General features: G+C 42.6%; 1 protein-coding gene across 1 annotated transcript; it reads right to left on the reverse strand.

Moving 5' to 3' along the window:
• Positions 1-12,158: 12,158 nt before the first annotated feature.
• Positions 12,159-78,539, reverse strand: PPP1R14C (protein phosphatase 1 regulatory inhibitor subunit 14C). The gene is made up of 4 exons (XM_014059279.2): positions 77,963-78,539; positions 20,039-20,122; positions 19,498-19,530; positions 12,159-13,484 (listed from the first exon to the last, which is right to left on the reverse strand). Exons 1-4 carry the CDS (start codon positions 78,230-78,232, stop codon positions 13,410-13,412), a joined length of 462 nt encoding a protein of 153 aa, XP_013914754.2. The 5' UTR covers positions 78,233-78,539; the 3' UTR covers positions 12,159-13,409.
• Between the last annotated feature and the right edge of the window lie 46,210 nt (positions 78,540-124,749).

A 124,749-nucleotide genomic window follows, 5' to 3' on the forward strand; every position in this document is an offset into this window, starting at 1 on the left:
CAGGTGGCACGTGTTGCTGATTGCGGGTCAGTTTTGCCAAGGTGGTTGTGAGAACGGCATTCATAGGGAAAGCTGGCTTCACCTGTTACAGCAGTGATGGGGAAATCTTTTGGGCTCAAACATTCGGAAAATGTTTAATTTCACTCTCCTGGTGTGTGTGTGTGTGTATGTGTGTGTGTGTGTGTGTGTTGCACACATACAGACATCCTTGACCAAAGAGAAACATTTCTTTTTCAAATTCATTCATTAAAAAAGAATACACTTCAATCATACATGGTGTTAAGTGTTGCACAAAGAAACAACACAGGAAAGGAAAGAAGGGAGGGAGGGAGGGAGGAAAGAGGAAGACAGGGAAAGAGCAGAAAGACAGAGAAGGTGAAGGTAGATAGGCAGAAGGAAGGAAGAAGGAAGAAATAGGAAGGAGGGAAGGTGAAAGGATGGAAGGAGGAAGGAACAGAAGCGAAGAGGAAGAGAGAAATGGAAAGAGCAGAAAGACAGAGAAGGTAGATAAGCAAAAGAAATGAAGCTGAAAGAATGGAAGGAGGAAGGAAGAGAAAAGGAGGAAGGGAGTGAGTGAGGAAAGAAAAGAGGATGGAAGGAGAAAGGAAGGAAGAGAGGGAAAGAGCAGAAGACGGATAAGGTGAAGGTAGATAAGCAAGAGGAATGAAGGAAGAAGTGAGGTGTCTCGAGGAGGGGGAAAACATTTAGTGACCAAAGTTACAATGGCATTCAAAAAAGTGACTGATGACCATTTTTCACACTTAGCGACCATTGCAGCATCCTCATGATCACGTGATCAAAATTTTGTTTGGCAACAGATTTGTATTTATGCTGGTTTCAGTGTCCTGGGGTGACCTTTTGACAAAATATAAATTTTTTAATCAAGCCCCCCCTCCTCCGGTCAATGGTGTCCCTCTTTACCAATCTGAAAATCTGGTCACCTTATATTAGGGGGCAATTTATGACTATAATTAGAGCCAGTTTGGTATAGTAGTTAAGGCATCAGACTAAAAACTAGGAGACTGTGAGTTGGGTGACCAGCTGGATCAAGTTGGGCTAGTCACCAGTCTCATCATTAGGAGGGAGGCAATGGAAAACCACTTCTTAAAACCTTGCTAAGAAAACTGCAGGAATCTGTCCAAGCAGACTCTGAGAATTGGACATAACTGAATGGAAGAAGAAAAAAAATCAGGAAGGGGCAGGTCTTGTGTGTTTCGTGCTTTTATATGCTAAACAATGCAGAACAATTTTGAGAGAACAAATAAAGAAATGTTTGTAAACATAACTAAATAAATTTCATATTTCTCCTTTGCAGGCAAAAATGTTTCAAGAAAATGCCTACGTACTCAGAAATAAGAATGGTTCTGATGGGCTTCCTGGCACTCATTTCCTTTCTGTTCCAAGTTCACATCAGCAATCTAGCTTCAAATAAATCCAATTTATTGCCCTGTGCTTGTGATGAAATTCAAACAGAATTGAAAAGCAATATTTCTTTCCTTAAAGTTTGCAGCAAATATTGATGCTTTGATATATTTTTTTGTTATTGACCCAGGTTAAACTTATTTTCTTTTGCTGTTTTTATAACTGGAGATATTATAACTGAGCTGCAAGATCCTGGAGAAAAAGACAGCCTGGTGTTAATGGCCATAGCCTCCCCCTTCCTCCTTAGAAGAAATTTGAGTTTTATTATTTCACAACCTGGTAACAAAATTCACACAGGACAGTGAAACCAAGCCTTTGATTTAATCAGATGCCAGTTGAAGTTCTGATCCAGCAATAAATGATGAGTGGGGAAAAGTAGTGACAACAAGAGGACAAAGCATGCATACTTGTATATATATTGCAAATTTTAAGTAATTTACAGGGAACAGCATCCTTTTAGTATAATTCTATTAGACATTAGATCACTCTCCATTTGTCAAGTACAAAATTTCCAAGAATTTAAATGGGAAATTTTGGAACCAAATCTAATAATAATATTTTATTAAAGTCATATGCTACTCAATTCTCAGCAATTCTACTAATTTGTAGAAGAGTTTGAAGGTATTGTTGGAAAGAGAAGCCAGAAAGCCAAGCAGGAGCCTTTACAAGCATCTGATTCAATCCACTTCCAAACACCAAGCTGAGACAAAGAGAGAATACTCAATAGGAAAAAGCTAGACATCATAAAGGCATTAAGTACTCTCCAGTCCTGTAAGCTGTTGACATGGAAACCTAAAGCAAGTCCTTTGTAATTTTCAGAACATGAAACTTGGAAGCTTATATATAGTGTATTCTATCTTGAGTTAGTTTCCTCCAGTTTAATAACAACAGGAAGCAATAGGAAACATCATAAATCTCTGCTTAGAGAGTTTGCTAGACTTTTTTTTAACCCCAAGAAGAATTGCTTAAACAATGTCCCATGTCCAATTAGGACAACCCAAGTGAGAGAAAATTCCACGGAGCCTTTAATCTATAGCACTGTTGTGAATAGCACAGTTGACTGTTGTGGAAATTATTAGTTTTAACTCCTATGTGAAAACAACTTGTGTATGGAAATGTCTTCTATAGTCAGATCCATGTCCAATTTTTTAAACAACAGGAACTAAACCAGAGATAGTTGTCACAAAGGGTATTTTCAAGGAAAAATTCCCAACATGCAAATCCAATGATTCAAAGAAGAAATGGGAAGAAAAACAAGTGAACCTTACAAATGGGAGGAGACATTAAAATTCCATCAACAAAGCAAGGCTGTGTCACTTTAATCACTTAATCTGGCTGCCTCCTAACCAACATCATTCCAAAGTAACCCTTATTGTCCCGAGGACTGAACACAATCTTAGGTAACGTGCCAAAGGGTGTATAATTAGACCCAACTGAGGGAAAAATAAAAATGGATATACTCTAAATGGCAATCAATTTAAATAAAATGCAATCAATAAATATACTATACTTTCCCCCTTTGTTTATTACAAATTATACATTGAGAATCCCTTGTTAAAAGCTTTGGCCTTTGTAACTTACTCTTGGTTTATCTGCCCCTGCTTTGACACAGCAAAAGTCAAAATGCTTTGCTTGATCTGCTGGAACTCTTAGGAAAGCAAATGCACAGAGTGCTTATACAGTTTGTGCAATGCACTGCAATATGCATTAAACTTCTATGGATTAAGGCACTAAGCCAAATGCTGGCTTTAGCAAACAACTAGAATAGAACATCTGTGATCCCTTTCTATAATCAGGCAGCCAAGAGAAGAGATAGGAAGCAGTAGGCTAGAATCCCAACCAGGGAATTGTAGGAGTTGAAATCCACTCAAAGAAGCCAAGTTCAGAAATCTGGGACTGGAACAAGGGAATTGAAGTCCACAACTTTAAGACTTCAGTTCCAAGAATTCCTTAGCCAGCATAGAAGTTGAAGTCTACAAGTCTTAAAATTATCAAGGTTGGACACCCCTGGGCTAGAAGTTCCCAGATGTCTCTTTCCATTACAACAATTCCCCTCTGGTAGTCCATGCAGAGTAGTCTTCTGCAGCAAAAGGAAAGACTCCATGTGGCATTTTAAAGACAAATAGAAAAGATGGCATAAACTCCTGGGGACTAGAAGCTACTTCTGTTCTTATTATTTCAGTTTTTCCTGAACTGCTGTGCCACTTTCAAACTTGGCACAGCAGTTGAAAGAGTTATAAAACTAAGCTTCTGCTGCCAAAATGAGACCCATCCTGGGCTATAGCCATAACATAGTAACATCAGTTTGAACTAATAATTATAGTCTTAGAAATGAATATATCAAAATCAGATGTTCTGTAGATCTTGGGACTATTATCTCTTCAACAGGGAGAATAAAGGCCAGGATCATTTTAAAGTGTTCTTAACTCTAAAGGTTCCCATTGCTCCAGTGAGGAGGTGATAAGACACCTAATAGGCTCAATGGCAGGAAGATGAAAATATTTTCAAATTAACCCATACTAGGTGGTCCTCAACTTATGATCATTTGTTTGATGATTGTTTGAAGATACAATGGCACTGGGAAAAATGATTTATGAGTGTTTTTCATACTTATGACCATTGCAGTACCCCTGTGTCACATGATCAAAATTTGGATTTTTGGCAACTGCCATGCATTTGTGATGGTTGCAGGGTCATCATCTTTTGCAACCTTCTGATAAGCAAAGTCAATGGGGAAGCCAGATTCCCTTAACAGCTTGTTACTAACTTAACAACCGTGACAAGAAAGTCATAAAATAGGACAACTACTCAACAATTGTCTTGCTTAACAACAGAGATTGTGGACTCAATTGTAGTCATAAGTCAGTAATAGCATCCTATTATCTTCACTACTGGTTTGGTAGCAGGGGCACGCATGCCTGGGCATGCGCAGAAGGTCCTTGATGACATATGAGTGGGTGGGCGGAGCCTCACTCTGCTGCCACTACCGGTTTACCTAAACCTGTGCGAACCGGCAGCATACTATCTCTGGCGTAAGTCAAAGACTAGCCATATTGCTACTGGTAGCTATACAAATAGCCTTGTTCCAAAACTCACCCATCTGGCAGAATTTTTCAGAGGGAATACCAAAATGGGTTCAAGTGTTTGGACTAACTTGCCTTGTGTGAGGGGGAGGAGAGGGGGAGAAAAACAGAGGGGGGAGGGAGGGAGGGAGAGAGCACACAAGTATAAGAATTGTCTTCTGAGTATATTCATTGCTATCCAAGTTTAAGTTTAAAGGCATTCTCATTTTTGGAAGGCAAATGCAAATTATATTTGGGGTCAGGCATGTCTTCATTGACGCCAGTTCTCTGGCTTAAAGTCAGCTTCCATGCTTTTTTAGTTAACAGTGTGCTATTCAAAAGTCACCCCACCCCTGTAAGAGGACTCCCACACAATATAACAGAGGTGCATTACAATGAGATCTCTGCTTTTATTCAACTCCCATTTTACAGTAGCTCCAAAGCTACACAGATACACAGTGGCTCTAGGGAAGAATCCAGCCCCTTCCACTTGAGCAGGAAATCAGCCAAGGAATTATTTTAAATCCAATTTGATACTTTGTACAGGCCAAAGAATTTTCAGCATGCGTAATCTGGAGGAGTGCAAGCCACAACACTAGCCGTTTTATGCTTCCAGAAGGCGAAAGAAACAGACACAGCTTTTTAGCAGCTTCCCAGTGTATTGTAAGAGGGAATTGATAGTGACGCTAAACTTTCCAGAAACATATTCATAAGAGGAAGCTGTTTTAGTCATGATGGTACTGTGCAATTGAAAACATTCAAGTCTCACTAGGTTTGTACTTGGCACCGAATAGGACATGAAGTATGGATTTTCTGCCAATGATATGGGTTTTTATATTTTACTATAGACTTTGTAACTTTGTAACTTTAATAAAATTTATATGCCGCCCACTCCCTAGGGACTCTGGGCGGCTCACAACAAAGCAAAGACATAAAAAATTAAAAGTACATTTGTTTAAAATGAAATCACCATTCAGTCACATGGGGCTGGATTATTACTCAACAGCCCCAGGCGTGCCAGAACAGCCAGGTCTTAGTCGCTTTACGGAAGGCCGGGAGAGTGGTAAGGGTCTGGATCTCCGCGGGTAGCTCGTTCCATAAGGCCGGCACAGCTACAGAGAAGGCCCTCCCAACGGCACCTGGAGGAGGCCCAACTTGTGTGATCTTATTGGTCGTTGGGAGGTAAACGGCAGGAGGCGGTCTCTCAGGTAACCAGGTCCAGTACCACGTAGGGCTTTAAAAGTAATGACTAGCACCTTGAAGCGAGTCCGGAGACCAATGGGGAGCCAGTGCACTCATGGAGGATAGGTGTAACATGGGTGTATCTGGGTACACCCATTATCACTCGCGCGGCTGCATTCTGGACCAACTGCAGTCTTCGAACACTCTTCAGGGGCAGCCCCATGTAGAGCGTGTTACAGTAATCCAGTCTTGAGGTGACGAGGGCGTGAGTGACTATTCGAAATGCCTCCCGGTCCAGATAGGGCTGCAACTGGTGCACCAGGCAAACCTGGGCAAAGGCCCCCCTGGTCACAGCCGACAAGTGGTGTTCTAACGTCAGCTGTGGATCCAGGAGGACCCCAAAATTGCGGGCCCTCTCTGAGAGGTGTATAACTTCACCCCCCAGGCTAAGAGGTGGAATGGCTGGATCATCTTTGGGAGGCAACATCAATAGCCACTCGGTCTTGTCTGGATTGAGTGCAAGCTTGTTCGCTCCCATCCAGAACCTGACAGCCTCCAGGCACTGGCACATCACTTCAACTGCTTCGCTGAGTTGGCACGGGGCGGACAGATACAATTGAGTATTGTCTGCATATTGATGGTATTTGATCCCGTGCCAGCGTATGATCTCACCCAGCGGCTTTATGTAGATGTTGAATAGGAGGGGGGACAGGACCGAACCCTGCGGCACCCCATATTTGAGGGGCCTAGGGGTCGATCTCTGTCCCCCAACCAACACCGACTGCGACCTGTCCAAGAGGTAGGAGGAGAACCACTTTAGGACAGTGCCTCCCACTCCCACCTCGCGTAACCGTCGCAGAAGGATACCATGGTCGATGGTATCGAAGGCCGCTGAGAGGTCAAGAAGCACAAGGATAGAGGAATGTCCTCTATCCCTGGCCCGCCAGAGATCATCAATCAACGCGACCAAAGAAGTTTCGGTGCCGTAGCCAGGCCTGAAACCCGACTGAAAGGGATCCAGATAATCCATTTCATCCAAGGTCCGTCAGAGTTGAGAGGCCACCACCTTCTCAACAACCTTCCCCACAAAGGGGAGGTTGGAGACTGGGTGATAGTTGTTCAAAATGGCTGGATCCAGGGAAGGTTTCTTAAGGAGGGGTCTCACCACAGCATCCTTTAGGGGATGCGGGAAGGATCCCTCCAGAAGAGAAGTGTTAACAATCCTCTGGAGCCAGCCACGTGTCACCTCTCTGCTGGTCGAGACCAGCCAGGAGGGACATGGGTCCAGCAAACAGGTGGAGGCACTCACAGCTCCCATGGCCTTGTCCACTTCCTCAGGAGCGACAAGTTTAAACTCGCTCCATAAAATCTGATCAGGACCTTCCCCCGGCGCCTCGGCTGGTACCATCCAAGTGGAGTCCAGGTCTGTCCGGATCTGAGCGATTTTATCCGACAGAAACTGAACAAATTCCTCAGCTCTACCCTGTAAGTGTTTGTCCGCGTCCCTCCCTTTCAAGAGGGAGCGGGCTATCCTAAACAGGGCGGCTGGGCAAGATTCTGCGGATGCAATAAGAGCGGAAAAATGCGCACATTTTGCCGCCCGTATCGCCACTAGATAAGTCCTAATAAAGGCTCTTAATTGTGTTCGGTCGGATTCAGAGTTACTAGCCCTCCAACGTTGCTCTAGGCGTCTCTTTTGGCGCTTCATCTCCCGGAGTTCCTCGGTGAACTAAGGAGCCCTCCTGGATCCACTGCTGCGGAGAGGCCGTAAAGGCGCAATCTGGTTAAAAGCCTCTGCCACCGCTATATTCCAAGCAGCGACCAAGGACTCCACCGGACTGTGGGCCAGAGAGTCAGGTATCTCACCAAGCGCCGTCTGAAATCCCATAGGGTCCATTAGGAGCCTGGGGCGGAACCACCTAATCGGTTCCACCTCCCTACAGTGGGGGATTGGTTTCCGAAAGTTGAGCCTCAGTAGGAAGTGATCTGACCATGACAAGGGCAGGATCTTGATGCCCTTTAAATCAAGATCACGTCTCCACTGCTCCGAGAGAAATACGAGATCGAGCGTGTGCCCCGCTGAATGAGTCGGACCCTGAATTACCTGGGTCAAGTCCATGGCTGTCATGAAAGCCATGAACTCCTGCGCTCCATCAGAGCGATCACCGAGCGACGGCAGGTTGAAATCCCCCAGCACTACAAGCCTGGGGAACTCAACTGCCAGCTCGGCTACTGACTCGAGGAGCACAGGCAGGGCTGTTGCAATGCTGTTGGGAGGTAGGTACGTTAGCAACAAACCCATTTGACCCCATTGGACAACTTCACCAGGAGGGACTCACACCCGACAATCTCCAGAGCAGGGATCCTACGAGGAACTAGGGACCTTCGGATGATGATTGCCACTCCCCCACCCCTTCACTGGTGTCGCGGCTGATGTAGCACCTGAAACCCTTCTGGGCACATTTCCGTGAGGGGGACTCTTCCCTTATGGCCCAGCCAGGTCTCAGTAATACATGCCAGGTCTGCCCCCTCGTCTAATATTAGGTCCCGGACGAGGGGAGCTTTGTGAACCACAGACCTGGCATTTAGCAACAACAGCCTGAGACCAGGGCCCTGACAACTCTCGCCATCTGGCCCTGAAGTGGAGCTAGTAGGGCCGGAAGGAGGGATCGCTGTGACGTAGCGAACCCTCCTTCCCCGGTAATGGCTAGCCCTATAGCTCCCGTCAAACCTGCCTCTCCCAACCATGACCGGAATGCGCCGGCCCATCCCCGCGCCCATAGACCCCATTTCCCCCCGTAGCCTCCGTTCTCTCCAGCAAGCCAATTATATCATTCATTCTGGGACAAGAGATAGGCCTGGGCCCCCTACCACTTCTGCTTCAGCACTCAGTGGAGGAGGCACCAGGCTGTACTCCCAGTCCTCTCATACATACCACAGTCACTCACTCATACAGTCCCCACAAAAGTCAATTAAAAGTACAAATAACAATGGAATACAGTAGATAAATAAAAGTGGGTACAGGCATCAGCAGTCATACCATACACACCTACATCCATAAAAATTGCAGAGAACTTAGGCTCAGTCAATAAATTTGTGCAATTATAAGATGGGAAACAATGGAAAAGGAGGGAGAGCTCCTCCACTCCTCTCCCTCCTATAAGTCCTGAAAAGAACCACAGAGGGCCAACGCTCCAGGGTCCATGATGAGTGGAATAGGTGCAGATGGAGGGGGGGCATAAGCACCAGATCGAAACAGGAGGCAAGTTCGAAGCCTCCCCCCCTCCAATTCTCGTTGTAGTCCAGAAGGAGAAAAACAGGGCCAAGACTGCAGATGACATAGCGGTCATGGGGGCCGAAGTAAGTGGAAGACGGCAAGGTCAATGGCTCCCCAAACACAGTAGGGCCAAGCTCCAAGCTCTTCCAGGTGGCCGAGCCGGCGAGCGGCAAAGCAGCAGTCGCAGCAATCAGGGCGGCGGTCGCAGCAAGGTCGGGGCTCCACAAAGCAGCTGGGCCGCGGCGTCTTCCAAACAGCTGAGCCGCAGCATCCTCCGAACAGCATCAGCGTCTTCCGCAAATGGCAGCCTTGGAGAGCGATATCTCTCCCATTCACTGCTGCCACCAGCTCCCCAATGAATCGCTCCTGCCTTGCTCTCTCCCCCGCTCAATTCCCGAGGACGGTTTCACCTCTTCTCTAGATGTGACTCAGTTTTGGACAATTAAAAGTAAAACCATTTGTCATGTTGAGCAATTGCTTTGTGTTCTCTGTTCTCTCATGCACATTGAGCAACAAATACTTCCAAGTTATTCCAACACAAGGAAGGCTGCCATCCCATTCATTTTGTGGGCTGCCGTTATAGTATGGCGTTTACTTTTTTTTTTAATCAAACATCCTTAAAAACAAGGAAGTTACTCATCACCCAATAATAATTTAGCTTAATCCAATATCTACTTAGCCAGCAAGAGATTTGTTAATGGAACTAAATAAAAATGCCCATTTCTAGTTGTCCATCACCCGAATAATAACAATTTAGCTCCACCCCAAATGTACTTAGACATCAAGAACATTTATGAATGGAGCGAAATAAAAATGCCATTTCTAGCCCAGATTAAGGCAGAGATGATTACTGAAGCTCCTATTATGTTGCCAGATGATAAAAAGAAAATCCCTTCCATTCTTAATGGTAGGTCTTTTTTAAAGCACCCCCCCATCTCTTGCCTCTCTCATGTTCCCCATTAGAATACCTGTAATCAGATCATCAGCAGAAGACAGCCAGTCCAGGAGGAATCAAGCTAGCATGATGATCAAAAGTGCAGTGAAAATCTTGATTCTGGATGGGATTACTTATGCAAAGAAGTCATAGGAAATAAAACTTGAATCTTCTTTCCACCTCGCGTTGCTCAAGTCCAGTGTCTTGTATTCATGTAAGGTGTCTGTCTAACCTTACACGTGGTTATAGAAGATTTTGAGAGGTTGGCGAGAAGTATGTAGGAATATAGACTAGAACCCAAAAATTGTCAACAGAAAAAAAAACTTCTCCACTAGACATATACAATAATCACTTCTCCATTTGAAGATGTTTTTAATTACCATATTTTTCAGAGTACCTTTTCCCCCCCAAAAAAGAGGTGAAAATCTGGGTGTGTCTTATACACTGAATACAGCATTTTTGGCTCCTGAAACCCCTCTCCCTTTGCAAAAATGGACTTGCAGAGGGTTTGGGAGGCCTCAAAGTACTCCTAGGGGGTTGGGGAGGGCAAAAACAAGTGAAAAACAGGCCATTTTTGCTCATTTTTGCCCCCGCCCCCGCCCCCAGGAGCACTTTGCAGGCCTCTCAAACTCTCTGCATGCCCCATTTTTCACAAAAAGCATGGTGTGCAGAAGTTTTGGGTGGCCTACAGAGTGCAATTTTTAAAAAAATTTACCTCTTCAAAATCTTGGTGCGTCTTATACTCCGGTGCCTCTTATACTCTGAAAAATATGGTAGATTCTTCCCCCCCTCATATTTAATGGGAGGGGGACAACAAAAGCAAAGATACCTACCTTGTTAGCATAACTGAAGATGTGGCGTCACCTCCCTATGGAGTATCCGAGGCAGTACTGGAACAAGATCTGCAATTCCACTTGTATCAGTTTTGTTCAAGAATCAAATTTGCTTGCTCCTGTTTCTGTTTTACATCTGGAGCTAAAGCAAAATCTTTATACTGCTATAGTTCTGCTGAACTTGTGGGACAATCTGTTCTTCCATTCATGGAAACCTTTACCCTACCCATCCCTCATTTGCCTCTAAGCAAATTATCAGAGTTGTCTTTATTATCAGCCAACACACATAGGATAAATTAAGGATATGGCGTGGGAGTGGTAGCATTTTGTTTTCCTTGAATGTGGAATGATGTGAAGGGATTTTTTTCCCCTCTTACCCCAGCACTGCACTGGGTCTTCGTGAATTATGACTGTTTTCATTGTACATGGGGCTTCTGACACCACAGAAATGAAGATTACTATGGAGTTACTTCAAGCCACTTGTAAGTGACACACAATGGCAATGTGAAAGTGAATATAGTCTGCCCTGCATTCAACTGATGGTCTTTATGGTGATCTTTAATGAATTTCTTTAATTAATAATGTTATATCATTTTAAAAACAAGTGGAAAAGTTTTTCTCTAATTCCTCTCATCTCAGAACAAAGCAAGGATTATGAAGTTAGAGTAAAACCTCATATTGGCCAAATCATTTCCCAAATGGTTTCTATTCCCATCAACTTAAACATAGCAAGAACATTTTTATTCACCTTTTAAATGAGATAGACCCACAATATTGCCACTTCCTTCCCACCTTAAGTGAGCATTTGTAAGAAAAAGTGTAATTATGCTAATTACTATTTATAGGTCAGGAGCATCTGTTAAAATTCATCTGTAATTATTTCAGGATTAAAATAATCAAGGTCACAAAACAACACTTCAGCAACTGATCTAGATAGCTAATTCTTTGTAATCTTTTAAATACCACTTAGCATTCTTCATTCTAAAGGATGCTGCTGTGTGTCATTTTTCTCCAGTTATTTCTATTAACTGTGATTCCAAAACCATTTCAGCAAAATTATAAGATTCAAACAAAATGCAGGGGTGAAATAAAACATATTTTCACATTTACTTCAGAGAACTACATGGGAAATGAGTTGGCTCAAATGAGGAGGAGAAAGGTTTTACAGATCTTTATGTAACTCACAATATTAAAACAAAGCACAATGTGCTTGGAAAACACACTCCTCTTCATGAAATTTTGCCTGTTTTGCCTGAGATAACGGTATCATTTAAAAATAATTCTGAAAGCAGAGGAAAATTGTTGAAGGGCATATATGTGTCAACTCCTTAGGAAACAGTGTGGATATAGTTTATGAAGTTGTTAGTTATCTACCCAAATGTAAAAGTATCTTTTTCACCTTAATGTTCCCGTTTTCTATCAATAGTTAACATATACATAACAACATCTCAATTTGTTGCATTTATTTGAGTAAATATTTGGTAAATAAAGTCATTAATAAAACATTACAAAATTAAATACATTTAAAAAACCTTGCCAGTATACATAAAGTCCACAAACATGTATTTCTTCTTTTTAAAAAATAAAATTATGTTCAGAGCACCCTTGATATAAAATGCCAGACTAGCATCTACCAGCAGATGGTAGCTTGTGAAATATTACAGCAGTGTTTCTCAACCTTGGCAACTTTAAAATGTGTGGACTCCCAGAATTCCTCCGCCAACATGCAATTAGGTTGCTAAAGTTGAGAAACACGGCATTAGAACAAAGAATGTTTTCCTGAAGAGTTTGGGGAACAAGCTTTCACCTCTACAACCTAGATCACTTAGCCAATCAGCCAGCCAAACTACCAAGTTGGATGTCACAATAGGAAGCGGTAGCTGGATATTCTTATTATAAGAAAGGGTGGGTTGATTTCCATTTCCCCTCTCTCCAAGATGTCTATGGAGATAGTCTCTCTCCAAGACTTTTTGACCTTTTTCTTGCTGTCCTATCAGATCCTTTAGCAGTAGGTTGATCAATCCTAGCAGATCATAACATGAAGAGAGATTATATCTGGCTGAACCTCAAAATTGGTAATAGTACCTAAAAAAATCAAGGCCTTGAACCCCAAGTTTGCTTATGTGTTGCTTTGTGAATAGAGGCATTTGTTGCAATGCTTTAACAGTGGCAGCATCCCCATCGAACAAACTGCATCCCTCCCCTCCCCACCCTTTGCCCGCAACACCACATTGGTTATAACTTCAGCTTATATTGTTACTTAGAGCACATTTCGTTTCCACCGATGTGAATCAATAGTAACACTCACTTGATAATTTATGTACACAACCACAAGAACCTTAACATCCATGAGTCTGGTGTATAACTTAATGATCAAACTGGTTGTAAAGGAACAGTAGTTTCCCTAGAAGTTATACATCAGGCAAAATTACTGCCCAGGAAAGTCCTTCTAAAATTGATGTATTCCCATCCATCTTGATCATCCGCAGGTAGTCAAAGCAGCATCCGTAATGTTGCTATCTGTGATAAAATAAAACCACACTTGAAAAAAATTGCCATAAACAGAAGGGGTTGAATTCTTTAAATTGTCAGAATTCAACCAAAAAAGAGAAAATTGCTCATAACGACCAAACTAGCAGGTGTCCTATTTAATAGTTCCAGTTTATTGATCACTTCTCTCAAGAGGGCTCCGTGTTCACTTATATACTCTTCTTTTGAGGAGGGCTCAGCTTCCTCATCCCTCTTATCCGAGTTAGAAGTTCTTTGATAAAATCCTAAAAAAAAAAAAAAGAGCGGTGGTGGTGAAATCACTGATTAAAATAATAGTAAGTACCTTCAAAATGCAAGTATCTTCTACCCTCCACTGTTCTTACAATATCAAATATAGGAAGTCCTTGACTTATGACCACAATTGAGATCCACATTTTTGTTGCTAATTGAGACATTTGCTAAATGAATTCTGCCCCATTTTACAACTTTTCTTATCTTGGTTGTTAAGTGAATCCCTTCTGTTGTTAAGTTACTAATACAGTTATTAAGTGAACCTGGTTTCCCTGTTGACTTTGCTTGTCGGAAGGTTACCAAAGCGGATCGCATAACCCCGGGATACCACAACCATCATAAATATGAGTCAGTTGCCAAGTGTCTTAATTTTGATCATGTGATCACGGGGATGCTGCCACGGTCACAAGTAAGAAAAACAGTCATCAGTCACTTTTTTTCAATGCCATGGTAGCTCAGTGGTTAGAATGCAGTACTGCAGGCTACTTCTGCTGCCTGCTGGCTGCCTGCAGTTTGGCAGTTCGATTCTTACCACCTCAAGGTTGACTCAGCCTTCCATCCTTTCAAGATCAGTAAAATGAAGACCCAGATTGTTGGGGGCAATATGCTGACTCTGTAAACTGCTTAGAGAGGGCTATAAAGCATTGTGAAATGATATATAAGTGCTATGCTATTGTTGTAACTTTGAACGGTCACTAAATGAACTGTGGTAAATCAAGGACTAGCTGCATCAGCCATTCAATTCTCTTCAAAGCTCCTACATCAAGATCCATCCAACCAAATCACTACTTTTGAATTCTAGAGGACTAAAGCCATTGCCAGGATTCTATGGCCGAAGGAGCCCATATAAAGAGTGAGGCTCTAAAGAAGTTAAACTCTTTCTACCATTCCAATGCACCTGCTTCATTCAGTGGCAGAGGATAATTGCTACCATCATAGCAAAGGACAATGTTTTTCTCATGTAATTTTCAGACCACTTGCCTTATCAGTTTAATCCCCATTCAGCATATCCTCCCCATTCTCACTAAAACAGAGATGTCAAACTCAATTTTACTAAGGGCCACATCAGGTTGTGTTTGACCTGGGAGGGGGCTGGGTGTGTGTGGCCATGGCCAGCTCAACATCACTCGTATCTGGGCACCTGTGGTGGCCCAGGTTTTCTTCTGCAACAGCCTCCTGCAGTCCTCTACCAGCAAAAACAGAGCTCGAGAGGGCCGTACAGTGGGAGAGGGAGGATGATATAGTCATCTTCTTGAAATCTTTTCAAGTGTTATTTTTCCTGTGCTTTATGTTCTAATGAAGGACCAAGCATGTGACTTATCTAGGGTTAACTGATCTTTATTCTGTACCTGCTTCTGTACTTGACAACTTGATTAATGTCAAAAAAATGTTTTTATGCATAAACCTGGATTGCCACAGAGTCACTTTCTGTGAAAGGGGCAGCCATATAATTTGCCTATAAGGACTTCTTTGACAGGCTTTTGCTTATGAACTGGCTTTCAAATCCCTCAATAACAATACAGTGGTCTTCATAAAAGAAAAGGCCTAGAGCTGGGTTGGCGAACCTTTTCGGCATCAAGTGCCAAAATGGGAGTGCACACGAGCAATGAGGGAGTGCCAGAAACCGAAAGAGCAGTTTCCTGGCACGCATGTGCGGGGTCACTGAAAAAAGGAAAAGCAGTTTCCTGGTATGCATGTGCACACACATAAGCTCAGCTTCCAGTTTCCAGCATGTGCATGCGCACCGGTTTCCTGGTCTTCTGGTTTCTGGTGCGCATGCATGCGCAAACACCAGCTTCCTGGCATGCCGGAAACCAGAATCTCAGCTTCCCGGCACACACAAGCATTCCTATGCAAACAAAGTCCAGCTGGCCAGTGTGCATCGGAACCCAGAAGAGCAACAGGTGATGGCTGGCGTGCCCAGAGAGATGGGTCTGTGTGCCACTTCTGGCACGTGTGCCATAGGTTCGCCATCACTGGCCTAGAAATACAATCCAGTGCTAGGGAACATGCAGGACTTGTTGGAGTGACATTCTTGTTTATAACAGTGGCGTTTATGACAATCCTCATTTTTTCCCCCTTTAAGGCAGTGGTTCTCAACCTGTGGGTCGGGACCCCCTTTCACAGGGGTTGCCTAAGACCATTGGAAAACACATATTTTCGATGGTCTTAGGAACCGAGAAACCAATTTTATGGTTGGGGGTCACCACAACATGAGGAACTGTATTAAAGGGTCACGGCATTGGGAAGGTTGAGAACCACTGCTTTAAGGTTACATTGTCTCCAAAGTGTTTTTTTCCAAAAGGAAACTGAACTTGTGCCATTCATCAGTACAGCTGATGAAGCTTCATGGATGAGATGCAAAATGTCTTCTTCGACTTCCTCAAAAAACAGTCCAGTTGTCTTTTTTTTTGGAGGGGGGGAAGCGCCTTTGAGACAATTATGACCTGAATGATGAGAATCTCCATAGACATTAAGGCTGCATTGTTTCTATCACATACTGTATAGAGAGAGGTATGTTGAGATAAAATCAATTATTTCCTTCTGGTAGCTTCTGAAGAATCACCAAGGTCATTTAATCTAATTATGTCTAACTTTGCCAACTGAGGGCCAAGCTTAATTTTACAGAGGAAAGGAAAAAAATTGAGCATATTGGTAATTTTTGAAGAAGCATGAAATTTTGAAGAAACGTGAACTTACTTCCTGTTTCTAGCCAACTAGGCACTGTGCTAATGTATTTTAAAACATGAGCATTGATTCCCATAATAAAGAACTGATTTCCCCAATCCTAGATTTCATCTGAATAAATCAGAAGGCACTATCAAACATTTTCTGCTCAAATATTAATGGCACTTTCCTTAGGACGCCATCACTGAAATTTCACACTAAGCATAACTCTATTTTAGGTTGCTATCTGGAAAATGGAACTAAGTATGTATTAATAGCATAAAGACACCCATTAGTTATAATAGCCAAACACTTCCTAGAGGCTTCTGATGCCAGGAGCTTCTCTTTCCAGGCAATAAAGCTATTTTAAGTGCCAATGGATTGAGACTTTGAAGTGCCCAATAAAAGCTACAGTTGTACATACAAGCAAAACACCAATTGTTGAAACATTGTCTTTTTGGGTCTGTTACTGGACTTTTATTTTACCATTTCCTTATTTGGAAAATGCCTGAATGCTGTGTGCAACTGGCTTGCAAAGAATATCTTCCTCAAGATTAATGTTATGGGGACAAAAACTATTTTTAATTGTTGGCACCTACCAAGCTTAAGGCATCCTTACATTCCCCTCCCCCCAAATTGCAGCGTTCACTTCTTGTAGAGCATAAATCCAATGCATGTGAACAACAGAGATAAAGAGAGAATATCTTGCATGTTAAAAATCTGGAGAATTAATGAAAGCCATGAAAAAACAACCCAACAGTAGGGTGTTTGTTTAGCAAGGGGTAAAGCTGGTATGTAAACAGCCATGAAAGACATCCAAATACTTTGCACTGATACTACAAGCAGCTGTACAACACATTTAAATCACTAATCTTAGAGAGTCGCCTCATGTATTGTATCAGAGCTTTGATCTATGCTTATTGCCTACCTTAGCATTCACCATATAGACAGCACCAGGTGGGGAAGATTGCATGTAGCAGAGAGCTGTGATGGTGCAGTGGTTACAATGCAGTACTGCAGGTTAACTCTGCATTCCGCTGCCAGCAGTTCGATCCTGACCAGCTCAAGGATGACTCAGCCTTCCATCTTTCCAAGGTCAGTAAAATGAGGAACTAGATTGTTGGGGCCAATATGCCAACTCTGTAAACCGTTCAGAGCTAGAAAGCATTATGGAGCAGTATAGAAGTCTAAATTGGGGGCAATATGCTGACTTTGTAAGTTTGTTTGTTTGTTTGTTTATTGGATTCATATGCTGCCCTTCTCCCAAAGGACTCAGGGCGGCGTACAACATAAAAAAAAAACACATTACAGAAGTTAAAAAGGAAATTAAATAAAGTATCCAAAAACAAACCCAATTAATATTAACAATAAAAATTTAAAAATTAGATTAAAATTAACAATTAGATTAATCATTTATTTTGTTTTGTTTCAGGCCAGGCTGGCTTGCTGGAAAAGCCAACTTTTAGGGTGTGTCAGAAGGACCGGAGGTCGGGGATTATGCGAAACACCGGGGGCAGCTCATTCCAGAGGGAAGGCGCTCCCACAGAGAAGGCTCTCCCCCTGGGGGTCACTAGCCGACACTGTCTGGCTGACGGCACCCTGAGGAGGCCAACTCTGTGGGATCGCACTGGACAGTGGGAGGCTACTGGTGGCAGTAGGTGGTCTCGCAGGTACCCTGGGCCTAAGAGAGTGCTGTAAAGGATTACGAAGCGGTATAAAATCCAGTCTATTGCTCTTGCTATTGTAACATTTTACTAAAGATTTAAAAGTAAGATTGCAGGCCAAATAATATCCAAATGTAGAATGTATCAGATCTCTTCAGAATATCAGTGTTGTTACATAAGCTGCCCAAAAGCTGAACTATGGACTATTATTATGGAAGGAGTTTTGCCTCAAGATTAACAGGGAAAGATATTCAAAATACGCTACCACATCTAAGACTATTGTGCTTCTATTGACAAAAATTACTTCCTATAAATCCTCAGCAGATTTAGTTCTTAGGAATTTTTTTTTGGGGGGGTGACAAACACCCCATATTCTGCCACATGGGTTTACAGGACATAAGCAGTTGTTTACATCAATGCAACTTTCCTGTACGTTTTTTCTTCTCTGAATTCAGAAACTAACACTGACAATTCATAGTATGAGTACATCAGGCTTGTTGCCAGGAGCAGAAACACAGCAGTATATATCTTTTTAAAAATAGCACATTTTTTTGTTTTTGTTTGTTTAATGTATTTGGCCACACATCTCTCAAATGCAGCTAACAACACCTAAAAAGAATTTAAATTTTTTTTTTGACATAGAGTAAATTACAGCATAGATGGTGAAAACACAATTGAATTGCCTCTAATAATTTGACTGTATTTTCCAGGTGGCAATAAAGAAATAAAGCCTTGGGATGGTTCTGTGCATTATATTCCTGTAGTTGGAACAATCTATTGAATCAGGGATTAAATTTCTTCCACCAAATCTTTCCAATATCTTGAAGAAGACATAGATTCATACCATGATTATGGTATTTTGATAGGATTACTACTATTTCATCTAAGGGCATGCTATTTTTTCTCCCAAGAACTGAAAAATAAAGCATGGTCCAATGACATTTTTTAAGTGGGGAGGACCAGACTAAACAGGGAAGGAGAGAAGGAGGCAGAGAGATGTAGCATATTTCTATCTCTATATCAGCAGCTATCAACTGTTTCAAGGTCATCCCTATTGTTCACATACAGCTGCTATAGTCACGCACACTTCAATTATCACTCACAAGGTTAAAAATCTGAAACAACTACTGTGTAAAGGCATTCTTGTAGAGAATAAGAATGGAACTAGACATAAGATTGATATTTATTTTTTAACATACATTAATTCAGCAATGCAAAATTTAGTTTTATAAAATTAAAAAAAAATGTTTTCAGGGTCAAATGATCTAGGAGTAGCCAACGTAGGTGAATTGATGGCATTCTTTGTGGAAACCATTAACAGTTCTTTTTTAATGGCAAGAAAATACTGTAATAAATCTCTAAAGATTGTATGAACTTTCATTTAAATATATATATGTGTGTGTGTATTTTCCTTCAAGATGAAGTACTTTTCCAATCCAAAGAATTAAAATAAATAAAGTTTATAAAGACTTCCAAACAATACTATATCATATTAACTCTGTAAGTTTGTGTGAGCTGCATTTTTTAAATTTTTAATTACATATAATAAACATTGAAAGTAATCATTTATTTGATTATCAGTGTTGATCGGGTTAGTTGGCATATATAATTGCTGCCTATGCAAAAAATTATTATATCAAGTTTTTACATGTAAAATAATATAAAATTTGTTTACCTCTGTAGGTTTGTAGCAATCTACAAGCGCTTCCTAGAAGTACAATAATAAAAGCATTAGTTATCTTTCATTCCTCTTTCACATATCTAAGAACTGGCTACTTCTGGATAGCTCGCACATCTTTTCCAAAGGAAGCATATGCAAAACAGGCTTCTTTCATGGGTGTGAAAATCAGTCATCAAAAGCTTAATACTTTAATGCATATTTTGGTAAGATTTTCTCTCGTCACTCATTGTTATAGCAAAAGTATGATAAGGGAAGTACTCCCCGTGTTAAAGTGTACTGTTTTCCTCACCAATAGAAAGTGACAGACGGACAGTGACACATTCTTGGAAACCCATACAGGTGTGCCATCAAATCACATGAATGCTAATCCTCATACCACAATTCATAGCTGTTACAGACTTAATTTTACCTTTCTTTATTGTGTTTTGTTAATTTGCTCTCTCCAAACATTAAAAGGATGTCCTAGAAGACAGAGAGCCTAAATTAAAGGGGGATTCTGTGCCATTCTCCCAAATCTCTTAAAAATCAAACTAACTTGTAATTTGAGGGCTCTCTCCTCTTCATTAGCAGCATCCAGAAGATCGTCAATATCAATTTCTACATCTGGCATCTCTTCTTCCTAAAAAACAAGAAAGCTGGGTGAGAAATTCAACTGTGTTTAAGCTATTTTTTTCACTTCCTTTTTAGTCAGCTCCAAAAAAATTGAATGGCAATTCATTCATTCATTCTCTCTAATAATGTACTCACATACACACACACCCTTTTAAGCCACTCTCTTGACATTTGGCACTGGGCCAGGTTAAACTTGTAGCCAGCTGGCCACTCTCTGCATATAAAAGAGAAGCAGGTGCCTAGTCCAGCGTTTTTTTAAAAACAGTAACATGAGCTCTCTGGGCAGAAACCTGGGATATGCTATTTATCCTCTATTACTCCCATGCCAATTAGGCCAAGAGCTGGAAAACTGCACTTGAGCTTAGTAAAGTAGATGTCATGCATTCAGACTTGCATTGTTGGAGTCTCTCTTTCATTTATCCTGAGGAAACCAAGAGCAGTTTATCAGCCTTCAAGATAAACCAAGAAAGGAAATAAGACTAGATAAGCTAATTCTACTTGATTGCAAGGCTACATTAACAGAATCTTGCAAATCTGAAGGTACAACTTTCCCTGCCACTTTTAAATGTTTGATCAATTAGGTCAGGGGTGTCAAACTCAAGGCCTAGGGGCCAGATCCGGCCTATCAAGGGCTTAGATCTGGCCTGAGGGCCTGCCCTGGAAACAGCAAATGATTGGCCCGTGGTGCCTCTGCCAGCAAAAACAGAGCTCAGGAGGGCCACATGCAGCCCTCCCGGGCTCGGTTTTAACTGGCAGAGGGCTGCATGAGGCTGTCACAGACAAAAATGGAGTCTTGATGAGTGATATCAAGCTGGCCATGCCCACTCCGGCCACGCCCCCCTCCAAGGTCAAACACAATCCTGATGTGGCCCTCAATGAAATCGAGTTTGACACCCCTGAATTAGGGCTAGTTCTGCCTGTTCCCCCCCCCCTAGCTATTTAGTCCTTGGGGGCTCCTCCCTTTTTTGTCATATTGTTTCTTAGGCAGCATTTCTTCCCCTAGTTCATCAAGGTTATTCACACATTCCATTACACCCTTGTAAGTCTCTTGAAAGCTACATCGTTACTTGCCAACAATTGCAAATGTGTACATGGAAAGAAGAGCAGACAAAAAGGAAGAAAGGCAACCTACTTAGGAGAACAAACTGTCTCCCCCAAGATGACAATGTCAGCTTCAGGAAAAATAAGTTACCTCCTATAATTGTATTCCATATAATCATGGGGGAATGAGATCTTGTGTGAAATTAAGCTGCTCTTAAAATAGAATCATACAGAAAATGTAGTCCAAGCATATTGCTGAAACAGATTCTATGATTCCATTATAGAAATGGATGAAGTTGAGTGAGAAAAGCAATAACAGTTAACTCTTCGGTGCACACACACTGCCAAAACAAGGCCAAGAAAGCCAAACAAAACTAGTTCCATTAAAGCAATAAAAATAAATAAATATTTTTTAATTTACCAACAATCGTGGGAACCAGTTCTTAGATTAATGTGATTTCTCCATGAATCTTCTAAGTTAATTTTTTTAACAAAGCTCTTTTTAACATTATTCTACTTTTAAGAACAAAGTGCAGATAAGTGCTTCCATTAAATTGTTGATTCTAGGTCCAAGCATCTCAGAAATTTGTCAGAAATATTTGCACTATTCTTTTTCTGAAGCTGATATGCCCAGGGACCAACTTCAAACACATGCCAATTCAATTTATAGCACATGAACAAGTTAGAGAAAACATGTGGTAATGTTTGTCAGGATAGCGTAGAAGTAGACAAAAATAAGTAAATAAAGAGGATGCTTAAATTTTACAACATGCAAGGTTATATACCAGCAACACCAATTTAATAGCAATGAAGTCACTATAAATTGCTGTGGTCCAAAGTCCCCTTTTCTGATGAGAGCAACTTTTGCCGAAAGCACCAAAAGCTGGTTCAATGACTGTGGGATTACTGTGCTTGATTGGCCTCTCCATTCTTCCTCCATACTCTGGGTCCTTGGTTTCCAAATGAGATGCAAAAATTGCTCTCATCAGAAAAGAGGACTTTGGACCACTGAGCAACAGGACTTTGGACCACTGTGCTTCATTAAGACTAGGGTCAACGCAGCCGTCTACCAGGAGACTTTGGAGCACTTCATGATTCCTTCCGCAGACGAGCTTTATGGGGATGCTGACTTCATTTTCCAGCTGCCCACACTGCCAAAAGCACCAAAACCTGGTTCAATGACTGTGGGATTACTGTGCTTGATTGGCCAGCAAACTCTCCTGACCTGAACCCCATTGAGAATCTATGGGGCATTGCCAAGAGAAAGGTGAGAGACATGAGACCAAACAATGCAGAAGAGTTGAAGGCTGTTATTGAAGCATCCTGGTCTTCCATAACACCTTAGCAGTGCCACAGGCTGATAGCTTCCATGCCACGCCGCAATGAGGCAGTAATTGCTGCAAAAGGGGCCCAAACCAAGTACTGAGTACATATGCATGCTTATACTTTCCAGAGGTCCAATATTGTTCTATGTACAATCCTTGTTTTATTGATTGCATGTAATATTCTAATTTTCTGAGATGGTGGATTTGGGGTTTTCATGAGCTGTACGCCATACTCATCACAATTATGACAAATCATGGCTTGAACTATCTTGCTTTGCATGTAATGAGTCTTATCTCATATATTAGTTTCACCTTTTAAGTTACATTACTGAAATAAATGAACTTTTGCACAATATTCTAATTTTTTGAGTATCACCTGTATATAAGCATTTCTATAAGGAAGCACAACTCTGAATCCTACTTTATATCATGAAATAAATTACCATCATTAAAAGAGATGAATGTATGACTAGCCAGAAAACAGCGATCTTCTGCAAAATGAAAATCTCCAGTCTATTCTAGGATCCTGACACTGTCCAGGTGAATATTCTACCTGCGCTATGCAGTTGTATATTATGTTCTAACTGTTTGAATCCTGCATCTGTGGTGAATAACCCTTTGATGTTGCATATACTTTTTAAAAACTATAACTTATAACCATAGGTTTTAGTACCTATAAACATCTTCCAGTAGAAGCCAGTGAAATAATCAAGTGATAAATTATCATAACAGAAGATAGACATTTTCAAAGTTGTCGCTGCTGAGGAAATAATACTTAGCAGCCATTAGCCAATCGCCAAATCATGAGAAAAGTACTGTTGCTAAGAATGCTGATTTTAATTGTGACTATTTCTTTGTACCTCTGCAAAGGATCTACCAGGACAGTATTAGAACTTGGGCCCTAAAGACTTTTGCTTTTATGAGCCTCTCTTTCCTTAAAAATAAAAATATTAAAATTATCATTTAATTAAAAAATTGAAATTATATTTCAAATTATATTTTCATCATATTTTTACAGAAAAATAGAGAATAGTATATATGGGTGTTATTTTGTAATCATTATCAGTTGTTGCTAATTATGATGTCTCTCACATATCAACAAGGTTACTAAATTTTAATATCAACACTACAACTATAGGTTATAAATAAGAGTATTGGTTTGATGTTCCAATGTTGTGTGGTTCTTGCCTGTGTTTCAATAAAAGACATGAAAATGAATAACTTCTACTCATTTTTATTTCTGATTTTTTTTTAAATTAAGACATTTTCACCAGCACTTGGCATTGTGCTTGGTTACACCAATCTTGATAAAGGCAGAAAAGTGCTTTAGAGGTATGTGTGATGCAAATGTAACACTTGTCTGCAACCCCTAAAAGCAGCCATGACTTTTTCTGGGACTGGGCAATTCTGCTCTATAGTTCTTGGTTTAAAATAATTTGAGACAGATGGTAGATTCACTCATATAAACTTTTTGCATTTGAATCCGATGCACTGTACTGCCCTATCAGTTAAGTACGGTATAAATAGTATTTATTTAAATGTATTTAGGTATATCTTGTATTAAATGACTGCAAAATGTCCTTCGTCTTTAAAGATGACGCAAGGTTACGACTGGAAGCCCACCTGCTAATTGAGTGAGCAGATTCAACAGCTTTACATGTATGACGCAGACTCTACAGTGGTTTTGAATCCAATTCAACATCATGACTGTTGCCTTCAAAATCTTGCAAAGTTTGGTACTCAGATACACCCAGCACTGTTTTCCCCATCCTTATTTGACATTCAGTCTCTGCGGGATGGCATGCATATGGTTTCACCCATTCTTTGCAGCACCCCAGCCTTCAGAAACACCTTGGAAACTGTATTTTCTGTACAGCATATCTGCCTGATAATGGAAGTATGCCTTAGGTTAAATTACATTGGATCAGTGACGTGCAGTGAGGGTTACCGTTGGCGAGGGAAGAGCGCAGCAGCGGCGAGAAGCAACATCCACGTCGCTGTGTCCGACAGGCATCTCGCGTTTATGGCGGACATAAATGCGAGGTGCCTGTTGGACACAGCGGCGGGGGTGTTGCTTCTCGCCGCTGCCGCGCTCTGCCGCCTCGCCCCCCGCCTCTCCGTCCCCGCTGACATTCCAAAAGAACATTCCAAAGGTATGCCGCCAAGGAGCAGCAGAGCTGGGATCATTGCCGCTTAGGTGGCCCCCACCGCCAGCAGCTTGGGTGTTCCGGCTCCGTCCAAGCTGCTTGCCGTCGCACTCCACCGCCTTGCCCCCCCCCACCTCCTCCCACAAACAATCCTGCTGCCCCGGCCTGCAGCCAGCCCAGCACTGAGCGGGGGGGGGATAGGAGGAGGAGGAGGAGGAGGAGGAGGAGGAGGAGGAGGAGGAGGAGGAGGAGGAGAGCGGTGAATCTTTGTGGCGGCCGGCCGGCCAGGCGGGGAGCAGGTCGGGCGGGGGGTGGGTGAGCTGGCTGGCTGGGGAGGGGGCCAACTGAGTGGCCATGATCCCCCCTCCCCAGCCAGCCAGCCCACCCAACCCCCACCCAACCTGCTCCCCGCCTGGCCGGCCGGCTGGCACAAGGACTCACCGCTCTCCTCCTCCTCCTCCTCCTCCTCCTCCTCCTCCTCCTCCCTGCTCGGTGCTGGGCTGGCTGCAGGCCAGGGCAGCAGGATTGTTCATCGGAGGAGGTGGGGTAGGCAAGGTGGTGGAGCGCAATGGCGGTGAGAAGCAGCTCGGATGGTGCCAGGACACCCAAGCTGCTATTGGCAGCGGCGGGGGCCACCTGAGCGGCCATGATCCCCCCTCCCCAGCCAGCCAGCCCACCCACCCCCCGCCCGACCTGCTTCCCACCTGGCCAGCCGGCCGGCACAAGGACTCACCGCTCTTCTCCTCCTCCTCCTCCTCCTCCTCCTCCTCCTCCTCCTCCTCCTCCCCGCTCAGTGCTGGGCTGGCTGCAGGCCGGGGCAGTGGGAATGTCGGTGCTTGGCGGGGCATTTTGCATCGCGGGAGCCGCCAAGACCCGGGTCTGCAGCAAAGGCGCCAAGCCGCCCAGCAGAAAATGCCAGACAGAGAAGAAATTGCTGCTGAAGAAATGGCGGCTGGTGGCCCAGAGCAACCTCTCCAGAATCACCCTCGATTGCGCAGTCGCTCAAGTGCAAGACATGATTCACTGCTCCCAGATCAGGAGGCGGGAGAATCAGTGCCTCCTTTGCATATGATTTTTTTTGCTTTTTAACCCTTTCTTAACTTTTAAAAGGCGAAAAATTCCTTATGCAAAGGAGGCCCGAGTTCTCTGGCCTTAGTTAACACTAAGCAGACACCAAGCCACTGTGACTTGGAATCTGGTAGCGACTATCTGGGCTTTAATTATTTTTTTAAAATTCTGTAAAATTCTTTCCTTTTCCTGAGGAGAGTGGTGAGGCCCCGCCTCCCCTGCCTCTAGTGACTGCACGTCCCTGCATTGGATAGTTTATTGCTTTTACTGAGATGTTACTATTTTCTGACAGTAAAATGGTCCAAGAACTCTAGAGGTGGGTGTCACTATATATGGAAAATATTCTTAAAATATTAATCAAAATACATATTTTATAAATAACATTATTAGTCTTTAGTTTCTTTCTCATCCTGTCCTACATTTTGGTTTTCAATTTCTGTTTTCCATAAAGCAACCAGAGATGTTTTCCTGTGACTACTCAGAAAACCCACTGACAAGTTACAATCATTTCATAGAATAGTTGCTTCAGCTTTATTGGTGTTCACAAGGCTTCTATAATGATACCCTTCCAAAGTTGTATGCATCTATTTTTAGAGAGTAATGGTATTCAGACACAAATATAGACATTTGTTTAGCAAAGCAAGGTTTCTACTGTTTACATAGCATTCTGATTCATCTGACTGAAATCAAATACCTTCCTACAATTAGCTTTCCTCAAACTTATCCAGGCCAAGAAATCAAATTAGTTTCATTTGCAGAATATTAACCATGACTTACATAGCAAAGTTGAGTATACAAAATTCATCAGAAGCCCCACTTTTGATTAAATGAATTTACCCCATAGGAAAGTCTGCTCAGATAACAGCAACCTTACTGATACCTTTACATCTAATGAGCTAACTTTGGTTTATTAAAGAGTAGGCTTTACTGCACTGCTTAGTCATTTTATAGTCATTTTATCATAAACTGTTTATGCAGAGTTTAGTATGGAGTTAAACTAGTATTGTCTAGCAGATTAGACTGGCAGAAGGCAGATTTTGGATGAGTTCTCCCAAAAAAGTTTACCCTATGTTAACATCTAAGACCTAAAATTAGAATCAGGTGCATCAAATCAAGTGCAAATTATTACAACATTAGAGATGATCAGGGAGAAACCTGGCTAATTTAGACCTTAAATGTTGAATTTGATTTGCTCTTTGTAGTTGACACCATGACCATGCCTAGACTGAAATAATTCTCTGAGGCCTTCAGAGAGAAAGTTATAAGTCTGGGAAGGAATTGAAAATGATTGTGAAACAATTGAACATCAATCATTCAGAAATTCATCTATGAATAGAGAAGACATCAAGCAACTGCAAACTTGCCCAGATAAGGCCATTCCAACAAGTTCAGCTGGATAACTGATGCAGAAAGTAGTCTCTAAGAACCACAGAATTTCATCACATTCGTGGACTCTAATAATAATAACCTGACAGATTTAGATAAGCGATGATTATGGAAAAGTTAGAGAGATTTCAAGCTCATCATTTTGGGGCAATTTGGTCAAAATCAGAACCTGCAATAGCCGTGATATATGGACTTGCTTCTGATACAAATGTGACAATTCTGTAATTGCTATGTCAAAATGAAGGTGGAAACCTGAAATTCCACTTTTTAAATAAACGAATACAAAGAACATTCCCTTGTCAACTGTTCGGCCAAAACTCAAGAGATGAAACAGCAAAATTCAAATTAGTTCAGTCCTTTATTTGCTTACACCTAGCACGGGTGTCAAACTCACCATGTCATGTTGCTGTCAGGTGACGTATTACTACATTTTTTTCCCTTCAGGGAGCTGGGGTGGGTGTGGCCTGCACATGATGCATCCGGTCCATGGGCGGCCAGTTTGACACCCCTAATGGGTAGAATCTTGCCAAAAGAAAGCTGTAATCTTCTAACCTACTGATATATTCTAAAGATTCTAGGATGTGGTTACTTGGAATTTCTTCTCCCTTCCCACATCTAGCTCACGATTGTGCAGTCTCTCAGTCTGGGCCTCCTTCTGAAAAGGCTTTGTGCTGCTAAAATTCTCCCTCACTGACCTGCAGGTGCACATTCCATTACATCAGCTTAATTCAGACCTATCACTATACTGAAAAGGTTTTCAGAAATCATTGAGAAACGACAGTGAGTAATACTGATATGATCCACAGCCACAATTATTGAAAGAGGTTTTTTAAGCATTCTCTCCAATATCATAAATTGAAGTTCTACCCATATTTAGCATTAAGGCCACTCTCTACTTAATAATTCTAGACTTTGGGATCAAGAACATCCAAATTTTCCTGTGCATTAATCTCTCTTTCCAAATGCTGCCCAGTTACTATGCAGCACCCCTGCTATTTGACATAAAATTTGCTAATACCTAATGCTGGGACTACAGCCAAACTCCATTGGAACTATCTGGCAGTGGCAAAACTCCTGGAAGCATCCATTTAGGCCATCAATTCCAAATCCTTGCTCAGTGCATGAATATAATTTAAGGCATCCCTGACAGATGGCTGTCCAGCTGCAAATTGAGCACGTTCAGTGAAAGGGAACCCAGCAGCTCCCTTGGTATTTTGACTTCACTACTGAAATACATTCCATAATAAAACATTTTGAAGGCCTCACTTCCTAAATCTAAACACCAAACTAGTTGGCATATTTTCCAACTTTCTTCAGCCACTGAGAATTTGTCTGCTCATTAAAACTAATGGTCCAGCCTGCCAGCCTAAAAGCATTCCTACTAGACCTGTGCTGAGCTTAAAATTTGATTGGAAAAAGGTGCTTCAAAATTGCAGGACTATAAATATAGTATCTTCCTGCAGCTCCTTAAAACAGCTGCCTCATTTCCATGGATTACATGATTGTTCTCTGCTGCTACTTTTCTCAAGGGAAAAAATTGCTGTTTCAAAGACATGCTATGTTCTTCCCCCTACTTTCTCCAAAACACTTTTAATCCAAATTTCTGTACAGATCCAACTTCTATGAAGAAACAACACTTTGTTCAGTAGGATATACTAATCTATACTATTACATATGAGATACAATATTATCCGCTTAACTGACAATTGTACAATACAATTCTTCATGCATATATTTTTCTAATACATTTTACTTGTCCCATTTAATATCTAATGAAGGTTCTTGAAATTCCAGAATTCAGTAGACTTGATTCATCTGCAGTATCATTGCAAAGCCCAGCTTTAATTTTATTATTATATGATTTGATTGCTTATTTGTACCCTATGGCTATCATTAAGTGCTGTACCTTGTGATTCTTGATGAATGTATCTTGCCTTCTTATGTACATTGACAGTTAATGTACATGCACCAAAGACAAATTCCTTGTGTGTCTAATCACACATGGCCAATAAAGAACTCTATTACTATTATTGATGCATATTTGTTAGATGATGTATGAAATCAGTTAGGATATTAAGGAGTATTAAGGCTAGAAACAGAGCACATAAATTTGGAATGTAATGGTAAATTCATAATTATGTAAATCATATTCCTAAATTTCTGTACTTATACAATCAAACTTCTAAAAACTCTAACTACTTTGATCCTTCTCAGAACTGAAAAGAGCTAGGATGGCGTTTCTATCTAGCGTCTAGATAAAGTGTGTTTGTCAGGTTGGAAACACAATTATTTTCCCTTTCGTCCTGCAAAGAAAGACAGGGATTTTTATCTACATCCATTGTATGCTCTAAGTTACTACTTGGAGAGGGAAATGAATTCTCATGTGCCCTCCTATGTTAAACAGATTTGCTCCACTGGCCTAAAAAAAACAACAACCCAAAAACCTCAAGAAAAAAGCATGGCACACAAAAAGCTGAAACAGATAAATAGTTCTGCCAGGAAGAACTTTAATCACATTAGGAATGTGGTATTTTAGGTGCTATATTCCAAATTAAACATGATAGTGGTGTCAATGACTAAGATTTCTCCCTTCAGCTTAGCTTTAGAAAATCATAGTACAAAATGCTCTGGGTCTTCCTACTCCAAATTTAACTGTCCCAAACTTAACCCAAACCTAAAACATAAGAGGCAGCTAGGTAACTGGGCACCAGCTAGTCTGGTATGTATGTTTATAACTTAGGTAATAATAAGAAATATTTTCTCACCCTCTTATTAGAATATTTCCTACATTTTAATTCTTTGTTTCTCCACCTAAAACACCCAGGGCTTCCAGGATACTGGAGGACCTGAACTATTACCTTCCAATATCCTGGAAGCCTTGGGTGTTTTAGGTGGAGAAACAAAGAATTAAAATGTAGGAAATATTCTAATAAGAGGGTGAGAAAGGGAGAAATACCGGGCTTCCGGGGGAGGAGCCTACCGTCGCAGGTGGCTCAAAGGAGCTGCCCTCAGAGTTCTGGTCTGTATATCTAAAAAATCTATAGATATTTCTCCTTTCAGGCAAGAAAGGGGCAGGGAGGAACTCAGTCGTTAGAATCTCTTTGTAGTTCACAGCCTTTTGTTTTTCACTGTGAACGGAGAAGAGGTTCAACAAAAGCTGAGTTTTTTTTTTACTCCAGCCAGATCTTCTCAGCTGTTTTTTTCAGCTCAAGGCAGGTCGTTCCCCCCCCCCCCTCAGGACAAATCTAAGCTATTTAAAATTGATCCGAGCAGCGACCATTCCTGAGAACCTTTTTGTTTATTATTATTCAAAATACCAGCTTCAATTTTACAAAAAACTCCTTTGTTTAACTGCTTTTCAAAATGGCGATTTTATAGCTTTCGCAGTTGATACAAGATATATTTAATCAGCCCTGTTTTCCTGAAGACCTCTCTTTATTAATTGCCAAAGTTTACTGAAAGTATTTTATTTTAAATCAAGGTGCGCAGAGACTTTGTTTGTTCTCTTTTTTTCTTTTATAATGGCTCCCAAGTCAAAGCAATCTAAACGTTTTTTTAACAATACATCCCAAGTAATTGCTATAAAGCCACAGTCTTTGCCTTCTACGCCCCCTACTGGAGATTTGTTAACGAAAGAATTTCTTTTTGAAACCCTTAGAGAATTTAGAGAGGAAATGAAGCAACTTATTTCGGAATTATGTGATAAACTTGATGCCAAGATTGCTCAAACAAAGGAGGATACCATCGGGGTTATAACAGTGATGACAGATTATATTGCAGGAATGGAGGATAAACTGGAACTTTTGGAAGAAGCCAATTCTAATCTGACATCTAAAATTGAAATGTTGCAACAGGAAGTTGAAAAGGCAGAGAGACAACTTGTTATGACAAACTATAAAAAGACTGCGTTTGCAATAAGAGTTAGGGGATTGCGTGAAAACGAACAGGAGAATTTGAAGCAGACCTTTTTTGAGGCTTTCAGTCGTTTGGTGGGAAGTCCGGGACTCAACTTTGATTGGCAGATCCAAAAAATTTACCGCCATAATTTGTGGACAGCAAAACAGAGACAGCTTCCGAGAGATATAATTATATATTTTGCCACAAAAGAATCCAGAAACGCGATACTACAAGAGTTTTACAATAACAGGCTGCGAATTGATGGACAGGACTTGATCGTTTTTAAAGAAATACCACCCCAAATGTTAAGAGCCAGGAGAGACTATGTTTTCCTAACTAAATAACTTAGAAATAATCAGATACAGTATAGATGGGAGGTGCCATTTGGTATTACAGTTACACTTGATGATCAAAAACATCGCCTCAATTCAGTTTGTGAAGCTCGAGACTTTTACTACAAGATCCTAAAGGCGGGACTTACTGAATTACCCGGACTTGGAGAAAGACAAGGAGAAGTAGAAGAGAAACAACCAAACACACAACTACAAGGCGGGAGGTATCGTTTTCCCCTCCGCAAGGGCAGAAGAGCAGAGAACAAGGATTTAGTTATGCTTCCAAAACATTTGCTTAATTTTAACCTGAATAATACTTTGTGACTCTGTCTTGTATAAAATGGTATAGTGGTATACCGATGAAGAGACATTAAGGCTGAAAGAAATGATGTTGATTTCCTCGGAAAATATACTGTATGGGACTTGAAAAAGACTTGATGGATAATTTTGAATTTTTATATAAATTGTTTATGTTTTATTCTCTAGGGTGAGGAGGGCAGAGATTGTGATGCTTTTGGATTGTGGTTTAGGTTGACTGGAGTTGGGAAGGGTGGCGCAGATGGGAGGGTAGTGAAAGTTTAATTAGAGCTTATTTTGAGTCAGAAAGTATGTTGATTTTTATAGAAATTCTTATTTGAATATAATGTTTGGAAGGAGATACTCAGGGAGTTCGAAGGAAGGCGGAGCAAATATGAGAGGAGTACGGATGATAATAAAATATATATATGGACACGGGTAGAGGCAGGATGAGAGGAGTTGGCATGGAAACCGAGAGAAATATTTGAGGTGTTTAAATTGCTTTATAGAGAAGAAGGTAAAAGGGACAAATTAAAGGTTTGGAAATGGACGCATATTTAGATAAAGAGATAAGGCCCCTAGCTAGAGTAGAACTTTATTTGATTAACTCACTTGGTTTCAACATAGTTTGAAATCCTGCAAGTAATAAATTAATTGAGATTAGGAATGATGCACACTGCTTAAGTTTTAATAATGATGGGAAGCTGAGCTTAAGGTAGAGAGTTTATTGATTTTTCTCTTTTTTTTCTTTTTTTGGTTTTTTTTTTTTATTATTCCTTTCTTTTTTCCTTTATTTTTTATCTTTTAATTTCTAATCTATTTGGTTTCAATATACTCCAGACTGTGCTTGATAAAGAGTTATGTCGGGAATGGGACCTGGGAAGTCGGATGGGGGCTAGGGGGGGGGGTTCACGGGGGGGAGGGGGAGAGGGTGAAAATATAGAATCAATTTCCAAAACAATGAATGCACTTGTATACTGTTGCTCTTTTTTCTTTTTTTTCTCTTTTCCTTTTATTTTTCTTTTTTTTTTCTTATAATTTTAGTGTAAATTACAAAATGAATAGATTAATGAATAGTAGAAATACACCGAAGTGAGGAGTAGAGGGAAAGAAGAGGGAGGAGTCAAGAGGGAGTGAGAGGGGAATGTAAGGAGGGTGAGATGGAGGGAAGGGGAGAAAGGAATGTCTGAGGGGGAGGGGAAGTAGAAGAGGGGAATGCTGGAGGGGAGAAATGAAAGTTGGAGGGGGAGAAGAAAGGGTGTATGGAGGATAGAAGTGTTATGAATTGTGTTTATTGCTTTCTTAATTGCACAGTATTTAACTGATTGTATAAAAAGGAAAATGAAAATGAGAAAGGGAGAAATACCCTCTTATTCCAGGACAGAGTCCACTGTGATAGTCTCCTTTATATTAAAAGGGCCAGCTGATGATGCTACTTTAATCTGGTAGGTCACCAGGATGGAACAGCATCAAGTTTTGTTCCAGAGGTCATAACTTACAGAGAAAAGAGTTACTGCAGATTAGAAGTAAGCAAAGATGTTTATAAGCTCATTTTGTTTACTAACAACTTACATTGCCTTTTATAATAGCAACACCCAAGTACATGTTATCAAAGGGATGGGAAAAGAAGGACCTACATCAAAATTATTTTCCTACCAGTGGATAACCTGTGTAAGCAACTCAAAATAAAGCCCTTTTAGACCAAGCTGTTTTGCTCTTATTCCATTCTGCCATATCACGGCTAGTTCAGTTTTACCATATGGTGAACCAGACAAAAGGAGGGGGGTTGTAATTATTGTTAAAACAACTTTATTTTTTAGAAGGCTTATCCTGATCATAAATTTGAACTCAGAAATATAACAGGAAATATTCTTCTACAGCTATGTAAATATTTGTCTAGAAATATTAATGTTAAGATTACAGTAGTGGCTGTTTTTGCAAGGTTTGAAAGCAACATCATCTGAAAGCAAGCTCTCGGTATTTGAAATTTTAAAAAAAATAAAATAAAATCTCGATATATAATGGACCAAACACTAAGGAAACAATATACTTTCATGGGATTGTGGATACCATTATGCAGACCAGACCAGGCAATCGGTTCTAGATGAAGGCCAAAACTCATTTTATTGAGATTGGTTATATAGGTAGTTCTTGCTTATGAATTGTTTTGTTGAACAATTGCTCAAAGTTACAACAGTGTCCAAAAAAACATTGCAATCAATCCTTGCATTTATGACACAAGATCTTCAATTGTGCATTTCCCATGAAAAATATATCCCACATTCTGTTCACAGAATCTCTAGTCAAACCTGGAAAAACTCTTGCTTGAAACTGGGAAGTCACTGCCAGTTAGTGCAGATACAGTTAGTACAGTTACAGCAACTCAGGGTTGCAATTCTTTATATACAGTCATTATGCAGTAAGAGATTGTAGGGGCAATATTACTAGACTTGCTTCTTTGGATGAAAATTACAGAATAATTTGAACAGATTTCTCTCAGATTTAGACACCCTCTTGAAGGACTGATTACAATATTTTACCACCGAATGAAAACAATAATCAGATTGAGGTATTTTTGTGCCATTTGCATTCAATAAGGAGATGGACAAGATAATCTCCAAAATCCTTTTTAGATTATATGTTGAGTGTGGTACTTAAAGAAAGAAAATAATAATAAAGGGCCTGACTGGCTTGAGACCCCTGTAAATCAATTGGAAGCATATTTTGGCATCTGTCAGAGATACTTTAATCTAGATTCCTATACTTAGTTGGTATGGAACCTAGTGTTCCCTAGATTTTTCCTCTTAATCTAGAATTCTATGGTTCTAAAAGCATTCCCAATGCGAAACAGGTAACATAATTGAGAGTGGGAAGTGAAAACCTTTTCCTTTCCACCTTCTCTATCATAATATATATTTCCCTGTTTAATTTATTTTCTGTTACCTTGGAGTGCCTACACTGTTTAAAAATCCACAACTTGCCTCTCTGTCTAGAGAGTCAAGATGATACTTGTTCTTCCACTTCTATCACATTCAAGGACAGCTAAAATGTACTTAAGAGCTTCCTTCACCAAGAAGTCAACAGTTATATGAATGTTAGTATGTCACAGTCTGGCAGGCCCAATTATTCAACATGACAACTTGTGTAGAAGAGAAGGCCAAGTCTGTTAAAAGAACCAACTAGACTCTTAAATAAATTGTACAAAGGGTGGTGCAATTTATATGCATTTATTAATTCTATTTTCCCAGAAGGAGGACAAATCTACTTCAAAAGAACTAGGAAATAGTGTTGTGCAAGAATGCCATGCACATTTTGGAGTTGATCACAGTTAAACTGGAAAAGGGGAGAGGGGGAGAGAAACTGGGAGGGAGAAAACAGTAAAAATGAAGAAAGGGAAAAAGGTAACAAACCAAGCAGGCATAGTAACGATGTGGAAGATACACAAGGAGGTTTAGTTGTATGTATCTCTTTTCCCCTGCTTAATGATTAGTCAAATCTAATCCTTTTCCATTATACCTATAGATTATGATACTTAACTGAAAAAAGGTCATCATCCTCAGCTGTAAGAAAGAGCCTCTGAATGTCTTAGAAGAATTTGGTTTTCATATTGACTGTAGAAATATTATGTTGAAATTTGGGTTTCATGTGTGACCATTGATTAATGAAGAAAGTCTAATTCCATTAGTGAAATTAGCCAATTCCATGAAACTGCAGGAGAATTCATCTGAGAAATGCTAAATGTGGCTTAGAAAAATCTAGAATCAATGGTGGAACATTCGGGCACAAACTCTGTTCCAAATAGCTTTAAAAGCCACCTAAAAGTCACAAAGTTAATCTTAAGAGGAGGAAAGGGACCTAGTGGTATGATTTATGTACTGTGCTAAATCTAGGGTTGTTTAACTAAGGTTTATTAAATAAATTATACTAGGCTGTTATAAAACATGTCATGTTGAATCTAACAAACCTCATTACAGCTTAGTTGTCTAGTCTGAGGAAAAGAAGGATTAGAGGTGACATGACAGCAGTGTTCCAACATCTCAGGGATTGCCATAAAGAAGAGGGAGTCAAGCTATTCTGCAAAGCACCTGAGGGCAAGACAAGAAGAAAGCCCTTGTGGGTGCTTCATCACTTGAGTTTTTTAAAAAGACACTGGACAATCATTTTGGCTGAAATAGGATCTCCTGTTTGAGCAGGAGGCTGGACTAGAAGACCTCAAAGGTCCCTTCCAGCTCTGTTCTGTTCTGTTCTATTGTACTCTACTTTACTCTATTATTTATTGTGTAAACAAGGAAAACATTCCCAGTACTATTCATTTCACCAGAAAACCCTAAGATTCAAATTTAAAGTTACATTTCCTTCAAATCAAGTTTTACTGTCGATGACTTCATGGCCACCTTCTAAGTTGTTTTCTGAGCAAGTATATGAATGTTTTATTGCAGTAATTTTTTCCCAGCATTCTAGCATAAGTAACAGCCCTGGCGTTTCCTGGTGATTTCTAGTCCAAGTGCCAATGAGGTTTAATTCTCCTTAGCTTTGGGAGATCAGTCATGGTTGATAAGATACTGCCACTAGCTACATGCAGTAGAGGAAGAGGGTTTTTTGATTCCCACTTCATGGCATGAAACTATACCTTAAATTTTCAGGTTATGTTAAAAGGGAACTACAAGGCCACAAAATGAGAAGTTCAGGATGCGTAGGGACTTCCTTGGGACTAAAGACTGCTCAACCCCCATTTAAAGTTCTAATTTCATTTATTTCATTTCATTTATTGAATTTATAGACCGTCCAATCTCGGAGGACTCCGGGCAGCTTACAGAAATGAAAAATATTAAAAAAGGATTAAAACAATAAGATACAACAAGATTAAGAAGAAACACAACATGCACCCAGTCAAAGGGGGGCTGGACCTCAATCAAGAGGTCAACAGCCCCAGGCCTGCCAGAAAAGCCAGGTTTTAATAACTTTATGGAAGGCCATGAGAGTGGGTAGGGTCCGGATCTCTGGGGGTAGCTCATTCCATAGGGCCGGAGCGGCAACAGAGAAGGCCCTACTCCAAGGCATCACCAGCCGGCATTGTCCAGCTGAAGGCACCCGGAGAAGGCCCATCCTGTGCGATCTTATTGGTCTTAGGGAGGTATGCAGCAGAAGACAGTCTTGTAGGTATCCGGGTCCTAGCCCATATAGGGCTTTAAAGGTGATAACCAGCACCTTGAATCGTGCTCGGAGACCAATGGGAAGCCAGTGCAGCTTGCGGAGGATAGGTGTAATAAGGGTGTACCTTGGTATACCCAATATCACTCGCGCGGCTGCATTCTGGACTAATTGTAGTCTCCGAACACTTTCAGGGGCAGCCCCAAGTAGAGCGCATTACAGTAATCCAGTCTTGAGGTGACGAGGGCGTGAGTGACTGTTTGAAGTGCCTCCCGGTCCAAATAGGGCCGCAACTGGTGCACCAGGCAAACCTGGGCAAAGCCCCCCCTGGCCACAGCCGACAGGTGATGTTCCAAACTCAGCTGCGGATCCAGGAGGACCCCCAAGTTGCGGACCCTCTCTGAGGGGAGCAAATTTTCTCCTCCCAGGCTTAAGGACGGACTAGCTGGACTGTCCTTAGGGGGCAACATCCACAGCCATTCGGTCTTGTCAGGATTGAGTGCGAGTTTGTTCGCTCCCATCCAGACCCTAACAGCTTCCAGGCACTGGCACACCACTTCCACCACTACGCTGAGTTGGCACAGGGCGGACAGATGCAACTGTGTGTCGTCCGCGTACTGGTGGTATTTAATCCCATGCCGGCGAATGATCTCACCCAGTGGCTTCGTGTAGATATTAAATAGAAGGGGGGACAAGACCGACCCCTGTGGCACCCCATAATTGAGGGGCCTAGGAGTCGACCTCTGTCCTCCGACCAACACCGACTGCAAACTGTCGGAGAGGTAAGAGGAGAACCACCGTAGAACGGTGCCTCCCACTCCCACCTCTTCCAGCCGTCGCAGAAGGATACCATGGTTGATGGTATCGAAGGCCACTGAGAGGTCAAGGAGCACAAGGATAGAGGAATGCCCTCTATCCCTGGCCCACCAGAGATCATCGGTCAGTGTGACCAAAGTGGTTTTGGTGCAGTAACCAGGCCTGAAACCAGACTGAAAAGTGTCTAGATAATCTGCTTCATCCAAGGTCCATCGGAGTTGGAGGGCCACCACCTTCTCAACAACCTTCCCTAAAAAAGGGAGGTTGGAGACTGGGCGATAGTTTTTAAAAATAGCTGGGTCCAGAGAAGGCTTCTTGAGGAGGGGTCTCATCACCGCCTCCTTCAGAAGTTGTGGAAAAGATCCCTCCTGCAAGGAGGCGTTTGTAATTCTCTGGAGTTAGCCTCGTGTTACCTCCCTGCTGGTCGAAACCAGCCAGGAGGGGCACGGATCCAGTAAACAGGTGGAGGCACTCATCGCTCCCATGGCCTTGTCCACTTCATCAGGAGTGACAAGCTGGAACTCATTCCAGAAAGTCTGAACAAGACCCTCCCTCGGAATCTCTGCTGGTTCTGTCCAAATGGAGTCCAGGTCTGTCCGAATCTAAGCAATTTTGTCCGACAGAAACTGAGCAAACTCCTCAGCTCGTCCCTGTAAGGCATCCCCCATTTCCCCCCTTTCAGGAGGGAACGGGTTATCCTAAACAGGGCGGCTGGGCGAGATTCTGCAGACGCAATAAGAGCGGAAAAATATGCACATTTTGCCGCCCGTATCGCCACTAAATAAGTCCTAATAAAGGCTCTTAGTAGTGTTCAGTCGGATTTGGAGTTGCTAGCCCTCCAACGTCGCTCTAGGCGTCTCTTTTGGCGCTTCATCTCCCGGAGTTCCTCAGTAAACCAAGGTGCCCTCCTGGATCCACTGCGGCGGAGTGGCCGCAAAGGCGCAATCCGATCTAGGGCCTCAGTCGCCACTGTATTCCAGGCGGCGACCCAGGACTCTGTCGGATTGTGGGCAAGAGAGTCAGGTATCTCCCCAAGCTCCTTCTGAAATCCCAACGGGTCCATCAGGTGCCTGGGGCGGAACCACTTAATCGGTTCCACCTCCCTGCGGTGGGGGAGTAGCTTCCGAAAATCAAGCCTCAACAGGAAGTGATCCGACCATGACAAGGGCGAGATGTCTACTCCTCTTAACTCAAGATCACGTCTCCACTGCCCCGAGAGAAACACTAGGTCGAGTGTGTGTCCCGCTCTCTAAGTCGGACTCTGAATTACCTGGGTCAAGTCCATGACTGTCATGGAAGCCATGAACTCCTGGGCCCCATCAGAGTGTTCGCCTAGGGATGGCAGGTTGAAGTCCCCCAGTACTAACAGTCTGGGGAACTCAACCGCCAACTCGGCTACTGATTCAGGAGCACAGGCAGGGCTGTTGTGACGCAGCTAGGAGGTAGGTACGTCAGAAACAAGCCCACTTTAACCCCTAGGTCCAACTTCAAAAGAAGGGACTCACACCCCACAATCTCCGGAGCAGGGCTCCTGCGAGGAGCTAATGATCCTCAGATAATAATTGCCACTCCCCCACCCCTTTACTGGTGTCGTGGTTGGTGGAGCACCTGAAACCCTTCCAGGCACATTTCAGAGAGGGGGACTCCTCCCTCATAGCTCAACCAGGTTTCAGTAATACATGCCAGGTCTTCCCCCTCGTCAAGGATTAAGTCCCGGACGAGGGGGGCTTTATGAATCACAAACCTGGCATTTAGCAACAGCAACCTGAGACCAGGGCCCTGGCTTCTCTTGCCACCTGGTCCTTGAGTTGAGCTTACAGGGCTGGAACGAGGGATCGCTGTGACGTAGTGAGCCCTCCTTCCCCGGTAATGGCTAGCCCAGTAGCCCCCGTCGTACCTGCCTCTCCCCATCATGGCTGGGATGCTCCGGCCCGCCCCCATCCCCATAGACCCCCCCCCTCCCATGGTCCACGCTCTTCCTGGCAGGCCGCGTCTATCACTCATTCTAGGACAAGGGGTAGGCCTGGGCCCCCCTACCACTTCTGCTTATGCACTCAGTGGGGGAGGCACCAGGCCGTGCCCTCAGTCCTCTCAGATGCACTCTCAGTCACTCTCTCATACATACCCCACTGTAGTCCATTAAAAACATATAAAAATACAATAGTATAATAATAATTAAAATTAGGTGGGTTCATTCATTAAACAATCACACCATACACACTCCATACACAAAGAATTGCACAGATCTTTAAAAAAATTCCACTCAAGTGGATTCATGCAGAAATGGCGGTCAGAAACCAATGATGATGAAATGGAGGGAGAGTTCCACAGTCCCTCTCCCTCTTGTAGGTCCGGAAATGCAAAGGGGAGTGCAAAGGCCCAGAGTCTGAGATGGCTGGAGTGGTTGTAGGGGAGGGGGGTAGGCAACCAGTTGAAACAGGTGACAAGTTCGCAGCCTCGTCCCCCCCACCTCTCGTTGCCGACCCAGCCAACCCAGCAAAGGCGCTGTCGAAAAAGGTCCTCTTGAGGGAGCAGCAGATGGCAGATAGTAGACAGAAAGAGAAGGAGGGGAGGGGGAGGCCTAGAAGCAGTAGCAAAGGCCAGCCGCCCAGTCCTGGCAAGTATGGCTATAACAACTCACCGCCCCTCCTCAGTGTGCCACTCCGATAACACCCAGCCCAGGTCCAGAGGTCCAACAGGCCCAGATCAATAACCTCGCTTCAGCAGCGTAGCCAGAAGGCACTCACCGCCCAAACGCTGCCGCCGCCGCTCACAGAACACCACCGCCCAGGAGCCACCCGAAAGCGACCCCCTCCAGCAAATCCAGCAAGCCCAGAAGGTCCAGCAAGCCCAGCATAGATCGAAACCTCACTCCAGCGGCGCAACCGGGAGCCACCAGCCGCCCAAGCGCCAACGCCGCTCTCAGAACGCCAACGCCACCACCATTGTCGCCAGCCAGCATGGGGGTGAAAGAAACACAGGAACGGCCAAGACACCGTCCACGGGCTGCCCGACGGCGACCCCCTCCCGACAAACGCTTCCCCGGCTCGCCCGATAATCAGTCTCTCATGGGGACTCCTCCTTTCCAAAGTCCGGCAGCTCCGTCCCAAGAAATTGCCTGTTTTTTACTCCTCGCAAGTCCGAGCGCTCAGCTCGGGCAGCCATATTCCATCCTGCACATGCACATTAGAACTAAATTAAAATGTGAACTATTTTTATGCACAACAGAACAGTGAAATTAAACCAGCTCTAATAAGAAACACAACTCCAGAAAAGAAAGACCCATAAGTTGCTTTGAGTGCATTGGATTAACTTAATTGCCTCATCCCTTTTCATATAAACCAGTCTTGATTAGACAGCATTTATTATCTCCAACCCAACTGGCCTCCACCCAAGGTGAACTCATGATGAGCTAAGTACATCTCATTTCATATATATCAGCAAGTATCTATTTAAAAAAAAAGAATTGGCAAAGAAATAAAAATGTTGCCATTTTCATGTCAAGAATGGTCACCTAGGAAGTTAATTAATGAACAGGTTGACAGGGTAAGTAGGAACTAAATCTTATATCAGCTGCTTAATATTTCAACTCAAGCCAAATTACACACGAGAGAATTTAATTTAATCGGGCATAAGAACTGGATGTTTATTGATTTATTATGTTTATATCCTGGCTTTCCTCTAAATTTTCAAGGCCATACACAGAGGGATCTCCCCCGGTTTTATCTTAAAAAGCAACACTTCATCCTAACTTAAGCAGTTTAAGAACAAAGCATGAAGAAGGGATGGGTTTTGATTTCAACCATCAGCCATTTTACCACCATATGCTAATCAATGTGACATTTTATTCTTCCTGTTGCAAAAGAATCACATGAGCAAATTAGATGTTACTTCATCATTTAAGTAGCTACTATAGTATGTAGCGGGATGCAGTAGCTCAGTGGCTAAGACGCTGAGCTTGTCGATCAGAAAGGTCAGCAGTTCGGCGGTTCAAATCCCTAGCGCCATGTAACGGAGTGACCTCCTGTTACTTGTCCCAGCTTCTGCCTAGCAGTTAGAAAGCATGTAAAAATGCAAGTAGAAAAATAGAGACCATCTTGGTGGGAAGGTAACAGTGTTCTGTGCAACTTCGGCATTTAGTCATGCCAGCCACATGACCACGGAGATGTCTTCGGACAGCACTGGCTCTTTGAAATGGAGATGAGCATCATTCCTTAGAGTCAGGAACGACTAGCACATATGTGCGAGGGGAACCTTTAGATTTACCTTATAGTTTGTAGAGGTATTATGTTTACCATACCAGAAGATTCTACCCATAAAAGTAAACCCTTAATATCAAAGCAAATATAAGCATAGAGAAACCCATGCTTTCCATCAATGTTCCATATTCATTTTCAAATATATACTCAGCTTCTGTCCATCAGTCAAGGCTAGTCTGCCTTTTATAATACATGAATGTGATGTATCTGTAGATTTTCACAGGGCACCACTTTCCACCATTCACAAATAAATCTTGCCAGATGTTGGCTTCCAGCTAGTGTCCATTATGTACCAACAAAGAAAGGGTCAGGACTGAATTACTGCAGCTGTCATTATGCTTGTCATCTAAAGTAGATAGAGAAATAAGTTTACAACATGATGGAGGCCAAAATCATTTTTATATTATGGAACTACAGTTACCTTATGAACATTTAAAGGTGCTTAAAACAGCTTAAATTTATGGCAGAGTAGTCATGTTGAAGCAAGTTAATAAGATAATAGCAATAGCACTCAGACTTACTGTATAAACCGCTTCATAGTGCATTTCAGCCCTCTCTAAGCGGTCAGCATATTGCCCCCAACAATCTGGGTACTCATTTTGCCGACCTCAGAAGGATGGAAGGCTGAGTCAATCTTGAGATGGTCAAAAATCGAACTGGCAGCAGTCAGCAGAATTAGCCTGCAATACTGCATTCTAACCACTGTGCCTCCACGGCTCTTAGTGTTCACTGATGCTCACTAGGAAACCCTAATTATGCTGTCTGGTATTGTTTTTAGTTAATTTTAAAATACTTCATGGAAATTCAAGTGTTAAGAGGTACAGAAAAAAAGAAATGTGTGCTTTTAAGTCAGTCTTTACTCCTGGCAACTGCCTGGACAAGTTGCTGCAGTTTTCTTAGCAAGATTTCAGAAGTGCTTTGCCTCTTCCTAAGTTTGAACAAGAGTGAATGGTCCAAGGTCACTCAGTTGGCTTTGTGCCTAACGTAGCACTAGAACATGCAGTCTCTCAGTATATACAAGTAGTCTTTGACTTACAACCATTTGTTTAGTGACCATTCAAAGTTAGGACAATATTAGAAAATAACTTACAATTGGTCCTCGTACTTACAACCATCAGCATTCCCACAGTCATGTGATCAAAATTCAGGTTTGGAAATCAGCATGTAGTTGCAATGGTTGCAGTGTCCTGAAGACATGTGATCACCATTTGCAACCTTCCCCACCAGCTTCAGAAAAGCAAAGTGGGGGGGGGAGCTGGATTCGCTTAACAATCATATGATTCACTTAACAATTGTGATATTTTGCATAACAGCCATGGCAAAAAAAAAAAGTCATACAATTTTTTTTGACTCACTTAACTGCCTTGCTTAGCAACAGAAATATTGTTCCAAAGACCATCCGTACCGCATTTCTGTGGATTATCAGCAATTCAATAATAATCATATATGAATAAATGAATACATGGCAAAAGGCCTTCAATGGATTCTGAGCACACATGCATCTCTTCTAAAATGCTTTATATATGCCGCCCTTCATGCTTGATTCTAGTAAAAGTTTGTTTAGGAGTAATTTTATTTTAAGTAGCTAAAGTCAGGTATTTATGGTCCCATATGCAAACTTGGCACTATGTAAAGCTGAATGTAAATGTCCTAGGAGCTTTGAAGAAGATTTGGCTATTGTGGAAGTTTGAAATGCATTCCTAACATTTCCTTCTTGGCTACTTGATAAACCTTCCCATAATTTCATGATAAGCAGACAAATTTGGGTATACCTTTGCCTAAAAAAAATAGTGATTTAAAGAATTTCTAATCTGATTCTGGAGTCACATAATTCAAGGTTTCATGCAGTTTGGATAGCTTTCTACTACTTGTGCAGACAGACACACCTGAGATATATAATAATGACTGAATATACATTAAATGTATAGTGAGGCATGTTTCATCCATGATGCGTGGATAAACAACAAAGACCACTAGATACAAATTTGTTTTCTGGAAAAATGGTCCATCTTGTCATCTACTCTTGACAGGAGTAGCAACAGGAGGATTAACAACAATATGACTAACAACAGGAAGTAATACTGAATCATGATGAACAAAAGCACGTCCATCCCACAAGCTATTTATCAGCTGGCTTTATATCCCACAATTATTACAGGGACTTATAGTACATTACAGAATCCTTTCTGTCTATTTCCCCCCCATCACAACAGTCCTGTAAAGTAGACTGGGCTGAAAGAGGGAACTTGCTCAAACTTATCTAATGAGTTTCCATGGAGGATGACGGGGTTTTAAATCTGACTCTCCTTTCCAGTGTACCAACACTTTAACAACTACACACCAAACCACAACAGAGACAGTTGGAGAAGTGAAATAAACTTCCTGATGATTTAACAATCAATGTTGAAACCAAGATCCTCCCAAAAATAGACATTCCAGTTGTTTCTCCATAAGGCAACAGTTCAAAATGAATGAATTCAAACAGTTGTTGCCCTGAAAGAATGCCAAGACTTGAAACTCAGTGGGCTAATAAATCATTCCTGAGCAATTTTGAAAGCTCCTTTCCTTAGTTCTGCATTGGCATTCTTTCCTTCTTTTCTTTTCCAATTTTCTGCTTATCTGGCCATTCATTCTGAAATTCGAAAATGAGCCAAATGTAGCCATTTCCACTTTCAGCTAGCTGGAAGCATGGACAAAGTAAGTTAAATCAATTACCAAATAACTTGGCTGAAGATTAAGAGCCAGCTTGAGTTCCTCTGCAATTGGTTGAGTCTGGCTACTGTGAGAATGCAGTTTTACCCAGATACTACATTCCTATTTCTGAAACACAGCGATAAGATGATGTACAGTAAGTGTCAGTTTTAACGAGGTTATTTTTATTTCAGACAGGTATGTGCCAATAATAAAAGAGAGAAGACTTTCAAATAGACCTTCGTCATACGAATCAAAGTGCTACATGGCACATTAGAGGCTGGGGATAATAAAGGCATGGGGCAATTTATGGGCACGAAATAAGTTTTTTTTTAATGGTTAAGATATGAAAAATCTACTTTCAGCCCTTCAGTGCACAGGGCATGGTTATTTGAGGGCCACCTTTCTCCCATAACGTCTGCCCATCCAATAAAATTAGGCAGAGTGGTTATGCTCCAGGTCCTTTTGATTAAATGGTGTCACCCATCAGAATCTAGGAAGTATGACTTGTCATTGTACATGCCCTCTGGATCACCCTAACCCCCACCCCCACCCCAAATCTGTACAGCATTAACCCTGATGATATTCCAAAAGTTAGCATTTTGTTAACCATCCCATATACTCCAGAAACACAACAAGATGAGATAATTCTACTTTATTATAAGGCTATGTTAACAGAATCTTTGCAAGTCTGATCTCATACAAATCTCCTGCCATCTTTTACAGACTAAGTTAGGGAGATTCCTTGCTGAATTTCTTACTTTGCCCATTGTATAGCCGTGGGCCAGGCCTTCTCTTATGTGATTGTTACTTAGGCAGCCTCTCTTCCCCTCCTTCCCAAGGTCATTCTCAAATACCATTACAAGTCTTTTAAGAACTGGCTGTTTTGTCTGGCCTTGGGGTAGGGTAGGTGTCGAGCTCATGTCAAGCTCATTAATTGCATGCAATTAATGTTGCTGTTGTTTGGGTTGTAGATGGGTCTTTCTTCTCTTTCTCTTTTAAGTGTTTTTTAAAAACTTTTTAGATTGTAGGCTGCCCAGAATCATCTGGAAACTGGCAGCTTCTCATTTTAATTAATAAGTAAAAGAATAAATGAATATTTGGCATGGGCACTTAAGAGGAGCCTAATAATCACTGTAGCTGTGCCTGCCAATAAGCCAGACTTTGTTACAACTGCCTCCAATAGCTTTGGTTTCTAATTAAATGGGAATTTTTCCAACAACACACCCTGGCAGTGTTTACCCTAGGATATCCCGGCTTGATGTAGGGCCATCATCAGTGGCCCTACGGAATCAATTTTTAGAGCAACATACAATAAAAAAAGCTGAAATGACATAGACATCAGAGCTGCAAATTGTATTCAAAAGAGGAAGTTTGAAAATTTTGTTGGCACCACATTCTTCTTTAAACATTAAAGCAGCTGAATCCTCTGGGGTCTCCTTACAGTTTTGTCCAGCAATTTCCTTGACTGTCAGTGCAGATGTGCAGGCACAGCTGGTTCATTTCACCAATGGTCTAAATGGTGTGTTGTTAACAGTCCTTTCAAAGGCTTTGCGAAATGATAATCAATAAACCGCTGCTGAGAAAGTTACTGTTGATTAGGGTGCTGAATTGCAATATGAAGATTAACATCAAACAACAATGGGCTTTGGGGAATAAATTAAGTGTCCCTCTCTGGGCACAATATCCAACATTTGAATGGTTCCTTCCTCAACAGACAAGGATTCTGGCTCCAAAAAAATATGATAAGGCTTGGAAAAAATACCCTTTCAAACACACAATAATTTCAAGCATAAAATATTTTATAGGTTGGTACCTGCACACCTGGGAAATGAACTCTGTGTTAAGGACAAGGCTACAATACAATACTGCTTATAAAAACGTTTAAAGAAAGTTAAAGAAGGTGACTCTGCCTTGCATTTAGTCCTGATTTATCTCTGTTCCAGGAATGTTTAAGTGCATATTTATATTCTTTATGGTAGTCATTTCAGATGGTTTCTGCATATATTGCAGACCTTAAATCAGAAAACTTCATGGAAGAGAAATTTAGTACAGCTTCCTTAGATAAGCTCAGTGATGACAGACAAGATATATGACAGAAATGAATGAAAAGGATTCACTTTCTAAACCTGTACCCTGAAATAATGTTAGGCAGAATTTTATTTCTATTTTCTTCTTCTCTGCAGTGTGAATATTCCTTCCAAGCCCTATGGATCTTGTGAACCAAAGTTCTCAATCAAATTACTTGGCATAAATTAAAAGTAGTCATTTAAAAAACCATCACTATAGAACATAACCTCCTACTTTTAACATATTCACAGATGCTTTAATTTAAAGCGATGATTCATCTTCATTTGCTGGAAGGGATGCATCTCTTTATTTATATAATGAATCACATAAACGTCTTAGAATGTAAAACCACAATAGAATTTTTTTTAAAGCCAGAGGGTACCTTGATTTCTGTGAGCTGAATACTGGTATTTCTCCTGCATTTGAGGTATTCCATCAAACACAATTCTCTGTAAAGAAAATGTAGCTTTTTTTTTTACTTCAATATTGTCTTATGGAAATCAGTAGGACAGATTAGGAAAAGCATTCTACTTCTGTTTATAGCTTATAATGAAAATTTATCAGCTAGGCAATCCATCAATAAGTGTATTAAATTCAAATTGCTATTTGCAAAATGTAGATCTCATATGGTATTTAATAAGCCCAATGCTTTGGCTTGGGAAGGCATAAGCATACTATAAGCACATCCTTGAAAATGCTTGTCATTAATAGTTTGCTTGTAAAATAAATATTAATGAAGGTTTAATTTCTCATTTTGCTACTGTTCAAATAAAAAGGATAAGTTTATTCAAAACCTTCTGATAACACTCACAGTTTCAGAGCACATCTAATAACTTCTCAAAAGATAAAGGGGAAAAATTCAACAATAAATATAACTTTGTAAAGAACAGAGGAGTATTTTACCTATCTGGGTTCAACCACTGCATAAATTCATGGTTTGTTCAATGAACTATAATAGCTGGAGCCCAACATCCTATTAACCAGCATTCTTCAACCTAAGTGTTCTTCAGGTATACAGATTTCAATTCCAAGAATTCTTGGCAGTGGTCAGCCTGGTTAGAGAAATCTGGATACTGAAGCATATAAATCTGCAAGTAGTCCAGGTTGAAGAATTTTGAATGAAGCCATAAAACAGCATTTTTAAATCACAATGATTATTTATCATTGACTGGGAACCCTTTATGGATTTTTTTTGCTGACAGAAGAGAAAAATGAACTTGAGCTTTGTAGTTATGAAGATTACAAAGGGTAGCCTACAGAAAGAAGGAAATTATGTTGCCACAGAGAAGGGGGGGGGGGGTGTTGACCTTATTTTTCTAAAGTACCCAAGGGCAGGACAAGAAGTAATGGGTGGAAAACATTAAAGAGAGATCCAACCTAGAATTAAGGAGAAATTTCCTGACAGTGAGAACAATTAACCAGTGGAACAGCTTGCCTCCAGAAGTTGTGAGTGCTCCAATACTGGAGGTTTTCAAGAAGAGATTGGACAGCCATTTGTCTGCAATGATATAAGGTCTCCTGCTTAAGCAAGGTGTTGAACTAGATGATCTCCAAGGTCCCTTCCAACTCTATTATTCTATAATCAATGCTACAACTTTAAAAAGAGAAGGTAAAATATGAATGCTATCAAAAAGATTGGAAGCCATATCTTTATACTGCAATCTTTTCTATTTTCCTACTTCCTTGTAGTCACTTTCTTTCTCATTTTATTTTTTTTCCTAATATTTATATTGTTTTATCTTGTTAAATTTTCTTCAATAAAATTGAATTTTAAAGAAAGACAAAAACCAAATCACAATGGCTGAGTTGGCAGAGGTGGCTAAATTGACTTTTGATCAAAGAAAAAAATATAAGGACTTTTGTTTCTACTTGAAGGCAGCTTCTGGACTTTGTGCTTGAGGTGGGAAAAAATGAAAGTTTGTTTTGGGGTTTGATTTGTTGTTATAGAAAGGGCTAGCTTATACTATTATGGAAAAGTAAAAAGCTGAGATTCAATGTTAATGCTTTATTCTACTACAACCAAGAGAGTTGGAAGTCAATGCCTTTCTTTTCTTTCCCCCCTCTTCTCCTCACTTTTCTTTCCCCTTTCCTGTCCCACTGTGTCCTACTATTTGCTTTTGCACTTTTGTATTTTATTCCATAACTAACTGATAACTTCGTGTTGCCCGGGTATTTATTTATAGGGGGGAAATGTGCGGACCAAACGTAATTTGTAATGTTGGATTTTCCCCCTTACCAGAGGGAGCTCCCTTGTGGAGTACTGTGAAGCCGTTACCATGGAAACGCCACTGCACTGTACAGTAGAAGCCATTTTACGGCACAACAGGCTGTATCTTAACAGAACACCCACACCAAAGGGGATCAGGGGAGTCTTACCCCCACAGTATTTTTTGACCAGAGAGTAAGTCATTTGTGCACCAAGTTTGGTTGAAATTGCTCGAGGCATTCCAGAGTTATGCTGGAACACACACACACACACACACACACACACACACACAGACAGAGAGAGAGAAAGAGAGAGAGAGAGTTAGTCATTTAGATAGATAGATGATAGATAGATAGATAGATAGATAGATAGATAGATAGATAGATAGATAGATAGATAGATAGATAGATGATAGATGGATGGATGGATGGATGGATGGATGGATGGATGGATGGATGGATGGATGGATGGATGGATGGATAGATAGATAGATAGATAGATAGATAGATAGATAGATAGATAGATAGATAGATAGATAGATAGATAGATAGATAGATAGATAGATTTAATAAAATGTTATAAAATTTGGAAAAAAAACAATGCCTGAGTTCACCCACAAGTCAAACACAAATGCACACACACACATATACACATACCTCTTATGTCTTAGAATGATATGGGAACCACATCACTAAATTGTCACTTCCCACTCCCAAATATAAGGTTCTCATGCACTCAGGTATGATACTAGGATATCCAAGTATCATCACTGCATGCTAGCAGCCAATCATAACCATAATCTTTTATAATAGCTTGGTACTTGCTGCCAGCATTACATAGCAGTTCTCCTGTTGTAAAACTACACATTGGAAAAAAACATGCACAAGCTAAGTCTGGGGCATGACAACAGGACCTACAAACCTCCATCAGTGCTGCAAAAGGCCTGTGATTTACAGTTGCTGTAGCCCCTGAACCGAAACGGGGAGTAACTATGGCAACTAGCTCCATCCTGCACTCCACCGCACACAGTCAGGTAGGATGATTCACTGGAGCAGGTAAAAGTAAATATAAGTATTAATATGTCCGTTAACGGATAGACAAATGAAGTTGCAGGAAATAAAAAAAATAAAATCCCCTCCATCCTGATTTCATATAAGCTACGCTATGGCTATAAAGACATATATTCTAAGGTGCCATTAATACTGAGCCATAGATGTTAATGGTGATTATTCCCTCTGGTAACAAAAACCAAGACAACTTTCTACAGTAGCTCAGTGTACATCTGTCCTTTCCTGAAAGACCTGTTAAGCCAACAGCAGAAAGAAAAATGCTTCTGTATAAAGTATGCTTAGGATAACAGCCTTCATGAGCTAAAGGAAACTTTTGGACCATTATTGCAATAGCAAGAAAAACAAGCTAGATACTTCAGTGGACAACAGATACGTGAAGATACATGTTGATGTTTCTTTTTCTTAAATCTGTTATAAGCTCCAGGATAAATACATTTCCCAAACTGTCATTTTAACACAGACAGAGCATAACCTAAGCCAACATAGTCGGCTATACAGTTTAACTTTCCGGACAAAGAGATTTGAAGCACATACGAAACATTTAGAGTACCTCTTTGCCACCAATAAAAAATTCATAATATTATATCAGAAAGCAACAGTTGTTCTGCAATTCCCTTCTACAACTACACTACAGCATTGAGTTAATCTACCATCAGTCTGAACAGCAATCACATTATCTTGTGAGTGTGGAAATGGTATGGAGGGGTATTCTGGAGTCCTTGGGGCTGTATATTGTTCTCCTGCGTTACGACTATGTAAATATCATTCTGAACAATCTTGCGCTCAATTATGGTTATGTTGAGGACTACCTGTAAAATGTTTTGTCAAGTTTAAGGCCACTTATACTTGAGAGTCTTTGGGGGGGTGTCTGTTGATGCCATTCTGAGTCTCTTTCTATGGGTTTTGAGAAATCATGGAGGCTGTGCAAAGTACTGCAGAGTTGGGAAAAAGCAAATGTTGTTCCAATGTTCAAAGGGGGTGGGTGGTGGGAGAAAACCAGGATAATTACAGACCAGTCAGCTTGACATCATTACTGACCAAAACTCTGGAACAGATTAAATAGTGGTTTGTGCATTTTGTTTAAAAAAATGCCTTTCTTGACAGGAAGCAGCATCAGTTCTTCAGGAATAAACACATGGCAAACCAATTTTATCACTTTTGCTAGAGTTAATACAGATTCAGCATTTGATAAAAGCTCATTCGATTTTAGAAGAGGAGTTGACAAAGACTGATAGCCTAAGATGAATGTACCTCCATATCAGAGTTGGTATTCAGCCGGTCTGGACCGGTTCACCCGAACCAGTAGCGGAAATCTCCATGCTGTCCTATTTAGGCACATTTTTAAGGCCGAGCACATGTGCAGAAGGCACATGCATGAGCAAAGTGTGGAAGTCCACAGGCATGCGGTGAACCGGTGGGAACAAAATGTGAAACCCACCACTGCTCCATATCTCCATAGGAAGCCAGAAGGAAATATCAAGTCTCAGGGCTCTGCACTATACTGCTCAATATATTTACAAATGATTTGGACAGAGATTAGAAAACAGAATGATCAAATCTGCAGATGACACAAAGAGGACACCTTAGAAGACCATAAGATTCAAGAGGAATTTGTTTTAATCACCTGGAATAATGGGCAGGATCCCCAAAGATGAATATTAGTAGGTATAAACGCAATGTATTGCCACTACTGAAGTTTACCTTTAAGAAGAACAGACTGCAGGATATGCGATACCGTATGTAGAAGTTGAGACAGAGTTGTTCAAAGGAAGTAGATTTTGCTTGGAAATCACAAGAAATTCCCTAATAGTAAGAGCTGAATAAATTGCCCTAGGAGATGTGGATTCTCTTCTCTGGAGATGTTCATGATAATTGTTAGATTTGATGTGACAGAAGTTTCCCCCTAATTGGGAGAAAGTAAACTAAATGGTCTCCAAGGATCCTTTCTAATCTTTTTGTAAAGTCATTTATTTCTACAATGATCTCATTCTTACACACCATAGGAGGAAATATACACTTTTAACAGATGCAGAATCCTACTATTAGCATTTAAGGAGCTTTAAAACCGAAAAATGCAATCTATCTGGAGAGCTATGCCTTTTTTGAAGCAGTCTTGTAGGTGTGCAGCAGGTATCACTGCTACAGTAGTTAGAAGTAGTGCTGTGTTGCTTAGCAAAGAGTTTGGGGGAGATTAAGGTTCAAGTTTTCACTTAACCATGGAGGATTCCAAATGACTGTTAACCTGTCATTCTCTCTCAGCCCAGCCTACTTCACGCATCTATTCTGGGCTAAATAGCAAAGTCAGACTCCATGAAGAAAGGTTTGATATAAATGCAATACAGATAGTCCTCAACTTACGACTATAATTGAGGCCGCAAATTTGATCATAAGTCATGATGGTCATTAAGTGGGTCACCCCACTTAATTTCATGACCTTTTTTTGCAATGGTCTTGAAACGAACACTGCAGTCATTAAGCAAACCCATTGTTTATGATGGGGTGTTTTTCTGCCAGAAAAAAGGAAATAAATACCTAAATTGCATAAATTACAGTCAAATGTCCTTAAATCTGGTCAGGTTGCCAAGCACCCAAAATGCAGTCACATGATCACATTGGAACTTCAAATCCAGCTGCTAAGTAGCTTTTTCTGGATCTGTTTTAATGTTGAACAGTTGCTAAGTGACCAATCGTAAATCGAGGACTATCTGTAAATGTATTTCATCAGCATGCATTATATAGGGAGTATAAGGGTTCTGACCAGGGGTGGGTTCCTGCCGGCATTATTACCTGTTTGCTGCCAGATATTTTTTGCGCACGTGCATATTTGCACTTAAAAAGGTCTGCGCATGCACACACCATTAAAAGGGGGGGGTACATTTTTTTCAATGAAGATTGATGTGCAGAACAGAAAATAAAGATGGGGGTGCTCAGGATAGTCATGTGTCCAGCAGAGTTACTATCTATTCAGTCGAACCAGTCCAAACCCACCTCTGGTTCTGACAATGAGCTAATAAAGTACAGACAATAATTTTTTTAATCTTGGTGACCTATATTTATCCCTGTACAAGCCTTCATAAAGTAGCTGCCATTTATTCATAATAACCTATAACAAGTACACAAAACACTGCAGCAATTAAATTATAATAAGTGTGCAGTCATAGGTGTAGGCCCGGGATGGCAAACCGTTTTTAAAGCCATTTTTCGCCCTCCCCAGGCTCCAGATGCTTTATAGGAGCCTGGGGAGGGCGAAAACAGCCTCCCACCCCCACCCCGGAGGCCCTCCGGATGCTTCAGGAGCTTCCCTGAAGGTTCCAGAGCGCAAAAAAACAGCCCTATGGGCAAACCAGAAGTTCGGGAACGGACTTCCGGTTTGCTCGTAGGGTCGTTTTTAGTCCCCTGGAGCCTTCAGTAAAGCCTTTTGAAGGTCCCTGAAAGCTCCGGAGGGCCTCCAGGGAGGCGGGGGAGTCTTTTTTCGCCCACCCCATGCTCCTATAAAGCCTCTGGAGCCTGGGGAGGGTGAAAAAAGCATGCAAAAAATGGGGGGTCGTGCTTGTCATGTGCGCATGTGCACTGGGGGGGTCGTGCATCGCATTATGGGTGTGGCACGCCCACGCACAACCCCTGTGTGCTCCCCCAAAGCCAAAAAAGGTTCACCATCGCTGGTGTAGGCTACAACATTGAATAGTAGGACAGGTTGATTATCTTCTGAAATGAATGAAATACCTTGGAAAAATCAGTACATTCCAGAGTATTAATCAAGCCTTGCATCTGCTAATGTTTTCGAGTATAACTCCTAAAGACCCTAGTCATGGATCATACCAGTTTAATCTGACAGAGTTATAATACTGTACAAAATCCAAGTTGGGGAAGTAAAAATCATCTAACTTTTCAGACGGTTAGGATGTAGAATATAATTCATTAATCTGCTTTAGTCTGAAGATCAAGTTGTCACATTGTCCCCAAGATTAGTCGTTTACAATATGTAAAAGATTACACATTAGGCATGACAAATATGCTTTCCAAAACAGGGAAGTAGGCAGACACTTCCATTGAATTCCCTCACAAAATATTTGAGAATGGAATAAAAAGCCTTTTTTTAAAAAATCTAATGTGGATGATAGTCTTTTGTGGATTTTGCAAGGTCATTTCCTTAGGACTAAAATAAAAATATTAATATATTTATAAGAATAAATTATATTTCATACATATCTCTATCTCTATCTATCCAGATAATCTCTTTTTTCCCCTCTGACTCCGTCTCCCTCCCCTCCCTCCCTCCCTCTCTGCTCAGAAGCCCTGCAGTTTTCTTGGCAAGATTTTCCAGAAGTGGTTTGCCATTGCCTCCTTCCTAAGGCTGAGAGAAAATGACTGGCTCATGATCCCCTAGCTGCTTTGCGTTCAAGGCAGAAATAAATGGGGAGTAAAAACCCACAACCTCAAAATGAGATTTATGTTCTTTTCCAAAGTTCTAACAGCATTTCTATAATCTTAGTGGGTCTTGGAGTGACAGATATTCTTCCATCTAAATTTGTACAAGAAGAAAATGGACCTCAGCGAGGTCCAGTGAATATAGATGATGCTCTGATTAGTAGTTTGAGGATCATAATTCGACAGGATCATAATTCCTGCTGCACGTTCTCTAGTGCTTGCAGTAGATACAGCTCTGCGTATTAATGCCACTCTGCACTCTACATTTGAGAAAGATATTCGGTTAAAGTAAAAATCCTCTTGAGACAATCTGACCTGAACTCCTGGAACAAACTTGTTGATAAGTGAATTTTATTGCTATTTGAGCCTATTTTAAGAACATGGAAGGCATTAGTTTTTCTTTACGTTTGCTTACAATTGAATCCAATCCAATTTCATATTATTAAAAATCAGATAGGGGCTACTTTAAACATGCTTACTATACACTATTTCCCTCATCCTGTGGTATTAAGTGGCATTCTTATTTGTGGGAACAACCATTTTGAAATCTCTTTCTGCTGTCTTAGAATACTATTAAAAAGGGTTCCTTGAATAATTTATTTATATTCTAAATACAGCTAGCCCATCAAGTTTCCAGATTTTTAAAGCATATCCTACAAAACCTTTATTCTTTATTTCCCAAATCCATTAACTGAAGAGACAAATTAAATCTGAATTCATAATCTTAAATATTGCTGTGCTGGATTGTGTGTGCTCTGTTTCCTTTTTCTGTTGTTCAAGATTGCTACCTTGAATTTGTGCTCATCTAAATCAAGTTCTTATACAGCTTCTATTGTGGGAAATTGGGTTATTGCTTTGGTGGTGGACCATTTGATTCATGTGATTTCGACTTTTATCCTAGATTACCTATACTTAGATAATAAATGGTAAAAATTATTGCCTCTGGAAATAACAAGCTACTCAGTCTAGAGACTGACCTACAGATCCCCTGATGTAGTCCATATATACAGGAAGTCCTCAACATAGGACCACAACTGAACCCAAAATGTGTTGTTAGTAACACAGTTGTTAAGTGAACCTGTCTTCCCCGTTGACCTTGCTTGTCAGAAAGCAATCTTTAATGCATGTACATGGAGGGAAGTATGAAGTGGGGTACCTGCATTAAGGCTCTTAGGCCCAGCATTCTTCAATATCTTCATCAATGATTTAGATGAGAGGATAGAAGGGGAACTCATCAAACTCATCAACAACAACAACAAGCTGACAGGAATAGCCAACACCCCAGAAGTTAGGCTTAGAGCCAAGGTGGCGCAGTGGTTAAATGCAGCACTGCAGGCTACTGCTAGATCAGCAGTTCAGCGGTTCAAATCCCACCGGCTCAGGGTTGACTCAGCCTTCCATCCTTCCGAGGTGGGTAAAATGAGGACCCAGATTGTTGGGGGCAATATGCTGACTCTCTGTAAACCGCTTAGAGAGGGCTGAAAGCCCTATGAAGCGGTATATAAGTCTACTGCTATTGCTATTAAGATACAGAAGGATATTAACAGACTTAAACATTGTGTCCTATCTAACAAAATAAAATTCAATGGTGATAAAAGTAAGGTTCTACATTTAGGCAAGAAAAACAAAATGCACAGGTATAGAATGGGAAAAACCTGGGTCAATAGTAGTGGGAGAGGGGGAGGGGTCTATGGGGATAGGGGGAAGTCGGAGCATTCCGATCATGACTGGGAGGGGCAGATATGGCAGGAGCTGTAGGGCTAGCCATTACTGGGGGAAAAGGACTCGCTACATTACAGCGATTGCTTGTTCCGGCCCCTCAGGCTCAACTGAAGGATCTGGTGTCAGAGGAGTACAGGGCCCTGGTCTCAGGTTGTTGTTGCTAAATGCCAGGTCGGTTGTGAACAAACCCCCTCGCCCGAGATTTAATATTGGACGAGGAGGCAGACCTAGCATGTATAACCGAAACCTGGCTGAGCCAAGAGGGGGGTGTCTCCCTCTCAGAAATGTGCCCAGATGGGTTTCAGGTGCTCCACCAACCATGACACCAGGCAAGGGGTGGGGGAGTAGCAGTTACCGTCCGAATGTTGTTAGTTCCTCGCAGGATCCCTGCCCCAGAGATTGTCGGGTGTGAGTCTCTCCTCTTGAAGTTGGACCTAAGGGCTCAGTTGGGCTTGCTGTTGACGTCCTAGCTGCGTCACGACGGTTCCACCACAAATCCGCAAAGCCCTTATCCGCGGAGACATAAGCGCGAAGACTAATTCGTGCCGTTCGAAGCGCTAAGGAAAAACGCGACCCTACCGCGATCACATAACCGTGGAGGGCAAATCCGCACATTCCCAAGCACTCAGTACCCTAAACCTAACCCTAAACCTAACCCTAAACCTAAACATAACCCTAAACATAACGCTAAACCTAACGCTAAACCTAACGCTAAACCTAACGCTAAACCTAACCCTAAACCTAACCCTAAAACAAACCCTAAAACAAACCCCTAAACCTAATCCTAACCCTTACCTTAATTGAAATTGGCTTTCTGCCGTGGCGCCGTTTTAAAGTGCCCTTCTGTTGCCGCGCTGTTGTCGCAGCGGTGATGACTCCACCGCCAACCCAGCGGTGGACGCGCAGTGATGACATCGCGGCTTTAGCAACGTGATTTTATCACCGCTATTTTGATGAGCGCGGTTTTGTCGTGCCACACGTCACGACAGCCCTGCCTGTGCTACTAGAGGCAGTAGCCGGGTTGGCGGTGGAGTTCCCCAGACTTATGGTATTGGGGGGCTTTAATCTGCTATCTCTCGGTGAACGCTCAGATGGGGCACAGGAGTTCATGGCTTCCATGACAACCATGGACCTGACCCAGGTATTTCAGGGTCCGACTCATAGGGTGGGACACACGCTTGACTTTGTATTTCTCTCGGGGCAGTGGAGACATGATCTTGATTTAAAGGGAATAGAGACCTTGCCCTTGTCATGGTCAGATCACTCCTTGCTGAGGCTTCACTTCAGGACACTACCCCCCCCCATTGCAGGGAGGTGGTGCCGATTAAGTGGTTCCACCCCAGGCGCCTGATGGACCCTGAAGGGTTTCAGAGGGAGCTTGGAGAGATACCTGACTCCCTTGTCCGCAATCCGGCCGAGTCTTTGGTCGCTGCCTGGAATAGTGCAGCGGCTGGAGCATTGGATCGGATTGTGCCTTTGAGGCCTCTCTGCGGCAGCGGATCCAGGAGGGCACCTTGGTTTACTGAGGAACTCTGGGAGATGAAGCGCCAAAAGAGATGCCTAGAGCGACGTTGGAGGGCTAGTAACTCTGAGTCTGATCAATCACTATTAAGAGCCTTTATTAGGACTTATCTAGTGGCGATACGGGGGGCAAAATGTGCACATTTTTCCGCTCTTATTGCGTCCGTGGAATCTCGCCCAGCCGCCCTGTTTAGGGTGACCCACTCCCTCCTGAAAGGTGAGGAGGTGAGGGAACCCTTGCAGGGAAGAGCTGAGGAGTTTGTTCAGTTTCTGTCAGATAAAATCACTCAGATTCGGACAGACCTGGACTCCGTTTGGGCAATGCCAGCCGAAATGCTGAGGGCTAGTCAGAAATCTAATCAGATTTTTTTGGAATGAGTTTGAATTTGTCACCCCTGAGGAAGTGGACAAGGCCATGGAAGTGATGAGTGCCTCCACCTGTTTATTGGACTTGTGCCCCTCCTGGCTAGTCTCGACCAGCAGAGGGGTGACACGAGGCTGGCTCCAGACGATTATCAACGTGTCTTTGCAGGAGGGGTTCCATTAAAGGAAGCAGTGGTGAGACCCCTCCTCAAGAAGCCTTCCCCGGACCCAGCTGTTTTCAAAAACTATCGTCCCGTCTCCAACCTTCCTTTTTTAGGGAAGGTTGTTGAGAAGGTGGTGGCGCTTCAACTCCGACAGACCTTGAATGAAACGGATTATCTAGACTCCTTTCAGTCTGGTTTCAGGCCCAGGTACAGCACGGAAACTGCTTTGGTCACCCTGACCGATTATCTCTGGCAGGCCAGGGATAGAGGGTATTCCTCTATCCTGGTGCTTCTTGACCTCTCAGCGGCTTTTGATACCATCGACCATGGTATCCTTCTGCGACGCCTGGGGGAGGTGGGAGTGAGAGGCACTGTATTACGATGGTTCTCCTCTTACCTCTCTTGACAGGTCGCAGTCAGTGTTGGTTGGGGGGCAGAGGTTGACCCCTAGGCCCCTCAAGTGTGGTGTGCCGCAGGGTTCTGTCCTGTCCCCCCTCCTATTTAACATCTACATGAAGCCGCTGGGTGAGATCATGCGACAGCATGGGGTAAAGTATCATCAATATGCTGATGATACTCAATTATATTTTTCTGCCCCTTGCCAGCTCAGTGAAGCGGTGGACGTGATGTGCCGATGTCTGGAGGCTGTTAGGGTCTGGATGGGGATGAACAAACTTGTGCTCAATTCCGATAAGACTGAGTGGCTTTGGATGTTGCCCTCGAAGGACTGTTCGGACAGTCCATCCTTAACCCTGGGGGGAGAATATTTACGCCCCTCAAAGAGAGCTCACAATTTGGGAGTCCTCCTGGATTCGCAGCTGAAATTGGAACATCATCTGAACTGAGTATGTAGTTTAATGAAAAGAAGGGCTAGAGGTGACATGATACCATGTTTCCCTGTTCTTATATTTTTTTTGGCTCCAAAAGACACATCAGGGATTATTTTCGGGGAAACACGGTAGCAGTGTTCCAATATCTAAGCGGTTGCCACAAAGAAGAGGGGTCAACCTATTCTTCAAAGCACTTGAAGGCAGGTCAAGAAGCAATGGATGGAAACTGGTTAAGGAGAAAACTAAGGAAAAACTTTCTGACAGTTAGAACAATTAATCAGTTGTACAACTTGCCTGGAAGAGGCAAGAGGTTGGACAACCATTTATCTGAAATGGTATAGGGCTTCTTGCTTAAGCAGGAGGTTGAATTAGAAGACCTCCAAGGTCCCTTCCAACTCTGTTATTCTGTTTAATCACAAAAGGTGATTTAATGACCCGAAGACACTGCAATCATAATAAATATATGCCAACTGCCAAGTGCCCAAATTTTAATTATGCGACCTTGGGCATGCTGCAATGGTTATAAGTGTGAAAAATGGACACAAGTCACTTTTTTCAGTGCCCTTGTAACTTAGAATGGTCACTCAACAAATGGTTGTAAATCAAGGATTACCTGTATAGGACCTCCTACATCTTCTAGGAGAACCTCTACTGCTGTAGGAAGTTAATACCCACCCCTCTACTAGAAGATAAAATATTTTGGGAAATATTAAAAGGGCAGAATATTTCCCCCTAAAAGAGAGGAAGAAACTCATTGCCCCATCTTTGTCAATGGGCCATTAAAGCCTGAGCCAGTCTACTCTACATAACAAAGATCTACGGGCAAAGCCATAATAGTAATCCCAAAGCCCTTTCATTACATCACCACCCAGCAAAGCTCAACCAACTTGGACTCAAAGCACAGCCTACAGAGTTGCCCTTGCATGGCCCCATGGGAGTCTGACAGCCAATCAGAGTGCATTTCTTGCACAGAGCGGGGGGGCCAGGGTGGGGCCCAACAGAGGGCATAAAACCCTCAGCAAGCCAGCCCTTTTTTTGTTTTTCAACATCACGACCTCAAACCATGTGGTCATGTTCATCATTAAATCATCTTTCCAAACAGCCTCCATGTTTCCAGTGTCTTTTTCCCCACTTGGAACTGAACCCAGATGGACATTTCTTCCAACACTGTGATGCTGAAGGATAAAAAAAAGCATGTCACAAGATTAATCTTCAGAGTTGCTTTGCAGGATGACAGCCATGTTTTCTCAAGGGCCACATAAGGCCACCAGGGACATCTGATGTGGCATTCAAGACAATGATTCAGTACAACCATAATTGGCTCCTGTGAGGCATTACTGCATTGTAGTGATCCCTATGAAAATTACTAAAGATTAGTTCGAAAACTAACCACTGCTCCATGATCTAAAATCAAACAGCTGTCTTGCTTCTAAAAGTAGTAGCTTCAGCTTTTTGAGGAAATATAATAAGGAGTAAACCACCTTTAAAGGGGAAAAAAACTATGGGTTTTTTACTTCAGAATGAAAACCTAGAATGCTTTCAGACCCATCTTCTTTGCTGCCAGAGAATGCTTGCCAGAAGAAACAGTACAATTATTTCTCTACCCAATGGGCTGATTTTTTAAAGATGATGAGATACTAGAACTAAAACATACAATCCCATAAATATGCAGTTCCTATAGACCTCAAACAGCGGAGAAAATGATGATGCAGAGGCAATTCCTAGCATCCAGTTGAATCGGAATCTCTCAAGCAACTACATCTATTTATAAAGAACTCTCATCTCTGCAGAACTACAATTCCCAAGCTTCAGTTTTCAAATTTGCTCACAGCCAGCAAGGAGGCTTTATGTTGCTTCATGCACCAGCAGTACGAGGTATTGTGGCTAAGCAAAGAAACTTAAAAATAGAGGATAAGTTTAGATTTAAAAATGTTTTTGAAATATCCCGTTGGTCCTTTAAGTTTGAAAGAATTCTACTACCCCATAAAAAGGTAAAGGTTCCCCTCGCACATATGTGCTAGTCATTCCCGACTCTAAGGGGCGGTGCTCATCTCTGTTTCAAAGCCGAAGAGCCAGCGCTGTCCGAAGACATCTCTGTGGTCATGTGGCCGGCATGACTAAACAGCGAAGGAGCACGGAATGGTGTTACCTTCCCACCAAAGTGGTTCCTATTTTTCTACTTGCATTTTTACATGCTTTTGAATTGCTAGGTTGGCAGAAGCTGGGACAAGTAACGGGAGCTCCATTACACGGCGCTAGGGATTCGAATTACTGACCTTTTCTGATCGACAAGCTCAGTGTCTTAGCCACTGACCCACCACGTGCCTTTTACTACCCCATAAGAAGACGCTAAAAGCAATGTATGCTATATTGCTCTTGCTGCTATAGAGTTAGTTTTAATAACTAAGAAATCATAGCCTCCTCTTCTCTCAAAGTGCAGGTCTATAGGGTCTCTGGATTGAACTCCATCAACTGCTATTAACATAAATCATACTGTTGGACAATGTTTGCTTCCAGACGGACAGTTTTATATAGTACTTATCCCAAAGCCTAAAGAACTTGTCTTGTAATCTGTAAATTGTCCCATAATTTCTTTAAACCGAATATGTTCCCATCACCTTCTCTAAACATGGGAGAGCAATTTCCAGCAACAGTGATCAAAAAGGTTATGCAACAGGAAATCTATATCAAAATATAAATTGAACATTATATGAAATAGAAATGAAGAAGCACCAGATCTGAAAAAAGTTCACATTTTGATGAACATTAATGAAATTAAGGATATATTTTACATGTTCTATGGTACTACATGGCTTACTACTAGCTATCACTGATGGTTCATCTGATAAAGCGTTCAGTGTGTGAACCAAAAACCATTCAAGAGTACTATTTTAATCTATATTTGAGAAATATTCTGCAACAGGTAACCTGACGTAAGGTATTTTCCTTTTTACACTACAGTTCATACATTTCAAGGCTTAAGGAGAAAAAAAGTAGATAAAAATTTACACCACAAAATTAATATATGTCTGAAATAAAAGCTGTTCTCTCATATAGCAACTATTAGACAGGAAATACAAGTAGTGATGTGCAAATAGATCCATTTTCCAGCAGAAGGATCACTCTGGAGACTAAAATATATTGTAAATTCTGATTTCTTAAGTATAAATATGTTTCATTTAACAGCTTCTAACCAGATATAAATATTTGCAGATCTGAATTATAAAATTCCAGAATAAATTCTTTTAAGCACTGACGTGTAAGAAAATCTGAAGTTTAATGACTTTCTTTGTTGACAAACTTATATTTGGCATAACTTTTCTTGATGAGGATAAGAAGATGGAATCAGAACAGATTTCTAGCTTGGTGACTTAATTTTCACAATCTGTCAAAAGAGATACTCAAAGAGCCTGTAGCTTCATTTACACAACTCATTTTTTTCATGCAGAGAATGGCTGGGTTCCAACCACTTATTTATATAATTGAATTTTACTTTTTATATACAAGATCAGCAGCATTGCAATTTATTCATTCAGTTGCTGGTGTCTGAAAGGTACATAGACTATTCAGGCAGAGTATTCCTACAAGTACTGTACTTAAGCTCTTTGAGCTAGAAATGATCCAATTAGACCTCCATAAGAGCAAAGGATCCTCCCTCCTGTATCCACTTGCCCGGGAGGGGAAAACATTACCTTGCAAATCTAATATTATTTTAAACAAGAACTTCAACAGTTTATTATTAGGAACCACCTAGAGTTGATTAGAAGATGGGCAGCTCTATTAATGTTTTGAACAAATAAACAAATGGTCTATTTTATTTATATATATATGAATAAAACACACACACACAAACACACACACACACACACACAAACACACAAGCCAAATACCACTCACTCATCACAAAATCTCCAGAACTGTAAAGCCTACAAACCTAAAATTGGGCACGTATGTTCCTCTTAGCTTCTAGATGCTCACTAAGAAAGGATTTTCTGAAATGACCATCAAATCACCAGTATTTCTTATACAGTGTTACAGTGTTTTATTAACACACATCAATGCTAAGGAGTTAGGCGTTCTACTCCCCCTCCCTGCCTGAAAGGAACTCTGTTCCAACTGTCAGTTGTTTTATATGGGCATGGCCAGAGAATGACTCATCCGGCCTGCAGGCTTGGAGTTTAGACATTCTACTCCCCCTACCCACCTGAAAAGAACTCTGTTTCAACTGCCAGTTGCCTTATATTAACATGCTTTGACGCTAAGGAATTACACATTCTACATTAATTTTCAAGCTTTAAGTGTGTATCAAGCCCGATTGTAACTACTCATTAATTTTCAACCTTTAATTTATCAAGTCCGATCATATAATTTCATAGCGAAGCATGGGTGGTCTATTCTAAAAAGAACACACATTCTAAAATCCACCTTGTATTCAGGGATGCACTTATATACTGTACAGAGAAACATACACATGAAAAAAAAAGAAAATTGAAGCTAGGGGAATCATGTCAATCTGAAAGTACATTAGGGAGGAAAAGAAAGAACAGGGAACGAAAAAGCTTTTGGGAGATAGTATAAATATGGAGGATCTAGGGTTTTGAACCAGCTGCAGGGTGTGTATACTGTAGAATGTAAAATTGCAAAATAAAAAATTGTACCATAAAATAAAAAGTTATACATTTTTTCAGGATATCAAGGGCTGTTTTATTTATTACAGGTAGTCTTCAAATGACAAGCATACTGGAGTCTAGCCATTATGGTCATTAATCGTGACAGTCATAATGGCAGCCCTGAAAATCCAAAAGAAAAAATGGCCTCCAGCGTTGTTTTGCTTGAAAACTGAAAGCAAATGCCAGATTTTCAACAAAACCAGCATAAAATACTGCAGGATGTGGCAAATGGCCCTAAGTATGGCTGTTACTGCCATGCACCCAAAGTTCACACATATGATCACGATGGATGGGGGAGTATCAGAATTTTGAATCTGGGTCGTAACCCCAAGATAGGTCTGTTAGAACTTTGATAGCTAAGCAGCTGGTTGTAAGTCAAGGACTATCTGAAATTTTTTTAATGTGTAAACAAAGCTAATATTACAAGCCATTTCAATAAGTCTCCCTTTTTCAAAAGCTATCAGACATTCTTTCCAGTCCTTTTTACTTTCCCAAAGGACGCCCATTACTGCTCTGATTTTTTTTTAAGAGTACAGATTTTCTTCTTGAGCTTCTTGCAAATATATCATATATATATATTAAGTTTTCAAGGGATCTGACCTTAGATTTTTATACATATATTTAATTTTCCATCAAAGAAGCTTTTGGGTATAATTGAATTCTTGAGATTCGTTGCTGTTTATTATAATTGCAAATGCTAGGTTGATAGGAAGTTACTGTTTGTGTATTTTGAAAAAAAAATAAGTGTCTGAAGGAAAGCCTACCTATTAGAAATAATAGATGAAACAGAGATGTTTTCCATGCATTTATCCTCAATTCCATCAACTTTTGTGCATATTCAGTATCTGCAGGATATTTCATTCATTAACCTATTGTTTATATTTAAAAAAATATAAGTGCACTCTTTCTTAATTCGAATGGCTGTGGAGGCAATCTATTGATTTCTGATTAATTGAGAACTGGTCTGGGCTACTTATTTTCATTCTCTTAAAATAATGTAGATTATTTTATCTACATTGCAATGAGTTTGTTTAGTTCCACCATGTTTACCAAAAGATACAACCAATTTTGTGACACTACTCTTTTTTTAGATCCCAGAGTGCAGAATGTATTGAGCAAGGATTAATTATTGTAACAGATGTATTTTATTATATCCCATATCTTCTCCTATCAACTGCATCTGGTACCTTCAACCAGTAGTGCTAGTTATTCCCTGCTGATTTGATAAGGTAAGAACCATTTCTGTTCAGAGGCATCGTTAAACTCTTAAGAACATTGTTTTTCTGTTCATTTTCAGAAAAACCTATTCCTTCTTCACACAAAAAAATGTGTCCCCAACTTTGCCAAATGCCTCCCCATCCTTCACAGATGTTTGTACGAGGTTCATCTCAACGTAACTGTTTCATCTCGTGGAGATGTGCTGTTGTTGTTAGTTGCAAAGTCGTGTCCGACCCATCACCACTCCATAGACAACATTCCTCCAGACTGTTCTGTCCTCTACCATCCCCTGAAGTCCATTTAAGCTCATGCCGACTGCTTCAGTGACTCTGTCGTCCCCTTCTTCTTTTGCCCCCAATCATTCCCAGCCTTAGGCTCTTCTCCAGCGAGTCCTTCCTTCTCATTAGGTGGCAAAAGTATTTGAGTTTCATCTTCAGGATGGCCTTGTAAACAGCAATCAGGGTTGGTCTCCTCTAGGACTGACTTGTTTATTCGCCTGCTGTTGCCCTTTGGACTTTATATCTTTATGTATGGACTGCTCGCGTATTTTTATCACCTTTTTATACCTGCGCAAATTTTTCTTTGTAAGTAGTGTGGATGTGTATGACTGTAAGCGAATGACCCCACTTTTAAACTTGTGTAATCCCCTTTTATATTATATTGTTGTATTTTTAAATTTTCTTCCGGGGGTGTGAGTGAGTGAGTGAGTGTTTGGGTGTGTGAGATTGGGATGGGAACCGGGTTCCCCCACACTGAGTGCTTCGCAGAAGTGTTGGGGGGATCTGGGCCTTCTCCAATCTCAGGATGACTGATTCGAAGGGCCTGTCGGGAAACGCGGGGACTATGGGGGTGGGTGGAGGGACTACGGACACGGGAGTGGGCCGGAGCATTATGGTCTTAACAGGGAGGGGCAGATATGGCGGGGACTTTAGGGCTGGCCATTACCAGGGAAGGAGGGCTCGCTACGTTATAGAGATCCCTCCTTCCGGCCCTATGAGTCCCACTCCGAGGCCAGATGGCGCGAGTAATCAGGACCCTGGTCTCAGGCTGCTGTCGCTAAATGCCAGGTCTGTAGTTCATAAGGCTCCTCTCGTTTGGGACTTAATTTTAGACGAGAGGGCAGACCTGGCATGTATTACTGAAACCTGGCTGGGCCCGGAGGGAGGAGTCCCCCTCGTAGAGATGTGCCCAGAGGGCTTTCAGGTGCTTCATCAGCCGCGAGCCCAGGGAAGGGGTGGGGGTGTGGCCATTGTTATCCGAGAGTCTCTAGTACCTCGTAGGATCCCTGCTCCGGAGCTTGTCGGGTGTGAGTCCCTGCTGGTGAAGTTGGACCTCAAGGGTCAAGTGGGTGTGCTGCTAACGTACCTGCCTCCCAACTGCGTTGCAGCAGCCCCCCCCCCTCGCTCCTCGAGTCGATAGCCGAGCTGGCAGTTGAGTTCCCCAGACTTATGGTTCTGGGGGATTTCAATTTGCCTTCGCTCGGTGAACACTCTGATGGAGCGCAGGAGTTCATGGCTTCCATGACAACCATGGGCTTGACCCAAGTAATCCGGGGACCAACCCACTCAGCGGGTCACACACTTGACCTCGTATTTCTCTCGGAGCAGTGGAATTGTGATCTTGGTCTGAGGGGTAGCGAGATCTTGCCCCTGTCATGGTCGGACCACTACCTATTGAGGCTTGACTTTCGGAGACCAAACCCCCACTGTAGGGAGGAGGAACCGACCAGGTGGTTCCGCCCCAGGTGACTTATGGCCCCTTTGGGGTTCCAGACGGAGCTTGGGGTTATTCCTGATACTCTCACCCGCAGTCCGGTGGAGACTCTGGTTGCTGCCTGGAACTTGGCAGCGACAGAGTCTCTTAACCGGATTGCGCCTCTACGGCCGCTCCGAGGCAGTGGATCCCGGAGGGCTCCTTGGTTTACTGAGGAACTCCGGGAGATGAAGTGCCGAAAGAGATGCCTAGAGCACAAATGGAGGTCCAGTAAATCCGAATCGAGCCGAGCACTTTTAACAACCTGCATCAGAGAGTACATTCGAGCAATCAGGACGTCTAAGAGAACACATATTGCCTCTCTGATTGCATCCGCCGAGTCGCGCCCAGCCGCCCTGTTTAGGATAACCCGTTCCCTCCTAAATAGGAGGGATACGGGCGATCCGCTGCAGGGCAGGCTGAGGATTACATCCAATTCCTCGCGGACAAGGTTGCTCGGTTCCGGGCGGACCTGGACTCCAATTCTGCAGAACCAGCCGAGGCACTAAGGGACAATCTGGTAAGCCATCGCTGGATTGATTTTCAAGCTGTTACCCCTGAGGACGTGGACAAGGCGATGAGAGCTGTAGGCGCCTCCACATGTGTGCTGGACCCGTGCCCCTCCTGGCTGGTTGTAAACAGCAGAGAGGTGACACGAGGCTGGATCCAGGCGGTTGTTGCCGCCTCCCTGCAGGAGGGGGTCTTTCCCCCCGCTTTAAAGGCGGCGGTGGTGAGACCCCTCCTGAAGAAACCATCCTTGGATCCAGCCGTTTTAAACAACTATCGTCCAGTCTCCAACCTCCCCTTTGTGGGGAAGGTTGTTGAGAAGGTGGTGGCCTTTCAGCTCCAGCGGTCCTTGGAGGAAGCCAGTTATCTTGATCCATTCCAGTCAGGCTTCAGACCTGGCTACAGCACAGAAACCGCTTTGACTGATGATCTCTGCAGAGCCAGGGATGGAGGCCATGCCTCCATCCTGGTGCTCCTTGACCTCTCAGCGGCTTTGGATACCATCGACTATGGTATCCTTCTGCGACGACTGCGGGAGGTGGGGGTGGGAGGCACTGTCTTACGGTGGTTCTCCTCTTACCTCTCGGACAGGTCGCAGTCAGTGTTAGTCGGCGGGCAGAGATCGACCCCTAGGCCCCTAACGTATGGGGTGCCGCAGGGTTCGGTCCTGTCCCCCCTTCTTTTCAATATCTACATGAAACCGCTGGGTGAGATCATCCGACGGCACGGGATAAAATACCACCAGTATGCGGACGATACACAGTTGTATCTGTCCGCCCTGTGCCAACTCAATGAAGCGATGGATGTGATGAGCCAGGGTCTTGAGGCTGTTAGAGACTGGATGGGGGTTAACAAGCTTGTGCTCAATCCAGATAAGACCGAGTGGCTGTTGTGCTTCCCTCCCACAAATTGGCCAAGTGTTCCATCTCTCAGGCTGGGGGGTCAAATTGTACGCCCCTCAGATAGGGTTCGCAACTTGGGAGTCCTCCTGGACCCACAGCTGACCTTTGAACATCATTTGTCAGCTGTGACCAGGGGGGCATTTGCCCAGGTTCGCCTGGTGCACCAGTTGCGTCCCTACCTGAACCGGGAGGCCCTCACAACAGTCACTCGTGCCCTTGTGACCTCTAGGCTGGAGTACTGCAATGTGCTCTACATGGGGCTGCCCTTGAAGAGTATTCGGCGACTTCAGCTAGTCCAGAATGCGGCCGCGCGAGCGATCGTGGGTGCACCTCGTTTCACCCACGTAACACCTATCCTCCGTGAGCTGCACTGGCTGCCTGTTGATCTCCGGGTGCGCTTCAAGGTGCTACTTGTCACCTACAAAGCCCTTCATGGTATTGGATCTGGGTACTTGAGAGACCGCCTACTGCCAATTACCTCCACTAGACCAATAAGATCGCATAGATTAGGTCTCCTCCGAATTCCATCAGCCAGCCAGTGTAGACTGGCAACTACCCGGAGGAGAGCCTTCTCGGTGGCTGCTCCGACCCTCTGGAACGAACTCCCCGTGGAGATTCGGACCCTCACCACCCTCCAGACCTTCCGCATCGCTCTTAAAATCTGGCTGTCCCGGCTGGCCTGGGGTTAAAGACTCTAACCCCACTCGAATTGTATGACTGTTGTGTTCTTAAATGAGGTAGTGTTTTCATGTTGTAAATTGTTTGTCCTTCCCCCCCCCTTTGAACTGTGAGCCGCCCTGAGTCCCCCCAGGGAAAAGGGCGGCATACAAATAAAGCGAAACTGAAACTGAAACTGAAACCTTCAGAGGCAGTCACATTCCCATCAACACTAATAGCCATTGATCTCCAAAACTTCCATGAATTGGTCCATCTTTTTAAAAACAAAACAAAACTAATCAAACTAGTAGCCAGCACATCTCATAGTAGCAAATTTCAAAGCTGGATTAATTGCTGTGTAAGGGACAAATAAAAGGAAAAAAAGAATTAATTCTTCCTGGGTTCAATTTCATTGAGCAATATCTGGTTCTAGTATTTTGGGAAGAGAAAACAGCTTCTCCTTGTCCACTTTATCCACACAGGGCATAATTTGTTAACCTCAATCACGTCCCTTTCATTCGCCCCCCCCCCCCAAGTCACAACCACTCCTCTAGGGAAACTACGCCACCCCTTTGATCATCTTAGTTGCCCTCTTCTGAACTCTCTCTAGTCCCACAGTACCCTTTTGGAGGTGTGGCAACAAGAACAGGGAATAATATTTAGATGCAGTCTCACCATTGGTGATATTGATAGATACGTATATAGCATTATCACATTTATATTCTTATTTCCAATACGATTTCTTATTCTCCCTAACGTGTATTTTTGGCCTTCTTTTACAGTAAATTCACACTGGGTTGACACCTACATTGAACTATTTAACCTTAGATCTCTTTCTTCATCTTTCACTGTTATATCTCTGATCTTATTGATTTTCTTGAGTATATAGGATTTTGGCACCAATATGCCAATGCTTTAGACTTGCTTATGTTGAATGGTATCTCTCCTTTTGAGACCCATGTTTACATCATGACTTTAAAATTGTGCTTTCATCAAATTCTCCATAAATATTCAGTTGTTTTGCAACTCCTCTTTACATTTAACATGGATGCACACATGACAGAAGTTTGGAAGGCAAAATGTCACATTTCGCTTACCCAAGAAAGTGAGTCTGAAATATTCAAGTGACATTATCTCATCAGGAAAATGCATTACACACATGCTTGGGAAAAGGCTACAAATAAACCCTGCCTGCAGGCAAGTCACATTCTTAATCTGGGTAATACAGTTATGGTTCAAACAAGAATTTACACAGTGCTCAAGTTATTTCAAAGACTTAATTGCTTTCTCGGTAATCCAAATTGCTTGCAGGCACAGAACGGTTTGTCTAAGAACAGGTCCTTATTTGGATTTTCTGTTATGCTCTAGTCAACCTGAGAAACCAGGTTCATCCTCTTGAGATCCTCCTGGCTATCAGCAAGTATGCTTTTGCCCACTTTAAACCACCAGACCCATATCTAGAGCTGTGCTCTAATCACATTATCACTGCATCACAGAAACCTTCTTTACACTAGATTGTCTTTCTGAACATTTTAAGAAATGTTGTTTGCTACAATTCAAGGCCAGCAATATTTCTGACACAGGTCAATTCTTGGAAGGCAGTGACTCTACTTTTTATAAATTTTTCACCAGCTTCTGGTTCATTTGCAGTCTCATCTTTTTTTTTTTTTTACCATAAATCTTAAATGAACCAAGACCAAGAAAATCTGCTATATAAAAACCACTAAATCTACTGGAGAGGGAATTCTTATTACGAATGAAGGTGAATATACGTGTCCCGGGATAATATTCCAGGATCCAATCTGGGTCAGCTATCAGGAATTCTTATTACTTGTCAACATATGATTTGTACTTGGTTAGGAGGCAGGATGGAGTTTTCTCTCTCTCAACCAGATTATTTGTCCATCATGACAGCAAAATTCCAGAAGGATATCCTAAATTGAGAAGGTTTACCTAATCTGTGTAAACCCTTTCATTAGGAGGCTTGCTGTACCTTCTCCATGATGTTTTGCAATTTGGCGCACAGAGGTTTGTTTCAAACGGAAAAATGAGATGGCAAATCACTGATCTATTAATTTTCTGCTACTTCCCATTTTTCCCATTTACCTTGTGATTTTAGAGTGTACTTGTCTTATTTGAACTGTAGCTGTAGGTCACCTTGAGTATTTTAATGGAAAAGGAAGATCATGTTTACAGAAAAATAAATGAACTATTTTGGTAGTTCATTGTTCACAAATCTTTTGCTCCCAGGATTCAGGGAAAATAATATACAATACATATCATGTTTGAATAGAGCTATAATGAGAGCTTTATTATATTTATTTATTTATTTATTTATTTATTTTATTTTATTTTATTTTATTTTATTTATTTATTTATTTATTTATTTATTTATTATTTTATTTTATTTTATTCTTTATTTATTTTTGGCAGTTCAGCAATTTGAATCCCTAGCACCGCGTAATGGAGTGAGCTCTCATTACTTGTCCCAGTTTCTGCCAATCTAACAGTTCGAAAGCACGTAAAAAATGCAAGTAGAAAAATGGGGGCCACCTTGGTAGGAAGATAACAGCGTTCAGTGTGCCTTCAGCGTTTACTCCTCCCAGCCACATGATCATGGAGACCTCTTAAGTTTTGAAACAGAGATAAGTACTGCCCCCTAGAGTCAAGAATGACTAGGAACCTTTACCGTTATCTTATAATGAGAGCATCACCAAAGGTGGCAATACCGAGTCAAACAGCTGAGTTCTAAGATAGCTAAGCAGGGTCAGATTTCATTAGCATTTGGATGTCAGTACAGGTAGTCTTCGACATGATCACATTTCCCTGTGGTTAAGTGAGACATTTGTTAAGTAAGTTTTGTCCCATTTTACGACCTTTCTTGCCTCAGTTGTTAAGTGAATCACTGCTGTTGATAAGTTAGCAACCTGATTGTTAAGTGAATCTGGCTTCCCCACTGACTTTGCTTCTTAGAAGGTCGCAAAAGTGGATCCCATGACTTTGGGACAGAGCAATGGTCATAAATATGACCCAGTTGCCAAGTATCTGGATTTTGATCACATGATCCTAGGGATGCTGCAAAGGTTGTAAATGTGAAAAACGGTCATAAGTCGCTTTTTTCAGTGCTGTTGTAACTTTGAATGGTCACTAAATGAACTGTTGTAAGTCAAGGACTGCCTGTACACTACTGCAGGAAATCCCAGATCGGGAACTTATAAAAAAGCTCTCAAAAGAAGACAGTGACAAACCAATTTCTTACTGTGCTGAGAAAATGACATGGATTGTCCCTATAATCACTAGGAATCAAGTCCAATTTTGGGGTAGTCTCTATTTATAATAGCAACATCTTAGAATTTGGTGTCTCTTGCTCTCTGCCAATAATATAGAAAAAGTAAAATCGAAGTTCTCTTTCACACAGACTGTAAGTAGTTCTTTTTTGTTCATTCTATTCCAGAATGAGAATTCATGAACGAACGAAAGAACAGCAACTGTTCAGACGGTCCTCAACATATGACCACAATTGAGCCGAGTGAGAAATTTATTCAGTGAGTTCTGCCTCATTTTATGACTTTTCTTGCCACATTTGTTAAACAAGTCACTGCAGTCCTGAAATTAGTAACATGGTTGTTAAATGAATCTGGATTTCCCCATTAACTTTGTTTTACAGAAGGTCACCAAAGATGATCCCACGACCTCAGGACACTGCAACCGTGATAAATATGAGTCACTTGTCAAGCATCCAAATGTAAATCATGTGAACATGGGGACACTTGCAACGGTCATAAATAAGAGCCGAGGTGGCGCAGTGGTTAAATGCAGCACTGCAGGCTACTTCAGCTGACTGCAGTTCTGCAGTTCTGCTGTTCAAATCTCACCGGCTCAGGGTTGACTCAGCCTTCCATCCTTCCGAGGTGGGTAAAATGAGGACCCGGATTGTTGTTGGGGGCGATATGCTGACTCTGTAAACCGCTTAGAGAGGGCTGAAAGCCCTATGAAGCGGTATATAAGTCTAACTGCTATTGCTATTGCTAAATATGAAAATGGTTATAAGTCACTTTTTTCAATGCTGTTGTAATTTCAAAGGGTCACTAAATGAACTGTTGTAAGTCGAGGACTACCTGTATTGTCTGAAGCAATAGAACTTAACCATAGCAGTCAAGAAATACAGGTACTCCTTGGCTTACGACCATAATTGAGGCCAAAAATTTGGCTGCTAAATGAGTCACTTGTTGAATGAATTTTGCACCATTTTACAACCTTTCACGCCACCGTTGTTGAGTGAATCACTGCAGCTGTCACATTAGTAACAAGGTTGCTAAATGAATTTGGCTTCTCCACTGACTTTGCTGTCAGAAGGTCGCAAAAGGAGGAAATCGCATGGCCCCAGAACACACCGCAACCGTCAAAAATACAAACAGTTGCCAACGGTCTGAATTTTAATTCTGTGACCAGGGGGACCCTGCAATAGTTGCAAATGTGAAAAATGGTCATGTCGCTTTTTTTCCAGTGCCATTGTAATTTCAAATGGTCACTAAGCAAACTGTTGTTAAATTGAGGACTACCTGTAATGCACTTTGAGCACTTTCTCATGCTTCATTCTCGTTCCCAATATGTAGTTACAGCAAGCTGAGCAAGACCAAGCAATGTTGCCAGAATGAGGGCATTGCACAGCAAAGGTAACAGATCAAACATGCCCTTCTTGTTTTCCCACCCCTGCTCCCAGCACAGTGATAGTCTATCACCTTTTCCATAAATAAAAAGACCAAGCAATAGTAAGAACAGGCAGTGAGGAGAGATATGACTCTTTCATTGCTGGACAGCATTAATTTATCCCTGGTGGAGACTTACCGGTACCCATACGTTCTCCTTGCAAGAGAGGATGCAATCCCAAAAATGGTTTGGCGAAGGGAAAAATGATTAAGTTGGCTCTTTCCTCAACTTATGGTCTACAATACAGATAGTCCTCAACCTATGAGCCCAACATTTCTGTTGAGAGGTGAGACGTTTGTTAAGTGAGTTTTGCCCCATGTTGCAACCTTCCTTGCCACAGTTATTAAGTGGATCACTGCAGTTGATAAGTTAGTAAACCAGTTGGGAACCAGTTGCTTCCCCATTGACCGTGTTTGTTGGAAGGTCGCAAAAGGGGATCACATAACCCTGGGGCACACCAGTGATCATAAACATGAATCAGTTGCCAAGCATCCGAATTCTGATCACCTGATCATGGGGATACCGCAAAAGGTCTTAAATGTGAAAAATGGACATAAGTCACGTTTTGAGTGCCATTATAATTCAAATGGTCACTAAAGGAACTGTTGTGGTCCGCCAGTAGCCTGCGGAGCTGACAGCAGAGTCGGCCAGTGAGGAGGTTGGGGAGGAACATGGGCCAGTCCTGGAGTCTGGGGAAGGCTCAGATGAGGGCTCTGCGTCTGAGGCAGAGGGGGGGGTCAGGACCATCTGGGAGTTATGTGCTGCCTCTGGAGTCAGACATCAGCAAGGCAGAGGAACAGGGGGGGAACTGTTCCCAGTGCGCACATGCACAGAGCTGCCAAAAGGCAAGAACAGTTAAGACAAAAGGGGCAACTAAGGAGTAAGACTTGGAGGTGATTGGCCCCTCCCATAAGATATAAAGGAGGAGCAAAGGCACGTGAGCCTATGCAGGAAGCAACTTTGTTCGTTCTGGTCACTTTAAAGTCTGAAGCTCCATTTTGACTCTGTGCTCTGTGTGGCCTTGCAAAGTTAATTGCCAATTAGGTCTTTGGCAGCATTTCAAGGGAGATAAAGGTGGGTGCCTATCAGCCTTATCCTGAAAGAGTTTGGCAGACTTCTGTCTGACTCTTTGCAAACTATTTATGACTCATTACAGGCTGTGAATGAATATAATTCACAGCCATTGAAATAAAAAGAGGGTTTTTGGAACTAAGTCTGTGCTTTTTACTGTCTCAGGAATCCTAGGTCAGAACAAGAACTGTCGTATGTCGAGGACTACCTGTATTATGGATAGACTTCTAACATGTCTATTTTCTTATGTATTTTAATCTTCAAGGGGAATGCCAATTTCTATGTAGTCAAAACCGCAAGTTCCATATATAACTGTGAGATGTCAAGAGACTCCAAAGAATTCTTGCCAATATGTTAGTTCAAGAAATCTTTAGAAAGAAAACTAAAAAGGGAGCTCTTAGGACTAAACATTAGTTGGATACTGAAATGACCCCAAAAGCCAAACTGTGGCTTATTGCTGAACACATCCACTGGTGAGCATCTCCTTTCAAGCATGAAAAGTAAAAAGCAGCTGTCCAGTTTGTTTTAACTTAGTCATCTTCAAAATAACTCTGTAGCATCTAACCAAAAAGTGATGCACCATCAGCCACAGGCATCTTTCCTGAAAAGATAATTTAAATATCCCTGGGCATGGAAGTGAGCTCTACTCACACAAATCAGTGAAGGAAACTAAGATGTGGAAATAACTGGAAGAGGGCATCTGTCCATCTAGTCTCCCAGCTGAAGAAGATAGCAGCGAATTATTCCTATTCTTTTCTCATCCTGTTCTTATTTAGCATGACATGTTAAACTAACAGCCTTGTTCATAAAATACAGATAGGAAATTCCACTCATTGCACATACTGCAGAATGGAAGGATATGGGAGAAAGCAGAGTATGACAACCACACAACATGATTCATCCTAAATATTATAGCACAGATTCTGAGTGGTTCATAGTAGTTCACAGTTACTTACACACCTAGCAGCTGCATTTACTAAAAGCTAACTTGGTTAGTTTTTCTCTAGTAAGAAAAACACAGGTCATTTGGTTAGACTATGGTTCAGCGTACTGTACAAACTCAGTACATTGGCTGATGCAATAATCACCTTATTTATGTTGGGTGAGTGCATCCTATAATGTTGTTCAGCTATATTAAATTTTGAATGAAGAGTGAATGAAATACAGATTATAATATCCCATAACATTATTCAGTATTTTTATTTCCTTACTGCACTGTAGGTTAGCTAGAAAAAACAACACATAACAAACCTCCAACATCATTCGCTATTATTTTATTCCAATGTCATTCACTATTCTACCTCGGTTGTAGACTGAGTGGTTGTGCTAAAATACATCTTACAGAAACCCTGCAACATAATCCATTGTTAATTAAATCCTTTGTTCTTGTTAGGTTGCAACAAAGCCTCATCTCTGACTAAATTAACTTCTACTGACTTGAAACCACGCAACTGCGCTTAATCTTCAAAAACATATTTAGAAGTTTTGCAGTTAAAGGAGGGTTCCTATCAGAGCAGAAATCCTTATATTTTGATATACGCTTTCCCAATGGAAGAAAACATAGGTCAGACAAATCTGGAGTGGCTTGTCTGACACATTTGCCAGACATGCTGGCAGGACAGCCCAGAACAGCTGGTTGTGGGGAAGGGATGATACCAACAGGCAGGGAAAACACAGAGCAGCTAGCAAAGGGGGGGAGATAGCATGGCCTCACCCTGACATCCACAAATCAGATGGTCCAGTCTGGCATATGGGATTGGACCTACTGCCCCCACTTCCTGTTGCAAATAATTAATTCCTAGTTTTCTCAATTTAAGCAACTTTAAAATGTGTGAACTTCAACTCCCAGAATTCTCCAGATAGCTATGTTCCCTACGGAATTCTGGGAATTGAAGTCCACGTATTTTGCAATGGCCAAAATTGAGAAACACTGTCCTAGTGCTATCAACGCAAGAGATATGGAACTATATACCTGCTTTCCCTCCTTAATGAACTTTCAGGAAAGCAAAAAGATGGAAGAGAAAAGGTGGGAAAATATGGGAGATTTTGTAAATGCAAAAGTTTCTTAAAAATTCCTTTGCCCAATTGTTCCTCAGGTTTTAAAGAAAGGTCTGCTTTCAAAATATTAACTGTATAATAAATTGATAGTTTCTGAGGAAAAAGATTTTGGTATTATATTATAGACTATCATGGCTACTTCTAAAGGAACAGATTTCATTTATTTATTGTCACTACTTGAGGCATTGAAAGATTAAAAAATGGCAAAATATTTATGGAAACCGGTGCCATTCTTGTGTAATTTTGTTGATTAACCATTTTTAAAAAATCAAACCCCACTACAAATACATTTAGAATCAGAAGTAGATGAATATTATCTATTCAGATGCCATTTGCTAATCTAGGGAGTATTTTGTTTCTTTTGACTCTAGGGACAACTAATAATCCCACTGAAATGTCACTTTTCACTCAACAGGAAGATCCTTGGTGCAGAGGAAAATAAATCAGGTTCTCATTGAACTTCTCTGTTCACAAGCCTCAACAGATTCCAGCTCAAGCTTTAAATATACTTGGGGGAAGGAAAGAAGAATGCAGAAGGTTCATTCCCTGAACTTCTCACAGTAGGTAGCTTTATTTGATCAGAAAAGCCCTCTTTACCTAATCAACTGAGATTACTAAAACCTATTTTAATCCTAAAACTTCAGTTTAGAATCACAGATAGAGGAAATTTAGCAGTCAGAAAGAGGAACAGAAACTGCATCTATAATTGCAAAAAAATGTGAAGTATTATATGTCGCTAGGAATCTTAAACCCAGGGAGGCAGAAAAAGGACTTCTTCTGGGCTTGAATAAATCAGAGCTTCACTGCCTGCAGGGTTAAGGATCTCAGCTAAACTGATGTAGGCAGAAACAGAGTGTGTGACATGTATCACATGGTACATGCATGAATGCTAAGCTTATCTCCCCACCACCACCAAACTGTATATATGCAGTCTACTTATTTTCAAGAAACAGCAGAGGTAACTAACGACTGTGTGCAAAATAGGAGTCCTTCATGGATGCCCAGGCAAATAAAAGGAGAAGCAGCAGCAGGAAAAGGCGGCCAAAAAAAAGGGAGAGGGAAGACCACGAATGTCATTTGGAGGTGGCAGCGCTCAGAGACATTCAACGCCCGCTCCCACTAAGGCAAACTACATACACCAAACCTCCAAACTGTTAGGAAAGGAGGACCTCCTCGCCTGCGGACGGATGGCTCCGTCTCTACTCCGGAACATCCGAACGGCAAATACATTAGTAGTAGAGAGCGAGGGACTTAATCCCGCAAAGCAAGGAGTCGCCAGGGTGAGCTAAAAATCCCGGCGAGGTGGCCGTGAGCTGCGCTGGCTCTCCCCCGGCTGCACAAAGCAGGAAGGGAGAGCCAACTCCACAGCTCCCGGTTCAGCTCTCCTCTCGAGGAGGAGGGAAGCGGGACCGTCAGGGGTGTGGCGCACGCTGCCTCGGTCCCCTCGACGGGCCCGGGCGCTTCCACGGTTCAGGGCGAGTAAATCGGACTGCGAAGGGGTGCGACCACGACGGATACCTCGCAGCCGTAGAGCTGCCCGAGCTGCTCCACGATCCACTCTTCCAGCACTAGCCTTTTACGCAGCTCTTTCCGATCGTACTTGACCGTCACTTTGCCCTGCTGGTGGCGCCGCTGCTGCTGGACTTGGACCACGGCGGGGGCCACCGAATCTTCCCGGGAGGCGCTTCCGCGCGGGCTCTGAAAGAAAACCCGGGTCCCTCCGCCGGCGCCTCCCCCGGTGGCGGCTGCGGCGGGGCCCGGTTCGCTACCTCCGGTAACCACCGACATGTTCCAGCTCAGCCTCGTGGGCAGATCCCTTCCTCCGGGCGGGCGATCGGTGCTTCGGGGAGCGCCGCCGGAGCTAGCGGTATGGCTGCCGACGAAGATGACCTCCTCCGGCCACGCCACCGCCCGGGAGCGCTCGTCTGCCTACACCTGCGGCTCGTAGCCTCTCACGGTACTGCTCGCTCCTCCGCCGCCGGTTCGGCAGGAGGAAGGCGGGGTGTCCAGCAGTCTGAAAACAGGGCGGGGACAGCGCCTTAAAGACACCGCCAGCGCCTCGCTACGCCAGACATTTGCCCCTTGTCGGTCCTTCTGGGCCGCTCCTGGTCTTCCCCCCCCTCTCCCCCCGCCCTCCCGACGGATCTCCTGCGCCTTTAAGGCGATTGCAGAGCTGCTACTTTTGGAGCCAACTTAGAACTGTTGGGGGGGGGGGGCTGAAATGCGTTCGGTACAGCTTTGCCCTCCAGTTCACGAAGCTCTTCGAAGGATAGAAGTCGTGCCAGGGTGAAACATGTCTGTCCCGGCTGATCTTTTTCTTTGATACTAACATAATTTGGGTTCCACTAAATGTTTGTGTGGAACTTCAAAAGTCTCTTGCATCCCTCAAGTAATCTGGAAGAAACCATAGCGGGCGAACATATTTATGCAGCTGTGTAAAACAGGCTGTGGTTTGCTTACTTGTGGCTTATAAATCAAGATGTGCATTTAAGTCACACGTTATGTGTGAGCGGAGACAGGTCGGGCTTAGCGAAATAATTAGGAGTAAGCAAACTATGGATTTACCTGGGGTGGTTGAAATCTGTTTCCATGAAAAACCATAGTTGTCTTAGATGTGGTTTATTGACTAAATTGCATTCATACAGATTCATGCCTAATTAAAGAATAAGACCGTGTGCAATCTGTGAATTCAGGAGTAAAGTAGTATGATTCTAATAAAAAATATTTGTACCTCAGGGTTGACATGAGGGGTCCTTGGTGCTCCCTGAGGTTGCTTGTTTTCTTGCAGGCGTTTCATTACCCAAGATAGGGAACATCATCAGTGCTAGTAACACCACACTCCTTACTAACACTGATGATGTTACCTAGTTTGGGTAATGAAACGTCTGCAAGAAAACAAGCAAGCTCAGAGAGTACCAAAGACCCCTCATAGTATGATTCTTCTGCAAGCAGGCGTGTTTGATCAATCTTGGCAACCCTGCTTTTGTTCTTGGGAATTTAAATCAATAGTAAGCAAAATAAAGTGTTTGGACATTAGGATGGTCTTGTGAAAGTCTCTGTGTTTGGGAGTACATAAAACACAGCTGCCATTGAGTAATATAATCCTAAAGTTGCAGACACAATAACTGGAGCATATTAAATTCCCTTGCATTTATTTCTGCTGTTATTTTCTGAATCTTGTCTAAATCCTCCTTAGTGTGATGCTCTAAATTGTACACAATAATTCAGCATGTGATTTGGCCAACATAGAATGAAAGAGAGCACTTTTTTCCTATGATTTGAAAAATATACAAATTGTGCTTGCCTTTTTTGCAGCCACATTGCAAACATTCACTCATATATTGTATGCAATTGTTTATCTTTTCGAAATGCTTGCATAAGTTCTATTACCAAGACATTACCATGTCCTCCATCCTATACTTGTAGATTTGATTTATGATTTCTAAGGGAAGAAATGTGCATTTGATTCTGTTAAATATCATTACATTATCCTCAGGGAGAAAGTATTCAAGCAAGGAATATAATTATGTAATTATACAAAGTAGTAGATAATTGCAATGGAAAATACCTAACTCTGATGACTAAAAAGCAGAGGCTGACATCTTAATTAGATGCAATACTCTAAAAACCACATTAACTAATACATATTAATGTTAAGCCAAAAAAAGGGTCACAAAATGTACAAGCTTTCAAAGATCTCCAGATTTTTTTTTCTTAATTTATTACAGAAAGCACCTGAGGAATGTGAAGAAAAAGAATAAAATAATGTATATTTAATTTAAATAATAAATTCTTCCTAGCCAAGTGCAAGGTAGAATGTAGGAAATGACTAAAGAGATTCAAATTAAGCACTCTCTGTTAATTGTGACTGTACACAGAACTTATTCAAAGGTTGTCATTATGAAAAATATTAACAAATATCTATACCTCGTGAGACAATCTGAAGTCCTTGACTTACAACAGTTCATTTAGTGACTGTTTGACGTTACAATATCACTTTAAAAAGTGGCTTATGACCATTTTTCACATGACTGTCGCAATATCCTTACGGTCATATGATCAAAATGCAGATGCTTGGCAACTGACTCATGTTTATGACTTGCGGTATTGTGGGATCATGTGATCCCCTTTTACGACCTTCTGACAAGCAAAGTCAATGTGGAATGCGGATTCACTTAACAACCGTGCTGCTACAGTGATTCATTTAACAATTGTGGCAAGAAACTGGTCACAATTTCTTAACATAGGGCAAAACTCGCTTAACAAATGTCTCACTTAGCGACATAATTCTTGGGCTCAGTTGTGGTTGTAAGTCAAGGACTACCTGCAATACTTATAAAAGGTAAAGGTTTCTCCTATTCAGTCATGTCTGATTCTAGGGGCCAGTGCTCATCTCCCTTTCTTAGCCGAGTGAGCCATCATTGTCCAAAGACGCTTCTGTGGGCATGTGGCCAGCAGCCAAGGAACACTGATGCCTTTCTAACAACGTGGTACCTATTTTTCTACTCACGTTTGCATGCTTTCCAACTGCTAAGTGGGCAGGAGCTGGAGCAAGTAACAGGAGTTCACCCCATAGCACAGTGCTTGGGTCTTGAACCTGACCAGTCAGCTTTCCTACTGACAAGCTCAGTGCCCCCTTCCCCAAGAGTAATATTTATAACATCATAATAATAGTAGTGTCCTTAAAAACAGTATACTTGGCTACTTCTTCTTTAGCGTAACACAGCAAATACATTATTATTCCGTTTCCTCAGTACCAGCACTGAATCAGAAAGCCAAGTTTTAAATAAAACTGTGTCTCTTACTATCCCTGATACATGATGACTTGGGGAAGGTAATCCATCATTGTTGGGAGGAGAACAGTCTAACCATGTTCAGCCAAGCATGCTTCAAGAATAAATATTAGAAGGGGAGAGAAACCAAGTAAAATTTGCAGCTCCCTCACAACCGTGCCTCATCTTCCATTCCCTTTGGCAGGTTCATGCATCATACTAAGCTATAATATAACTTATGGATGTTATGTAAACTTTAGTTATCATAATTTGATTATAATTTATGGCATATTCTACGAAATTAGCCAGCAAGGTATTTTCAAGAAACAATACTTAAAACTACAGAGCAGCGCAATATGTGGATGTAAGAGTTCTAATAGCTTAGGGTCACAACCAACTGAACGAAATTATCACTTATTAACCCTTGCTTAAACCATAATCCTGATTCTCTTTTCCTGTCACTGAAAACAATGATCAACATTGATCCATTCATTTAATCAAGTTATTTGATAGCCCACTTGGCAGAGAGATTCTAGGTGCCCAACAAGACATTAAAAAACAGTCAAGGAAATTTTTAAAAAAGCAGATGTACATTCTGGCTGCTAAAACACATCATACCATTTTCCAAGTTGAGTATAATTCAAATCCCAAATCTGCCAGAAGGTGAAAAATGAGCAAGGTGTTGGATGACCTATAAAGTGACTTTCAATCATAGGCATCCACAGAGGGACAAAACAATGGGGATAAAGGGCACATGCACAATGACATTGTGTAATGCCACGGCTGCATTACCATGCAAATACCACAACTTATGTACTTGTATCAGATGTTATGATACAATACATAATTAGGTGTCTGCTTCTATCTGCAATTATATCAAAATGACAAATGCATGACATAAGCTCCATACAAGCATCTTAACATCACATGCATTTTGTTTTGTGATGTCATGGTGCATATTTTGACACTTGCCCCCAATCCTGTCTTTGCACAGCTGTGGTATTTGCACGATGATATCAGCATGTAGATATCATTTTGATATCACTCTGATTTGTTATGGGTATTGCCTCTTACAGCTTACACATGCTTTAAAAAGGGCAAAAAAGCTTTCTACTATCAGATGCCATTTTTATTTCCAATTAATTAAATTGAAATTGTCAGCAATTTTGAATAATTTGCTATTCACACAAACTAATTACAAAGCTTCAATCCCAATATGATGATCTTTGGGGAATCCAAGTTAACATTAAGCCTCATATTATGGACAACAGCTAGATTTATTACAAAATGTTCTCTGTAGAAAATGGTCTCTGTGTGTGTGAGAGAGAGAGGGAGGGAGGGAGGGAGGGAGAGAGAGAGAGGGAGGGAGGGAGAGAGAGAGAGAGGGTGAGTTGTCTTAATATTCTTCCAAGCACTTATAAGGTTTGATTAGTCCACCTAAGCACTCCAATGCATTCTTTCTACAATTTTATAGTATAAAATTGTGTCGTGGAAGTAATACTTCAATATAGCTTCTGCAGGTGTCTAAACCATTGTTTCCATTTTATTGTTTTCAGTATTTCTCAATTTCAGCAATGTTAAGATATATGGACTTCAACTCCCAGGATTCGTCAGCTAGCCATGGGGAATTAAAGTAGCTGAAGCAGAGAGCACTGGTTTAAGTCAAAGGGTTAACACATTCGTCTTTAAAGTCAGCAAGGCTCAAGGGCATACCAAAATCAATACTTCTGTACCAGAACCAATACGACTTTAATTGTCTGTCACCGTTGCGCTGTTGTTTAAAACCTTTTTGCATTATTGATTTTTCACCACCTCCCCATAAAAAATAACCAATTTTCACCTCCTTATAAATGAAGCAAAATTCTTTTTTCTTTATAGCCATACATACAAACATGTGCGAGTTAACATTCTGTTCGTTTTGCATGACTGGGAACTGAAAAAGAGCAGAGAATGCATAGATCACTGATACTGATCTACTCTTAGAGAAATGGAAGCATAAATGGATACCTTAGGTCAGAAAGTTAATCTTTGCCAGTGAAGAGCATCCAAAAGTCAGGGGTCTAGTAGCACCTTTCCAGATTAACACAATGTATTTTTTAAAAATATATTTTGTGAACTGATTCTGCCTTTTAATAAAGTATGCTAGTCTAAAAAGTACTACCACATTCTCTCTGTTTTACTCTGATTTTCCTTTAATTCCTTCCCCTGTCTGACACACACACACCCCGGCCAGGACATACTTTTCATTGAATGAATTAAAATATTTAACTAATATATCCTAGGTCTATGTAACTGAATATATAGCAAAACAAATGTGCGTAATGTATACATTATGAAATATAACCACAGCATTGAAGATACTCATGGTTTAATCCTATGCATCTTTCCTTGAGGTCAACAAGTGAATATGATTGGGCTTAATTCTAAATTCAGTAGGACTTTCTCCCAAGCATATTTAAGCAGCATATAAGCCAGTTTGGTCTAGCAGTTAAGGCACCAGGCTAGAAAGTGGGAGTCTGTGAGTTCTAGTCCCACCTTAGTCATGAAAGCTAGCTGGGTGACTTTGCGGCAATCACTCTCTCTCAGCCCAATTCACTTCCCCAAGGTTGTTGTGGGAAAATAGGATGAGGAAGGTGTTTTCGATGTGTTCACCACCCTGAGTTATTTGTAAAATATATATATAAAGGTGGGATACAAATAAATAAATAAGATTGCAGTATGATGCCTCACATTTTCTCCCTCTTATGTTTTCTTATTTAATTCACACAAATTCAATATAAATAGTCCTCAACGTACGACCACAGATGAGCCTAAAATATATGTTGCTAAATGAGAAGGTTACGTGAATTTTGCCACCATTTTACAACCTTTCTTGCCACAGTTATTTAGTGAATCACTGCAGTTGTTAAAAGTTAGCAACACAGTTGTTAGGTGAATCAGGTTTCCCCGTTAAATTTGCTTGTCAGAAGGTCACAAAAGTTGATCACATTATCTCAGGACACTGCAACCATTATTGATATAAACCAATTGCCAAGCATCCAAATTTTGTTCATGTGAACCATGGGAATACTGCAATGGTTGTAAATGTGAAAAATGGTTATAAGTCACTTTTTTCAGTGGTGTTGTAACTTTGAACAGTCACTAAATGAACTGCTGTAAGTCAAGGACTAACTGTACTGCTTGTGTTGAACCATATACAGATGCATTACAAAGTAAGCTGATGCCCCTACAGGTTGGATCCTGGGATTCCTTTCCTTCCCCTATACCAATGATGCCTAACCCTTTCCGGACCGAGTGCCCAAAGCACCCGTGCCCCCCAAAATGCCCCCCTGTGCATGCGCCCCACCCCCGCACAAGCGTGCGCACACCCCACCCCTGTGCATGCACATGTGACCCCACACACGTGCCTGCCTCCCACACATGCACAGCAGACCCTCCCGCATGTGCACCACGCATGACCTGAAAACAAGCTGGCTGGCGGGAGGCGCATGCACATGTGCAGTGGAGCTGAACTGGGGTGATGGCTCGCATACGATCAGAGAGGGTGCTGCATGCCACCTCTGGCACACATGCCATAGGTTCACCATCACAGCCCTATGTACACTTTCTAAGGCCTGGACACTCAGAGTTTTTTTATTGCACAACCATTTCAGCTCTTGTTCCTTTTTTTGTCCTCCAAAGGCATTAAAGGAAGCATATTTGTCGTCTTCTTTTTTTCCATGGCTCCCGGAGTTTTCTGCTAGATTATGGTTTAGCAGCTTGCATCTCTAGGAAATAAGTTCCTGAAAATTGAAACTCTCGCTATTATTCTTTGCTTATGGTACATTCTTTAATTGGACTTCTGCAGTGGTGGCCACTGTGAATTTTTGACAATTAATGTGAACCAGGCTAATTGTTTTAAGTACAATAAAGATTCTGAAAAAGTAATTTGAACACATGTACCTGCTTGTCTGGTTTGCAGTAATCCTCTTGTTGATGGGAGTGGAATTAGATTCCCTTGGGTAAATTAGTCCTACATGCCTTGATTTATGATGTAATGCTTGGGGATCTATTTTTCAAATATATTGCCAGCTAGAGAAAAACAACCAGGAAGAAAATGCAATAAAACAATCTGCATTAAGGGAAGCATGACACCATACTAAAAAGTGTAGTTTGATCTTGTCCAGTGGAATCTGGTGACTCTACTCTGCTTTTGGCAATTCCTGGCAGGGAAGCAGGGAAACGCTGTTCAAAGTCAAGCTTATTTCTCCTTACTTAGCACTGAAATAAAACTCCCCTTTTCCTTTTGTAGCTCAATGTTCATTGCCTTCCTGTTGTATATCTTGGAGGAGGAAAAGTCTATTTTCTAATCCTATATAGTGATTAGTGACTATGGGAGAGGAAACAGCACAGTGAGAGACAGAACTTTAAAGTTTATTTTAAAACACAGATAGAAATACAGCCAAATTAGATTTGCTCATGTTTGCTTAGCTATTATTAGAAAACTATGTGTGAAGTTGAGATAAGTTGTTGGGCTGTTTCAAAATGTGTTAGCTCGGTGCAGTATCAAATCAGTTGGCAAAAATACAGATGACCACTAGATGGTAGCAAAAGGTTAAGAGTGTTCTATATCTCGCTGCTCCAACTAGTGGCCATTAGAGTTTTAACAATCTAGATCTGGTAGAGTTTTAATAGCCTAGATCTGTTTGTTCATTTTATTTATCAAATTACTACACTACCCTTCTCACCTAATTGACTCTGAGCAGTTTACAAACAAGATAAAGTTATGCTTAATTCAGTTTACTATTTTCTTTTCCTGAAATTTCATCCAGAACTCTTTTGCGAAAGTCAGTTTGCTTGTTCCCATCATTTTCATAAACTGGGCATAACCAGGATTCAGACAAGTTGCTGGTAGATCAGAATAACTTTGTTAAAGTAGTAAGAGGACAGAAAAGCTCTCTATTTGCATGACACATCGAGCTGCAAACTAACACACACATTTTAGGCTAGCATGTTGTGTGAAATCAAAGGTGGAATGACAGAATTAATGCAGACATTAAAAAGCATCCCGCTGGACCTTGTTTCTACATTTGATTGCATTAAATGGCATTTGTCGATCCATAAATCTGAAAGCTGACCTACACCTGTCGGAAAACGTTAAGATGAAGAAGATGTGTGAAATCAACCTATGTGGCTATTGAATGGTTCGGTGTGTCACATCAACCAAGACATCTGGACTGATTAAGTATATCATGTTCATGACCCTCTCTCCTTCTTATCACTAGATTGAGGACAAATATTGAGGAAAATCTTGTTAGAACCTCCAGATCATTTCCTGCCAACTATATTTAGTAGAGCAGATGTGTGTGATTAGAACTAGACCATTAAGGCCAAAGGAGAACTACACTGTGAAAGCTGCAAGTTCTAAAAGAATTTTCTTCAAATTATTAGATTCCTTTTGTTGGAGAGGAAAAGAGATGGAAGAAAATATGTACTTTACAGTATTCTGTAGAAAAGAAACAATGGGAGGACTTAAAAGAAGCGATATTTCTATCAAAACAAAAACAGAGCAGAAAGAAAGAAAGAAACAAATAAAAAGGATCTTTTTGACTCTATATTCCTAATGCTCCTTTCAGCCAACAAGACTAATTTTACAGGTATTATTTTTTTACTGATGAGTTAGCTGCTCTTGACAATGTATTACAGATAACCTTTGATTTATGACCATTTGTTTAGCAACTGAAGCTATCACAGCACTGAAAAAATGTTACTTATAACTAGTCCTCTCACAACCATCACAATGTCCATACGGTCACATGATCAAAATTCAGGCAAGTGACAAATGGCATATATTTATGCTGGTTGCAGCGGGGGTCATGCATTCAGCATTTGTGCCCTCCCAACCAGACCCCAACAAGTATAATAAATGGGAAAAGCCAGATTCATTTAAGAACTATAGTTTTGAAAGGGTAAAATTGGGCAATTGATGAGTCTTTACTGACATAAATTCTGGTCCCAGTTCTGGTCATAAGTTGAGGACTACCTATATTTTATTAGTAATTTACACTGTTGTTAAAACACTGTTGTTAAAAGTATTCCTTAAAAAAACAGAAAGCTACATTTACATTACCAATTCACATTATTACAACAGCAAATCTGAATGAATGAATGTGCTTTATGAATATTTAACAAACCAGCAAAAATATTCAATCATCTTTTATGTCAAGCAGTGGACAAATAAATATATGAAACTTTATTAGCTGGAGTTAATCATTATTGCCTGTATTTTAACATATGGGTTAAAACACTGCATGTAGCTTATTTGTTTAGCCGTGATTTATTAAATAAACTACAATTTTTGGTTGCATGATATGCTAATTAAATACAAACAAAATGTGGTTTGGCGTGTATAAATCCAGTTACAACTGTAGACCAAGCAGATTTGTTTTTTTTTTTTAAAAAAAGGAGACTTTATCAACTAGTATTACTGGAGCCATGATCTAAAGGAAACTATTCTGCTGTAGTTAGAAAGAACATTTTTGCTTGTGAGCTTCAATCTGTCATCATATATAATGTCTATTTTGATTTTGCTTTGGCAATCTGTTCTGCATTAACTCCTGTACCTGGCATAAGCAGTGCAAAAGGTGCTTTGATGTCTAGTATGTCTCCTGTGGTAAATATTATCAAATATTTGCATTTTTATACTGAACTAAATACTATTTATCTTTTTAAAAAATTCATATTAGTGATCCACGGGATTTAAAATGATTAATTTAGTGGTTCCTGAGATCCACTGCCATAGGCAGCTTCACATCATGCTTCCTTTTTCATACCATGTGGTGAATAAGGATAAGAAAGGGACAATTTTGGGGGGTAATATAAAACCAAATCTCCAAAAATTGGTGTGTGGGACGGGGTGCTAGCTACAACATCCTTCTAACCTTCATTAAGCATTTTGCCTTCATCTAAAGACTCGGGGTAAAAGAGAGAAAGTATATTCACCTCTCTGGGATACAACCTCCTTCCTCAAATTAGTAGGGAGAAATAAGACTAGAGTCTGGCACGGAGTTGCTCCTTCTCCTTTTAATTTTGAAGGTAGGAAGCTGCGGTCAATTTCAGCTTTGCTTCCTTCTGATCAAGGGTTCATTTTGGTGCACACACACACTAAAAACTGTTCCATAAGCTCTGTGCGATCACCTGGCGTGCTTCATATAAATCTGTAACTTCACCCTGAATCAATTAATTGCACCAATTAATCTATCTTGCAAGTATCCTGCTCTGAACCAGTCAATAAATTAGAGAAAGGGGCTCCAGTGTGCTTCTTGTGGAGAAACGGCTGTCTCCAGAATAAAGGAGAAGCGAAGAAAGATGGTATCTACTATTAGCACCAGCTCTTTGTTTGCATTCTGTCACTTTTAACCTGTGAGGTAAACAGCTAAGCACTTAACAGGCTAACAGGCTTTTAAATCTGGAGATTTACTAAGGGGACATGCTATTCAGAATGTAATTATTGTTAACACACAGAACGAACGGGTTTTCAAAAAGATAAATTTGATATCTTCCATTATACCTATTTACTATGATTCCACCCGCTCCCCCCCCCCACCGCCTCCCCAGTTTGCTTGTGTTTGGCAGATCTGCTTGCAGCTGAAAACTCTGGAAGATTTGACACCCAGCAACAAAAGCAGCCAATTGAGAGACTTCTCTTGCTTGAAGAAACAGGCAGTGAACAGAACAAGATGGAGCATGAAGATAGAGGAGATAAAGAGGATTGTAGGCTGTCCAAGGAAAGCAAGGACTCCCAATAAGGATTGCAAATGAATTTCCTTTTTTTTCCTCCCTTTTGCTGCTGCACACCCTTGCTCATTTTGGCATGTGCATGTACAGTTTATGAATGTTTCGGCGAATGTGAAAACAAAAGGATCTTTTTCAAGGAAGGGTATTTCCAGACAGATAGTACTTTTTCGGCAGGCTGGCAAAGAAAAGCTGCAGTGTAACTATTCTGTATTTTCTTTCTTACTAGACTTTTACTGTTGTCCATCAACAAGAGACATGATCCCGCCTAGCATTGAGAGATTAAGGACAAGACAAGGGAAGATGGAATCATAGAAAAATCTTGCAAGAATCCTTTTATTTTATGACCTAGAGCCAATAGTTTTGTGTGGTGAATCAGTAACTGAACACAGTAAGAATGTTTCTGTCATTACCATTTAGCAAGTCCAAGTTGAGTGTGGAGGGATTAAATTAAAATTTAATTTTGACAGTGTCTCTATTAGCCAAGCCAACAATGTAAATCTGCTTATTGAGCTTTGTTAGTTATTCTGGGAGAGTTTACTCCACCAAGTAAAGTTGTTCAGAATCTTTCCTGTCTAATTCTGATTTCCACAGCCAGCCAGGGATCCATTTTGTAACCTAACGATTGGCAGAGTTCATTTTCAAAGGTACAACTTAGTGCGTGAAGGAACTCACTGGCTCTCAGAGAAATTGAGGGAAGTGGATTGTAAAACCATACACATCCAACACCATTCCATGAAAGACATTTATATGACAGGTTCTAACACATACCGATATCAGATTTTGCTTCCTCCTAGCCTTCCTTAGCTAAACATCAGCCTAGCCCTGGAGCAAACAGATGTACATCGTTTTCAAACTGAAGGTTCAGGTTTTAGTAGGTGTGGGGGGAAGGTACAATATATAGTCATTCACTTTAAATTGCTGTTTAACAAAGGTAGCTTTGTTCCAGTTATCAAGGATTACTACTCTCCAGTCTTGTCTTCCAGAGATGCGCAACCTTAAGCCTTTTAGACATTTTGGACTACAAGTCCCAGAATCCATTTGCATTGGTTCTATGTCTGGGGCTGAGGGAAGCTGAAGTTCAAAAAAATGAGGGGGGGGGAGTTTCAGGATCTGATGGTGTATTATTAAGGTGACCAGATTTTCAGATCGAAAAAGAGGGACGCCCTTGACCGGGGGGGGGGGGGGGGGCTTGATTAAAAAAAAATTTTTTTGTCAAAAGGTCACCCCAGGACACTGAAACCAGCATAAATACGAATCTGTTGCCAAACAAAATTTTGATCACGTGACCATGAGGATGCTGCAACGGTCGCTAAGTGTGAAAAATGGTCGCAACGGTCGCTAAGTGTGAAAAATGGTCATCAGTCACTTTTTTCAATGCCATTGTATCTTCCTGATTATTAAAAGTGCAAATTCACTCAGTGTCAATCATGACTCCTGAGTCCATTTCAAAGTATTGTGCATAGAAATTTTTAAAATGGCTTGTTTCAATTTATTTTGGATAGAATCTTTTTTTAAATAGTTTAAGACAATTTAAAAAAAGAATCAACACAGAATAACACTATTTTTAAAAATCATATGCACAATAAATAAAATATTATTTTAAAATACATTAAAAAAATAAAAGAAAAAACCCAGCTCACTTACCAGCAGGCAGGCAGAGTCAGCAGATCTTCGTAGGGATGGATGGAAGCACACAGGGAGCCTATATATACGCAACTGCAGTAACAATGACAATGATGAAGGATTGGATTGAGTTAAAGAATAAAAGAATTCTGATCTTAGAAGGCCATGACCTGCAGCCAGGCTGGCATAATTTCTTATGGAATGAATGACAAACATAAAACGCACAAATACTTTCAAAATCATTTAATTAGAACTTTACTGCAACAATGGCTCAAAATTAAAAAAATCCACTATGTGAAAACCCCAAATTGGCTATCACCAACAGAAAGAACGACACACCCAAATTTTACAGATTGGAACAAAATTCTAAGATACAGAGATCTAATTGACAGACAGGGAAATTTAAAAACAATTGAAGAATTGGCAGATCAGAATATGAAAGGTGACTGGCTAACCTACCTCCAAATTAAAACTAAATACAATAAAGACACTAAAATATATGGTATTGAAACAGAACCACACAAATTGAATAAAATTATTCAAAGTCTGGACAGAAAGATGATAGGGAAAATATACAAATTCCTCTTGAAGTATCAAATGGAAGAGGAAATTGGAAACTGTAAAAGAACCAATGATAAAATGGGCACAGAACTTTGGCTATAACATTGAACTAGACAAATGGGAAAAATTTTGGGGAATAAATTTAAGAATGACACTATCAATCCCATACAAGGAAAACCTTGTTCTTTCAATCCTTCCAATATTTTTTTCCTTCATTCCCTTGTCTGTTTCAATATTAAGTACATTTCTTCCTTTCTTCCTATAATTTTTTCCATTTTCTTCCTTATATTCTTTTCCATTTCAACATTGTCTTCCTTTTTTCCTTCCTTCCTTCCTCTACGTCTTTCCATTTTCTTCCTTATATTATCTTTTCTGTTTCAACAGTCTTTGTTTCTTCCTTCCTTCCCTCCTTCCTTCCTTCCCTTCCTTCCTATACTTCTTCTTTCATTCATTATATTTTCTTTTCCATTTCAATATTAAGTGTAATTCTTTGTTCCTCCTTCCTTCTTTCAATCCTTCCAATACTTTTTCCTTCATTCTCTTTTCCTTCAATATTAAGTGCAATTCCTTCCTTCCTTCCTTCCTTCCTTCCTTCCTTCCTTCCTCCCTTCCTTCCTTCCTTCCTAAGTTATTTCCATTTTCTTCCTTATATAATATTTTCTGTTTCAACATAAAGTGCCTTCCTTCCTTCCCTCCCTCCCTCCCTCCCTCCCTCCCATCCCTTTCTTTATGTTTTCTTTATGTTTTCTTCATGCTTTCTTTTCTTTTTCCTCTGCTCTTTTTAAATCCCCCCCCTTCTTCTCCTCCTCTACATTTAGGTTGGATTAGTTTGTACAACAGTCATCAAACTTCTGAAGTAAAAATAAATAAATAAATCATATTTAAGAAGAAGAAGAAAAAGGAAGACGTTTTTAGTTAAGTCAAACGTTTTAATAAAAGTTTCATCTTTTAAGATTCGTCCAACACATCCAATTGTAACCTTAACAGTAAAGAATATCACCCCAGCTGCTAAAGGTTCAACCAGTCTGAGAACCATTGAAAAGACAACAGTGCAGCAAAATCCAAAAGACACAACTTCCTCACGACCTCACTGCCATTGCTTTGGTACCAAATCTTTAAGGAAGGGGCGCCAGAAAGGAGGAGGAGGAGGAGGAGGAGGAGAAGGGAACCAAAGAGACGCTCTCGGAGGCGGCGATCCCATGCACGAAGAGGCAGGAGGAGAGGTTGGGGCGCTGCACGAACGGACTCCTCGCGGCCGCTCCCACGCTCTTGGAGGCAGCGATCCCATGCACAAAGAGGCAGGAGGAGAGGTTGGGGCGCTGCACGAACGGACTCCTCGCGGCCGCTCCCACGCTCTCGGAGGCAGCGATCCCATGCACGAAGAGGCAGGAGGAGAGGTTGGGGCGCTGCATGAACGGACTCCTCGCGGCCGCTCCCACGCTCTCGGAGGCAGCGATCCCATGCACAAAGAGGCAGGAGGAGAGGTTGGGGCGCTGCACGAACGGACTCCTCGCGGCCGCTCCCACGCTCTCGGAGGCAGCGATCCCATGCACGAAGAGGCAGGAGGAGAGGTGGGTGCGCTGGCAGCTGCCCCGCAGACAACTTCCACATGCTGCAGGAGCTTCTGCCGAGCGACAGGAGCCCCGGAAGCGCGTGGAAGTTGTCTGCGGGCAGCTGCCGCTGCGTCCACGCTCTCGGAGGCCCAGAAGCGAGGGGACGTTCTCTGCTGGCGGCGCCGCTCCCCCGACCTCTCTTCCTTCCGCGGCGAATCCCATGGATTCACGAACGGACTCCACGGAAGGAAGAGAGATTGGGACAGCAGCGGGGAGGCCCAGAAGTGAGGGGACGTTCTCTGCTGGCGGAGCCGCTCCCCCGATATCTCTTCCTTCCGCGGCGAATCCCATGGATTCATGAACGGACTCCACGGAAGGAAGAGACATCGGGACAGCAGCGGGGAGGCCCAGAAGCGAGGGGACGTTCTCTGCTGGCGTCCACCGCTCCCCCGACCTCTCTTCCTTCCACGGCGAATCCCATGGATTCACGAACGGACTCCACGGAAGGAAGAGACATCGGGACAGCAGCGGGGAGGCCCAGAAGCCAGAGGACGTTCTCTGCTGGCGTCCGCCGCTCCCCCGATATCTCTTCCTTCCGCGGCGAATCCCATGGATTCACGAACGGACTCCACGGAAGGAAGAGAGATCGGGACAGCAGCGGGGAGGCCCAGAAGCGAGGGGACGTTCTCTGCTGGCGTCCGCCGCTCCCCCAATATCTCTTCCTTCCGTGGCGAATCCCATGGATTCACGAACGGACTCCACGGAAGGAAGAGAGGTCTGGTCTGGGCAGCACGCACAGAGCGGGAAAGGCAGCACCAAAGCCTGGCCGCGAGCGAGGGAGCGCGCGGCGAGCAGCGACGCCGGGCTGCTTCCTCCTCCGCCGCGTGCAACGCTTGGCTGCTTGCCTTCCCCCCTCCTCCTCCTCCTCCGCGAGCAACACAACGCGGGGCTGCTTGCCTTCCACCCCTCCTCCTCCTCCGCCGCGTGCAACGCCGGGCTGCTTGCCTTCCCCCCCCTCCTCCTCCTCCGCGAGCAACGCAACGCCTGGCTGCTTGCCTTCCACCCCTCCTCCTCCTCCTCCGCGAGCAACGCCGGGCTGCTTCTCCCTCCTCCCCCTCCTCAGCCGCGAGCGAGGGAGCACGCGGCGACCAGCAACGTCTCCTCCCCCCAGCGCCTCCCGATTCCCACGGTACCAAATTAATTAGACAATACAAAACATACTCACCACCAGTGAGTAAGCGCAGCAGCTGCAACCCCAACAAGAAAGAAAGACGAAATAAAATGGAGAACTCGCGCATGCGTCCTCAGCTAAGGAGTCCAGCCAATCAGTGAGCTGGTTGGCCAGCTCACTGATTGGCTGGAGTCCAGCCAATCAAATTAGTGAGCGGCAGGCTGGGCTGGCTTAAATTTGTAGGTAGCATAGAACGAAACGATGAGCCAGCCCAGCAGCTGATGGGCGGGAGCTGCCAGCGCCAAAAAAAGCGTGCCTTTTTAAAAAGCGTGCGGGACGCGGGAATATGCATCAAAAGGCGGGGGTGTCCCGCCAAAAGCGGGACGTCTGATCACCTTATGTATTATTGCCTTTACTCTCCTCTTTGATCTTGGTTTAAAGTTAGAACAAGAAGTTCATTACATATAGTCAGGGTCAATAATCACCTAGTGCAGTGATGACTAATCTTTTTCTCCTTGCATGCCGAAAGTGTGTGTGCATGCATGACAGCGTGCATGTTTGTACATGCCCACCCATAATATCATGCGCGTGTGACTCCCCCATGTGCTCCCCGCCCCCTTGCGCATGTGCAATTGTGCACGCAACCTCCCCCCGTGCACTCCCGTGCGCCCTCTGCACATACGCCTGTGAACCCCCGTGCCCCGTTTGGGGCCTAGCAGGCCTTCCTGAAGCCTCCTGGGACCAAAAATTCATATCACCCAAATCTCAGGTTGTGTCCTTCTAACTCCCAAGAGCCTATTTTATAGCAGCACCCACTCATTCATCAAAATCAAACAGCAAGCTGCAAAATACAATTTCAAATTGGGTAACTCAATCCTCCTCTTTATTTTTTATCTTATGACACTTTATATTTAACTTGTGGGGGGGGGTTCCCTGTCACACAAATTTACATGTATGCTTCTGTCTCCTACAAGGATATCAAGATATACGCTTGCTTGCCATAATCATTAGAAGCAAGACATCCTAAATTATGACTATTTGTTACTGAAGGATGTTCTACATCTATATATTGTAGGTTTGGGTCACATTTTTTAGAGTTCGACCCCAAAAGTAAATTTCAGTTTTAAATCCTTAAATTTAAAGGATATAAAAATTAAGCCCCAGAAACTGAGACTAAAGCTTGGAATATTTTCTTGTCTCTGAAAACTTCAAGTTATCCCTTTAGGGATCACAAAAGTTAGATTCACTGCAGTATAATTTATTTGCTTTTGGTTGAGCATGATGCATGAGTCCAACCCTTATAGTTTGCAAAATGTGACATATAGCTGAACATTATATATGAACAGAGCACAGTGAACTGCTTCTAATAATATGCTAAACTATAGCCATAGTGATAACTAAACTATAGCATAATTTGAGGTAAAATAATAACTGAATCTGGACAAATTAAAAGAGAGCGAGAAAGCATCTTCCTATTATAATAGCTACAAAATTCATACCAGAGCAGTGCATGTTTCTATATGTATATATGTAGAGTAATCTTTAGAAACTTTTTATACAGGTATAATGTATGCTGTGTCTAACAAGTTCTTAAATAGCCTCCATGCTGCTCTGTAATAAAGTATAATAAAGGTAGATTTGATTTAATTTCAATAACTGGCGATGCAGCTATTCTATGGATTAAAAACTAGAATAGACTATTAAAAAACAAGAACTCCTTATCTATTCCTAGCACAAGTTTGATTTCATATACCACATAAACATATTGATTTTACAAAATTCAGTTAACTAGCATAACTAACTCCATCCTCTTTAATCCTGATTTATATTTTCCACCTGATTAGGCCCCAAAGACCCAGATATTCATATTCAATCTCTGAAATATGGATACAAAGGCTAGATTCTGGAACTCCAAGCTGGTGTCCATTTTAGAGTCCAAAAGGATATGAAATGCAAAATATAAAAAATGATGTCTGAAGGAAGAGAAGAAACACAGTGTAGGTATGCTTTCTAATTTGGGCAAACACAGCTGGTATATGGCTTATTCAATAAACTGTGGTGAAGAATGTCTCCTAGCTCCAAAATTCACTCATAGCTATCAGATGCAGCATTCTTTGTTCCCTATTTTGCAAAGAAAGCAATACCTGTAGTACAATTTGCCATATTTAACGGAAACACTTGGCATGCTATATTGCCTGGAATCCTGGAGTCTTACTGCAATTAACGTTGAACGATTTATCCCAAATGTGCATGGCGAACAGTTAGCCATATGAATGTGTGGCGCCTGAACAGTATGTACAAAACTGTGATCATGACATGAAAGTGCAATCTATTTGAAGATAGAATGTTAGGTAACTTGAAATTAATGGGCATGTTCAATTTCTGTCTTTTACTAAAAAGATTCACATTACCCAATTATTCCTTAATAGAACACTCTTCAGCAGGTTTTCTGTATGATAAAAGCAAACAGCAGTTACATTACAATAAATTTTAAAAGCCTAATTTACAGTGCTACTCACTGATTTTTCGCTCGCAGCTACATTTCATGAATTAGACATTTTACTTTCACATCAGTAAGTTAGATTCAGGTGAACATTCTCTCCGGGATTTCATTTCCCAAGAGATGTTCTGCTCCTATCTCCTTTCTGAAAAAGCTGGATAGGGAAGAACAGGCTTTGGCTAAACGCTAGCAAGATCAAACAATTGTGAGCCCTCAGGCCTGGGGACCTTCCATCTTTAATTCAGAGTGGGGTAGCTCTCCCCCACAAAAAACTCTTACAGTTTAGTAGCCCACCTGCATTCTCAGTTCCTGCTAAAAGAGTAGGTACCAGCCATGGCCAGGAAGGTCTTAGTATAAATCCATTTTGTTGCCAATGGAACCTGTTCCAAGATTGAGAGATTTTGGTCATGGTCACTCATCCCTTAGTCAGTTGTTTGTTCATTTGTTTGTTTGGTACTTGTTTCGATTATGGTATATCAGGAGTGAAATCCACTTACCTTTGCTACCAGTTCGGAAGCAATATGAACGTGTGTGCATGTGCAGAGTATCAAAAAGGTAAGGTAAGCGAACAGCGAGTGGGGGGAAATCTGCTGTGTTACACAATCGCACATCACAGCTGATCATTGCAAAAACCGGTTTCATTTATTTTATTACCGGTTTAGGCAAACCAGTAGCATTTTTACTACCAGTTCGGGCAAACTGGTCCAAAACAGTAGCATTTCACCCCTGCTGTATATACTGTACATGGAATACCTCCTTAAACTTCACTCAGAAACTACAGTTAGTCCAGAACCAGGGGTGGGTTCCTGCCAGTTATAACCTCTTCTATAGAAGAGGTTCCACAAATCTACAGTGCCGTTTAGAACCGGTTCTTAACCAATGAGATTCAACCTCTGTTCCCGCTGGAACAGAGGACCTTGGTGGAAACCTCTTGCAGTCTGTCAGCAGTGGGGAATATCTAACAGGTTCCAGCTCCCTCCCCCCGCCTGTCTGCACATCATCAAGATGAAGAGCGAGAGGAATTCTGGGAGTTGAAGTCCACAAGTCTTAAAGCTGTCAAGTTTGAACACCCCTGGGGTTTTTTTTCTAAAGGGTTAGGGGTGCAAGGGTCTTGTAACTTGACAGCTTTAAGACTTGCATGCTTCAAATGCCAGAGTTTCTGAGCCAACATTTAGGTTGCTAAGCAAGAGTTTTGTTAAGTGAGTTTCACCACATTTTATAAGTTGGCCATGCCCACCCAGTCACATGGTTGGCAAGCCACTCCTGCCCAGTCACATGGCTGGCAAGCCACTCCCACCCAGTCACATGGCCGGCAAGCCACTCCCACCCAGTCACATGGCTGGCAAACGACTCCCACAAAGCAGGCCACACCTATAGAAGAGGTTCTAAAGAATTTTGAAACCCACCATTGTCCAGAACGCAGTAGTACAGAGATGGTTATGGGAAGAACAGGATATACTATGTAACATAATTACCTTGGCAAGCTATACTAGATCCTGATAGACTTCCAGGTTGAATTAAAGGTGCTTATTGCCACTTATTAAACTCTTCATGGCACAGAGCTGCATTATTTGCAGGGCCACTTATCTTTACTCGTGTTTTCCCATCCCATAAAATCTGATATGCTTGGATGATCTGGGTTCCCTCCAAGATGGGAGTCAGGCAGCATACTTTGTCCATCACAATGCCTGATCTAAAGACCAGCTACTCTCCAAGATTCAGGTTTCCCAGACATTTTTGGCCTTCCACACATGCATTCCCTAAGGTTTATGAGAATAATCTTGGATGGCATGGATGTTTTATGTTTATGTTTTGGCTTACATTATTCCTTGGATTCTGTACTTCTAACCTGAAGTTAAACAACCAGAATCACAATTTTCAGGTTGGGTGGCTTTAGAGATGTATTCATTAAATCAATAACAGCAGTCTGCATCCCATGGAAGAAATTTGGAAGAAATTTTTATCTTTACCTTCACTGAGGTTATGACCCAAACTGAGTTTAAAAGAAAACTTTTTCAGCTATTTATAGAAGGCCAAATATGAATTCCTTCGGGGCCTCTGGCCAGTTGTTACCGCTTTCTAAAAAAAGAACTGGGCCATGGGATATCTGGCTGGCAGACTTATCTCAGCAAAATTGAACAGTTTAAAGAGTGATGAGAGTTGCAAAGGAGATATTATTGTCAATGGTGCATCTATCTATCTATCTATCTATCTATCTATCTATCTATCTATCTATCTATCTATCTATCTATCTATCTATCTATCATCTATCTCCCAGGGGCTGTCAAAAGAAACTGGGACTTCAAACAATTGAAAAAGAAAAAACAACAGCAGCAGCAGCAAAGTCTACTTGTTGATAAATGACAGTGAGGGGGGGAGTGTAACATAGGCTCTTCCATCACTGTTTAATGTATGCATTGAGATAGATAGGTAATTAGATACTTCATTCATTCATTTTACTAAACACTATATATGCCACTGCAATTGATACCACCTTGCTGGCATTCCTAGGTAGGAATGAGATTAAAATAATAGAAAAGAAATAGAAACATAAAAATAATTAAATTAAAAATTGTAAGTAGATAGACAAGAATTACCCAGACAACATTCGTATTCCATGGTATGCAAATTACTTTCTCAAAGCATTTTCCAGCAATAAAGGCATTCTGTTGTGTAAAAAGGCATTCAGTTGTGTAAAGAGTAAAGTTCAATAATGTAGCAATTGTTTCACTCCAATAATATACAATATGAAATAATGGGTGGGTAGGATATCACTGCATAGGAGAATGCCAGGAGGGTAAGAAATGTGACTTGGTCTCTTCTTTAAATAAGAAGGAAATCGTTCTGCGAAGAGAATACAGTGTTGAAATAATTTTTAATGAAAACATCGAAAATTGTGGTCCTGGGTGGGGATAGATGGGAGGGACTCCTAGATTTTCTCTGGCACAGTAGTGCCTCTAAATTGCATCTATTCAATTGAGTCCATGCTTAAAGTCCTGAATAGACAGAGTTCAGCTTCCATTGCCAGAAGACCCTCTCCATTGTTATCCCATTTAGACAAAGGGAGAATTGGTGAAAAACTAATATTCCATCAAGGGCCATTAGCTTAGTTCTTAGATGATTTCTTATTTGCTTTTAGACCCAGGGTATCTAGTAGACAGAGTATTTTCTCTGATTGGACAAGATGACAGTAACTACCCACCCACCCACATTCTATAAAATCAAAGATAAGTGCTGAAGCCGAAGAAAGCAAGAAGAAAAAACAAGAAAATGTGCTTATAAACATCCATTTCCACAACACTGTCAAACTATGTAGTAAGGTTGTATTACTGTTATTCTTCTCATCTTTCCCATTACCTATCTCCTTTTCTACTTAGGACCATAAGTTTGTTGCTTGCATCTTTACGATTTATATTGTTTTATTTAGTTTCCTCGTATGTATGTTGATTGCTTATTTAGTATCCCAGGACTATCACAAGTGTATCTTATGATTTATGATGAATGTATCTTTATGATGACTATGATCATAATTTATCACTTATAGCTTTTATGTGCACTGAGAGCTTATACTCCAAAGACAAATTCCTTGTGTGTCCAATCACACTTGGCCAATAAAGAATTTATTCTATTCTATTCCAAACATGAAGATCGCTGTCCAACCACCTTTTCTGAAATGAAAATATGTTAAAATCCATAAATTTATTTGGAATTATGTACAGGCCTTTTCTTGTTTTTCCTACACCACCACCCCCAATAAACTCCTTTTACAGCTACAGAGTTGGCATAACATGTTTTAGAGCTACCTCTCATTAAACTCATGCTCATGGGCAAGACTGAATGAATCTATAGCTACTCCACGCATTTCAGATATGGCTTGCGAAAAGTACATTCTGTACTTTTAAATTTTGGGCAGAAAGTTGCAGAACCCTTTATGCCTTTTTCCCTAAAGTTGGGTAAAAGGAAGATGGGAGGAGAGCTAAGAGTTCCCTATCCAGATATTTTAAAGAGTCTTTAAAAAATAGCCTGACAACAGCTTATTGTAAGGGTTCTTAAAAAAGGGTCTGCAGGGAGATTTTGAATTATTCCCTTGTGCTTCTTGTTTGTAACAATAAGCTAAAAGTGACTGCCAATGTTTCCATTTTTAACAACTCCTTTGATGCTTTTGTGCTGAATTAATAGAGTACTCTGTATCTAATTAATTCACCCCAAAATTAAAATTCAGTAGAAACATGGTAACTTAGGGATGATGGGAAACTACGCAATCATCCACAATACTATGGGACTTTACCAATTTATCCATACATAGCACCCATTCAACAAGGGACAAGGTGGAATTCTCTGCAACAAAATAATTGGTTATTATTTTAATTATTAGATAATTGCAAATAGTGTTTAGAAATGCATGTTGACATGATATAAATCTCTGCCTCCTTGTTTTTGTGGAATGTAAGCATGCATGATCCTTCTATTCTAAATGCTGGATTCTTTGTCTCACAGCTGCCTAGACAGACTTAAGACTTGAGGTTGTTAAGTCCTCGTTTTGCAAACCACTGTTTCAGCATGCTCTGGAATATAAGCTTTTGCTGTAGGGGGAATGCTGGCTGTGGGGGTCTACGATAACTCACTATGGTCAATTTTCAAAGGGCCAATTCTGCACAGAACCATTTGCGGCAGGACAATTCAACAATTCAATTTAATTCTTCATGATTTCTTCGATATTAGTGTAATTCTTTTCCTGTGGTGAGTTGTCCCTTGGCACATTGACCATGGTGAATTCTCCTGTGGTGAGTTGCCCACAGTGATTGGCCATGGTGAGTTGGCCATGGTGAGTTGATTGTGGCAAATTGTCTCATTCAGCTGTTCTGACCTAGGCTTCCCCAAAAAGTACGAAGCAGATTCCCGATCCCGACAAAAGCCATTTTATTAAACAAATGTGAATTCCTCCCATTCACATTCAGCAAAGGCCTAGTAAACAGTCTTTCAAAGGTGAATTTATGACCACAGACCTTATCTAGCTTGGAAAGGCTGCCATATAAATATTTTCCAAATGCAGTGCTGTGCAAGGAAAGACTTGGCACAGAGTCTCTGAGATTCACGGACAGGTCTTCACACTCCTGAAATAAATGAATGAATTGTTTCCTGCAAAAGCCCACTCCCCTTTTGCTCCTCTTTTATTTCCTATGAGAGGGGCCATTGACTGTCCACCTGTGGCTTTATTCTCAAGTCAACCCTGATTTCTGAGCTGTTCTTTTGGCAGCTCTGTGCATGTGCACACTGGGACAGGCTCCAGCTGTTCCTCTGCCTCACTGATGTCTAGCTCCAAAGGCAGCTGAGAACTGCCAGATAGCCTTGGCCCTAACTCTGCCTCTGATGCAGAGCCCTCATCTGAACCTTCCCTAGCCTCCAGGACTTGCCTATGTTTCTCCCCAACCTCCTTACTGTCCGCTGGCCATTCGCAGGCCACAACATCAGCTACCATCAGCTGCAGCTGATGGGAGCTGAATTCTAAATCTTCTGGTGGGTATCAGGCAGCCTACTTGTGATTTTCATAAATGAGGCATGAAAATCAATGGAGGACAACATTTGCTGCCTGCTGCTAAACTGGGCTGGCGCACATATTCTCTGAATGAAAAAAACCCAGAAATATTCAGCCTGCGTGCTCTAGTGATGCCATTTTCCTGCAAATGAGAGAGCAGTAATATTATTCCTTGGCAAGCATCTGCTCAACAAGACCGCAGAGTCATTCTCGTTTCATGGGAAAATGCAGGTATGTTTTCAACAGATAAGCTCAGAGAAATTTATTTTCTCCCAAATTACTCTTACTGGAAGAAAATGCAGCCGAGTATTGAAATTACAGCTCATGCTCATTTGTTCACAATTGCAAACAGAACATATTAAATGACCCCACAACACTTTATTTAGCTATCAAATAAGGCTCTCATGGCCCCAATTCAGAGAAATGTGACCAAGAGTGTACATCTAATATACTTTTAAAGATTATCTGTCTGTCCCACTTCCTCATTATTGCCTACTCTGCTACTCCACACCAGATCTCTGTGCAGTTTGGCAAGCAGTTTTTTTAAAGAAGGTAGTTTCAAAAGTAGTTTAAGATGTATTGAGGGATGACAGCTGATTCAGTATGAAAGTACCATGCTAATGCAAAAGCAAACAAACCACCTTATATATCCTGCCTTTAAGTGCAAACAAAAGAAATCAAGTCATCCAATCCCCTTACTTTAAATGCAATGTACACTCTTAAAATAGTGTCTGGCATTTTGCTGGAAAGATGTCCTTTGTGCATTCACCTCAAGCTAATAGCTTTTTTAAAAAAAAAAAAACATTGGTCCACACAATATTCCAGATGCAGTTGTATTATTATTATTGTGGTTGGTTCATACAGTCAGCTAGACGTTTAGACTGGATTTGGCATTTTTATCCACCTACTGAGTCCTTCCCAAAGATCTGGGATAGACACATGTTGTTGCTTTTGCTGTTAAAGTTATCATTGCGGAATGTTCCAAATAAAGCTACCTTTTGTAATTGACTGGTGGTGATTTTGTCAATGCTGATGGTATTCAAGCAGTGTTCAAGTTGTTTTGGGATTGTACTTGAGGTACCTACCGTATTACTACTGGTACTATCCTTGCTTTATTTTGCCACAGTCATTCTACAGGTCTTTGAATGTAGTGATTTTCCTCCAGTTCTTTCTCTTCTTTTCTGCTGTCTCAAAATACTGCAACATAACTAACTATAACTATAACTATAACTATAACTACAACTACAACTATGTATGTATGTATGTATGTATGTATGTATGTATGTATGTATGTATGTATGTATATCAGGAGTGGGTTGCTGCCGGTCCCTGCCGGTTCTCGCGAACCGGTTGGTTACCGGACCCGGAAATAAGCCTGCCCCACCCACGGCCCTGTATACCTGTCCTGGACGGATGGTATTTTGTCCCTTCTGTCTCCCCATTGCTCAGAAAAGCAACTTCAGGAATGTCCTTTGCTAGCAGGCAGGTTCTAGGACGCCTGCCACCACCAAAGGACCTTCCCAGAGTTGCTTTTCTGAGCAACAGGGAGACAGAAGGGACAAAATACTGTCCGTTTTCCCCGTGCTCAGAAAAGCAACTTCGTGAAGGTCCTTTGGTGGCGGCAGGCATCCTAGAACCTGCCTGCCACCACCAAAGGACCTTCCTGAAGTTGCTTTTCTGAGCATATAGCCCCTGCCGCATCTGGATATCTATTGCAGTTGCGAGGAGCTTAGGAGAGCACGGAGAAGAGCGTGAAGGTTCTTGGCACTCTGGGAAGCCGCGAAAGCAGCAGGGAGAGGCGTGCGGCTTGGTTTAGACTCCTTGGATGTCACAGCAGCAGCCTCAAGCGTGCTGATCTCGGTGTTTTTCGCATCAAGTGGGAGTGAGTGAAGACCTTTTCCAGATTGCTGGTGGTGGAGGTGCGGGCCCATTGCCCTGTGCTTAGAAAAGCAAGTCTTGGAAGTCATTTGCTCTGGCTGGAAAAGATCTTTGCTCACATCCTCTCGCAGCACGCCACGATGTGAAAAACACCAAGATTGGCATGCTTGGGGCTGCTGCTGCGATGTCCAGGGAGGCTAAACCAAGCCATGTACCTTTCCCAGCCGCTTTCGCAGCTTTCCAAAGTGCCAAGAACCTTCACACTCTTCTCCGTGCTCTCCTAGGCACCTCGCGACTGCAATAGATGTCCAGAAGTGGCGGGTGCAGCCGGACTGGAGAACTTTCTCTTCTCAGAAATGTCTTCTCAATGGAGCTGTGGCAGCCTGCCTGTCCCTATCAGGTACTTCGACACCCAGGAGGGAGGGGGCCTGGGGGGAGCATAAAGGGAGCCACAGCTCCTCTGTGAATGGAGAGGAAAAAGTTTGGCTTCTCTCTGCCATTTAAAGGCTACAGCAGGGAGAATCCCAACTTTTTTCCTCTCCCTCCATTCAGAGCGGAACTGCTCCAGCCTCCCCCACACACACACACGTTGCCCAGTAATGGGGCCAGCCTGCTCTGCCCCACAGTATTTGGGTGGCAGGGTCCTCTGTTTGGGGGGGGGGAGAATTTGGTTGCAAAAGCACCACGGGGGAGGGGGCAGACTTGGAGGGCCTGTTCCTTCTTCCCCTTTTCCTCTCAGCCCTGCAAATCCAGAAATCTTCCCCGCTCCAAGCAGCAACTGAGACCATGCAAAGGGGGGGGGGGGCAGGAGAAGATAGTCGGACAAGAGGAGTTGAAAGTCAGGAAAGACAGAGCAATTGTCCAGCAACAGGAGTTTCTGCAAAAGGGAGGGGGAGGGGACAGCTTCCAAAGACCTTTTGCTTTTAGCCATGATTGCCATCAGAGCAGATGCTGGGGGGGGGGGGGCAAGGAAGAAAGGGATCCCAGATGCCCAGCACCTTGAAGAGGTACGCGCGGATGGGGTGACAGGGAATCGGAGGAGAACTGGAGGAGATTCCCCCAATTGTCTTCCTTTGTTCCCCTCCCTGGAGGGAAGACCAACAGCATTTTGCAAAACAGGGAGTTTCCCCTTAAGGCTCCACCATGTTCCGATGTTCTATATCTGGATGGGTTCGCTGGTTCGCTCCTTGCCTTGATCGGGGCCTGTAGTGTACACGCAGTGGATGAAAGGAGTGAGTGGGGGAGGGATACTGGACAGGAAAGTCCATTGGAGTTGGCCGGCTAATAAATTCAAATATGTAAATAATTAAAAAAGAAACTTTGGGGGCTACAGGACTTGGGATCCTGGGGTCAATCCACAGATTGCAAATCGTGTTTCAAGTACCCCAAATTGGGGTTTATATTACTCAACCGGAATCCAGACAACCCTATTGTGGTTTAGTGGGACACATGAAAACCAGGACTAATGCTAAGATTGTTTAGCTCTTGCGTGACTCATGCTCCTGCAAGAGATCGGCATCTTTTGCAAATTCAGAATGTTAAAAGGGTCTTTATCAGAAGGAACCTATATGTACTTGCAAGTAAAATAAAAGCCAAATTATATGCAAAGACAGCATCCCCACCAAAGTTTTTAAAAAAAATAAATATTCTTGTAAGGGTAAAGACTTGTGTGAGAATCACCAACTGTAATCCATCATTTAGAGACTTCCAATTTGTTCTGCATGTCCATAACTGAGTTTGTCTATTTATTAAATTTATATACCTCCCATCTCACTAGCTTAACTGATTCGGGACAGTTTACAATGCCATAAAAGCTAATAGACAAGCATTAAAATTAACAATTAAATGAAAGCCAAAAATCCATGGGGATGAAACACTGCAGGGATGGTCTTTTTATGTTTGTCTCTTAGGGACAGCACCACACCTCCATATTTTCTCTCAGCCCCTGCTTTGATTTATTTATTTGATCAAATTTTGAAACCAACCATCTCTGTCACAAAGGGACTCCAGGCAGTGTACAAATAAAATATTAACACCTAAAAAAAAGCATATATAAAATTTGAAAGAGGCAAAGATGATTAAAATGCTAAAACTGAATTAAAATTAAAACTTTCAGTTTTCCCTTGCATCAAGGCTCTCCAACAGAAGAGACTCTTCACAGCTCCAGTTTGTAATGAGGGGTCGTAGGTGCTCTCTGAGCTTGATAGTTTTCTTACAGACATTTCATTACCAAACTAGGTAACATCATCAGTGCTAGAAGGGAGTGGGGTTGCAGGGGAAGGAGGAAAAAGATAGGACAAAAAGGGAAAAGATAAGGAAGGAGAGGACTGTGGGGTCCTTTGGTGTTCTCTGAACTTGGTGGCTTTTAATTATTTTTAGGGAATTTTTATTTATTTATTGTTTATAGAATGTTTGTTACAAGAAATGTTATTCCTTTTTGCAAATGTTTTATTTGTGATGCAATATGTTGCTTTTAAGTGTACAGGTGCATGGTTTATGTGTCTCAAGGTGGCTGCTCTTCTATAGGCAGGCCAGGCTGGTGCAAGGCAGCTTTGCCAGAGTTTGTGTGTTTCTGTGTGATACCTGGTTGTTTAGGTAATTGTGAGGTGGTTGCTGGTTCTGTGAGCTTCCTGGCACTGTCCTTTATAATTTCCCACAATACCTTGATGGTTTTTATTGCAGTGGCTTTGTCTTTCCTGTTCTTAGAGTTAGGGGAAAAAACTGGTTTCATCTGCAGTATTTTTTTGGGGGGGGGAATGTTATTTTTGGGTGTTTTCCTGGCACTGTCATAGTTTGTGTGTGTGGGTGTGTAATTTCCTGCAGTTATTTACACATTAATAATGATCAAGTACTAATAATATTACCTTTTACATTTTAACGACCTTTGCTTACATAAATGGTGTTTTCTTTCATACTTTTAGATTTCTAATTGCTGTTTCTGTTAGTTAGCAATTGATAAAATAAATCCCATTTGAAAAAATATTCAAAACCTTCTTTATTATTATTTTTATTATTATTTATTAAATTTATAGGCCACCCAATCCTGAAGGACTCCGGGCGGCTTACAGAGAAGGAAGAAAAAAAGAAAAGAAAAATAAAAAGAATAGTTTAAAATTCACAACACGCATTTGTTCTAATCGGGGATGGACCTTAACAATAATTTCATTTTATTTCATTTTTCATTTCCCTTTATTTGTATGCCGCCCTTTTCCCTGGGGGGACTCAGGGCGGCTCACAGTTCAATAAGGTCCACAGCCCCAGGCCTGCCAGAACAGCCAGGTTTTAACAGCTTTCCTGAAGGCCATGAGAGTGGGTAAGGTCCGGACCTCTGTGGGAAGTTGATTCCAAAGGGTCGGAGCAGTCACAGAGCCGACACTGTCTGGCTGACGGCATCCGAAGGAGGGCCAATCTGTGGGATCTTATCGGCCATTGGGAGGTATGTGGCAGTAGGCGGTCTCGCAGGTACGCTGGCCCTAAGCCATGTAGGGCTTTAAAGGTAATAACCAACACCTTGAATTGCATCCGGAGACCAATTGGTAGCCAGTGCAGCTCGCGGAGGACAGGTGTAACATAGGTGTACCTCGGTACACCCAATATCGCTCGTGCGGCTGCATTCTGGGCTAGCTGTAGTCTCCGAACACTTTTCAAGGGTAGCCCCATGTAGAGCGCATTGCAATAATCCAGCCTTGAGGTGACAAGGGCATGAGTGACCGTTTGAAGTCCAGATCCTGACAGCTTCCAGACATCGGCACATCACATCTGCCGCTACACTGAGCTGGCACGGGGCAGATAGATACAGTTATGTATCATCTGCATATTGATGGTACTTTATCCCATGCTGTCGTATGATCTCACCCAGCGGTTTCATGTAGATGTTAAATAGGAGGAGGGACAAGACCGAAACCTGTGGCACCCCACATTTGAGGGACCTAGGGCTCGACCTCTGCCCCCCGACCAACACCGACTGCGACCTGTGGGAGAGGCAAGAGGAAAACTACGGTAAAACGGTGCCTCTCACTCCCATCTCCTCCAGACGTCGCAAAAGGATAACATGGTTGATGGTATTGAAAGCCGCTGAGAGGTCAAGAAGCACCAGGATAGAGGAATGCCCTCTATCCCTAGCCTGTCAGAGATCATCGATCAGTGCGACCAAAGCGGTTTCCATGCTGTACCCAGGCCTGAAACCAGACTGAAAGGACTCTATGTAATCCGCTTCATTCAAGGTCCGTCGGAGTTGAAGCGCCACCACCTTCTCAACAACCTTCCCCAGAAAAGGAAGGTTGGAGACAGGACGGTAGTTTTTCAGGATGGCTGGATCCAGGGAAGGCTTCTTGAGGAGGGGTCTCACCACTGCTTCCTTCAATGGTTGTGGGAAAGACCCCTCCTGCAAAGATGCGTTGGTAATCGCCTGGAGCCAGCCTCATGTCACCTCTCTGCTGGTCGAAACCAGCCAGGAGGGGCACGGGTCCAGTAAACAGGTGGAGGCGCTCATCGCTCCCATGGCCTTGTCCACTTCCTCAGGGGTAACAAATTCGAACTCATCCCATGAAATCCGATTAAGATTTACCCTCGGCATCTCAGCTGGTATTGCCCAAGCGGCGTCAAGGTCTGTCCGAAACTGAGTGATTTTATCCAACAGAAACTGAACAAATTCCTCAGCTCTTCCCTGGAGGGGTTCCCCCACCTCCTCACCTTTCTGAGGGAGCGGGTCACCCTAAACAGGGTGGCTGGGCGGGATTCCGCAGACGCAATAAGAGCGGAAAAATGCATGCATTTTACCGCCCGTATCGCCACTAGGTAAGTCCTAATAAAGGCTCTTCGATCAGATTCAGAGTTACTGGTCCTCCAACGTTGCTCTAGGCGTTTCTTTTGGCACTTCATCTCCCGGAGTTCCTCAGTAAACCAAGGTGCCCTCCTGGATCCACTGCCGCGGAGAGGCCTCAAAGGCGCAATCCGATCCAGTGCCTCAGTCGCCGCAACATTCCAGGCAGCAACTAAGGATTCGGTCGGATTGCAGGCAAGTGAGTCAGGTATCTCTCCAAGCACCCTCTGAAATCCCATCGGGTCCATCAGGTGCCTGGGGTGGAACCACTTAGTCAGTTCCACCTCCCTGCAATGGGGGAGTAGTGTCCTGAAGTCAAGCCTCAGCAAGGAGTGATCTGACCATGACAAGGGCGAGGTCTCTATTCCCTTAATTCCAGATCACGTCTCCACAGCCCCGAGAGAAATACATGGTCGAGTGTGTGTCCTGCTCTATGAGTAGGGCCATGAACTACTTGGGTCAAGTCCATGGTTGTCATGGAGGCCATGAACTCCTGTGCCCCATCAGAGTGTTCGCCAAGAGATGGTAGGTTAAAGTCCCCCTGCACCATTAGCCTGGGGAACTCCACCACCAACCCGGCTACTGCCTCTAGCAGCACAGGCAGGGCTGTCGTGACGCAGCTGGGAGGTAGGTACATCAAGAACAAGCCCACTTGAACCCCTAGGTCCAAGTTCAAGAGGAGAGACTCACACCCCACAATCTCTGGGGCAGGGATCCTGTGAGGAACTAACGACCCTTGGACGACCACTGCTACTCCCCCACCCCTTCATTGATGTCATGGTTGGTGGTGCACCTGTAACCCGTCTGGACACATTTCTGAGAGGGGGACTCCTCCCTCTTGGCCCAGCCAGGTTTCAGTTATACATGCCAGATCTGGCCCCTCATCTAATATTAAGTCCCGGATGAGGGGAGCCTTGTTCACAACAGACCTGGCATTTAGCAGCAGCAACCTGAGACCAGGGCCCTGATCTCCTCTGCCACCAGGTCCTTGAGGTGAGCCTGAGGGGCCGGAACAAGGAATTGCTGTAATGTAGGGAATCCTTCTTCCCCGGTAATGGCTAGCCCTACAGCTCCCAACATATCTGCCCCTCCCAGTCGTAACCGAAATGCTCCAACCCCCCCTCCCCATAGACCCCCCCTCTTCCATGGCCCCCATTCTTCCCGGCAGGCCACACCATTCACTCTAGGACGGGGGGCGGATCCGGGCCCCCATCCACTTCTGCTTCTGCACTCAGTGGAGGGGGCTCCAGGTCGCACCCCCAGTCCTATCATATTCACTAAGCAAACATTCTACTCATACACACCCCACAATAATCGTTAAAAATACAATACAATGATACAAAATTAATAAAATTAATAAAATTAAAAAGTGGGCCCATTCTCTCTCACAATCGTACCATCATACACTCAACACACTGGTTAAAATGCAGTTCTTAAATCCGCGAAAACAAAGGCGGTCAGCGCAAGCCTGAGGCGGCTGGGGCCGGTAATAGTTTGGGAGGGAGAGGTTCCTCGTTCTTTTCTCCCACATAGTCTGGAAATGGTGTAAAAGTCTGAGGCAGCTGGGAGAGTTGGCGCTAGTTAGAGAGAGCAGGCTCCCCATTCTCCTCGTCCTTGTCCTCTCTCTCTCTGTGGGGGCCATGTGTCACAGAATAGCCGCAGCGGGAGAAGAAGAAGGGAAGGGGGGGCTGCATCCAGGACAGCAATGGCGGCGGCAGAGGATGCCAGCCACCCAGTCCTGAGGCACACCAGCAAAGACTCACCGGCTTCACGGCTCCACGGACAACAGGGCAGGCACAGCAGCACAAACACAGCGGCTCCCCTGAAGCAGCAGGGCTGGGCCGTGGCAGCCGGAATAGGTGGAATGACGGTCGTGGCGGCCAGAGTAGGTGGGATGGCGGCAGGGTCGGCGGCTCCCCCAAAGCAGCAGGACCGGGCCGCGGCAGCCGGAGTAGGTGGAATAGCGGTTGCGACGGCCAGAGTAGGTGGGATGGTGGCAAGGTCGGCGGCTCCCCCGAAGCAGCAGGGCCAGGCCACGGTGGCCGGAATAGTGGAATGGTGGTCACAGCGGCCGGAGTAGGTGGGATGGCAGCAGGGTCGGCGGCTCCCCCAAAGCAGTAGGGCCGGGCCGCGGTGGTCGGAATAGGTGGAATGGCGGTCGCGGTGGCTGAAGTAGGTGGGATGGCGGCAGGGACGGCGGCTTCTTCTGAGAGCAGCACTTTCAGAAAGCAATGTTTCTTCCGTTAGCTGCTTCTCCAGATCCCTCTTATGTTGCTCTTGTCTTACTTTCACCTCAATTCAATTCCCGAACCTCGGTTCCATTTCTTTTTGGCCGTTTTTCCTCTTGGAACCTGAGCGGCAGAGCTCAGGCAGCCATCTTCCTTGCGCAAGGATACGCACAAACGTACTTTACGCACTTTAATAGTTCGATACAGCATTCCCACGCATCTAACAACGAATACGGTTAATAATCACAAAAAATAGTAACAGTGCCAGCAAAAAAGATACTACAAAGAAGTCTACAAACGTTTGGGGGTTTTAAAAAGCTCCTTGAACAAAATACCAATGCCCGGGAGAATAAAAACTAAAAGCGGCACACATCAGTCTTCTTGACCACTAGACCAACTCGTTTAGATTACAGCGGATGCTGTAGGTGAAGAGCCGCTCTCTGGCTTTGCCAAGAATACACCAGCCAGTCCCGCACCGCCGTTGCCGCCTCCTCCTCCTCCTTCTTGATTTTAATTGTTAATTTATTCATTCCTGCACATTCTAATATTTATTCCTTTTCATATCTTTGTTTTTTCCACTGGTGTGCAAACACAATTCCAACAGCTGTTAACATGTGTAAAATTAAATATGCATTTATTCCCTTTGAAATACAAGTAGTAAGTAGTAAGCTACATACCTTCACATGGCTGGCAAGCCACTCCCACCTGGTCACATGGCCAGCAAACCACTCCCACAAAGGAGGCCACACCCACAGAGTAGGTTCCAAAAAATTTTGAAACCCACCACTGGACTAGCAATATATATTAACATTTCATCTACATTAAGAAAACACAAATAGGTTAAATCTATGTTCAAATGCCAATGTCTAGGCCATTTAACCATTGAAGCGAAGCATCATTTATATTAAAAAATCAGGTACTGCATATGCCCTCAGTTTATAGCCGGTCATGATCTGATCTACAATTTGAGGTTTGTGTGTGTTTAAACACTTGGTTTAAACACACACACACACACACACACACACACACACACACACACACACACACTAGCTGGTTCAAAATAACCAGCTTCACAACTTTTACTTCAGATACAGTGAACTATGAAACCACATGCTTCACAAAAACAGAACAAATTCTTATTTTCTTTCAAATCCCAGTTTGCAGGTGTGTGTGTGTTTATATTTATTTATTTAGCCTGTGCCATATCATACATGGACTAGCAATATTTATTAAAATTTCATCTATGTAATAAAACACAGTAAAATATAAATGTTAGATCCATGTTCAAATACCAATGTCTAGGCCATCTAACCATTGAAGTGAAGCATTGTTTATATTTAAAAAATCAGATACTGTATATGCCCCCAGTTTACAGCCAGTCATGAGGTGATCCATAATTTGATGTAGGACCTGCAGTTTGTGTAGGTTTAAACACCTATTGTCTGTTCTTAAATTCTAATGCTAATCCCTGCCTAAATTGCCCTGGCACAGAATTTTTCCTCATCCTGTTTAGTTTCACTTTCTTTTCTGCTTTGCTGCTGAGTAATAGCATTATATTTTGTTCTGCTAACCGGTCAAGCTTTTACATTTACTGCTTAAAGTTAAATCAGGATTGAGCTAGAGCAGTATGTGCTTCTAAATGCAGAGAAATGTTCAAATATTTCTCACTTCCAAACCACTGGTTATTCAAAAAAAAATCATTGTTCGCTAGCAGTAGATTATTAAGAATAGTAATTAAGAAATAACCTGACAAGATGAGCAGTTCTGAAACTTTTTTGCCTGAGCACTAAGCATGTTCTACCTGACCTATTGCATTCCGGATAGGCTAAAATTGCATTTCTCCTATTCTTAATTGTAGGTTTTCCTTCATTCATGACCATGATACAGTTGCAAGTCACTATGGTCATTAATTCGGTTGCTTAATGTAACACCAACTTCATAACTTTTTCAAGTATTGCATGTATTCTTAGGGAATCCCTGGTAGACATGGAAATATGCTTTTAAGATACTTTTATTCTGGTGCCTGTTTTTATTGATCCTGTTGATGTTGCTGGTCTCGCTTCTTAACACAGTTTCCTCTGTCAAGTGATAGAGAAGGCAGGTTTTGATGATAAGAGGAAATAGCAGTTTCTCCAAGCTGCAGTGCAGTTCCCTCCGCCTCCGCATCCCATCTCATCTTTTGCAAACTAACTTGGTACAGAGGATGCTTGAGAACTGGCAGTTCTAATGTAGAAATTTATATCTAACTCTATAAAGCTACATCTACATATCTATATCAATACACAGAGAGAGACAGAGAGAGACAGAGAGAGTGCTAAGCGGTCTACCAATTGTACTGACGCTGGATAACACACAGTATAATTTCGCTATGTTTTTAGTCTGCTCTCAATACATTCTACTGAAAGAAGCGGGAAAGAACTAAAGACATTAGCACTTCATTTAATTGTCTTATTATATTAAATAACCTCTGAGACTTTCTTTTTTATTGTGCCTTTCTCTGTTTTGCAAGATATTATGGTAAAACAGTTGCAGCTCAGTCGTCGGATGTGGTGGACTTACATAATAAATGGACTTTTTGAGAAGAATCATGGAAATGGCAAGTAGCATGTTTTCCATAATTGGTTAGTGTCAGCCTCTGCTTCGCTGCTGCTTTTCGGGTGCCATTGAAACGGGGAGGAGGCATGGTATTTGGGAGTGGAATCATTAGGTACTGGAGGATTGTTATTAGGAGTTATTCTGACCATCTCTCTGCGCATGTGGAAGAAGGGAGTTTCCCGCCGAGTTTCCAGCATTCCAACCTGATGATGATTTTTGAAGACATCTCCCACCTGACAGTTGGGTGAATTATGATTGGACTATGAACTGGGGTGCCAAGGGAAGGGGATTGAATCATACATGATATCTATTGCTTTCGCGCCTTTTTACTCAGACTCAGCTTTGCTTTGCTTCTCATCGTATGTAATTAGTAAAAGTACACTTAATTCTGAAACATGGAGTTGAGTGATTTCTTTCTTGATTATTAAACGAAGAGGCACCTGACAGTTAGTGAGAGACCTATTGAACTCTTGCTCTACTTGTTCTGATCATATGGCAATAGCAACAGCAGGTAACATTGCTTAAAATAATAGGTCTGGTGTCTGTTAAAAATCATTTCTTCTGTATTTATGCATTTTCTTTTCTATTCAGCTGCCTGGGAAAGCCAAGGGAAGTTTAGTTTAGTTTAGTTTATTGTCATGGCACATGGTACAACAAAATTAAATGCCATCTTCAGTGTACATTACAATTATAAAAATAAAAACACAAACATACATCCTTTACATTCTATATAATTGAAATTGAAAACCCAATATTACACTGTACTATACAATTCAATATGGGTATTGCCCTGGGATAGAAGCTGTTTTTCAGCCTATTTGTCCTTGTTTTTATTATCCTGTACCGTCTGCCAGATGGTAATAGTTTTTTAAAAAGGTGCCCAGGATGAGGTGGATCTTAGAGAATGTTTTGAACTTTCTTAAGGCAGTGAGAGCTATGAAGCTCTTCCAAAGAGGGGAGAGGGCAACCAATGACCCTCTGGGCAATGACGACCCTCTGAAGTGCTGTCCAAATGCCACTGTGCAATTGGCTACCATACATAGATGCAGTAAGTTAAAATACTCTCTATGGTAGAGCAGTGGACGGTCACAAGAGTTTTTCATTCAGTTCTTGTTTCCTGAGAAGTCTCAGGTAGTATATTCTCTGCTGGGTCCTTTTGACCAGTGCTGCAATTTGAGCACCCCTCTTTTACGTTAACACCCAGAAACTTAAAACTGGTCACTTGCTCCACTCGGTCTCCATTGATAAGCAAGAGTTGGGTTTCTGATCTATTCCTTCTATAGTCCACTATAAGTTCCTTGGCCTTATTGGTGTTAAGGATCAAGTTAATGTCTCCACACCATGAAAACAACCGTTCTACCTCATCTCAATAGTCCCACCACGATTGTATCATCTGCAAGTTTAGTAATAGTATTACTAGCGTGAGTGGAAATGCAGTCATGCACATAAAGACTATAGCAATAGCAATAGCAGTTAGACTTATATACTGCTTCATAGGGCTTTCAGCACTCTCTAAGCACTTTATAGAGTCAGCATATCGCCCCCACAATCTGGGTCCTCATTTTACCCACCTCGGAAGGATGGAAGGCTGAGTCAACCCTGAGCCGGTGAGATTTGAACTGCTGAACTGCAGATAGCAGTCAGCTGAAGTGGCCTGCAGTACTGCACTCTACAAACTGTGCCACCTCGGCTCTTCAGTATAGAGCCAGGAGGCGAACCTATGGCACGCATGCCACAGGTGGCATAGTTCTGCCTTCTCCCTGTTGCTTGTCACCTTCTTGCCACTTTCTCCCAGCAATGGACCAATTGTTTCCTTAACTTTTTTCTTGTTTTTAACATGTTGGAAGAAACTTTTTTTGTTATTTTTTACTTTTGTGGCCTTTCTTCATTGTGAACCTTAGCTTTCCTCACTTCATCTTTAAAGGCTCAGGCTATTTGCTGATATTCTGCCATACTTGTGTTCCCCTCTTTCCACTTTTTATACTTATCATTTTTGTCTTTCAATTTGTCAGAGAATTTTTTATGCAGCCATGCTGGTTTCTATTGGGAGCTGTTATTTTTCTTCTTCATTGGTATTGTGCTATATTGGGCTTTTGTAATCTCATTTTTCAAAATTTCCCAAGCTTCTTGAGTTGTTTTCCCCTTGAGAATTCTCATCTATGGAATTCTTCCCAAGCTTTCTCTAAGTTTATTGATATTAGCTCTCTTAAAGTCCAAAACTCTAGTTTGTTTTTGTTCTACTTGTGTTTGCATAATGTTGAATTCCAATATTGCATGGTCACTTGCCCCCAGGATTCCTGTGGCTTCAACACCTTCTATCATTTCCTCTCTGTTAGTGAGAATTAAGTCCAATATGGCTGATCCCCTTGTTCCCTTCTCAACTTTTTGGGGAACAAAGTTGTTTGCTAGGTTTGTTAGGAACCTGTTGGATCTTCCACTTGGTGCAGAGTTTGTTTCCCAGTTGATGTCAGGGTAATTAGAGAGAGAGAGGTGGCGCAGTGGTTAAATGCAGCACTGCAGGCTACTTCAGCTGACTGCAGTTCTGCAGTTCGGCTGTTCAAATCTCACCGGCTCAGGGTTGACTCAGCCTTCCATCCTTCCGAGGTGGGTAAAATGAGCACCCGGATTGTTGTTGGGGGCAATATGCTGACTCTGTAAACCGCTTAGAGAGGGCTGAAAGCCCTATGAAGCGGTATATAAGTCTAACTGCTATTGCTATTGCTATTGCTATTGCTAATTAAAATCCCCCATTACTATTGTGGTATGCTTGCTACATACCTTAGTTAGCTGATTAGCAAAAAAATTCATCTACTTCCTCTGCTTGGTTGGGTGACCTGTAGTATAGACCTCTGGCAATGTCATTCCCCCCCCCCAACCTTTAATATTGACCCAAATGCATTCAAGATAGTTCTCATCATTGTTGTGCTCTATTTCTGTAGAGATGTAGTTATTTCTTATATATAGTGCAACTCCACCTCCTCTTTTATTTGGTCTATTTCTTTTAAATAATTTAAATCCTTCTAGCTGTACGTTCCATTTGTGGGTTTCATCCCACCAAGTTTCTGTAATGGCAACAATATAGTATCTGCCCTCATTTACTTGAATTTCTAATTCACCATTTACTCCTCATACTCTGTGCATTGGTGTATAGACATTTGAGTCCTTTAAACATTTTTTAACCATTGCTTTTATTTTTTACACTTAACAATATAAATAAAATAACAAATTAAAGAAACTAAGAACAAACAACAATAACAATAACAACAACATTTGATGGGAAATTGCCATGCAGGGTTTTGTAGGTGTGGAGATTCTGTCCTCCAGCTGCATCTCCTCCATTGCTGAAGTCGTCCTGTAGGCAGACAGAATAACAGAATTAGAAGGGATCTAGGAGGTCTTCTAGTCCAACCCACTGCTCATGAACACATTCCCAGCATCACATCTGTCTGTCTGCTAGGCTAAAGAGACAGCTTCTGGTGCAGCCCATTAAGAAGGGAGAGACTGCCCTCTGCCAACCTTTCTTCTAGCCCTTCTCTTGGGGGCTTCAGAATCCCTCAGCAGAGAACACTAACCTCAATGAAATGAGAGCTAGCCTGACATCTTCCTTCCTGGGACTCCGGGCGGTGGCAGGACCACCCATCACAACCTGCAAGAAACAATTGTTTATTGAAGGCATAAATTAAAAGTCTTCTGCATGTTTATCTTCCCCGGGAAGAAGGGCTGCATTATAGAGGGCAAAGAGACAGCAGATCATGGGAAATGTGGCTGATAAGAAGAGACTCAAAATGCCTCCTCCTTAGTATTTTCCCAGGATCTTCCCTTCTGAGCCATCAAGATCATCCCATGAATCCAAAGACCCCTTCTTCAGCTTTCTGGGCTGGCCAGGTTCCCCCCCCCCCAAGTGGGAATTCCTCCCTTCCCCCACCTGGTTTTGAAGCATGAACTGGCATTCTTGCAGAAGCATCCTTATCCCTGAAGAGGAAGATATGACGCCATCAGACACATGATGTGTCTCCCATTCTCCCTGCTGGTCTTTCAGTTCCTGTGCCATCCTGATCAGAAGAAGAAGGTAACATGTCAAAAAACATCCACCTAGCTCAGCCTCTCCTTTCTCAGCCCAGCCAGTCACCCTGCCCATCTTTTTGCCCTGAAGCCCCTTCTGGACAGAAAGCCATTTGGGGAGAGGCTCTTACAGACTCTGCAGTCCATCAATGGTGCCCTACCATGCCCAGGGTTTAAGGAAAAGGGGGTGGTACCTGTCAGGAGGCACAAGAAGGTCTTCAACGTTGCTCTTCAGACAACAGAAAAGGTGTGGACACCTTTTCCGGATGTTCTGTGAAGAGAAGAGAAATAGCTGTGAATCAGTCAGAAGAGTTGAGAACCATGACTTTCTCCCCTGCTGCCAGTTTCTTGACAGCTGAGATGGCCACACTTACTCTGAAGAGCCTTCTGAGAGCCATGACCAACTAGTTGCACGTACTTTCACTGCACGAAGGGAGAATGGGCAGCTGGGCACTGGCTAGTGGCTTTTCAGGGAAACGGACAATCTGGTTCCCTTGGCAACCAAGTAAACAATGGCCATATTCTATACCCACCCAAGGAGGGCAGCTCACCTGGGTCTAGGAGTGGCCAGTGGCTGATTTCCTTTGTGGCCTTTTAGCCTGTGTGTTTCATGTGGGAAGTTGTTGGTTCATGAACAACAGAGAAGCACCATCATTGTGGCACAAAGCACAGAGGGAATTATGGCATCCTAAGGTGGAAGCAACTTTTAGTCCAACTCCCTGCCCAAGGAAGGGCTCCTCCTACCATCTCAGGCAAATGATTATCCAATCTTTTCCTGAAAATCTCAAGAATGGAGCACAAACAAGTCTTGGAAACAAACTGTTTTACTGCTTAACAGTTCTCACTGTGAGGAAATTCTTTCTTATTTCCAGGGTTGGATCTCTCTTTGATGAGCTACACACACACACACACACACACACACACACACACACACACACACACACACGGCACCACCACCGCCACCACCACTATCCATCCATCCATCCAGCCAGCCAGCCACATATGTATAATGTTGAAAGTCAGCTCCATTTTCAATTCATTAAATGAAGATTCCGTCCCCACCCGGTTACATATTAGTCATTTTTATCAAATTCCTAATTAATTTTAATATTGAATCTTTTGATGTGTTTCCTCTTCCTACAGTTTCATATTGCATTTTTATGAATTGATTATTTTTAATCTATTGCTACATTGGAAGTCAAAGGAAACTCCCATCTACATTCTATCAAAGCCCCCACCCCCAATTAAAAAACATCTTCCTGGCTACCTCCAAGTTCTTCATTTCAGCAGTGTCACTATTAGATGGGAGAGGAGTGTCTTTGGTGCAAGGCAGGAATGGGAAATTTCTGCTAGATGTGAAAACTCAACCTGAGGCTATGCCCCTCTGGAATGTCCCCATACTGACAAAGACCAGGAGAATCCCAAGGAGTTGGAGGAGCCTTTGGCCTTCAGCAAAATAGTTGGCCAAGGAAACTCTTGAATCTATCAGGGCAAAAGAGATTCAGAATTCCTAAAAAAGGGCCTATTGATTGGGGATGCTGGACCACAACAATCTGTCTGTTGCTGGATACATCTCTGGAGTTGGAGAAATCTCCATTCCAGAGGTGGGTTGCTGCTGGTTTGGCCCAGTTTGGCTGAACTGGTAGTGGAATTCTGGCCTTGGTCACAGAACCAGCAGTGACCTAGGCCTGCCACACACCCGAACCGATTTCCTCGCTGCTGCTAGGCACCACCATTTTGTTTTTTTAGTGACTGCCCATGAAGTTATGTTTCAAATAAAGTACACTCTGAAAATGGATTAGGATAGCCCAACTGGTAATACCAATGAAACCATTTACATTTGGTTCAATAATTAGTCTATTTTTAAAGGCTGTTTAATTTAATCTCTGTTCTGTTCTGGCACTCAGGGATATATTATGCCCAGCCTCTGCTTGCCATCTCTAGATCAGATTAATGTGTCCTACTCTACATGGTGTTATTACCTAAAATTCAGTTGGTTCAGAATGCATTGACATATATTTTGGTTGCAGGAATTTCATTGCTTATTAGTAGGTATCCAGGTACAATTCAAGGTGTTGTTCCTAACTAAAAAACCCAGGATGGTTCAGGATTCAGTCCTTTTGGGATCTTTATATGGCCTACAACATTCCTACTGTAATTCAAGGATGCAGATACTATAAATTGCAGGCTTCCATACTTAAGTTGCTACATTGAAGAAATTGGTCTGACTCCCCATTTATATCATCTCAGACCATTGAGATCAAACCATTGCCTTTAAAGTAACGGGACAAACCAAACAGACATTATTTGTAATATCTTGTTCAGTTGCCCTAAAAGGCCATCAAGTTTAGCATTCTGAGCATGCTGCGAACTGGGAAATTAATAAAAAGAGTATTAATGCAAGTGTTTTGCTATCCTCCTTTCTACCCAGCTCTTATGATGAAAGTTAAATATAGGGTTTATTACTATTTTCCAGTTGATTTGTAAAAGACATTTTTTTTTGGAGACATTTTATTAAGACTTATAGGCCGCCCTTCTCCCTGAGGGGACTCAGGGCGGCTTACAATCACAAAGGGAAGGGTGTGCAGTGACAAGAGACAAACAATAAGTGGCCAAAAATAAAATGGTAAACCACAACATGCATTCAACAATCAACACTCGGGCGGGTAAATTTGAAACCTATCCCCAGGCCTGCTGGGAGAGCCAGGTCTTGAGGGCTGTGCGGAAGGTCTGGATGGTGGTGAGGGTACGAATCTCAACGGGGAGATCGTTCCACAGGGTCGGAGCTGCAACAGAAAAGGCTCTCCTCCGTGTAGTCGCCAGTCGACATTGACTGGCGGATGGAATCCGGAGGAGGCCCAGCCTGTGTGATCTAATTGGTCGGAGGGAGGTGATCGGCAGAAGGCGGTCTCTCAAGTATCCAGATCCACTACCATGGAGTGCTTTAAAGGTGGTCATCAGTACCCTGAAGCGCACCCGGAGACCAACAGGTAGCCAGTGCAGCTCGCGGAGGATGGGTGTAATGTGGGCGAACCGAGGTGCGCCCACTATCACTCGCGCAGCCGCATTCTGGACTAACTGCAGTCGCCGGATGCTCTTCAAGGGCAACCCCATGTAGAGCCCATTGCAGTATTCCAGCCTAGAGATCACAAGGGCTCGAGTGACTGTTGCGAGTGCCTCCCGGTTCAGGTAGGGCCGTAACTGGCGGACCAGGCGAACCTGGGCAAATGCCCCCCTGGTCACAGCCGACAGCTGATGGTCGAGAGTCAGCTGTGGATCCAGGAGGACTCCTAAGTTACGGACCCTGTCTGAGGGGTATAAAATTTGACCCCCCAGCCTGAGTGTTGGAATGTCGGCCAAATTATTGGGAGGAAAGCACAACAGCCACTCGGTCTTGTCCGGGTTGAGTACCAGTTTGTTAGCGCTCATCCAGCTCTTAACGGCCTCAAGGCCCCGGCTCATCACGTCCACCGCTTCATTGAGTTGGCACGGGGCGGACAGATACAATTGTGTATCGTCCGCGTATTGGTGGTATTTTATCCCGTGCCTCCGAATGAACTCGCCCAGCGGTTTCATGTATATGTTAAATAGTAGGGGGGATAAGACCGAGCCCTGCGGCACCCCATATGTTAGGGGCCTCAGGGACGATCTCTGCCCCCCGACCAACACCGACTGCGACCTGTCCGAGAGGTAAGAGGAGAACCACTGCAAAACAGTGCCTCCCACCCCCACCTCCCGCAGTCGTCGCAGAAGGATACCATGGTCGATGGTATCGAAAGCCGCTGAGAGGTCAAGGAGAACCAGGATGGACGCATGGCCTCCATTTCTGGCCCTCCAGAGATCATCGGTCAATGCGACCAAAGCGGTTTCTGTGCTGTAACCAGGTCTGAAGCCGGACTGGAAGGGGTCGAGATAACTAGCTTCCTCCAAGGCCCGTTGAAGCTGAAAGGCCACCACCTTCTCAACAACCTTCCCAATAAAGGGGAGGTTGGAGACAGGACGATAGTTGTTTAAAATGGCTGGATCCAAGGATGGTTTCTTCAGGAGGGGTCTCACCACCGCCGTTTTAAGTACGGCAGGGAAGTGCCCCTCCTGAAGGGAGGTGGTCATGACCGCCTGGATCCAGCCATGTGTCACCTCCCTGCTGTTGGCAACCAGCCAGGAGGGACACGGGTCCAGAATACAGGTGGAAGCACTTACAGCTCGAATGGCCTTGTCCACATCCCCCGGAGGCAACATCCTGGAACTCAACCCAGAGATGGTTTGCCAAGTAATCCCCCTGTGTCTCGGCTGAATCTACTGCGGTGGAGTCCAAGTCCGACCGAAACCGAGCAACTTTGTCTGCCAAGAACTGGGCATAGTCCTCAGCCCTTCCCTGCAAGGGGTCTCCCACATCCCTCTTATTAAGGAGGGAGCGGGTGATCCTAAACAGGGCGGCTGGGCGTGACTCGGCGGACGCAACCAAGGCGGAGATATGCGTTCTTTTGGCAGCTCTCAGTGCCCGGATGTAATCCTTGGTGCAGATGGTCAGAAGTGCTCGGTTCGCCTCGGACTTATCGGACCTCCACAGGTGCTCTAGGCGTCTCTTCCGGCGCTTCTTCTCCCGGAGTTCCTCGGTGAACCAAGGAGGTCTCCGGGATCCACTGACCCGGAGGGGCCGTAGTGGCGCAATCCGGTCAAGAGACTCCGATGCCGCCGAATGCCAGGCGGCAACCAGAGCCTCCGCCGAACTGTGGGCGAGAGCGTCAGGAATTACCCCAAGCTCCGTCTGGAACCTCAAAGGGTCCATAAGTCGCCTGGGGCGGAACCACCTGGTCGGTTCCTCCTCCCTACGGTGGGGGTTTGGCCTCCGGAAGTCAAGCCTCAGTAGGCAGTGGTCTGACCACGACAGGGGTATGATCTCATTACCCCTCAGACCAAGATCACCCATCCACTGCTCCGAGAGGAATACGAGGTCGAGCATGTGACCCACTGTATGGGTTGGGCCCCGAATTACCTGGGTCAAGCCCATGGCTGTCATGGAGGCCATGAACTCCTGCGCCCCGTCAGAGCGTTCACCGAGCGATGGCAAGTTAAAGTCCCCCAGAACTATAAGCCTGGGGAGCTCAACTGCCAGCTCGGCTACTGACTCGAGGAGCGAGGGGAGGGATGCTGCAACGCAGTTGGGAGGCAGGTACGTTAGCAACAAACCCACTTGACCCTTGAGGTCCAACTTTATCAGCAGGGACTCACACCCGACAAGCTCCGGAGCAGGGACCCTACGAGGTAACAAAGACTCCCGGATAACAATAGCCACACCGCCACCCCTTCCCTGGGCTCTCGGCTGATGAAGCACCTGAAATCCCTCTGGGCACATCTCTACAAGGGGGACTCCTCCTTCTGTGCCCAGCCAGGTTTCAGTAATACATGCCAGGTCTGCCCTCTCGTCAACAATTAAGTCCCGGACGAGAGGAGCCTTGTGAATAACAGACCTGGCATTTAGCAACAGCAGCCTGAGACCAGGGTCCTGGCTACTCGCGCCATCTGGTCTTGGAGTGGGACTCATAGGGCCGGAAGGAGGGATCTCTGTAATGTAGCGAACCCTCCTTCCCCGGTAATGGCTAGCCCTAAAGTCCCCGCCATATCTGCCCCTCCCTGTCATGACCGCAATGCTCCGACCCACTCCCGTGGCCATGGTCCCCCCAACCACCCCGGTACCCCCCGCCTTCCCCAGCAGGTCCTCCGAATCAAGCATACTCAAACACTCACACAACCAGTCCCCACATAATTATTAAAATACACAAATACAACAGTAACAACAATAAAAGTGGGTCGCACACACACTCACATACAATCCCATATACTCAGCATACCTGTTTAAAAATTTAAGATTTAGAAGTAGAGAAAGGAAGAAGGGAAAGGGAAGAGAAGGGGATTTGTTAAGGAAGGAGAAAGAAAGGAAAAAGTTATAAAATGCGCAAAAGTTCTATTAAAATTGCGAGTTCCGGGGGAGGTCAAATAGTTCTCCACAGATGGCTTCACAGTCAGCAATAATGATGTTAGAACCGAGACAATAGTGATGTTAAGAACGAAGGCTAAGCCACGGGGAAAGGCAGGGAGGAGGGGAGGGCGTCTGTGAGAGTTGTGATGATGGCAGTCACAGTCAGTCCCATAAATTGGGCAGTCTCTACAGGCACCCAACTCCAATCCACGTCCTCTAAAGTAATGTCGGTTTGTTTGTCCGTTTGGGGAAGAAACCGGAAGTTCAGCCAGCTGGGCACTGTTAGTTAGAAAATGCTGCGGGGATTCAATGAGGACGCCCAGTGCCGCCATCATCTGTCCACCCGCAGTCTCAACGGTAGCCCAGCCCAAGGGTCTTCTTTCTGGGGGTAAAACCACCCCAGGGAGTTCCCAAAATCTCACCGTCAGAGGCAGGCAAAGCGAAAAGGTGAAACAGGCACTAAAATGGCCAGGGAACGCTGCTGCTGTTCTCAGAATAAAGCCTGCCTCCTCGGTATCAAACAGCCAGAGTAGTACTAAAATCACCGGAGCCTCCGAAACTACTGGGATCGCCACAGTCTGCACAGCACAGGGGCGGTCTCCCCAAGACCTCGTCCTTGCCGTCCTCGTCGCTAGTCGATAGGGCAGGGAGATGGAATAGGCGACAAAGCCTCCGAGGAGCGCCGTCGCTGTTATCCGGCTGGGATTCTTTCCCTCGTTGTCAAACAGCCGGAACAGCCGGAAAAGCTGGTAAAGCACGGAAACCGCCAGAGTCGCTGGAGTCGGCGTCGTCCAGGGTCGTCCCAAAGTGGCAACCCCTACTGCTGGCTGATCTTCCTGGGTCCCCAGAATCTTAAGCATCCCGGGCAGACCTTCTTTCTCTAGTTTAGAATTGCTGCCGGAGGTTTTTTTAGGCATTTTCGTCGGAAAAGCTCACGACGAGAAAAGCCTCACAGCCATCTTGGTTCTCGCACATGCGCAAAAGAGTCCATGTCAATATGTTTAGCCCCACAGTCTGGATCAGTTATTTATGTACAAAATAAGAAACATCAACATCTATTTTTTTTAATAGCCATTACAAGGGGAAGGCAGTCCTGAGAAGTCTCAGGTAGTATATTCTCTGCTGGGTGCTTTTGACCAATGCTGCAATTTGAGCAACCCTCAGGTCCTTTTTTAAGATAACACCCAGAAAGATAAAACTGGCCACTTGCTCCACTTGGTCTCCATTGATAAGCAAGGGCAGGGTTTC

This window comes from Thamnophis sirtalis, unplaced genomic scaffold (genome assembly GCF_051295495.1).
Source record: "Thamnophis sirtalis isolate CommonGarterSnake01/CBP01778 unplaced genomic scaffold, rThaSir2_p1.2 scaffold_6, whole genome shotgun sequence".
Classification (NCBI taxonomy): domain Eukaryota; kingdom Metazoa; phylum Chordata; class Lepidosauria; order Squamata; family Natricidae; genus Thamnophis; species Thamnophis sirtalis.

Excerpts from the sequence above, each read along its gene's own strand:
- PPP1R14C (XM_014059279.2), bottom strand. The coding sequence starts at position 78,232 with ATGTCGGTGGTTACCGGAGGTAGCGAACCGGGCCCCGCCGCAGCCGCC. Across the intron at positions 20,123-77,962 it reads GGCAGCTCTACGGCTGCGAG|GAAGAAGAGATGCCAGATGT; the intron begins GTATCCGTCGTG and ends CTTGTTTTTTAG. Across the intron at positions 13,485-19,497 it reads ATTGCTACAAACCTACAGAG|GATTTTATCAAAGAACTTCT; the intron begins GTAAACAAATTT and ends TTTTTTTTTTAG.